Genomic DNA, 144179 nt, shown 5'->3' on the forward strand with positions numbered 1-144179 from the left:
GCTCAAGGCTCCACAAGCTTCAGAATGGGTTCTAGTAGATCACCAGAATAGGTCTCAGGCAACCATAACAAAGGAAAAACCGGTAACAAAAAATTATCAAAAAGTGATCCAAATGAGATGTGGTTTGAAAGCAAGAAAGATGATCAAGTCTTCAAATAGAATCCAACTCCATGGGATCCGGTGAGCCAAAACCAGGACACACAGAAAGGAAAACCGAAACTGCAAACAAAATAGAAAGGAAATGTTTTTGGTTGATGCAAGATTGTTGTGAACCAGGGATGCTCCTGCATCAAGTTCTTATTCAAAAGAAACCTTGTACGCACTCTTGTTTGTTTAGGCTTGTGAATAGGCTTGGATGACAAAGTTGTGGTTTGGAAGTTTGATTTCCCTCCATTTCCCTCCTTTTTGACGTGTTTTGTTTTATGAACTTATTTTTTTGTGACTTTATCATCATTAGGTTTACACTTCATCAAGTGGGTATTTCTAAAACTGCCACCATATTTTCACCCATCTTCTGAGCTTTCTAACCATATAATTTGTTTTAAATTTGAACAGCAATAACATATTATTGTTGAATTTCCTTTACCAATGTCTTCATAGTTCTCAGAGACATACATGTACCATTTTTTTAATAACTTTTGATCTACTTATCCAATTTTAAAAAACTTTATATATTATTGTAGTGCACTTGATTATTTACAATTTTTAAAAAAATTGCATTTTCGATTATTTTGGTGCAAGTTATGCTTCACGCACAAACAAGTACCTGATTTTCAGGATGTACTTGATTGGAAAAATCATTAAAAAAAAAAACTCAACAAAAAATTATAAAAAAGTACACAACTTCTAGTGCTCACTCTTAACTATCTTTCTACCCATATATTTGTCAAAATACTAAATCTAACTATGACTTTTTTGATGCACGTGTCAGACACTATGTTATGTTTTTCAAAAAAAATCAGGGTCTGTTTTTTCGTGTGCAAAGGATTTGACCCCCTTAATCTTATCCAATTTTATAAAAAAAATAGTATTTTGGAAACTATATTCGGAGTACTACAATCTTTGTTCTTTGAGTATCTTCATATCTTGAATGGATGACTCTCAAATTTCTCCTCCAAGTTCAGGTTTACCTGATTTCAGAAAAAATAAATAAATAAATAAAATAAAATAAAATAAAAAAATAAAAAAAAAAGTGTCCACTTTTACCCCCCTTTTTGCACACCATCTTGGTGCACTTACCCTAATATTTGTACATTTTATTAGTTTACATCATTTTTAAATTCAATTTATAAGTGTCACTTTTATGCGGTCGAAGTTAAACAATTTTAGTTTTGTTGGCCACTTCCTTTATAAAAGGGTGACATAGCATTGCACTTTTACCCATAAGATCTCCTAAAATCTAAAATCTAGATTATGACTCCTAGAGATCTAAAACCATTCTCAAACATCCTAACAATATATACATAAAATATAACTTAAAGTATAAGAAAGATAAAAGACAAATAGAAAATATAACTTATACTTTATGTATATATCCTAATGAAAAAACTAAGGGAATGCTAAAGCAAGTGTCATCTAAGTTCATGTTCCTTATCTAACTTAGTGTAAGCATAACATGTATGTGTTTTTCCTTCTAAACATAAGCCATACACGTTTTTATTGAGAACAAAACCCCGTACGTGTTATTATACAGAATAATAACCTATACATATTATTTAAAAATTAAAACCCCATATGTGTTTTTCCTTGTACTTAGGCTTGGATAGAAAGGCTAAGGCTTGGGAGCCTTATTTCCCTCTTTTTTACATGTTCTTCTTCCAATTTGGTTTCTCAACTTCATCGTCATCAGGTTTACACATTATCAAGTGGGTATTTGTAAAATTGCCACCATAATTTCACCCATTTTCTGATCTTTCTAGCCATATATTTTTTTTTTTAATTTTTAGAACATTAACATATTAATCTTGAATTTCTTTTACCAATGTCTCCAAAGTTCTCAAAGACAAACATGTACCTTTTTTTTAATAACTTTTAAACTACTTGTCCAAAATTGAAATAAATTATATATTATTGTTCTACATTTCATTCTTTACACTTTAAAAAAATGAATTTTTGATTATTTTAGTGCAAGTTATGTGACGCGTGTTACCCTCCTCATTTTCATGAAGCATTTTGTTCTCACATCATCAAAATAAGGAGTGTTTTATTTAGTCTAGGCTTGTGTAAGTCTCGCTTTTTGTCTTGTTGAAGTTTTTTCTTGAACTCAAACCTATCAGTTGAACCTCTTCAAAGTTCAAAGTTCAAGTTCAAGCGGAGTATGTAGTATTGCGGCTTAACTTTCAAAGAGTCAAGGTATTTGTAATAACTGTCATTGAACTTGAACTAATGAACCTTTTCAAAGTTCAAAGTTCAAGGTTCAAAGTTTTGAAAGTTGATTCTTGTTTGCATCTTGTTCTTGTAATATGTGAGTTGTGGCATTTTGGTGTCTTTGTCTTGGTTTGTCCTTTTCTGTTCTTTTGAGCTTAAACTTTTGCACCACTTTTTGGGGAGCTCAAAGTTCAAGGTTCAAGGTTCGATTGATCGATGGCTTTGGAGATGAAGAAGCACCGCATTAGCAACAATCATATAAAAAATATTCCAGATTTAAAAGGTGAACCTCAAGGGAATGAGCCACGATGACGAGCCATACTTGATAATAATCATTTAAAAGAAAGGCATGGAGGGAAAAGACTTGTAATTAATGAATTGTCAAAATTAAGTCATTTCGGAGTAATTTGTCACGGATAAGTATGCAGTTACAAATCATAGCAAATTGTGTGACCAATTTTTAAGCATGTCCTCAAGATTTGTTTTGTTTTTAAAAAATAATTGCTTGTCTTCTTCATTTTCTCAATTTGGTAAGTAAAGGATTTGCGCAAGCGATATTTTTTGTCCATGACCCTTTGAATTTAGAGCTTTGCATGAAAGGTGAGTTAATAATCTTCCTTCCTTTCCTGTGATTTCATATTTGAAAGATTTATTTGGAAGTTCTATTGCTTCATTTTGTCTACCCTGTTGTGTTTTTCCTGTTTGTAAATCCAAAATGAGACCAAAATTGCCTAAGACAGACCAAAAGTCATGGTTAGTTTGTTCCCTGCCTGAGTTAGGTGATACTTTCCTATCGTCAGTAGATTTAGATGAATTTAATGAAAGGGCACAGAATTCTTCTAGTTCTCTCTTAATGCAGAAGATTCTAGATAATGGGTTAGTAGAAGCGGCGGCTTTCCCTCTAGCAGTGTCATGTCCTGAGTTGGTTTTTGATTGCATGAATAGATATGACCTTGTTCAGAGATGTATAAAAGGTGCGGATGGTGAGGTTCTACTCAATATTAGTCGGGAGGTCATTGCTACCATGATGAAAATACCTGAGAAAGAGAAGTATGAGGATTGGACAATTTGTAAGTCTCAAGGGCTCTTCTCTGAGAAGAAATCATTCTATGGAAGTGTCATTGCAAGAAACTAGTTGATAAAATTTCAAATGGGAGGTTCTCGCCTGCCGAGTCCATTAACCCGGGAACACTTAATTAGGGAGGTAAAGGATATAGTAATCATGTTACACAGAGTAAGGGGGAACCAAATTGCTTTCTATTGGGAAGATTGGATGTACTTCTTCATTCAGGTCATCCTTGATGATAACAAATATATTGATTGGGCAGAATTGATTGCAGACAGGCTACATGAGGGTTTGAGTTGCTTCGGTAATAAGAACTTCTATATGTCGTCATACCTCTTGTATTGCTTGGCATGTGTTAGGTCATGGTCTAGTTTACATCATGAAACATGAATTGATGATATGAAAATATATGAATATCACCCACATCTGCAGCAACATAGGTCTTGTGAAAATTATCGTAAGTTGCATGATATATTTCTAGGCAGGATGGTGTTTGAACTGAGGGGGAATATTCATAAAAGGTTGTCATATGAAGCCATGCAGTTGATAAGCACTTATGGCAACTAATTCATAGAATTTCCCAGGTTCACTTACCTAAGGGTAGGAGGTTTTGAAGGAGAACCTTATAAGTTGCCTGGGTATTCCTTCGACAGGCAAATTCTAATAGAAATATGCAGGCAGCTAGCTTACATTGATATGAAGTATAGAGATAAACATTAGTCAGGTATCTCCTTTCCAATTGAATTGACATATTTCATCTATAATAGTGTCTCTGATGCTTTAAATTTAGAATTAGAGTTTAAGAAGTTGAATTTTCAGTTATATGGACCTCGAGCTAATTTTGATGCCAAGGGATTTTTTGCTGCACATCTAACATTGAGAAAAGATTTCACTCATGTGCCAAATATTGAGGACTTATGGGCTGACTGTTGTGATGAATTTGAAATCACAAAGGTTCACTTTATAACAGATCAGGGTTTATGATCGAAAAATGAATGTTGCTAATGTTGAAGATAATGATAGTGAATTAATTGATTCCCAGTTTATAGATAGTAGATAAAAAGGAGTGATTCCAGAGGTGGACTGGGATAAAGATGAAGAGGATCAGATCCAAGCAAGGACATTCCCAGTCATTAGAAGCACTGAAAAATGGTTAAGAGGATGAAGAATGGGGAGAATTTCAAGAAAAAGCTCAACTTCACCCTCTGAGGTTCTAGTAGCTAACTCTCTTGTCACACCTTGTGTTGCAGGTTCCTCCAAAATACAGGTTAAGACTTAACAGGAAGCAAGGCTAGTGAGGTTCAAGAAGGAATCAACTCCTACCAGGATCACTCGGTCTAAAACCAAAAATAGGGTAAAGCAATCGTCTATGGATTCAGTAGTAGTTGATTAGGATGCCCCTCTTGACATAGACAACACTCCAGCCCATCCAGACTGAGAGGCACAGAACATTGATAATGTAAGTGATAATTAGCAGGTGGGTGATGTGATAAACATTGCTACCACATTGGTGGTAAAGAAAGGAAAGGAAGCATAATCTAGTTCTGATAAAGCTCCTATCCACACTAGACCTCTATGGTTAGAAAACACTCTAAGTAATAAGAAATTGAACATATTCCCTACTTCAATTCCATTGGAAGATATGGTAAGTAAATGTCTAGGAAAGACTCCCAAGGCCAAGAAGCTAAAAACGATCTCCAAAATTGATTTTGATAACAGCACAGGTAATTGGACTGCAGAAATTTCTCGCCCAAATACGGGTGAAGTTGTTGCCAGCCCTACTGCAAAGGATTTCATAGTTGAAAAACTAAATCTTGGTGTTGGAACTCGAGCAGTTGATGCCTATCATCTTGAAACATCGACCAAGAAAATACTCAATAGAACATGGAAGGATGAAAGAGATAAGCATGAGATGAAGGAAATTCTAAGGAGAATGGCAAAGTATATCAAAGCCATTAATAATCCAAATCCTCAACCTCTGTCGCAGCTTCCAACGTCCTTTGACCCTAAATCACCTACTAATCAAAAGACTTTGGAACAAATACAGAAATGCAGGCTCGTTACAGAAATTGTGATGGAGTGGTTAGAAGAAATTTGGAAATCAGGTGTAGAGTATTTTATCAACTTGAGCAAAGTTTATGATGGGGCATTAATGGTAATGAAGGAATTGGAAGCTAAAATCATGAATTGGAAAAAAGAAGTTAAATGGGCACCAAAAGAAGCATAGATGCGAGAAGTGCAAATCTATGGGGTAATGAAGTTTCTCACTGAAAAACCTATAGTTGGCTTAGATGACGGTATTTTGTATGTTTTCCAGAGGAACATTGAATGGAGGAATTCCCTAAAAAAGAAAGTTTATCAAGAATCAACAAAACTAGTGGATCAGATCACATAATTAGTTGCATCAATGCGAAATGAACTTGTGTGCATCGGAATCAAGTGTCTAAAAGATGATGGTAAGACCCTCGAAGCTGCGGAGGTTATAACAGAATCACTTGAAAGAAAAATTAATTATGTCAAAGAGGCAAAGGACTTAGTTCCGGACGATTTGTCCACCATTGCAAAGATTGAATCTCTTCTATTTTTATGCATCGGACACCTAGACAGTCATTCTGACAAAGTCGCACAGGTTCATCGGGAAAATGAGGTCTGGAAGAAGAGGATGATATACGTGGGACTCCCCCATGGTGCCTCAATTCGGGATTTCTCTATTGCTTACACTGGATGGAAGAATGCAGCAACTATCACAACTCCTAAGCCCAATCAAAATGATTCATAACTATTTTCTTATCATTAGTTTTAGAGATTCAGTTTTTATTTTTAAGTAAACTTTTCAAAAAATTCGGGGTAGAAATCTTGAGTTTCTATGTTTCCCTCTTTAAACCATTAGCTAGGTTGTAGCTATAAAAACTATTTTCTAATACTCTAAAAAGGTCCGAGAATTTTTGTTAGTGTGTGGAAATAAACTATTAATACTTTATCTATTTTTGAAGATATGAGGAAAGATATTCATCTGTGAATGGAATATATGAAATCGATTTTGACAGTTTGAATCTGTGTGTTTGAATCTGAGGAATTTATTTCTGTGTGAATGAATTCTTGTTTAAATTGATCTCATTCCTCATATTGAAAATAGTTACAAAGTTAGGAGTTAAAAATTCTTCTTTTTTGTGCATTAAGTTGGATCAGTTAAGATAGTTAGTGAGCTACTTTCTTAAATTAATATATGAGTATTCCGCATCTTCATAAAATGTTGATGTATGGAGATGAATGTCTTTAATGCTTTCAGGTTAAAAGTGTACATGAACTCATAGATTAAATTAATTCATTGAAGATCTTTCAAGGGAGTTGTACCTTAATTTAGAGGAGAACGAATTATTTTTCGTTTATCCAACTATGTGGTTACAAATTTGTCTTTAAAGGGTAACAAAGGTTAAGTGAAGAATTGAGATCTTGACAAAGGACAAATCTGTTAACCAACAACGCACATGAACAGGTACCTAATTTTTAAGATGCGTCCACTTTGAAAAATCATAAAAAAAAATACTCAACAAAAAAAATTTACAAAACAATATACGACTTCTAGTTCTCACTCTTAAATATCTTTCTACCAAAGGGTTTTTCAAAATACTAAAGTTTAACTATAACTTTTTTGATGCACACGTCAGACACTATGTTATGTTTTGCTGAAAAAAATAGGAACACTTTTGCATGCTCAAAATCTTTGACCCCCTTAATCTTATCCAATTTTGAAAAAATTTAATAGTTGGGAAACTATATTCAAAGTACTACAATCTTTGTTCTTTGGTTATCTTCATATTTTTAGTGGACAAGTCTTAGATTGCTCCTCCAAGTTCAGGCTTAGTTGATTTCAGAAAAAAGGTCTCCATTTATACCCCCCTTTTTGTTCACCATCTTGGTGCACTTACCCTAGGCTTGAGCATTCTTCCAAGCTCCTAAGGGAGAATGTTGATTTTTTTAACTTGGTGGACAAAAGCCATCTAATGGCTTGTTGACTTGGAATAATAGGAGGTGAGGTATTGATGCTATCTCTGAGAGGCTAGATAGGTTCCTTTTGTCCATTTTTTGCATTGGAGATAAATAGTCCACCAAATTAGAGATTCTTGATTAGAAAGGCTTAGATCACTAGCTATCAAATTTTTATCTACTCTCTTCAGTTCTTCTAAAGTTCCTTCTTTCAAATTCTAACTTATTTGGCTAACACTATTCTTTATAGGATTTTATTTTAGAATGGTGTTGCAAGGGGTAACTTGCATTTGGTATATCAATGTACTCATTTGTCAAGAGGCTTTAATCTGTTAAGTTCATGTTGAAAACATGGAATAGGTAGCACTTTGTTAATCTTTTTATGGCTTATTATGGCTTAAATAACTACTCAAACTCGTCTTGATGACATTACTCATCATATTTGGGATCAAGGTTGAACCAGGGGATCCTTTAGATTAGAGGCAATTACTGTGAAAGAATTGGAGGAATGGGAGTTATGGGAAGAAATGTTTTGGAAGCAAAAGTCTCATATTGACTAAGTATAGGAAGGAGATAGAAACATCACTTTTTTTCATAACTCTATTAGGGATAGGACGCAAGGAAATCTAATTTTCTCTCTTAGATCCTCTAATAGGGATTGTATATGGTGAAAATGGATAACAATAATAACAATATTGAAAGGCTAAATGAATTCAACCACAAAACCCTAGCCTAACAATCAACAAAGATCCACCATAACATATGAAGATTACCTAAGACAATGCAAATCACATGAAATCACAAAGATTATACCATCACATGTCCAATAGGGTTTTGATCTCCATTCTTCCTATCTCCATTGATCTTGCTTGATATATTTGCTCTCAGATTTTATGTGCACAAGAGCTCAACAAAGAACGGAATGTGGTTGCAAGTAGGATCGCAATGTAGTCAATTGCATAAATTGATTCATTAGCTCATTAGGGTTATTAGGGTTTGATAATGAAGGAAGCATCTCCTTATATAGAAGACACTATATGAAATGGAGGGATAAGATTGAGAGGTGTAAAAGGAGGTCGGCTATGATTAGAGGGTAGGTAAAAGAAATAATAGAATAATGAAAGGGGTAGGTAGTGTATGAATTAAGAGATGAATGACATGTGTCATGGGTAGAAAAGGTTAATGAATTAATTAAATAAATAAAGATTTATTTAATTAATAGAAGAAGTGGGATCAATTAAATAAATAAGATATTTATTTAATTTAGGAAAAGGATAATTTAAATAAATAAATGTATTTATTTAAATGAGAAATAAGGCTAGAAGAGGATAAATGAATTAATTAAATAAATAAGGATTTATTTAATTAATAGAAGAATTAGGCTTAAATAATTAAATAAATAAAATATTTATTTAATTAAACATGACAATTTTAGGTGTCTACATTTTGCCCCTCTTTGAGACAATGCGGCTTGTCGCGTTGTTTCAAAGAAGATAAGATGAACTGATACAGAGTTGCCCCAGAATGGGAATGATATGCCCCCTTGAGAGATTGGATGAAAAATGTCTGAAAAGATTTCAGACAATCTCTCGATAAGAAAGAAAGGCTAGAATGGATTGACCGGATAAAGTGACAAAGTCACGAGATAATGGAGACTGACTCGGGAAATGAATGCGAGGGCTAGGGTAGGCTATAAGATAGACCACGGTTGAAAATACATCCTCATTGTCATCTACGCATCCACAAGAGCATATTGCAGAGCGAAAATAGAGCAGGAGCAGTCAGCAGCGATGGCTTTCACTCACATATTCGATCGCATTCGCCGATTCCAGAGGCCAGCAGAGGCAGGAGAGCCGGTAAGTATCACCAAACCTCCTCGTACTTTGACGCATTTAATTTTGTCATTAATGCATGTCGAATAGGATAATAAATGCGCTTAGACTAGGGTCCAAAAAATGTCAAAAAACATTTAGGCGCATCTGCGTTGGTGCCAGGCGCGTCTGTGTCTACTAGGCACATCTGTGTTTGTGCCAGGCGTGTCTATGTCTGGACCCGCGTCTGTGTCAATTGCGGCCGCATCTGTGATGTTCAGGCGCGTTTGTGCCAAGAAGGCACGTCTGTGTCAACTAGGCACGCCTATGCAAAGCATAGGCACGTTTGTGTCAGGTAGGTGCGTATGTGTTGTTCAGGCACGTCTATGTAGTCTTTGAGCGCGTGTATGTCATGTAAGTGCGTTTGCATTTGAAAAGTATAAAGTTGCATCTTCTAGGTCAAATCGGCAGTTCTATGATGAACATACGCTGTCGATTGGATAAGCTACTGAGAGGATACACTCAAGCAGGTCCTCTAGGAAGACTAGGATAGATCAAGGCACTTTGTGATGAACAGTGAGTACCAAGATAGAGTACTTTGTGATGAACAGGGAGTACTGAAAATATGAGCAGCACTTTGTGATGAACAGGGAGTGCAAATGTGAGCAACACTTTGTGATGAATAGTGAGTGTCACACACGTAGTACTTTATGATGAATAGGGAGTACCACTAAGATAAATAGCAACACTTTGTGATGAATAGTGAGTGTCACTAGGGTAGATAGTCATATGCATTTAGATAGCGAGTAGCAAAACAGTGAATGCCACTATAACTGACATGATTGAGTTGTTTGACTGCAGGAGTATTTGCCGATGCTAGAGTCATGGGAGAGATTCCCGTCTACTTAGAGGTTGCGACCTGAGTTGTTGCTCGAGGACAGAGTTGCCATCGAGGAGATGGGTTTGAGACATGTGCTATATGTGCCTGAGTTTCGGGCAAACATGGGTTTGCTGACTGCGCTAGCTGAGAGATGGCACTCTGAGACGTGCACATTCCATTTGTCGATGGGTGAGATGACAGTCACCCTGGAGGATGTATACAGGATTCTGTGGGTGCCGATCGATGGGGAGCTGATCCCATACGATCGAGATGGCGACAGGGAGGCATTGAGACGGGTATTTCAGGACCCTGGATTGGAGATGAGGGCAAGACACATGGCATGGGACACCATGACAGCCACAGGGTTAGCATTGTCGGCAATGATCGGAGGAGCTATCAGTGGGTTCCTATGTCCGGATAGGGCGACACGGGGGTTGGCTGTGGGCTGGGGGGAGCACTGGAGACACTGGTGACACAGCACACCAGATATGCCTGGGGACCATGTGTGTTGGCCCACCTGTATTATGAGCTTCATCAGTTTGTTTATCATGGATCAGTGGGATTGGGCTATGGAGTGACACTGTTGCAGGTATGGGCCTATGAGCATCTGTCGGTTACCCGATTGATACACTTCAGGGGCAGAGGTTATGGACGCAGCTTTGTGCATTTATATGACATGATAACATCGCAGCCACAGATTGGCAGGCTAGAGTATTGGCGGCGAGTGATTGATGACATTGATGAGGTCATATGAAGACCATATCTGGGCTGCGAGCAGTGGGAGGATGACACAGTGGAGCTACCGTACACCTTCCGGAGCAGGTACCTGATTGGGCGGATGCCCTATGTGCTAGAGAGGCAGCTGGTAGACAGGATTGGCTGACAGTTTGGTCGGATTCAGAGGATACCCCGGGGATCAGGCATGTATGCCCGCACAGTCAGAGATCAGGCACAGTTTGGGCCGTTACTATCATATGATCAAGCAGTGACTCAGCTGGTGGAGATGATACCTCTACCTTGGGACATGTGGCCTGAGATCGAGGACGCCGGGATGGATGCAGAGTATACAGCATATTGGGCAGAGCATCCATTCCCCCGATTGACAGATCCAGGAGAGGCACTAGAGGGAGATGGTGGTGGTGACGAGGATGATGGTGGAGGCGAGGGGGGCCGAGGCCGACGGAGAAGGAGAGGAGTAGTTGGAGAGAGACGAGTTGCACCTCGAAGGGAGGGTGGAGAGGAGAGGCAGGCTCGAGTGGTGAGGGGTCGCGGTGGATTGCCGCTACAGGTGCCAGCAGCACAGGGTCCCAGGCAGTTGCAGATACAGGGACAGGGATAGAGATAGGTACCAGTACAGGCACAGGGGCAGGTACAGGGGCAGGCACCCACAGAGGAGGAGCCACAGGCAGGGGTAGAGGCAGAGGGGGTTGACCCAGTGGAGGCTGAGTTGCTGGATTTGAGGGAGATCTGCCAGGGCCAGGCAGATGAGATCCAGGATCTGGAGAGGGACAGGGATCGGCTCAGGACTAGGCTCAGGGATACTGAGCGAGAGCGGGATCAGGCTATCCAGCGCTACACAGAGGCTGAGACAGCACTGAGGGCTGGGAGGCAGGCACCAGAGGACACAGGGGCCGGATATGCTTATGTCCTACGGGCAGAAGAGGAGATAGCCTACTGGAGGGACCTCTACTATGGTGCAGTGCCAGCAGATCAGCGGGCGAGGAGCTTCCATAGATCATCGCGTACAGCGATAGCTACGGGAGGGAGCCGGAGGAGACAGGCATCGAGTGGTGGGGTTATGGGTCCTCTACCACCACCAGATAGAGGAGACAGGAGGGATGATCCTGGGGCGGGTCCTTCAGGGGCTCAAATTCCACCAAGGCTAGGCTGCTCCGAGGGAGGGAGTTCATCATAGCCTTAGAGGGCTCCCTATGTATCAGTTTTGTACCATTTTTGTATTGTAGACACCTGCGGGTGCTTGTAGCCATATGATTTTGACATCATTGTATCATGACACTTTTCATTTTATATATGAGATGATTCATCTTTGCGGCAGCTATATGCATGTGTACCTATGTGATGAGATGTTTTATGATGCTTATGATATGGATGCAAATATGTATGGAATGCAATGCAATATATTTTTGTTCTTTTATGTTTTATATATGTATGCATGATGCAAATGTGAATGTATATAATGTAAATGAATATGATGATAATGCAAATAATTATTTACATGATGGAATATGTAAAATGTGCTAATATGTGTTGTGTGCAGGATGTGATGCAGTTGTGATATCTATATGTATGTATGAAATGCTTATATGTGGTAATGTAGGTGCAATTGCATGAAATGCAAATGTTTTTGGTGTGTCATTATACTCAGTCATGTGATAGCAGGCTACGCGGACTCGAGAAGGATGATGGAAGTCAATCAAGAAATGGTGATGAAAGACAAAAGATAAGAAAGTGAAAGAGCTTCTTGTGTGTTATCATCATTGAGCTTTATTATGGCAAAATAGGTTATGACAATTGAGGCATATATTCGACCCAGAAAGTCATTGTACCTGTTTGCATGGAGATAAGACAATCACAAACAAGGAATGCCCCAGTTCATACTAGACTCTCAGTATCCTCATATCCTTGGACAAGTCATAGCATTACTAAGAGACAATCCACAGACAGCAAATATAAATAGGTGACGATACCCCATCCTCGCCTTTCTAGTCAAAGACATCCTGGAGATAAAATCTCTAGTCAGAGACATACCAGAAAAGCTAAAAGACATGTCACCAAAAAGATAAAATCAAAAGAAAACCAAGACTCGACACCGACATCCACTGTAGTCCTCAAGTTTAGTGTCTCTTGTCACTTGTATAAGTCTTATTTGATTGTGGTCACAATGTTTACTTTCACAGAAAGGATAGATAGCACTGAACCATAATGTTGTCTGAGTCTGTTGAAAGATTTGATTTGTTGAAGCCCATTGTTGCTGCTGTGTCTCATCTGAAACTGACTGAATCCATGAAACTGATACTTTATTGCGGATCTGTGATGCAAAATGTTGCTTTATTGTGAATTGTGCGCGGATAGACTGAAAGAAGCTAGAAGAAACTGTACTCCTCGAAACATGGGATGTTCTCAATTCCACCCCCATCACTAGACGTAGGATTTGCCTTAGCCACAGATAGGAGTTGATTTATTATGGATGGAAAGGGATGAAAAGGAATATTTATTATGAATGGCTAACCAATCTTGGGTAGATTAATAACAAGCCATAATGGGAATGGGTAAGTTTATTATGACCGGATAGGTTGTGAGTGTGTGCAAAGTGAAATGATGAAAGAGAATCCTGAAGAGGGAGGAGCAATGTCTCTACGCATGGCGCTGGTGACCCAGTTTTCACCATGGTACTTGCCTAGGGCGCCACCGAAGTGGTTTTCACCGTTGGACGAAATTATTTCTTTTTACTTTTTTTCAATTTTTCAATGTTTTTTGTGTCACAAGGCGCTTGTTTGCCAGGTTTTCACCAAGTAACGATTTTTTTTGTCTTATAATTTTTTTTTTGTATTTTTGAATTAGGATACTCTGAAGAGCTATGTGTAGAACCTGCGAAGGTGCATGTTGTTGATAGGATCCTCTAAAGGTTCACCTTCTGTAGTTGAGAGCTGATATGCACCAGATCCATATGTTGCTGTAATAATGTAAGGACCAAGCCAGTTTGGCTCGAACTTGCCCTTCTTCTCTCTGTCTTGTTGATTTTTAGGATTTTCTCTGAGAACTAAGTCACCTACCTCAAATGTGCGAGGCTTGACCTTGTGATTGTAGCTGTGACTCATTCGTTGTTGGTAAGCCTTGAGATGATTAAAAGCAGTTTGTCTTCGTTCATCCAATAGTTCCAGCTCTTGTAAGCGAGAGACCCTGTAGTCTTCATCACTGATGATGTTTTGCAAAGAGACCCGTAAAGAGGGTAGCTCGACCTCAATAGGCAAGATGGCTTCAGAACCATAGACTAGTGAATAGGGTGTAGCTCCTGTAGGTGTACGGACACTTGTGCGGTAGGCCCAAAGTGCAGGATTAAGTTGAATATGCCAATCACGACCAGCATCGTCGACTGTCTTCTTTAAGATTTTAAGGATTGTTTTGTTAGACGCATCAGCTTGGCCATTACCTTGGGGGTAGTATGGTGTGGAGAAACGATGGGAGATATGGAAGCGGTCACAGAGTTCGCGAATATCCTGATTTTTGAAGGGACGCCCGTTATCAGTGATAATGGAAACAGGAATACTGTATCGGCAAATGATATAGTTAAGGATGAATGTAGCAATATGTTTTCCAGTAACTTGCGTGAGAGGCACGGCTTCAATCCATTTTGTAAAATACTCTGTGTCAGTGATAATGAATTTATGACCATTGGAAGAAGGAGGGTGAATCTTGCCTATGAGATCGAGTCCCCACTGACAAAAGGGCCAAGGAGACGCAAGTGGTTGAAGTTCTTATGCTGGCGCATGTATGAGATCTCCATGAATTTGACATTGCTTACATTTCTTGACAAACTGATATGAGTCTTTCTCCATATTGGGCCAGTAATATCCAGTCCTGATGAGTTTCTTGGCCAAGGTAGGACCACTAGCATGTGGACCACATATCCCTTCATGCACTTCCCGTAACGCAATCTGGGCTTCGTCGCTTTCTAAACATCTAAGAAGAGTGCCATCTAGACCTCGCCGGTATAGGATATCAGCTAAAATGACATATCGAGAGGATTGGCAAATGAAAGTGCGACGTTGGTTATTTGATAGATCAGGAGGTAAAGTATTGTCTCGTAGGTATGTGAAAATGGAACCATATAACTGGGATTCGGGACCGACAACGCATATCATCTTAGTAGGCATGATTTCATATGAAGGGACCAAAAGGTTATCCACCAAGAACTCATAGCAGGTCTCGTTTGGAGGTAGATCGATCAGTGAAGCAATTGTAGCCATGGCATCTGTGGCGCGATTCTGCTCTCTTGGTATCTGCTCAAAGTCTATCTTTGTGAAATGTTGTTTCAGACCATCCACCATTTGTTTATAAGGCATTAACTTTTCATCTTTTGTGTTATAATCACCAGTTGCTTGACGGATAACAAGTTGGGAGTCCCCAAAAACACGAAGTTCCTGGATCTTCCATTGAACTGTAATTCGTAATCCTGTTGTTAATGCCTCATATTCCGCTATATTGTTAGTGCAAGGAAATGATAAGCGGTATGATTTTGGTATAGAATCCCCTTGAAGAGTTATAAAGAGGATGCCAGCTCCTGCCCCATGCTGTGTATATGAGACGTCAAACTATAGTTGCCATAGTTTTGCATGTGACATTGTCAAAATGGATTCTTCTAGAAATTCTGAACTTAGAGGAACATCATCTATCATGGGAGCATCTGTTAATTGATCTGCAATGGCTTGTCCTTTTATTGCTTTTCTGTCCACATACTCGATGTCGAATTCACTCAATATCATTACCCATTTGGTCAGTCGTCCGATAAGTGTTGCCTTATTGAGAAGGTATTTCAATGGATCTATCCTTGCAACTAGCTTAGTCTTATGGGTGAGCATGTAATGTCATAATTTCTATGAAGCAAAGACCACAGCGAGGCATGCGTGCTCAATTGGTGTGTAGTTTAGCTCATATCCCACCAATGTGCGACTGATATAATATATTGCTTTTTCCTTGCCTTCAGCAATTTGTTGTGCTAAGAGTGCCCCTAGTGCTGTTGAAGTAGCTGATATGTATAGTAACAGAGGTTGATCTGGAACTGGTGGCATCAAAACTAGCGGATTTAGAAGATAATCTTTGAGCCTCTGGAAGGCCTATTGACAGTTATCATCCCATTTGAATTTGATGTTTTTATGTAGCAGGTGCTGAAATGGATTACACTTATCTGCCAGTTGTGCTATAAATCTTCGAATGGACTGGAGTCTGTCTTGTAAGGATCGAAGTTGACTGATATTTCTTGTTGGTTGCATTTCCAGGATAGCTTTGACTTTTGCTGGATCCGCTTCAATTCCCCTTTTGGATACAATGAATCCTAGGAGCTTCCTGGAGGTTACTCCAAAGACACATTTCTTGGGGTTTAATCTTACTTTGTATTTTTCCAACCGATCAAAGACGACTGAAAGTATGTCCAAATGTGTATTTCTATCTATTGATTTGCCCAAGAGGTCGTCAACATAATCTTCCACAGTTACATGCATGAGGTCATGAAAGATAGTAGTCATGGCTCTTTGATATGTAGCACCTGCATTCTTTAGCCCGAAAGGCATGACATTCCAGCAAAAAGTTCCCCACGGACAAGTAAATGATGTTTTGTGTTGATCCTCGGGCGCGATCCTTATTTGATTATAACCAGAGAATCCATCCATCAATGATAGCATTTCATGACCTGCTGTGAGATCAACAATCAAGTCAATGTTTGGTAAGGGGAAGTCATCCTTTGGACAAGCTTTGTTGATGTCTCTGAAATCTGAGCAAATTCTGATGCTGCGATCTGGTTTACTGACAGGTACCAAGTTGGAGATCCATTCAGGATAATCAATTGGGCGTATGAATCCGACATCGAGTAATTTCTCAAGTTCCGCTTTGACTAATAATGCCACTTGTGGATGCATTTTTCTTAATTTCTGTTTTACTGGTTTTGCCCCCGGTTTGACTGTCAGATGATGCATTACCAAATCCGGATCCAATCCAGGCATATCAGCGTATGACCAGGCAAAATTAATTTGTCATTCTTTGAAGAAACTTATGAATTTTGACCTTTAAGACTCTGTCAATGATTGAGCTAGGAATATGTTGTGTGGAACCTCTTCTGTACCAATGTTTGTTTTGATAGTCTCCTCAACCAACATGGATGACTTTTCTTCATATGATGCTGGGAGAATGTCGAACCTTCCATCTTCGGGTGCCTCAGAGAGGTTTTCGCCCTCAGATACGTCCTTTCTTTTTACTTTTTTGGGGTCAGATAGCGCCACAATGTGGTTTTCGCCATAAGACCCTTGATTTGTTCTTATTTTCACATTTTTGCGACTAGAAGGTCCGACACCCTCACCAAAATATGCCACGCTATTGAGTTCTATAGTGTATCCTGCTTTATGGTCTCCAGGGGGAAGATCATCTCGTATGCCTAGATAGTCAATAAAAGCTTCATCGTTTTGAAATGTATCCAACTGTGCAGGTCCTTCATGATCCCAGTCAATGAGTTGGTGGTGAACAAGGGGAAGGTTGTTAATGTCTTCGAAGTTAGCAGGGTTAAGAGTGAAGATGTGGTTATATTCGGGTATGTCAAGGTAATTATCGAGGTCATCGATGGCACTCTCCTCATCAGTCTCAATCACGAGCGAATCCAAATTATCATCACTAGTAGCGCATTCTGGGACAGGTGTTCTCATCCTATGTGATTTCAACCTAGAACCTTGAGACAGGGACTGTGTAGAATCCTCCTGGGTTGTGTCTTGACCAACTCTGAACTTGTTATAAAATTCCTCTTCTTATGTGGGTTCATCTGGCTCTCTGAATATCTTGGTGAGCTCGTAGTCACTAGAAGACTTGTCTGAACCCCATTCGTTAGAATCTGTGGAGTAGCGATCCTCTTGTTGCACTTTGGCAACTTTTATTTATAAGGCTTCTTCTGTCTTTTTGGTGTGGATCTTGGAAGTTAAGAAACCAAGTCCTTTCGAGCGTTCTTTTTTGAAGGTCAATTCAGGTTGTAAAGGTTCTATGATGCCTTCCTTGCGTAACCCCAGAGGGCTTTTTCCATCATACCCGAATTTTTGTAGCATTTTGAAGCCTTTGCCATATTTCTCACAAGGTAGGTTGATATGATCTTGTGTTTCCTCCTCATTGTCCCTGAAAAGCATTTTATATAAATCTTCCTCTTCTAGTTCACCCCATCTTTGAAAGGTGGTAGGGTCCCATCTGAGCATCATGATGGATATTTGCTTGTTAGGATGTGGTCTTCCATATTCTTTTGGGGAACTCATGACTTGTCGTAAGTACATGGTCTGATTGAAAGTATATTCCCCCATGCCTTTGTCCTGAAATTTGACTTTAAGCTCACCTTGTTTTGATGTCGAAGGTTTTAATGACTCAGGATCAATATATGTCGATGAAGGAACAGCCTCACGATTACTGGGAATGATGGTCTCTGTCTTTGATTTCAGGTTATTGCAGTATATGAATGGATTAGGATCACCGTTAACTGTAACTTCGACTCCATTATGAGGAAACTTAATGCATTGGTGATATGTGGATGGGACTGCTCTCATTTCATGAATCCAAGGACGTCCTAACAATATGTTATAAGTGAGATTTAAATCCAGGACTTGACAAACCACATCCTTTGTAACTGGCCCAACTCTGAGAGGTAAGGTGACCATGCCCTTGGATGAATAGTCTACTTATTCTTGTCTTCACACTTAGGGGGCAAGAACAATTTTCAGTCATTCCTTCTTTCTAAGGATCCACATTTTCTTTTGTTGAGTTGCATCTTCCATACATTGATGGCCTTTCTAGCAAAGAATTATCCTATATGCGAGTACATGTTGTTGGCATATGATGAACCAGTATGATGATATGATGATAATGTATGTTGTCATTGATGTCAATAAGTACAAGTGAACCGGTATGAAGATTGGAAGAAGTTGTTATTGATTTTCAAATAGGAGAACTGGTATGAAGAGATGAAGTGAACCGGTGTCAGGGTTTCACTAAGTGTGACTACCGATTGGTAGTCTCAGCTCTAGGGTTTTTGGTTTGGCAATCTAGCTTGTGTGATGCAACCGGTGACATTCTGTGATGAGTTAGCTAAGAGATGAGGATGAGATGGAGATGCCACGTCATTTTTGTGCATGTGAAGGATTTCCTTGAGGATCTTGCATGTGAAGATCGATTGCATTAAATGTCTACCTCGGGAATGAACACTCTTCTTAGCAAGCATGATGGGTTACTAATTCCCAAGTGCGGTGAAGAATCGACGATGCAGAATGACTTGTGATCTGTTTAAGATTGTTTTATTCTATGCAAAGTGTTTGGACGGTCAGGATTGGACCACCTATATTGTAAACCTAAAATGTTTAGGGTTTAGGGTTTATGCTACCGACCTAATTGTTGTCTATAAGGTCGATGATGTTAGTTATTGTAAGTGTTGGCAAATGTTGTGTTTGTATCCGAGTGATGAGATACTTGCCAAACCAGTAAGTGGAAAACTGCAAAGTATGATTGTAGAGTAGAGGAGTGGAAAACTGCAGAGTGTGATTACAGAGTAGAGGAACTGAAAAGGATCTGCCTTAGCATGTAATGTTGTTATCAGATCAGAGATTTACCTGTTGTATTCTAACCATTTCAACAGTTGGAAAATCCCTTTACCGGGTAGCTTTAACAGGCTTATTGTAAATCCTCTAACCAAGTGACTCGAGATCATTGAGTTCTTCAAATCCTCTAGCGAGGTAACCTTTAACAGGTTTTCAACCTTTAACAGGGTATATAGCCATCCCTTAACCGAGTGATCTTTAACAGGATCGGTTCCTAACAAAACCTTATTGTAAAGTCTTTAACCGAACTAGGCTCCTAACAGAGCGAGCTTCAAAAGAGTTCAAAAATAAGCTTGTGGGTATTCATCCCCACCATGGTTTTTCCCATTTGGATTCCACGTGAAAAATTTGTGTGTTATGAGTTGTGCATTTTTCATGTGATGATTAAGCAGTCTTTGTTTAGGTGATGCATGCAAAGCTAATGGTTATGGTATTACTGATGCAACACATACATGAGTATATTGGTGAAGTAGTTATCAAGTGTTGAATGTTGTTTGAAGTATTTAATTTTACTGGTTTAGATGTCTGAAGTCTTACCATGTTTAACCGGTATTGCCATGGTTAATTTCAGTGATGAAGACAACCGGTTATCATTGTTTTAACTTGATAAGTTGTTGAGACGTTTTTGTATGTACTGATTCACCCCCACCCCCCGCTCTCAGTACCAGTCAGGGTATTTGTTGTTCATCATTATTCATCACATGTATGTTCCTTGGTTAAGACCTATTCTTGGCTTGAAACGATATATCTTTTATGAACAATCTCTCCTTAGAAAGTGTGCAATCCTTCACTAAGAATCCACTTTTCCTAGCAATAGGGAAGGTGTGCATTTTAGGTCTCCTTCCCCTCTCTTATGTTTGAAGATGTTATCCTTATTAAAGATCTCCTCTACTTTTGGCAGGTAGGTATCTTTAAGTAAAGATCTATTCCTCCATGAATCCCTCAAAAGGATCATTTTACAGTTGCTACAAGATATCTTTTTACAACTATCTTTTCCTTGCTCATAAGAGTTATGCCTCTTTAGCTTGGAGTTATGTACATTGTTTCTTAAAGGGTATCTCCTTGGTGATGAAGGTGTGTATCCTTATACCTTAAGACATCAACACAATGCTATTTTGACATCTTAAGGGGGGCCATACATCATGGCCTCCTTGCAACATATGTTCAATTCAAATTTTAGATTTACTTCCATACAATGCTTTGCTTGGTTATCCTTTTCCAAATTCAAGATATGGATTTCCTTATGGGCAATGGGATTTGCCTGGATATCCTTTTTCAATTTACAAACATTTTTGGATGAGTTGACTAGCATAACACAACTTGCTAGACCTTTCAACCCTTTTCAATTACTTAGCGTGAGTTGACTAGGATAACACAACTTGCTAAACCCTTTAATTCCTCTTTTTCAATTTTTAGGATGAGTAGAACTAGCATTACATAGCTTGCTATTTTAACTCTTCCTTCCCACATGGATCACCTAGCATAATATAGCTTGCTAGCCCATGGAATCTATGTTCCCTCTCTCTCTCCCATAAACCCATAGCATAACACACTTTGCTAGTGTTGGATCAAGGTCTTTTACCCTCAATTGGTGTATGTTCTTGTTCTTTTTATAAGTCCACTTATGCCCTTGCAATAACATGTCGAGAATGATATTAGTAGTTGAGACATTTTGATTATAGAATTCTCTTCAACTAGTTGACTTGGAATCTTTTGTTTTAGAACTAATTTTGTTTGCTTTTGTGTATATTTGAAGGTTATTTACATTGATTGATAGGATATTATGCTTGGGGGCTTGATCACCCCTCAAATTTAGTGTTCTCCTATCCCTAGCTTGTCTTTTTAAGATTAAAAATGGGACAAGGTATGATTATAGCCAAGACCCACTTTCATCAAAACATTGGAATACAAAGCCACAAAAGATATGATTGTATTTGACTAACTCTTGTCAAAGAGAGTCAAATAATACCTTAGGGATTTTATTCCTTTGCTTCTTTGGAAACTATACAAATTTGAAGCGATATTGAACCAAGGCCTAAGTATGATGTAAATGAAAGCTTAAAAGAATGTAATAGACGGGTGCACAAACAGAAACTTCACAATAGGTATAGAAATGAGCAAAAAATATAGAGGTGCACCCGTGACCAAAATCTAAGTTTGAATTCACTGGACCGGATAGCCCAGAGCATCCTAGTCTTCTGACTTTCACACACAAACTTAGTTATAGCTTCCTAAGACATTATACCCTGCACCTATAAAATTTGATGTAGATTTTTGGGGGCTGAGAAGCCCAGGGTATCCTAATCTGGACAGGGAAACCTAGAGCACCCTAGTCTAGGGTTTTCCTGTCCAAATTTGGTGTGGTCCTTTGTCTTAGTCTATTGATTATCCTCCTAACTTCATATCTCCATTGAAACCTACAACTACACACAAGAGGAGAAAAATAGTGTTTGGGTGGTTAGGGGTTTGCCTAGGTCAAAACCTAGGTTTGGAATTAACCCTTGAATTGAATTAAAATTGACTTGGAAATGCATGAATTGAAATGATTGACTTAATTGATTATACCTTCAATTTATGATGCAATGTTCTTAAGATAATTCTTCCATTTGTTGATGCAATAACATGATAAATCACATAAAATTTATTATGAAAATCATAATTGAATATGCCTTAATGCAATTTGTTGCTTCTTGAATCAAATATGCTTTTGAAGTGTTTCTCTTAAAGTGGAATGATAGCATAATGATGAGATGCAATAATGAGATAATGATAGATGATGAAATGAATTGAGAGGGATGCCTTATATAGGGATTTCATAATAAAATCACCTTTAGGTTGACTTAGAATTATTATATTTCCGCACGGACCACCTTATTATCCTCTCAAAATTTGGGGAAAAAAACATCAAACTAGGATGCTCTAAGATGCTCTAAGCATCCCAGTCCCTATAGTTTCAACTTGAATTTTTAGGGATGCAAGATAATAGGGTTCTAATGTTGAAAATAAGTTTGTGGGACAATACATAATGTTGAGGTGAAGGAAACGTAATTTGAGATTTGAAACGAGGTAAGACCTATGATAGATCGTGATATTTAAAAGATAAAGGACACACTTAGAATTAAGAGCCCAAATAATAAAGTGTTGATGTATTAAAGTGGAATAAGACTCATAATATTGAACTAAATATTAATTAATTACAATAAACGTCCTATAATACATAGAGAAACTGGAAATATTAGAATGGATTGTAGGAGACTGTGAAATTGGACACCCTAATTAAAGGTGTACAATTTACAACATTGTAGAAGGATATCCTTGCTTAAGGCCTTGATCTGAAAGGTGAATTCTTGGTTACTTCAAATTATCAAGAGTTGGATAGGCAGAGTTATGGGAGAGTTGGGATACCTTGGTGGAAACAAGTGTAGAGTAAGTTTTCTTGGCCTAAATGCTATGTTTTCATGTGGTTGATTGTTCAAAATACGTACCTCGACTGGGAGTTTGAGAAAGAGAGAATCTTAGGGTCCTTCTATGTGTAATTGTGCAATGATAGTGAGGAATGATTTTCACATATTTTCTTTAAGTGTCCCTTTTCTAGAGAAATTTGGCAGTGTTGATGGGGATTTTAGAATAAGAATTGTGTTCATGGCTTCTTTGGCTAATTTTTGGGGTCTTATGGGGAAGTCCCTTGCTAAGGATTCTTTATTGAACATTGCTTGGAACATAGGCCCCTCTTTTTCTCTCTAGAAAATTTGGTTGGAAAGGAACAAATGGAGTTTAAGGATAGGAAAATGATGAGTCATCAATTATGGATAAGAATTATTAGTGTGCTTCAGAAGACCTTAGCTACAAAATGTGATCTTACCACTCATGTGGACCTAGGCGATTTGGTTGTCAATCAACAATTGGGCTTAGATGGCAGTGGTATTAAGTCCCCCTCTCCCAAGGCGAATTTGTAGGCCAAATGCAAGATTCGTCAAGATGAGGTCGCCCCCTCCTCATGGTGTGTTGAAGATAAATAATGATGGTTCCTCTAGAGGTAATCTGGGCATTTGGGATTGGCAGAGTTGAGAGAGATAATTTAGGGATTGTCCACTTATTTTCCTTGTATAAAGGTTAGCAGACTAATACTTTATGGAAGCTCTTGCTATTCTTTATGCTCTTGGGAGGAGTTGCACCCTTGGCTGGAGAAAAATCATTCGTGAATCTGATTCACAAATTGTGGTTGATATGCTACATAATTGGCAAGTGGAGGGAATTAACTGGCAATTGGCCTTAGTTGTTAATCAAATTGTAAAACTGTGTATATCTGTGATTCTATCACCTATCACATTCCTCGAAAGTGGAATACGGTTACAAGTTGTTTGGCAAAATGGGCTCCTCAATAGATGGAGTTGTGGAATTGTCAAGGATTGGGGTCACCTGTCCACTAAGTATTCTCGAATATTAGAACGACTAGTTATGGAGGACATGATAGATTTTTAGGAGGTTTGAGAAAGTGCTATTTGGCTAGGTGTGTTATTTCCTTTTGTTTGGCTTCTTGTTTTTCTTTTTGGTTCTTGCAACTTTGTATTGATTTATGTTGATCAATAAATTTTTACCCTTTTCAAAAAAAAATATATATACATACATACATACATACATATTCATACACACACACACACATAAATATACAAAAATATAGATATACATATACACATACAAATAGATACACATATACATATATACATACATTCATATATAGTTGCATATACATACATACATATATACAAATAACATTAGATAGACAAAGAAAAAGATAGTTATAATAACCATATATCTTTCTAGATGAATAAACATATAATAGTATATTTATTATTTCAATTCAATATATATCTTAATTCTTGCACTATTTTGTCTCACAATGCTTCTACACAACTTTATCTAGATCCTCCTCTAGAGAATTATCCATTGTGATTCAACATGGGCCTACATCGCACATATACCTATCACCCACATTATCTATATACACATTTTTTGATACATTCATCCAAATTGCATATTAATTATATGCTTATCTAATTGTTTCCATGTCTTAGGTCATTTTTGTAGATGTCAGATTGAAGCATACATACCCATTCCATTTTTCTTTTATTTTTTAGCCTATTTGAGAGAATGATTCTATACATTTACATATTAATAAATGTCACAATATTATGCATAGTTGGGCTCCTTTCCCCAATATTTGCATGGATTCACAAGCACCTATCCTTATAGATTCTATTGTGAACTTGATCTATCCATTTCTACACACCAAGTCATTTTAACACAAAATTGGAATTTGCATACCCATTGCATTCCCCATTTAGTTTTCTGCTCATTTTTAGAGAATGCTTTAATATATTTATATATTTATATATTAATAAATGGACAATCTTATGAAAAGTCAAGCTCCTTCCCCATGTCATTACTTAGCCATCCACATGCATTCACGTACAATTATCCTCCACCTTATTGACATATACACATTCTAATAAAGTCGTGCAAATTGCACATTAACTATCTCTATCCATGTATTCATTCTTATACATTTTTTTCATAAATTATATGTAACTTCAAAAGTCATTTTGTAAATACTATCATAGATACCTTAAATACATCTATCTAAAAGACTTCAAAAGATACCAATCTTGAGTCGCCTATCTATTCTCAAAAACAATTTACTTCATGATTGATATCTCTCAACGTCTTTTCAATAGATGTAGTTAAGATATCTATGCTAGTTGATAATCTTCTTTATAATATAGAATGTAATAATCTAAATAAGAAAAATGAGTCTCTTTAAAACATTCTTCAAGAAAATATACATAATAAAATAAAAAAGTAAGATTTATTTATCAGTTACATTGTAGATTTTACTTTTTTAATCTTAAAAATAGTTTTTAAAAAATATTATCTTGAAAAATTAAAATCTTATTCAGACATCATATTTTACATTTTTGTTTTTTATCTTAACATAATTTTAATTCAAAAGTATTATCTTGTAAGCATTCAAGTGCAAAAAATTTATTATATGCAAATCATTCTCTGACAAATGATATATAAATAGCAAAAAATAAATTAAGTCATTAATGAGTCACGTTCAGGCTGAATTCAAACTTCGAAGCTTTTGAGGCACTCATAATTTTTGACTTACCATTTCCACTAATTCTTTAACTTGAATCAAATTACTTGGATTGCCGTATATAACCCAAAGTTGAGCAGATGGAACTTCTTGGAACCTCTGTACTTTGTCAGCATATTTTGAGTTAGTTTAAGTCGAGAGTTAAATATGCTTTTGGACGATATCCACATGCAACAAACGGTTTCATGAACTATCTCCAAATTTTGAGTTAGTTTAAGTCGAGATTTGCATATACTTTTGGACGATATCCACATGCAACAAACAAATTCCTTCTCAAATGTAAGCCATTATTGCTGGTAGTAAATCTTCTGGTTAATATTCAGTTAATATTCTGGTAATTCTTTTATTTTATTTCCATTTTGAACTTTACAGTGAATAATACTTAAAGCAATAAATAATTATTTATTTATTGGCTTGGCCCCCGTCGCCCCCCTTCCCCTCCTCCTCCCCCCCCCCTTCCCCTCCTCCACTCTCTCCCCCGTCCTCTGGTTCTGCTTGTTTTTATCCCGCCTTGCTTCTTTTTTTCCTTTGGTTTTTTTTAATTTTATTTTGTTTTGTTTCTTTTCTTGGTTTTTGTTTTTAGTATTTTTTAGTTCTTTCATTTGGGATTTCTTTCCCTAGGTTTTCCTTTAATTTTTATTGTTGTTTTTAATTGTTATATATATATATATATAGACACAAGCATGCGCACACACATATATGCATGTTGGTCGTAAAATGGGCTTTGTACTACTTGTTAAGCTACGTTGGTTAAGTATGTTAGTGTCGCCGAGGGTAGTTGTCTGTTGCACGACGGTTCCTCATGGGTGGTAACTGCAACCCTCGACCGTGTCTTTATATATGCTCTTGTACTTGTTGTTGGAGACACTGATGAAGAGAATGATTATTGTACTAGACATTTTGGCATTAATGAAAGCATTGCTCTGAGTTCCTGGTTACTATTCTATCCTATGGTTATCATCTAACTGTTGATATGCAATATTAATAACACACCCCACGGGATAAACATCTGGCGCCATTGTCGTCTGAATCTGGGTAGCCACGAAGCATGAATCGGCTACGGAGGATAATGGGCCAGCCCATTGGCAATAGCATCGAGGGGGATGATAGCCAACTGAGAGAAGTTTACGAAGGGGAGAACGCATTGACAGGCGACTTCGTGATCCGGTTCCAAGCGGCTATAGAGACTTTCGTATGAGGGGAGGCTACACATGAAGAGGTACCCGAAGGTGTAGTCTGGGACGCTCTCAACGTCAGTCCAGCGGCAAATAGGTTGTTGCACCAACTCACGCGTCTCCTAGCCCAAGCAAACCCTTGCCCACCAGCACCGAAGGGAGGAAACCCAACGTGAGGAGTGACGCCAATAGGTCCTCCAGGAGTACGAAGAAAACAACCGTCACTGGGAAGAGGACCGTAATGGCAAGCGACGACGGGAAACTTGAAACTTGAGCCTCAGGGGCAGAATAAAGAACACTCCTACATTATGTACGGGAATTAATGCCCAACTTATTAAATAAGGATAGAAATAAGAAGGCACAAAGTGAGGAGTGGGAGGCCGCACAGAGAGACCTAATTCTGGAACAACAAGTAGAACGTAGACGGACGCTGAGGCAACTTGCCAAAGGACGATCTACCAAAGGGTTGCCCGAAGGGAACCAAGGAGGTGTCACGGAGGGTGCAGGAACAAAAGCCGAAGGAGATTTCTACGTGTCGCCAGAACACCGTAGGGTGAGAAGCTACGAAGAATTTTTGGAGGAAACGACGCTACGAAGAAATCTGGTCAAAGAGACCCAGGATCAATTCAGGAATTTATCCCTTACACCGCACACGGAGGACCACCGAAGGGAGCGAACAGACGACGAGGGTGAGAATAGAGGGGAGGGCAACCGTACGACTATAGGTGCGGAGGAGGCACAGGCACACGGCAAGAAGGACCCCCTCTTGGGACCCATCACACCAAGCACGCGAGTACAAACCACCGTACCCCCAGTCACGCAAACAGCAAACACCACCGGCACGGGTGGGAGTGGTGCAGGTGCACGACAGGCGACACGAACCCCATCAATGGCCAGTAAACAAAAGTTGTCGAAGTTCAACGACGACGGGAAGGAAGATCCCGTCTGCCATTGCCGCACTTGCGAAACCATATGGTCAACGAACGGTGTTACCGACCAAGACAAATGGGTAACACAATTTCCAGCAACCTTAAGGGGAGTGGCCATCGACTGGTACTCCGATACGGACAAGGCCAAAGTCGGCACATGGCCCAACCTAAAGAAGGAGTTCGAGATAGAGTTCCGCCTCCTCAGAGATGACAATGAAATAGTAGCCGAAATCTATGGCACAGAGTAGAACAAAAACGAGACAATCCGAGCCTATAGTCAGCGACTCAAGGAACTGTTGGGGAAAATGGAGAGTCAACCAGCGAATGGGTTGAAAAAGAGATGGTTCGTGGAGGACTGAAACACTCCCTCCGGAAGAAGATGAAAATTGTTCCACCAACCTCGTACGAAGATGCATATAATAGAGCGATGGATCTCGAGAGCGAGGCCAAGACATCCAAGAAGAAAAAGAAGGATAGCTCGTCCGAGGATGATGACTCTTCCGAGGGAAGCAGCAGCGATGGCGAGTTCGGCAAAAAGGTGCAAGCCCTGCAGAAGGACATGCTGAGGATGATGAAAGAGCTGAAGGTTATGAAGGGAGGTTCGAGCAAGACCGACGAAGGGGAGCTTTGGTGCACGGAATGTAACACGGACGGCCACACGAAAGGCTCCTGCCCAAAGAAGGCCTATTGTGATATATGTCAGTTGATGGGGCATCCCACCAGAGAATGCCCCTACAACATGAAAACACGAAACCAACAAGTATTGCTTACGCAGGAACAACCAACTACATCAGGCGGTACCGGCAGCTCCCAAGCAAAACAACAATGCAACATCGGGAGGCTACCGAGATAACCGATGGAGGGGACGAAGTAACAATAACAACAATAACAATACAAGGAGCCGGATCCAAAACAACTCCACAGGCCGACCGATGATACAATGCAGAGCGTGCAGCCAGTGGGGGCACTTTGCCCGAGACTGCCCGAAGGGAGAGGCCACACAATATTTGTGCAAATGGTGCGGACCGGGAGACCATGAAGACGCCACCTGCCCGAAGTCTGGCGTCAACTTGCTCAATATCGAGGAAACCAAAGAAGAGGAAGTGTTGGCCATAACCCGCGCCCAAGCCAGACAAGCAACGTGCCCAAACCCGGAGACGAAGAAGCGAAGGGTATGAGAAGCACGGGAAGAAATTGAGAAAGAGATATGCGAGAGGGCAAAGGCGAAGCGTACGGCGGGTACTTCCAGCCGACCGGAGGCGGAGGAGGCTATACTTAATAAAATTTTAAAACTGGAGGTGCCTGTGAAGGTGCACGATCTCCTCCAAACGATGCCTCAATTACGAACGGCGTTGCTAAATAATCTCTCCCAACCACGCACCAATACCAACCACCGCACGGATGTTCCTGGGGGTCTACAATAGACCCCAGACGACTAGCAGATAACACTGGAAGAAACCCGTCCATTGTGGAGATGGGTATCCTTGGCACCATTCTAACCGATACCATCGTCGATGGTGGATCGGGAGTGAATGTTCTTCCAAAAGAAACCTGGCAGAAGCTGGGGAAGTCGACGTTGTGGCCATCTACATTCAATCTGCTGGGAGCAGATCAGCATGGAATCAAACCCATCGGGACACTGATGGGCCAGCAAGTTACCATCGGGGCACAACCCTTCATACTGGACTTCGTGGTAATCCCACTAAAGAAAAAAGGGTATGATGCGATCTTAGGGAGAGGGTGGTTGGTGGCAGCCAAGGCCACCCACAACTAGAAGAAGAACACTCTGTCTATGGAGAATGGAGGAAGGAAGTTTATCATAGACCTTGGGACACAGTTGGTTAGTAAGGAACTGGCATCATCTTCGAAATCGGAGGGTGAAGGAGAAGACGACCAGAGGGACGAAGGACGGGGCGGCTTGGAGCCCAGCGACGAAGGGATTCTCAAATTAGGAGAGTGCTCTGAAGATGAGACGGGGTCATTGAACGGGCTCTTTCACTGGCAAATGGAGGATTACGAAATGTTCCAGAGCTACAGGCTCGAAGTAGAGGAACCAGAGCAAGTAATAGAGGAGGTGTACCTACCGAAATACACAAAATATTGGAAAAGAGACGCTCGTGTGAGTGACACCACCGCACACCAGTTCCCGAAGGAAGAACCCATCAAGTATCAAGAGGTAAAATTGAAGGAGACAAACCTCGATGACATAGATAATCCCAAGATCATTCATGTCGGCAATGATTGGAACCCTGTGTGGAAGGCCGCAGCCTTCAAAATCTTTATTCTTCTTCTTCTTATGTACGGGAAGGAGACCGTGGTCCCTATAGAATTTATGGTTCCAGGTCTTCGGATGGCCATTGAAAATAGACTTGCCATCAACGGGTCCAAATTGAAACCCTACCACGAGAAGCGCACAAGGGACCCGAGAGGCCGGAAGGACACCTGAGAGTCCGGAGAGGGACTCGAGAAGATGGAAGGGGACCCGAGAGGCCAGACAGGCGACTCGAGAGGCACGAGACCAAAACGGGAGACTCTCGAGCGAGGCAAACCGAGAAGGATGAAGGGTGATCCCAGAGGCACGGGACCCGAGCTGAAGACTCTCTGGACAATTATATTAGAAAATTAAATTACCAAAAAAAAAAAAAAAATTTAAAAGTGGTATATTTTTCTTGATTTATTTATTTGTCTTGTTCATTATAGATTTGTTTATGTATATGTATATATATTTGTTTGCATATATATATATATATGTGTGTGTGTGTGTGTGTGTGTGTTTTTATTTATTTGTTCTTGATTTATTTTTATTTTCTTTATTAATTTTCTTTATTTATCTTTCTTTTTCTTTCATTATTATTGTAGCTTTTTAGATATATTTTTGGGGCTGTGAGCTATTTATTATTTTCCTTGATCCTCATGCTCTCACCTCTCCTCTCTCTTTATATTTTTGTCTGGGTCTGCAACTCATTATTTTACAGCTCCTTGAGTTCTCTTGCATCCCGATGATGAATCACGGAGTGTGATTCGAAACGTTGATGGTCAAAAAAATATCATACAATCAAATCCAGAAACTACTAACTACTAACAATATTTGAATGGATTGTAGAGATCTTATTGCTTTGATTATTTATATAGCTTTAAAATTTTGAAGTTTTTGTAGTTAAACAATGTCAGGCTCTAAATAGTTTTTGTGAACCATTACAATTCCCCACCTTGCTGTCGGATATGCCTCTCGAGTAATTTCTATTTCTATCATTTAAAATAATACTTCGTAACTTCTATGCTAGCTATTCTAATACAAAATTAATCTTAGCATCACTTCATTATATTCTTGACATATAGTTTTCGATGGAAATAGTATCTAACATTTAAAGCTCATCCCAAACATAACAAACATTATTTAAAACGATAAGAACAATAACATGGCTCCTGCTAAATGGTTGTTACTAAGCCGCTCTATCTACAGAATTTTATAAGAAACTGTGCATATAAGTGTAGAAATTATAATAGGTTATACATAGTGTTATTTGGCAGAATAATGGGCACCAGTTGCTCTACACAGGATTGGTTCATTTTAAAGCTTAAGCATTGTAAAGGAACAAATTTTAGTAAAACTGTCGTACAGAGCAAACTGCTTTACACATATCTAATATTCCTTTATGGAAAGCGACAAACCACCTAAAATTGATTAGTAAAAAAGGTTTGTACATATGCCTACATTTGTACATATGATCACATTGATATTCAATGAGCTTTCTATCTGCACACATAAGCAATACTTATCTAATATTCCTTTATGTAAAGCGACAAACCACCTAAAATTGATTGGTAAAAAGGTTTGTACATATGCTACATTTGTACATATGATCATATTGATATTCAATGAGCTCTCTATCTGCACATATAAGCAATACTGCTGGGAAGAGGATTTACATACACGCATGTCAAGTAAATGTCAACTTAAAAGCATAGTTACCTTGTCCCTCAGACTGCTTTTCTTTTTAAAGATGGGAGCTTCTTCAGTTCTATGGTCAGCTTCAGTTACATGAGTAACAGAATTCAACTCTTCCAAGAGAAGTTTGGGTTTTTTATCTTCATTTTGAGAGTACATTAATGATGGACCCAATAGAAGATCAAGCATGTTTTGTGCAATATCATCTGGCTTTCCTGGAGGACTAGAAAAAGAATTTTTTTGGCTTTGCATCATTAATGTTAAACTTTCGTTTTCAATTAAATTACTATCAGAAATACCTCTAGTAATATTTTCAGTAGTTGAGGAGGCTGCTTCTGAACATCTTGTACTATAAGAAAGATCTTTCCACTCATCATTACTGAAGACGGATGCAGCCTTTCTAGGTGGCTTCTCTTGTTCTTGTAGCTCTGCCTTCATGTTTGTTCTTGTACCATGATTTTCAGCTTCTTCTTTTCCCTCTGCATCAATATGCTTCACAAAGCAATGACCCAAGTAGTATCAGGCTATCAGCAACAAAATCAATTATTATATTGTCTTTTTTTCAACTTTCCAAGTCTATAAATTTTCAACATAGTTAGCAGGGACATTTAGATCAGGCTTACATGTTTTCAATCTTGAAATAGGATCAGTTATCCACACGTACTCATGCAGTACATTTTACATGCAGAAAAACAATCATTTTACAGAAAATAATTTTTAGAGAGAAGTTTCTGAAGGAACTTGAAAATAATAGTGACACAAAGTCCTTTACAGTACGAATCTATGTACATAGCAATGGCATACACGATGGCAATGAGTACTTTGATCTTCATGATCTACAGTTTTCTTCTTGTATCTTTGAGCAAGTAATGGATAACACAGTATCAGGAAGATGAGGTCGTCACCGTAAAATCTCCTTGTAGATCTATGGGTAGTGTAGGAGCCATTAAAGATGAGTCTTGCATGTCCCATTTACATCAAAAATCAGTTGTAGTAATATCCAGGTTTTCATCTGTACTTCTCTACAGAGAAGAATTGGTGCATTGAAGAACAATTGTGATCTTAAAAGCTCAATATTATGTACTGGTGCTTGGATATGAAAACTCTGAATAATGTTTCTGTTCCATTGGTATGGCACTTCATTCTAGATAGTAAATCCTAGCATCAACTTCTACTTGTAATTTGTAAATATAATTTTATTTTTTCTGTAGAAATCAAACTTATTTGTGAGCCGAAACTTTATGTTACAATTCACATCTTGTTGCTTGCAGACCTTGAATCTGATCAAGGGTCACCATAAAGGAATTGACGATACATGAATGCCCTTGTTAATTTCAGATCCTTGAATAGAACTTTGCCTGTAAAAAAAGTTTTGAAGGAATTTTTTCATCACTGGAAATGTTTTTCTGAAGCGGACATATTGCAGTTTATGATGATGCTCAGTGTCCTATATTTGCACAAATGTGCAATTTGCTTCAGGTGTGACTTTTTGATACCTCAGACACGAAACAAACATGCATCATGATAATTTTTCTTATGGGTAAATACTTCTGCTCAATAAAATGGAATAGAATGATGTGCTTGGGTAAGTCTTTCTTGATCCTGATGCAATTGAAGCATTAAGGTCAAAGGATAAAAATTTGTCTCATCATCTGTAATGTCCCCAACACACAACCGCCTTTGTATTTCTGTTTTTTTCTGAAATTTATTGAAAATTTACAAAATTACAGAAAACTGGAACCAACTTCAATGCTGATCACAACTACAAACTGCTGGAAATGCATAATTTGGACAAATAATATCATTTGCAAACCCAGATCTGAATTGTACTGAATGCAACATGCAAATAGTCACACCATTTAAGCCAATTCACAACCCTGGAAATCCTAGTCTTAATTATTGCAGCAGTCTGGAAATTCATAAATCTAATCGACTGACTAAATACATCTCTAGGGTTTTGTTTTACTCTTTAAAATCACTCACTAGGAGATCGTACAGCTGTATAGTGGTTAGATTAGAAGAGCTGAAACTCTCTGTTTTTTGTGGCAGATATGGGCGTTACAGATCTGTGCAGGCACAAGTGAATGTATGGCCACCAAGAGTGCAGAAATGGGTGGTTTGGGAAGCTGCTGGAGGTGTACAGCAGCAGCAGATGACTTAAAGAAAAAAAATTGCTGGAAAGTGCTGCACAGCAGCAGAAACTGTCCTCCCAGGTGCTGGTACAGCTGGTGCTGGGGTCTATGAAGCTGATTACCCCTTCAAAATGCTAAAATGATGTATAAAATGCCCAGGAATAGTACAGCACGGTATGAAACAACAATTAATGACTGAAAACTGCCAATGATGAACCTTGTTGACATTGTAAAATATTTCCTTGCAAATCTCAATCATCAAACTGCTAGAAACTCACATAAACTTGTCCAATTTCGCTCCAATGCAACCTCCATGTCAGGATGCCCTAGGTGGATGTGATGGTTTTTGTCCTCAAATCCAGAAATGAAGATTCAAGAGGGTTTTCATCCTCCTAAACCTCTGAAAATAGCCAAGAGTGTTTGTCCTTGGATGCCAACTCAAATTTGCAATGCCAAAATGAATCTTGGTAATGAAATGAAGCTAGGCACCTCCTTGATATACATTTACAAATCAGGCCCTTGGATTTCCGGAACTCCACGTATTTAAAAATAAATCAGTAGAAAATCATGACGATCCCAAGTACAAAATGTCCCAAATCAGATTTTGAGACGATGCGGTTGCAGATTCAAGCTGGTTTCACAATTTTTCCATTCAAATTATTTCAAATAAAAATCTAGCAAACCCTAGCAAATCCATCTCTAACATGGCATTTTCATGATATTGCCAACAGTAAGAAAAAATTTTGATGCATTTCATTTGTTTGAAACCCTAAACAGTGCTCGATTTTCAATTTGTTTGTATTTTTGTGATTAACAAGGAAAGAAACAAAATAAATCTTGATCAATGAGAGATTGAATAGAGGATTGTTTACACTATCATGGGGTACGTTGATGAATGCATAGGTTATACCCAGCACTTGGTGAATTATGAAATGCTCCAAATCTTGTCTTCCGAAGAGACATTTTATGTTTATGGCCTAGTATGTAATACATCAATACATACAATACATTAATGCTTCGTGATCCATCATTAGGATGAGACAAAGTGTGATCCGAAACGTTGATGAAAAAACATTCACACAATCAAATCCAAAAGCAACACATATCACATACAACACATACATACATAAATTTATAATTAATATATATATATATATTATTTTTATTTTTAATTTGTATGATTGTACCCAAATATACCCAACTCCCAAAAAAGTATTTTCATGTTGGTGTACCGTACCCAAATACTCGTGCTTGTACTCAGTTCGACAACTTAGTTTTATTATTATTTTAAGTATTTAAAAATACATTTTGGTTTAATACTAATGTTTAACACGGCTTTAATTTTAATTTAACTATTATTAAGTTGCCCCCATAATTAGAAATAAATGGGCCCAACTAAAAATAATATTATTAATTATTTGTCTAAAAAAAGAACATGACAGTCCACCTTCTGAAAATTGCTTGCCCACAAGTAATTGCAAACCTAAATGTTCAAGTATCACCGTGCCATAGAGTTTGAATCATGTACTTGTCAAATTAACCAACTTCTGCCCAAAAAAAAACATACAATTCACTCTCACGATGATCCTCTTTGATTTGATGATGCATGAAAATATCCATAAACACACAAAACTAAAGGCTGCCATAAATACTCACCACCAAGCTTTTGTTGCCCCCATAAATAGAAATAAATGGGCCCGACTAAAAATAATATTATTAATTATTTGTCTAAAACAAAAACAAGACAGTCCACCTTCTGAAAATTGCTTGCCCACAAGTAATTACAAACCTAAATGTTCAAGTATCACCGTGCCATAGAGTTTGAATCATGTACTTGTCAAATGAACCAACTTCTGCCAAAAAAAAACATACAATTCACTCTCACGATGATCCTCTTTGATTTGATGATGCATGAAAATATCCATAAACACACAAAACTAAAGGCTGCCATAAATACTCACCACCAAGCTTTTGTTGCACCGCTTGGCTTCTCTTATGTGAAAACGAATTCAAAACAAGAAGCATAAATCCTTAAAATATCACAAAAAATCATGATTTTTAAAAAACTAGACAGCCACCGCGATTTCAACACCCAAAAATCATGATTTAATCACCTACGATTTCAAACAATTTCAACAGTTTAAATCATGTAAAAATCACAAAAAAAATAGCCCTGGAAATGCACTTCCTCTCCACCAATCCATTGTGAAACACTTAACATGTGAAAAAATCATTATTTAATCCGGTTTTTGCCTTGATTTTTAGCATAGAACTAGAAATCAAGAAGTGCAGGCCGCCAGGACATGGTTCACCATCAAAGATTCACCAAATTTCTTCAGGTTTCCTCAGCAAATCATAGGTAGGCAACATTAAATGGACATTTTGTCTCGTTAGGGCATTGAGTAGTCTCAAATCGATAATTTAAACTCTTTCCATGGTAAAATGTCATGCGCTTGCCAAGGATTCACAACCTTTTTGAATAAAGCCTAGGTGAGAAGTTAATATTTAGGCTGACCAAGAATTATAAATTAGCGATTTATTTAAAGAGAGGGGTGACCAAGAGAGTATAATTATCAGATTGCAGTCATATTGCACAATAAACTAGATGACGAAATAAAGGATAGCAAGAGGGCCGACTAAGAGAATATTGTGATCAGCAAATAGACAAAACATATTTCAAGCAGCACATATGAAAAGAGGTGTCCATTACAAAATGAAGAAGTGTGACTCCCTCTCATTTGTAGGTATAAGGAGTACAATACATTTGTGGAGGGATCATTGAGAAATCAATTTAGACATCTATTGACCACAAGTACAATTAATTCAGATTATAAAAACCAAAGCAGAAAATAATTTGTTGCGGTCATTTGAGAAGAAACTTGTTAATTCATCAAGAGGTCGTTAGCAATAATCTAGCAAATTCCTTGAGAAATCAGTTTGAATTTGTGGAAGTGTCTTGCAAATAAGAAGGACGAAATCCCTTCGAAGTCCACGAGAGATGAAAAGACGGCCCCCCTTTCATGCTCTTATCCAACTGAACAAGAGTTGGAAGGACGAACAACCTTCCATGCTCCTGGGCTTGATCAAGGAGGATGTCAAGCCTCCAAGGTGACTGAGAGATGGAAGGACAGCCCACCTTTCATACTCTCAGCAAGTCATGGATGACTTCTCAATAATTGCCATTTGCAAGCTTTCAAAGGAATTCACAATGTCATTGACTGCAAGGAATATGCTATGATTTATTGATCTGAATATTAACGATGGTGTGATGTATTGATTTGAGTATTATCATAATTCCTTGATCTTTAGTATTTGTAATATTGGTTTTTAGTGACTAATATTGTTTATGGGTATGAAATCGGGAATACCCCCAATAGGCAAATTACAAATTGGTATTAGAGCATTGATCTTGCCAGCCTGCGGATCAAGCCAAAGAGCTCAATGAACCTTGGAAAGAGAAAAGCGGAAACTGGAGGCAACTTGTTGGATTGTGACAAAAATAAAACAACAAAATAAAGAAAAAAAACAAGAAAACAAATCATATCTCAGTTTTTTAGAAAGAAAACAGTTTTATCTTTTAAAGGAATAAAACAAGTTTTTTCTATGTTAAGTGATGATTGTTCCATGGAGAAATTCTGTCATATAACACTTGCATTGACTCCTCCCTCAAGTCTTTTTGCTGAATAATGACCCATTCCGTGTTCAATGTTTTAATTTTATCCTCCAACCTTGCTGTTTGGTCATTTGTACTGTCATTTCCAAAACTTGAAGAGCATTCATCATACTTCCATGCAAATCCTACTGAAAGAAATTCTGGTCGAATGAAGTGAAACACCCAGCAACAGATATTGAAATGATGGCAATTGAAAACTTTTTGCGCTTACCATGTCACTTCTTAAACTATTAGCATAAGTTCCCATCACACATAAATCTTGTCTTCCATTTTCCTAACATAAACTGTTCTTGACTTTGCACCTTTCTTCTTCTTGTTTATGAACAGATAGCATACCTTCATTGACCAGTTCACTTTTGTTGTAATATGTAGAAATATGCTCAGAATTCAACATCATTTGTAGTTCCAAGTTCCAACCACTATGCCCTCTTCTGCAATGAGACCATTAAAATCTTTGTCTACAACTAGGAAAGACAAATCCTCTTGATCAAACTCACCATTATTTTCTGCATATAGCCAGCTTATCCTTCCAATCAGACATATGTTATTTCTCCATACTTCTCTTGAAATTGTTGTTCACTGAGACTTTCTCAAGGCAACTAAATAAATCCATTTGCTATGAAGTGTCTCTTTTGTGGTACACTTTGCATCCATGCTTGTCTATCTCCTCTTGTCTTTGTACAAAGTTGTGATGTCTCTATTCCAGTAAAAGTATAAAATTTCCTTTCATCTGATATAGTTTCTTTAGGTAAATATGGTGTTTGGATTACTTCATATTCATGGCATCTTGGAACTCAGTTTGATAAGCTAGTTGCCAAACTTCCAGTATCGGTGAAAAAAGTGCACTGTGCTTACACATTTCCTTAGACTGCATAGGTTGAGTCCTCTTTAAACGTTGCAAGAGACAAGGAGGCAAAATCAAACTTCTAAATATCCTAGAGGATCTCCCAGATCCCATATCAAAGTGTATAGGCACTTTTGGACAAAAGAGTTTTTGTACCCCTTCACAATTTCCAGATATGGAAGTTTTTCATGTCAAAAAAACTGAAATAGATCTGTGCTACTGTCCCCATACCTTGACCTGAAATTATAGGGGTAATTAGAGTTGTTAACCTCTTTAGAGTTAGACCCTTTTTAGAGACTTACTCCAACACAATCACCCTTATGACTTAGAATATCAGCATCAGAATCAACTAAGACATTCTCCTTACTTGCATGCTCTTCACCATGGTGACTGTGAAAAATAATTACTTGCTGCAATGGCTATCCTTCTGGTAGATTGATTGGTAGTTCATGGGTTGGAATGCATATTTCTCTCTTGACCTCTTCGTGTTCAACAACTAATGCTTTTTCCACCTTAACTTTATCAGTCTTTTGCTGTGTTTGACTGTTCTTCAGGATTCTAAGACTCAAGCTCATTAATCTCCTTCTTAGCAAATTCTTTTCGTTTTGACACTGGCTTTTCCTCTTTCTTCACCAACACTCATTTTTCTCCTCTTGGGTTCCTCTTCGCAATTATCAAAAGATGTATTACAAATTGTTTGACTTAAAGCATTATAATCTTCAAGATACCTTGCCATTTCATCTTTTGAGCGAAGTGGTAATTGTTGCTTGTCCTCAAATGGACCACCTTCTTCCCTGTGCAAAAATTTGACCCAGGATGTCTTTATAGGAGAGTTGATTGAGACCCCTATCATTGATTGAATTGCTCCCTTCTACCATATTCTGTTTGGTCCAGAGGCATTCCATTGATGATTTCATTTCTCTTAAGATCTGAACTATTTCCACCATGGACTTTCTCATGGAGGATTTGAACTCTCTAAACAAGTCCGTGTTTTACAGCTAATGACAAACTGAAGAATTGCCTGTTCACCTCAGTTACTCATGATTTCTTCACTCCCTTGCATGGGTTATATCTGCATTGCAAAATCGATCCACAGGCTGGCAAGTTGTCTACCTCTGATACCAATGTAAGGTCCCTCTTCCTGAGCTAGTTATTACTGCATAACAAGAAAACATGGAAAAATTATGGGAATACAACTTGCCAATTATATTGATACTTCAACTATTCAGTTGAGACTCATTGGCGTCCAGTTTAGATCAGATGTCCCAAAACTGCAGGATTTTACTCAGCAGAATCAGATTTCTCAGAAGCAGACATAACAAAGCGGTATTTCATTCAATGAATGTCAAGGCTTACAGTAGTTACTCTCAGAATATTACACAACCAACTTACTGTAACAACAAGAAGACCTAGTTAAAAAGATGGAGCGTATTTTGGCAGACCGAAATTGGGCGAACAGACAGAACCTCAAAAAGGAGACTCGGTCTGATTGCAAAGAGTTCAGTGGAAAAGAAGTAGCAAATTCGAATCTTCAAGAAAGCATCTCTCCATTAGCAACTGGAGCTAAACACATTTCCTTAGAATAGAATAAGACATGGCTAATCAGATTCAGCAAGATAATCTTGCAGAGTTCCCGCAACCTCAAGACACAAACCATTCCAAATCAAAGTTGGTTGAGGAACAAGTTCAGGAAGGTGGCCCCGATAGCACAACAACAGTTGTGGAGACTAGAGATCAAGAAGGTGAAAGCCAATTGCATAACACTTTGGAGGTCCCAAATGGGAATGGGGGGATCAAGGAAATTTCAGCCGAAATTATGCCAAAAGTGGTAGACGAACGGAATAACCATGACACAACTAAGGTGGTATCTCCATTTGTCGATTCCAAACAAGCTACACCCAAGAGACCTGTTGTGACGTATTCACACATCGCCCAATTGCAAATGGGGACCCCTGCTTTTTGCTTTCTAGGGTTTGTTTTCTAAGTCTTTTAGGGTTTTGCCTTTGCATTTTGGGTGTCGCCAGGGGATCAATAGGATGGTCGGCTTTGCTTGAGCCAAGGTGAGTCCACAGGGCCCCGGAATTAGGGTTTCTTTGAGAGTCTTCTTTAGGGCCTGGTTTTGCTCTTGTTGCTAATTGGTCTTGCTTTGTGAGTGAGTATCATTCTTGAAGGTCCAAGCTAGGTCAAGTTGGTGAGTGATGAAGTCTGGAATGTCATCCTGATCTTCAAATGCCCTGAAATTTGGCTAAGTCTGGAATGTCCTGATCCTGAAATTTGACTAAGTCTGGAAAACTGAAGAATCCTCCAAAAACTAGATTTTGCAATATAACTCCTGGAGGTCCGAAACCACTCTCAAACATCCTGGAAGTATATATGGAATATAACTTAAAGTATAAGTGTCACTTATACTTAAATGTTATATTCCATCAAATGATCCTGACGGAGAGTTCAAAAAGTCAAATTTCGCTCCTGACCCTTCCAAAGGGTCCAGAGCAAAATTCTCCATAAGACATTCTACTTTGACCAAAACCTAGAACTAATGCATTCCTAGGCTTGAATGAAGGCAAAAGCACTTGTTTGAATGAAGAAATGCAAAAAAATGAAGTCAGGATCATGGCCTAAGGTGAATTTCGCTCCTGACCCTTCCAAAGGGTCCAGAGTGAAATTCTTATTTCCTCTATTTTTCTCCTTAGCTTGACCAAGTTTGTAGACTTTTGAGGCATAATTGAGAAGGTTTGATGCAACTTTGCCTTGGAGAGGAGATTTTAGACCTTGGGATGATGGATTCTAGCCTGGGAGAGGAATTTCGCTCCTGACCCTTCCAAAGGTTCCAGAGCGAAAATCCTTATAACTCTCATTTTCCTTCCTTGTTTTGGATGGGCGTTGGTTCATTAGGCATCGTGTGTGAGACTTGATGTGTTCTTGCCTTGAGAAGTGTTTTGAAAAGTGAGGATCTTGTCCAAAAGTAGGAATTTCGCTCCTGACCCTTCCAAAGGGTCCAGAGCGAAATTCTTCATAAGCCTTATTTGCTCCCTTGTTTTGGATACCAGCCTTGTTGCATGGGCGAATTTGGAAAGGAAATAACATGTCTCTGCCTTTTGAGGTGATGGAATGAAGAAATGTGAAGGATTTTGGCCAAGATTAGGAATTTCGCTCCTGACCCTTGCTCATTTTTCCAACTTCAATCTTCTCCTGGAGGCAAATATAGATTGTTTTCCACTTGAGGAACCAGGTTTTAAGCCCATTCAAGGTAGCAAATGAGGATTATAGTGAATTTCGCTCTGGACCCTTTGGAAAGAGTCCAGAGCGAAATTCACTATAATCCTCATTTGCTACCTTGAATGGGCTTAAAACCTGGTTCCTCAAGTGGAAAACAATCTATATTTGCCTCCAGGAGAAGATTGAAGTTGGAAAAATGAGCAATTAAAGCCTAAATCAAGATTTTCGCTCCTGACCCTTCCAAAGGGTCCAGAGCGAAAATCAACCTAAGACACGTTTCTTCCCATATTTGGCCAAAATTTGATGTCCAAGGCCTGATGAGATGAAGTATGAACATGTTGAAGTTCTTGGAGATGATTAGAAGATTGTGGAAATGAAGAATTTTAGCCAAGAAAGGAAATTTCGCTCCTGACCCTTCCAAAGGGTCCAAAGCGAAATTCCTTATAAACCTACCTTTTGACCTTTCTTGGACATGAAATCTTATTCCTAGGGTGATGAAAGACGAAATCCTACCTTGCAAAGAAGTTTCAAGTTTAGAAAATGATGATTTTGGGTCAAAAATGAAAATTTCGCTCCTGACCCTTCCAAAGGGTCCAGAGCGAATTTTCTCAAAACCTCTTTTGCTATCAAGTTTTTTGCTAGGTCAAGTGTGGGATGAGGCAAAATCAAGAAGAGCATGCCCTTAAGAATGACTTTAAGTTGTTGAAGACCATGAATGATGAAGGAATTGAGCCTAGACAAGATTTTTGCTCCTGACCCTTCCAAAGGGTCCAGAGCGAAAATCCTTGAAAACATTGTTTTTTCAAAATTTTGGGCAAGGCCAAGCTAGGACAAGGGTGTGAGAAGGCATTTGGATTGCCTTAGAATGAATTTTGGTTGCCAAGAGTGCAAAATTGAAAGCCTAATGAAAATTTCGCTCCTGACCCTTCCAAAGGGTCCAGAGCGAAATTTCTAAAATCCTCCTTTTTCCTTGCAATTCAAGATAAGATTTTGGATTTTATACCATGGGAAGGAGAAAGACAAGATGTTCTATGCCTTGGAAGTGATTTGAAGTTGGAAGGATGGCAAGATAGCCCTAAAACAAGATTTTCGCTCTTGACCCTTCCAAAGGGTCCAGAGCGAAAATCCTAAAAACCTCTATTTTGCCTTGCAAAAGCAAACCAAGCTTGGGTGGAGTGAAAGAAGAAGACCATTGCCTAGCTTTGAGTGAAGGATTCAAGACAAGATGATGAAGGAGTAAGCCCAAGCAAGGAAAATCGCTCCTGACCCTTCCAAAGGGTCCAAGGCGAAATTCCTTCCAAACCTATATTTTCAACCTTGCTAGGGCTCAAAACCTTGTTCCTAAGGCGAAAAGAGATGAAATTTCACCTTGCAAAGAAGATTGGGATTGAAAAAATGATGATTTTGGGCTAGAAAAGGAAAATCGCTCCTGACCCTTCCAAAGGGTCCAAGGCAAAATTGTGCAAAACCTATCTTTCCCTTAGTTTCATGCCAAATCTAGTGTGGATCATGATTAAAGAAGTCCTTAGGCATGTCCTTGAGTGGTCAATAATTATCAAGTTTGAAGGATTTGAGCCAAAAGGTGAATTTCGCTCCTGACCCTTCCAAAGGGTCCAGAGCGAAAATCTTAAAGCCACCTATTTTCCTTGCAAGTCTAGTCAAGCGTTAGATTTTCATGGCTCGGATGGGTGCGAGGAGACATGTTCTTGCCTTTTTGAAGTTAGTTGGTTTTGAAAAATGATGGAAATTGGCCCAAACCAAGGATTTCGCTCCTGACCCTTCCAAAGGGTCAAGAGCGAAAATCCTTCAATCACCTATTTTGCCTTGCAAAATCAAGATAAACTTGGGTTGGATGAGAGAAGAAAAGCGTTTCCTTGCCTTGTGAGGTGGATTGAAGTTCAAATGATGAAAAATGAGCTACAAGCAAAGAAATTCGCTCCTGACCCTTCCAAAGGGTCCAGAGCGAAATTCTTCATTCACCTATTTCCTCCTTGTGTCAAGTCAAGACTTGGAGTCCTAAGGCGTAGTTGAGGTTGAAATGATGTTACTTTGCCCTGCAAGATGAATTAAAGTGAAGGAAATGAAGAGTTGTGACCTAAAAGGTGAATTTCGCTCCTGACCCTTCCAAAGGGTCCAGAGCGAAATTCCCAAAATCACCTAGTTTGCCCATGGGGAAGGTCAACTTGTGGATTCCTAGCCTTTGGTGAAGAAAAGGATAGTGTATGCTTGCCTTAGAAGGCATTTTGGAGTAGAGACATGATGGAATTTGTCCAAAAATGCAAAATTCGCTCTTGACCCTTCCAAAGGGTCCAGGGCGAAATCCTTTGAAACTGTTATTTTTCACCTTGTTGGGGCTGGGCGAGGAGCTAATTATGAGGTAACGTTGAAAAGAGGTCTAAATGAGCCAGGAATACAAAATTCGCTCCTGACCCTTCCAGAGGGTCTAGGGCGAAATTTTTATAGGGCCTATCCCTGGAAAGAGTCTTGAACTAACTTCATTTTAATATCTTTTTTGTTGATGATTTAAGTTGAAAATGCTATGTTGAAATGAATTTATCATGTGTCCTTAATCATCTTTTGGTTTGTTTTGGCAGATGAAAGAAGACCAGGCCAGGACAAGGACGACCTTCTCCAACCTAGCATCAACAAGGACAACCTTCTCCAGCCCAGCATCAACAAGGACAACCTTCTCCAGCCCAGCCTCATCAAGGACAACCTCTTCCAGTCCAACACTTGAAAGAAAGACAAGGTGGCATCCCAATCATCACTCCTCCAGTTAGATTGGTCCACCTCAGCGTGTCCAAATTCAATGTACCTAACTCCTCAAAGATGGCACAAACTTCGATGTACCTACCTCGGCCATCCATTGGTCGAATATTCCAGAGAAGACGTGTCCAAATAATGCAATTATTTCATTTGTCAGAATTGACTTTGTTATAACAAACCCTAATTAGGGTTTTTATTGTAAAATCTCGGCCATTGATCTCAAATTGATCTTAGCCATTGAATTGTTTTGTGGGCACTATATAAGCCCTGGCTCCTCATTTGTAAAGGCTGATAGTTAGTGAGTAGTTAGAAAGTGAATAGTTAGTTCATAGAGGTTAGAATAGCTAGTAGTGAATAGTCAGAGAATAAGAAATAGTTAGAGTAGAATAGAAAGAGAGGGCAAAGATTGTTGCCAAGATGTTGTTGTAAAAGACTTGTAAAACTTTATTGAAGAAATGGTGAAATCTATGGGTCGATTCAACAATTTGCACGGTCTCTATACTTCTCAGATTTGATTTCATGTTATTAGATGAGTGGAAGAAAAGTGTTTGATTGATGGTGAAATTCGTATATCCATACTACTAGCAGTTTGTTGATTGCATACTTGCCTTGTGTAGTCAACTGGAATCATTCAGCTTAAGCTTAACTTCAATCGTCGCTTCTTCACTGATATGCATCAGCCTGATGGTGTCTATGCCTGTAGCGATGATCTGAACATCATAAAGCTTTCCTCCGAAGATCGCACTAACCTTGTGGAGATGGTCCTGGGATGTCAAAACAAGACAGTTAGAATTTCATCAAAGATCATTCATTGCTCCTACATTCTTAGTGTCAGAATTAGATCCTTTCCTCGCCCTCATCCTTTTTTCCTTTTTTTCAAAAAATCTAGGCTAGTGAAATCTTGTGTTCCAGCAATGTTCAAAGCAAGTCAGACGTTTAGTCATCAAGTGTAAGTCCCCTTGTGATTCCAACAAAATCACATCATACCACAGAGAGCTTATCCACACGTAGAGACCCTACATAACAGAACCTTCGAGTTACTCTGACTGATCCTTCAGCGAGATCTTCAGCAGTCGGGAACTTTGTTCAAGAGAGGATAAGATACTTCGGTATTTTATTCTGTGTTCGCATGTGCATAAAAAACACATCAACAAGACCATGTGAAGATTTGTACCAAGATGACACAGAAGATGATCAAGTGAACCCTATGGATGAAATTGACATCTTAGACCCCAGATGCATAAGCCAACGGTAGGAAAAGTTCTGAAAAAGGCTCTTTCAAAGAAAGAGCATGCACCTAAGGGTGAGCAAACCTCCATCAAATCTTATGTGTAAAGGTGAAAAATTAGGGTTTCACCCATTAATGTAGTAAAACCAATAAGTTTTGCTTAGGGACCAATACATTAGAGAAAGATGGAGTTTGATAGATGTAGGCTTGGTAAATCTAGATTCTGATCAGATTCCAAGGGTTTTAGATATTACTCTTCTTTCCCTTTAAATTGAATTGATTTAATTAATAATGCTGAAATTACGGTAAATGTGTGTAAATTGAAGTAATTATGCATAATCAGTGAACCACAGTCGTCAGACGGAGCCACGAACCTGGATCCGAGCACTATATGAATGTTTGGATCTGTTCCCAGAAGGTCGACTTGAATTGTCAAGACCGTGGTTGCAGTCGCCCTGGTCCTCCAAACTTTTCGCAATCTAAAAGGGAACCTGTTCATCTCTGTGAATAATGTCGATCCTAAAAATTGCTGCTTTGTACCTGTTCCTACACACAGTAGAGAAGGGAAAATGAATTAATCTGGAAATCTGTGGGAGTAGCAACATCCTTCGTCACATCCCCAATAGGAACAGCCACCTATGCAATCCGCATTCATGTCTCATCTCTAGCTATATGTGACAAAATCTCATCTTTCTTAGGTTCTTTCTCCTTGTTGCTCCTAGCTAAGTAGTCATCAATGTCGTCAATCGATTGCACCTCTACCATCTTACTTTTCTCCATACTCCTCATCAGCCAATCAGGAATAGCGGCCATCTCCATACCATCATCGAGACATATCTCTCGATCAAGTTCCCTCAACGCCGAGATAACATCATCATCATCATTAGTATCATCCCTAGTCAAATCATATACATTCTTTCCCAAACTAACCTCCAAAAGGACAGTAGGGGATCCCGGTTGATCATCATCTTCATTAGGTGGAGCGGATTTAGTTGTGGCATGTAAATCCTTAACATTCTCTGGTAATATCACTGTGTTGGAACATTGCTCAAACTCTTTGTTTTGTTCTAGCACTTCAACTTCCTTGATTGATGAGACACTGAGGGAAGGTGAAGGAATGATAGGCGGAGGAATGATAGTCTATTGCTTCTTCTTAACTTCCTCAATCTTCTTCCCTCTAGCCTTGATTTCTCCTGGTGTGTTCTTCCTTCGTTTAGGAGATTGACTCTCCTCATCCGCATGAATCCTTATGTCACTGATAGTTCTTTGATCATCTTCAGAAGCGGATTCCTCATGTTTCATCTTTTCATAAGTGAAGATAACACCCATGTCAACTAACTTGTTCATCTGACTATCTACCCATCCTTGAGAGAAACTCGAGACCTCTCTCATCAATACATTCAAATCTGTCACTTCTAGTTATGACCAATTAGGCAATGGAATCGCCTTCTTCATTTCATTCTCATATTGTGGATGTGTATGATCCTTGTCATCTAATATCTGATCAGGAATGAGGAAAAGTCCACACTTCCTCATGAAATCCACGGACATTCTTGTTGTTGTGTCTTTTGTACACGACCAAACACAGAATAAAATACCTAAAGGTACCTTATCCTCTCTTGAACAAATTTTCCCGACAGCTGAAGATCTCGCCGAAGGATCAGTCGAAGTAACTCCAAGGTTCTGATATGTAGGTTCTCTACGTGTGGAAAAGCTCTTTGCGGTACGATGTGGTTATGCTGAAATCACAAGGGGACTTACATTCGATGACCTGAACGTCTGATTTGCTAGAATCACAAGTCCTATTTACTAACTGGAAGATAAAGAAATGGCAAAAGATACAGGGTTCAGGAAGTCTACTCTAAGACCTAGAATGCGAGGAGATGGATGAATGACTAGGTGGAGTCCTACTGGGCTGGGTTTCACCATCAGGTTGAACAATTCAACACCAACTCAGTGCGATCTTCTAAGGGATGTTTCAAATATGTTCAAATCGTACACCATCAGATACTAATCACCATTCAAGATAATGCATGAACAACAGAGGTGTTACGACTCAGGATTAAGCTCGTTCTATGCCAGTTGACCACGCAAGGCGCACTTACAGTCAACAAAAGGCTAGTGGTTTGGACTAGGTGGATTCCACGGGAGTGCATCCAATAACTTCTTTCATTCAATTTAATTATCTATCATCTAAAATGAAGATTCAACAAGAGACCATGCATATTGCAAAGAAACGACTATCTATTCTATATTAATCAATCTCTGACTATTTTCTATTAACCCACTATTAACCCTTACAAATGAGGAGCCAGGGCTTTATATAGGGAGCCCTTTACAAATTGATGGCTCTGATTGACTTAGAACCAATGGCTAGGATTACAAGTTAGAAACCCTAATTAGGGTTTGTTACAACAAACTTCCTTAGCCAATTAAAAAATTACATTCCAAAGGTGAGGGCCAATAGGAAGCAAGGGTAGGTACATCAAAGTTTGTGCCGCCTCCAATAAATTAGGTACATTGAATCTAGTCATGCTGAGGTGGACCAATCCGACTGGAGGAATGATGACTGGGATGCCACCTTGTCTAGTACTTGCTCGTTCCTCTTTTAATATTCAATTTGATGATGCTGAAAAGTTAACTTTGATTAACTCTTCTGAAACTATCTGCTTCTTCAACGTATTGTTGCATTGACCTTGGTTGATCCTCCTCTGCCTTTAATGTGCTTGATGAACGGTGTGCCTTTCTTTGACTCCCATGTGTCTAATGAGGTTTCCTGACTGTCAAGTCATCCTTCTCCGGAAGTACACCTCACCTTGAAGTGTTGGCAAAGCCTTTCTTTGCTATCTTGTGGTAGAATGAGGTCTTAAGGCTAACTTGAATTCCTTGAACACTCCTAGTCATCCAATGCCTCAAAGCATCTTGAGTCTTCCCCTTTTGCCTGTGGAACGTCCTTGATGATGACGGACTAGAAGTGGTCGTCCATGCCCTGGCCTGGTCTTCTTCCATCTGCAAAATAAACCAAGGATGATTAAGGACACATAATAAATTCATTCAACATAGCATTTTCTACCTTAAAACATCAACAAGAGTCATCAAAATGAAGTTCACTTGAGATCCTTCCTAGGGACAAGCCCCATAAAATTTCGCTCTGGACCCTAGCCAAGGACAGGACCTATAAGGGATTTCGCCCTAGACCCTTTGGAAGGGTCGGGAACGAAATTTACATTCCAAGACAATTCTATCACTCCTTTACTCCAAAATTCCTCCCAAGGCAAGCATATGCTTAGTTTTCTCTTCTCCAAAGCCTAGGGATCCATGTCCTGACCTTGGTTATGGGTAAGTTAGGTGAAATTGAGAATTTCGCTCTAGACCCTTTGAAAGGGTCAAGAGCGAAATTCAAGCTTTAGACTTATTTCTTGACTTCCTTCACTTCAATTCACCTAACAAGGCAAGAATACCTCACTCCACCTTCAACCATGCCATAGGAATCAATGCTTTGGCTTCACTCAAGAAGAAAATGATTGATTTGGAGAATTTCGCTCTAGACCCTTTGGAAGGGTCAGGAGCGAATTTCTCTCTTTGCTTGTTTTCCCTCACTCAACTCCATTTCTTTCACTTTGTTATTACTCGATTCTCCATTTGAATCCTTTTCTCAACTTGACAACACTTACTTGGCCTCAAAAATGGCTAATAAGGAGAATTTCGCTCAAAATCATGGCCAGGGACAGGACCTATTTAGGATTTCGCCCTGGACCCTTTAGAAGGGTCAGGAGCGAAATCCTTGTCCAAGCTTAAAATCTTCATTTCTAGAGGTGACAATCCATTCAAGGGCAATCCTAGGGGCATCTCCCAACTTCTCCCACCTTGGTCTAGGCTTAGCTTGGCATAAAAATGAAAGGAAAAGGTAGTTTTAAGGAATTTCGCTCTAGACCCTTTGGAAGGGTCAAGAGTGAAATTCATATTTTGAGCTTATTCTTTCATTCCTCTCACTTCCATCCACCTTCAAAGGCAAGGTCACGCCACTTCACACCCATCCAAGCCAAAAAAACCAAGGATTTGACTTGCTTTGAAGGGAAAATAGGTGATTTTAGAAATTTCACTTTGGACCCTTTGGAAGGGTCAAGAGCGAAATTCTTGTCTTGGCTCAATTCCTTCAAATTCGATAATCACTAGCAAGTCAAAGTCACACATAAGGACACTTCCAATCCTAATTGGCATAAAATTGAGGGAAAAGAGTGGTTTTGTGAAATTTCGCTCTGGACCCTTTGGAAGGGTCAGGAGCGAATTTCTCATTCTAGACTTGACTCTTCATCTTTTCAATCCCAATCTTATTTGCAAGGTAAAATTCCATCACTCTTCACCCAAGGAACAAGGTTTGAAGCCCAAGCATGGAAGCAAATGAGGTTAATAAAGAATTTCGCTCTGGACCTTTTGGAAGGGTCAGGAGCGAAATTCATGTTTTAGGCAAAATCTTCATCTTTCAAAGCGTCCAACTACCTCTCAAGGCAAGAACATACCAATCCACCCTCCAACATGCCAACGCCTAGCCAAAACAAGGAAGAAAATAAGAGCTATAAGTATTTTCGCTTTGGACCCTTTGGAAGGGTCAGGAGCGAAATCCTCTTTCCAGGTTGATTTTGCACTTCATTCATCCAATTCTTCCTCAAACGCAATCAATTCAACTTCCTTTCATCCTAATCAAGGCAATTCGCTATCAAACTAGCTCCAGACAAGGTCACTCTAGGGCCTAAGGCAAAAAGAAGATCAAATGGAGGATTTCGCTCTGGACCCTTTGGAAGGGTCAGGAGTGAAATTCTCCTTCCAGGATGATTTCCATCATTTCATCGCCTCAAACCTCCTCTCCAAGGTAAATATGCATCCAAGTCTTCCAAACCATGCCTTAGAAGTTCCAAACTTGGTCAAGTTAAAGAGCAAAATAGAGGAAATATGAATTTCGCTCTGGACCCTTTGGAAGGGTCAGGAGCGAAATTCTCCTTCTAGGCTCATTTTCACTTTTTTCCTCCCTTCTTTGGCTTGGATATAACTCATTAGGATTCTCCTGATCATCCTCCAGTCCAAGTTAGCATTCACTTCAAGGCTTTGTGAAGAAAAAAGGGGCTCATATGAATTTCGCTCTGGACCCTTTGGAAGGGTCAGGAGCGAAATTCTTGTCTTGGTCAAAAATCCTTCACTCCTTCACATTCTATCACTTGGAAAGGCAAAGACACATCATTTCCCTTCCAAATACGCCCAAGGAACAAGGTTGGTAGTCTAAGCAAGGAAGCAAATGAGGCTTATGAAGAATTTCGCTCTGGACCCTTTGGAAGGGTCAGGAGCGAAATTCCTATTTTAGGCTAAAATCCTTCACTCCTTCACTTTAGTCACTCCCTAAGGCAAGAACATATCCATCTACCCCCACCATGACCAAGGAACAAGGCTTTCAGTGCAAACAAGGAAAAAAAAAGGTGTCTTCTAAGAATTTCGCTCTGGACCCTTTGGAAGGGTCAGGAGCGAAATTTCTTTTAGGCTCAAATCTTGACTTCATCTCTCACATTTCTTCACTCCAAATAAGTGTTTTGCCCTCAATAATGCCTGGGAATGAGCTAGTTCTAATCAAAGTAGAATGTCCTATAGAGGAATTCGCTCTGGACCCTCTGGAAGGGTCAGGAGCGAAATTGAAATTCGCTTTGGACCCTTTCGAGGGTCAAGAGCGAAATTTGACATTTTGGTCTCTCCGTCAGGATTCATATATATAATATAACATTTAAGTATAAGAAAGAAGAAAGAACTTATACTTTAAGTTATATTCCATATATACTGTCAGGATGTTTGAGAGTGGTTTCAGACCTCCAGGAGTTATAATGCAAAATCTAGTTTTTGGAGGATTCTTCAATTTTCCAGACTTAGTCAAATTTCAGGATCAGGATGACATTCCAGACTTAGCCAAATTTCAGGACATTTGAAGATCGGGATGACATTCCAGACTTCATCACTCACCAATTTGACTTAACTCAGACCTTCAAAGATGATATTCACTCACCAAGCTCCATTGACCTCCTGAAACTCAAACAAGACACTATTAGCAACAAGAGCAAAACTAGGTTTAAGGGAGACTTTCAAAGAAACCCTAACCTGGAGCACCTGCTGATTCCCCCTGGCTCAAGCAGACCCTGCCATCCTAGTGATCCCCCTGGCGACACTCAAAATGCAAAGGCTAACAGACAAAACCCTAAAAGACCTAGAAAACAAACCCCAAAAAGCAAAAAGTAGGGGTCCCCATTTACAATGGGGCGATGTGTGAATACGTCACAACAATTCTGGACCACATTCTTCTTTTCACTGCTTGCTCATCCATCAGGTTGGCCCAATAATCTTCTATGTCCACCTTGTGAATGAACCTATCTCCCCTAATCCTTCCAACTTTCTTATTCGGATCAAATCTTTCTCTTCTCTTATATGTTGCAAATTGATAGAATGCAAGTTCTTCAACTGTTGTGCTAGCCACTGCAGCGGATTGACAAACCTCCAATGTCTTCCCTACTGAAATAGGAAATGTCATCCCCGTTCTATGTTTGTCCTTTTGGATGGAATCAAACTCCAGAAGTTGTCTCACCATCTCAAGTAATATCATTCTATCTGTAGGATACCTAGGAAGCTTGAAAGGTTCGAATTGAAATCCATGAATCCTTAGGTATGTGAAAGTGGGAAACTGAATGCATCCTTGGACAACCTCTTGTGGATTCTACCCTGCAACATCCACGTTATATACATAATGAATGCATCATTCACTCTCTTATAATCTTCAATTTGATACATGTTCAACTTTGGATAACATTCATAACTTCTGAACTACCCTTGTCCATTCCCGACTTCAACTCTGCATATCAATCCTTAGTAGGTAACAAATCGTGCAAGTAGATACACCAGGTAGGAAGTCATGGCGAATGACTTGCATCTCTCCACATTCCTCAACTGAAAATCCAGATTGTCACTTGTGATTTTTGACCAATTGATCAGCGTTCCCTTCAAACAATCCTGGATGAAATAGAACATCCATCCATCATATATTGCACCCTGTGGCATCCTATTGTGACGTATTCACACATCGCCCCATTGCAAATGGGGACCCCTACTTTTTTGCTTTCTGGGGTTTGTTTCTAGGTCTTTTAGGGTTTTGTCTATTAGCCTTTGCATGCTGAGTGTTGCCAGAGGGATCACTAAGATAGAAGGCTCTGTTTTAGCTAAAGGTGAGTCAGTGGATGCTTCGGGTTAGGGTCATCTTTGAAAGTCTTCCTTAGGACAAAGTTTTGCTCTTGTTGCTAATTGTGTGTTGTTTGAGTTTGAGGAGGTCAATGAAGCTTGGTGAGTGAATATCATCTTTGAAGGTCTGAGTTAAGTCAAATTGGTGAGTGGTGAAGTCTGGAATGTCACCCTGATCTTCAAATGTCTTGAAATTTGGCTGTCTCGAATGTCATCCTGATCTTGAAATTTGACTGTCTGGAAAATTGAAGAATCCTCCAAAAACTAGATTTTGTATTATAACTCCTGGAGGTCCGAAACCACTCTCAAACATCCTGACAGTATATATGGAATATAACTTAAAGTATAAGAAAGAAGAAAGATATAAGGAAATGTCACTTATAAATGTTATATTCCATATATGAATAAGATGGAGAGGCTAAAATGTCAAATTTCGCTCATGACCCTTCCAAAGGGTCCAGAGTGAAATTTCACAAAGGACCTAAATTCTTCACCTAAATCAGTGAATGGTTGAGCAAATTTGCAAGGATAGGAAAGGAAATGGATCTAGGATCAAGTCTAAGGCAAAGTCAAGTCAAATCCAAGGTGAATTGAGCCTAGAATAGGAATTTCGCTCCTGACCCTTCCAAAGGGTCCAGAGCGAATTCCTCTATAAGACACTCTACATTGCCCAAAGCCATGAACTAGCTCATTCCTAGGCATTTGTGAAGGCAAAACACTTATTCGGAGTGAAGAAATGTGAAAATGAAGTCAGGATTTGAGCCCAAGGAGGAATTTCACTCCTGACCCTTCTAAAGGGTCCAGAGCGAAATTCATATAAAACCCTATTTTTCACAAAATCTTGAGCTATGTGTCAACTTAAAGAGCAAATTTGCATGGTCATGATGGAAGGAAGCCTAACAAAGTGTGTCCAAGGCATGAAAAGAAGAAAGGAAGTAAGAAATTAGCTCTAAATGAGAATTTCGCTCCTGACCCTTCCAAAGGGTCCAAAGCGAAATCCTCATTTGACCCTCAATTTTGACCTAAGGCATTGAAAATGAAGATTTTGGAGCCAAGAGGATGGCAAATGGACTTGGATGTGGCGAGAGGAGAGCAAATTTGATCAAGTTTAAAGATGGATTGGATGAAAGAGGTAGGAAATCAAGCAAATCTTGAATTTCGCTCTTGACCCTTCCAAAGGGTCCAGAGCGAAATTCATATTTCCTCTATTTTGCTCTTTAGTATGATCAAATTTGTAACTTCTAAGGCATGGTTTGGAGGATCTTGAGCGAATTTCATTCTAAAGCCTTTTTGTTGATGATTTAAGGTAGAAAATGCTATGTGAGATAAATATATCATGTGTACTTAATCATCTTTTGGTTTGTTTTGCAGGTGGAAGAAAATCAGGCCAGGACAAGGACAACCTATTCTAAGCCCATCACCATCAAGGACGTCCAAGATGCATAAAGGAGGACTCAAGGTGTTTTGAAGAGTTGGAAGACTTCAAGTGTTCGAGGAGTTGCCAGCCATCTCAAAAACCTTCACTTCACCACACTAAGGAACCACAATATGACAAAGAAAGGAGTTGCCAGCACTTCAAGGCAAGGTATGCTACCAGAGAAGGAAGACTTGACAATAAGAAAGCCTCATCAAGCATATGGGAGTCAAGGAGGTACGTTGTTCATCAAAGTACATCAAGGACGAAGGAAGATCAACCAAGGCACAGACATCAGACAACGTGGCATCCAAGTCACTGCTCCTCCGGTCAAATTGGTCCACCTCAGCATGTCCAGATTCAATGTACCTGACTCATCGAGGATGGCGCAAACTTCAGTGTACCTACCCCTGCTTCATATTGGTCCTCACTCCTGGAATGTAATTTTCTAATTGGCTAAGGAAGTTTGCTGTAACAAACCCTAATTAGGGTTTCTTTCCTATAATCCTAGCCATCGATTCTAAGTCAATCAGAGCCATCTGTTTGTAAAGGGTTCTCCATATAAAGCCCTGGCTCCTCATTTGTAAGGGTTAATGGTTAATAGTCAAAGAATAGTTAGGAGTTAGCAAAAGAGAGATAGTCAATAATTAGCAGCTCAATAGTAGATAGCATTTTAGAGTAGAGTAGAAAGAGAAGGCAAAGATTGTTGCCAAGACATTGATGCAAAAGACATATAAACTTCATTGAAGGAATGGTGAATTCTATGTGTCGATTCTACAATTTGCATGGTCTCTATACTTCTCAAGTTTAATTTCATGTTATTAGATGAATGGAAGAAATTTGTATGATCAATGGTGAAATTTGTATATCCATACTACTAGCAGTTTGTTGATTGCAAACTTGCCTTGCGTAGTCAACTGGAATCATTCAACTTAAGCTTAACTTCAATTATCGCTTCTTCATTGATATGCATCAACCTGACAGTGTCTATGCTTGTAGCGGTGATTTGAACATCAGAAAGCTATCCTTAGAAGATCGCACTAACCTTGTGGAGATGATCATAGCATGTCAAAGCAAGACTTAGTTAGAGTTTCATCAAAGGTCATCCATTGCTCCTACATTCTTAGTGTTAGAATTAGATTCCTCTCCAACTCTTATCCTTTTTTCCCTTTTTTAAAAATCAAGGACCAGTAAAGTCTCACGTTCCAGTGATATCCAAAGCAAATCAGACACTCAGGTTCGAATACAAGTCCCCTTGTGATTCCAGCAAATCACATCATACCGCAAGAGCTTATCCACAAGTAGAGAACCTATATACAAGAACCTTGGAGTTGCCTCGATTGATCCTTCGACGAAATCTTCAGCATTCGGGGAAACTTTGTTCAAGAGAGGATAAGATACCTTGGTATTTTATTCTGTGTTCGCATGTACATGAAAAACACATCAACACATCCCCATCACTCAGTTAAGCAGGAATACTAAATCACTATATTCATCTTTGAAATTTGTGCACGAGTGTCTTGGGAGCCTTAGAATGATAAGACCTAGGTTCGATCATCCATTCCTTGTTCACTACAGTCTTGCACGCATCCATCTTCTTCTTATATCTTTCTTCATATTCATCCTTGGTTCTATCTTTCATGTCTATTCCATGTGGAATTCCAAACACCTCAACAAGGTAGGCAATGATGGCACCCTTAGGAGTCTTGATCATTCGGGAGCGAGGATCATAACATCGCGCAAACTCCAGGATTAGTTCGCTGCATTGTATGGACTGTGGAAATTCAGTGGCCTGATAAATACCGCTCTTCATAATGTTTGCATAAGCTAGGGAAGGCATCTGGCTACCAATTCCGAACATCCACTACCGCATCTGGTCCATGTTCAGGAAATGCATGTTCGTGTCTGTAATCTCCGTCCATCTGGATGAAATCTTGCATTCTGGATAGATTCCCATCTCAACTATCCTCTATTGTTCCTTCTAGATGCTAATTCCGGACTTCGACATTGCACCTGTATGAAGCTGGAAGTTAGACACTCGGAAAATTTATCCTGATAACTATTTTCAGAATTGAATAAGTTCTAATTTCTAAATGATTTAGACAAGTTTATGGAGGGAAATCAGAAATTTTATCCATATTTTAAACGAGTTCTGAAAATAGAACGAAAATATGACAAGATTAGGGTATGAAACCCTCATGAAATTCACTAAAATCATTAATTTTCAGACTTAACAAAGTGTGAAGACACCTCCTTATACTTAAAGATTTTATCAAAATTAGAGTGCAAAATAGTATACCGGATCGGGAATTGAACTAGGAAAGGTGTGAAAAGTAATGTTTTCACACAAAAGTTGTCTGAGGACACCTTCCTGAGGTCAACAATGGCTGCTAGCAAGTCTGAAGACACCCTACAACTCTATAAACCAGTCATTAAAATCATGTTGCAATCGCGTGTTATGCAAAATCTATGATGAAAATAAATTTCTCAAGGCAAAAAATGAATAAATCTGAGCATGTATGTAGGGCTAGAAGTGAATTTTCAGTCTGAAGACAAGTCTGAAAATGAAGTTTTCAGACTTACCAGCACCTCTAGGAATGATAGTAAACTCAGAAAATTGCCAAGAAATGGTGCAAAAATGCACTCCAAGTGAAATCGCCTAAATAGGTAAGTGGCTGGAAATGATTTTTTTGTATGAGACCTGCAACAGCATTAAGAAGTTCTGAAAAATGCTCTAGAACTCTCAAAAAATACCTCCAAACAAAATTGCCTAGGTTAGAACAAGCTGGTTGGTGAAAAATATTTCTGAAAATTAGTTACCAGCCAACAATGGAGGTCACACAAGCTGCAATAATGATGTCAAACTCAGATCTGGAAGTTGTCACAGCAAGGAATGACAATGGCAACCACCAAGAATGAAGGAAATTCATCCAAAATGGTGTCAAATAATTTCCAAAATAAAATCGCCCCCTCTCAAGTATGGCACTAAAACAATGCGAGACACGCAATGGATTTCAAAGAATTGATGTTGTTCATTAGAATGAGCAAGACGCTCATAAATAATACAAAGCTATTTACAAGAATAGCAAGTTTCTAATAAGAAACTGCTGAGAAGATCGAAGACGATTTGTCAAAAATAGAATATACACTGAATGAGCATTAATACTAAAATTACCATATTTTAATATTCTATTACCCTCCCTTAATGCTCAATCTATTAACTACACCTATAGACCCCCTGAATTTTACAAATTTATCAGGACCAAGGGGCTTGGTGAAGATGTCTGCTGGCTGCTCTGAGGTAGGAACATACAGCAACTGGATGGATCCGTCTTCAACCAGCTGTCGAATATAGTGACAATGCGTTTCCACATGCTTGGTTCTTTCATGGAAGACTGGATTCTTGGCGAGTTTGAGCACTTCCTGATTATCACAGAACAAGGGAGTAGGACCTGCCTGGGAGACATGCATATCCGCAAGCATTCGTCGAAGCCAAACGGCCTCACAAGATGCCTTAACTGCTCCCCGATACTCTGCTTCTGTCGAGGAGAGAGCCACTGCCTACTGCTTCTTACTAGTCCATGTGACAGCACCAGATCCCAAACTAAACACATACCCTGTTGTAGACTTACGGTCATCAACCGAACCTGCCCAGTCAGAATCTGTGTAACCACTGAGTATAGGATCAGAACTCCGAGTGTACAGAAGTCCAAAATCAGGAGTGCCACTCACATAACGCAGCACACGCTTCGCTGCTATCCAATGATCAGCCTTGGGAGCTGTCATGAAGCGTGAAATGTAGCTCACTGAAAAACTGATGTCAGGTCTAGTGGCAGTAAGATAGATGAGGCTGCCCACTAGTTGCCTGAACAGAGATTCATCCACAACTGGTGAAGATGACTAAGCTGAAAGTTTGAGCCCGAGTTCCATAGGAGTAGAGGCAGGTTTGCAATCCTGCATTCTGAACCTGTCCACAAGACTTCTGGCATACTTGGACTGAGAGAGAGATACTGTTCTCAGTCTGCCAGACTTCAACTCCTAAGCAGTAATGTAGAAGTCCCAAATCTGTCATATCAAAGGTGCGGCACAAATCCTGTTTGATCCCAGTGATCAAATGTGCTGAACTGCCAGTAATGATTAAGTCATCCACATAGACAACCACAAACAGAATATCATTACTAGAATGCTTGATATACAAGTTTGCATCAGATGGACTCCGCTGAAAACCATGATTTGTCAAGTACTTATCAATTTTCATGTACCAAGCCCGAGGAGCTTGTTTCAGACCATAGAGTGCTTTGACTAGTCTACAGACCTTCTGTTCTTGACCAGCAACCTTGAATCCTGGGGGTTGCGTCATGTAGACTTCTTCCTGTAAGTCACCATTCAAAAAAGCACTCTTGACGTCCATCTGATGGACTTTCCAACTGAACTGGGCTGCCAAGGCAAGAACGAGCCGTATGGTACTCATTTTGGCTGTAGGAGCAAAAGTCTCCTCGTAGTCAATGACTTCTTTCTGTGAGAACCCACGAGCAACAAGACGAGCCTTATACTTGTCTAGGGTTCCATCAGCTTTGTATTTTACTTTGTACACCCATTTGCAGCTAATGGGCTTCTTCCCTGAAGGAAGATCAGAAAGGGCCCAAGTGTGATTCTTCTGAAGACTCTGGAACTCAGCTTCCATAGCCTGTTCCCACTCAGGTATACCTTTAGCCTCTGAGTATGTCTGAGGCTCAAAAACACTGTGTATGTTAGCCATGAGAGCAAAATTGACTGTATGCTGCTGTTTGCTCTTATTACGGGAGGTTCTACCCTCAATGAGCTCATTATCCCTGAGATCACCAATGGTCTTGGCCCACCATTTAGGCCGGAGAGTAGAAGTGCGAACATCTGGAGGAGCTGGAAGAAGCTCAGGATCAGGAGCAGGAGGAGGATTGTTCTCCGGAGGGAACTTAGGTAGTGCATCATCGAAAATAGATTCTGCATCATCCCTCCCATCAGGCGAACCTAATGGAATAAGAACACTGTGAGGCTGATCCTCAGAACTCTTCTTAGAAGAAGGGGACTGAAAGAATCCTCTGTCTTCATCAAATACAACATCACGACTGAAGATAAGACGTTCAGTGTCTATATCTATCAGTTTGTAGGCCTTATGGTGATCACTGTATCTTGTCATCATGAGTTTCTGACTTTTGGAATCCAACTTGGAGCGCTTAGCATCTGGAATCCAAACATAGGCAACAGAGCCAAAAACCTTCAGGTGGCTGATCTGAGGCTTCCGACCAGACCAAACCTCTTCTGGAGTCTTCCCCTTAACAGCCTGAGTAGGAGAGCGGTTAAGAAGGTAGACAGCAGTAAAGACTGCTTCAGCCCAATACTTATTCGAAACACTCCTGTGTTGTAACATAGAGCGAGCCATCTCAACAACCGTACGATTGCGACGCTCGACAACACTGTTTTGCTGAGGAGTGTAGGGTGTAGTCAACTGGCGTTTGATGCCATGGGTATCACAGAAGTTGGAGAATGCAGAAGAACAAAATTCCCCCCCGTTATCTGTCCTAAGAGTAATGATACTATGTCCAGACTCTTTTTCAACAAAGGACTTAAACTTCTGAAAGATACTAAATACATCTGATTTATGTTTAAGAAAGTACACCCACATCTTTCTACTAAAATCATCTACAATAAGCAAAAAATATTTGCAAACAGTAACAGAAGATGTATTCATAGGACCACAAATATCAGCATGAAGTAATTGAAGTACCTTAGATGCGCGCCAAGACTTGCCATGTGGGAATGAAGTCCGATGCTGTTTGCCAGCTTGACAGGCGCCACATACTCCAAGATGTTGAGTCTGAATATCAGGTAACCCTGAAACAAGTCCCTCCCGAGATAGCTGAGAGAGATACTGAATGTTGAGATGTCCATATCTCTGATGCCACAAAGTGCTGAGAGGAGAAACACGAGCTGCCAGAGCCACTTCAGGAGAATCACCAGTGTCAAGAAGCCTATATAGGCCATGATCCTCTAGACCAACAGCAACAGTAAGACGAGTCTCCCGATCAATGATGGAACACTTGTGAGCACTGAACACCACATCTAGCTGAGGAGAATTCCTCATAATCTGACTGACAGAGAGCAGATTAAGTTCCATTCCAGGAACATAGTACACATTCAGAAAAAGGAGAGTCCTGCCACCAGACTGTATCTGAACAGTGCCTCTGCCAACAACTGTATACTCCTCACCTCCGCCAAATACAACGGAATCACTGAAAGGTGAGAAGTCTGTAAACCAGTCACGCCGATGAGAAAAGTGACGTGATGCACCAGAGTCGATGTACTAAGCAGAAGACCTGGCATGATCTGAAGACCTCTTAGCCATAAAGGCATAAAAGGCAGACTCATTCTGCTCGGAATGTTCAGCAACATGCGCCTTCTAGTGTGACCCAGGACTGAGCTCTTTGCCCAAAACAAGCTGGTCAAGACGCCTATATTCAAAAATGGTCAACATACGTTGTTTCCAGATGTTGTAGTTGTGACCATTAAAGCGTTGACTGCCTTCTAACATCAGATTGGTGAGAGAAGCCATTTGCACGTTTCCCAAGAAAAAATTCCTAGCTGACCCAAAAAAAGCCAAAGACGGCCCAGAAATGCGTGCAAAAAACCCAAAAGGATTCTCCTGTCAGAATCTAGATCCGCAGGCTCGAAAATTGAGGCACGAAAATCGAGGCACCCAGAAAAAACGGACGACTACCTAGATTAGGTTTCGAAAAACCCACCAAGAATCTGCAAGAAAAAAATTATTTTCGATAAAAAAAGGAGGTAAACACCTCAATCGAAGATTACAAAGGTCGTGGGCGCCATTGTTTGCACAGAAAATGACATTGGCGTTGCAGAGAATGGTGAGTGACCAAGTTGCAGGTGCCGAGAACCGGTCGCAGGTGCCAAAGCCACGCCAGGAACAAGTCGCGACGCCGGAGGTCGCGAACAGGCGAAGTGGAGGTTGCAGGTGCCGAACAGCGCCGAGAACAAGTCGCAGGTGAACGACGCCGGAAATAGGTCTGTTGCAGGTCACGGGGGCGGTGGAGGTGACACCGGAGTGAGTCCGCGACGTCGCACACAGGTCGCGACAACGCGACAACCCTTGCAGGTCCAGAACACAGGTCACGGGGTAAAACGCGACGCCGAAAGACGACGACCCTGCGCCAACACAGGTCGCGGTAAAACGCGACAACCCTGCAGACAGAGGTGGCCGAAAAACGACGATCCTGCAGGTCGAAAAAACGACGATTCTACCCCAGAAGCCAAAAAAATCTTTGATAAATTTTTCCAGAAAAATAATTTCGAAAATTTCCACTAATTGGAAATTAGGATTAAAAAAATTTCGAAAAAAATTCCTCCTATGGCTCTGATACCATAAAACAATGCGAGACACGCAATGGATTTCAAAGAATTGATGTTGTTCATCAGAATGAGCAAGACGCTCATAAATAATACAAAGCTATTTACAAGAATAGCAAGTTTCTAATAAGAAATTGCTGAGAAGATCGAAGACGATCTGTCAAAAATAGAATATACACTGAATGAGCATTAATACTAAAATTACCATATTTTAATATTCTATTAGGCACCACCTCCCAAAACACACAATCCGAAAAAATCTGCAAATAACTTCCTTCCAATGGCAGCCAAACAAATCGCCTAAGGCTGGAAATGAAGAAAAATAAGCAATGAAAACAATCTTCAGACTCAAATGTGTCAACTTGACACTCGACCAAATCGCCCAAATCAGCAACACACTTGGCAAATATAATAATATTATAATGTTGGCCTCCCTCTTTTAAACTTGTTTTTGCCTTGAGTTTTCACCACACAAGCAATGTGGGATAAACCCTTGATACTTATACTTGTCTGTGGAAAATTGATTTGCTTCTAGAAGGTAAAAATCATTTAATGTTAATTGCAAATCATTTATTAATTGTTTTTATTTTTTAAATAATCATCATCATTCGTAAAAACAATTAAATGTGGAGTCAATTTATTAAAATATTTCAAAAATTAGATCAAAATTGACCGTTAGGAGAAAATCGATTTTAATTGGGATAAAAATCTCAATAAAAAACCATTGAAAAATTATTAAATGCCCATTTGGGGAAAATCACCCCATGTTGGGATGAAAATCCCATCAAAATTTCATCAGCTTTGCACACATTTGGTCTCCAGGGGAAAATCGATCTATGTTCGGAGTGAAAATCCCAATTCAGACTTGCCACTTAGCACAAAAAATCACCTTGGGGGAAAATCGACCCCTGTTTGGATTGTTATCCGGACCCAAAAATCATCATGGCGAAAATTCGCCCTATGTCTGGAATCACAATCCACACAAAAATCCTTAAAATTTCACCATAAATGTACTGGTGGAAAATCGATAGGCATCAGGAATCATCATTTTATTCCTCAATAAAGTCATTCGCAGTCCTAGTGGAAAATCGTGGGTCATCAAGAAGAATTCCCCCACACAGCCAATTTTTTACCATCCTGGTGGAAAATCGCCCCATGTCTGGATAATGAGGGGAAAAAATTAGGTCCATCAGGAATCCAGTGGAAATTCACCACCAGTCAGGATTTTGAGTGGGCGAAAATCATGGGTCATCGGAAATGTGGGGGGAAAAGCACCTCCCATTAGGAATTTTGACTTTTTGACCCTTAGAACATGGATTTTCATCCGGAAGTTAACAATTTAACCACTCAAAATCATTTGGACACTTAGAATTTTCAATAAAAGGCATCAGGACTTAGGCAAATTCACCGAAATTTGAGCGAAACAAAAAGAAGCCTATCGGGATAAAGTGCAAAATCAACTTGAATAGCTTCCTAGGAGCGAGAAACTAACTCCTAAAGGTCCTAAAATACCTTAGCACCTAAAAATCACCGACGAGGATGTTCAAAACACGTTAACGCTCAAAAGGTCTACACTTAAGCAAAATTAGAATCATTTAAAATCTCAACTTTTACGCACTTGATCCTATAACTTCAAAACTCTAAACGACAAATAGGCACGATCAAAAATCCAAGACTTGAGCACGGGAACTCAAAATTGCCCACTATGCTGTCAAAACCCTAAACTAACCAAAGCGGAAAGCAAGAAAGAGGGGCGATGTGTGAAAAGGTCACAACACTTCCTCCAAACTTTGGTTTCTTTTGCATTGTTCTTAACATCCTTCTTTGAAATATCTGCCTTGTCATTCTTACAAAATTTTGCACTATGCCCAGTGTTATTACATTTATAGCAAACATAATTATAATCTCTCAGAGGAGCAAAAGATTTCTTGTTTGCAAAACTGAAATTATTTCTAGAAGACATCCTACAATTTGCTGCCTTGTGTCCAAAATAGTTACAAGCAAAAAAGTAACATGAAAGAATGAATAATTAAACCTAGTTAAGTGTGCTTGTCTAGCACTGAAAGGTTGCCTGAAAGCATTATTTCTGGTTTTTGAAGATGAAAACCTTGAGCTTTCACCATTAGATGTTTGTTGTCCTACCTTTGAACTTTCACCTTCTTCGAAGCCAACTCCACCCTTGTCTAAGGACTGTTTTTTAAATGCTTACAGATTGTCCAATGAAAGTAAACCTTTCTGATTTATCTCTTCTTGGTTCAAAAGTGTAGATGATTTCTCTATCTTCCTAAAAGAGGCTATCTCAGCTTCAAGTTTTTCACAACTTTCAGCCTTTAACTTTGATCTGATTTTTCAATTCCTCTTCAAGTTTCTTAGCCTCAACAATCAAAATTTTTAGATCATTAATTTGTTTTTCTACATCTTCAAGAGCTTGTAGTTTTCTAACTTTTTCTTCGATTTCTTCTTTGAGCAGCACCTTTAGATTTAGGTTTTTCTTCTGAAGACTTTTGATTTCACTAAGAGCACTTATCAACTCTTGTTCAAGGTCCACTTCTCCATCTTCTTCATCAAGGACATCTTCATCTTCTTGATTTTCAACTTGAGATTCTTCTAGAGCCATGAACATGATCTCATCACTTAGGGATTCTTCATCACTTCTTTCAAATGAATCACTTTCCTTCTTTGAATATAGACTCTTCTTAGACTTCCAAGTCTTCTTGTCTTTTCCTCTATACTTCTTTTTATTAAACTTTGGCTTCTTTTCATTGCTGCTGTCCTCATTGTCCTTGTATGGACATTTGGCTGCAAAATGTCAAGATTTGCCAAAGTTAAAACATCTGAGGGAGTTCTTGTTTTTGTTAGAGTCCTTCATTCATCTTCTAGTGAACATAGCTTCTTCTGAATCAGCATCATCCTCTGAACTATCACTAGTGGCTTGCTCCACTTGTTTGCCTTTCTTCGAAGCTTTGAAGGTGGTCTCTCTTTTTGAAGGTTCAAGATTTGTTCTCATCTCATATGCGGTCAGTATACCATTGAGCTTGGCAATGGTCATTTGATCAAGATCACCCATCTCTTCAACTGCAGAAATCTTCGCATCAAACCTTAAAGGTAGAAACCTTAAAATTTTCTGTATAACAATTTTATCATCAACTAATTCTCTTAAACCTTTGAGAGAATCAACCACTTCATCAAACCCTACAAAGTATGCTCCAACATTCTCATCTTCCTTCATTTTCAGACTTTCGAACTGCATTCTACGAGTCTAAAGCTTGGCCTTTTTCACTTTTCCATCTCCTTCGTAGGTATTTTTAAGCTTATCCCACATAGCTTGAGCACTATCACAGTGCATTACTTTCTCAAACTCAGATTCAAACAATCCACACAAGATAGCATTCATAGCCTTTACATTGCTTTCAAAGGCTCTCTTTTCATCAGCAGTAGATAGAGGATTATGAGGTGTGTAGCCTAACACATCATTGTTCCACACATCAAATCCAAGAGACATCAAATATGCTCTCATCTGGACACAACAGAAAGCATAATTTGATCCATCAAATAGGGGGGCTCTGTGCGTGGCAAGACCTTCTAGAGCATTCATCTTCAAGCACCAATAGGATCAACCCTCAAGCTTTTAAGCCTTAAAAGAGGGTAACAACTCTGATACCAATTGAGAAGAACACAAGAAACATTGAGAGGGGGGGTGAATCAGTGTTTCAAACTTTTCTAGACTTTAGCAAACTTAAAAAACCAAATTAACATATAGAGAAAAAATATGCAAACAAAGCATAATACAAGACCTCAGATTTTTCTCGTGGAAAACCCTTTCGGGTAAAAAACCACGGCACAAAAGTCCTTTATGAGCATCAAATGGGCACCAACCCAGATTACAAGGCAAAAATCAAGAGAGAGCACCAACTCTCCTCTCAGCACCAACTGCGAATAGCAAAATATGCAAACAAAGCATAATACAAGAACACATATTTTTCTCATGGAAAACCCTTTCGGGTAAAAAACCAGGGCACAAAAGTCCTTTAGGAGCATCAAATGGGCACCAACCCAGATTACAAGGCAAAAATCAAGAGAGAGCACCAACTCTCCTCTCAACACCAACTGAGAACAGCAAAGGCTCCAACCCCCACACAATTACAAGCACCAACTTAAATATCCACCTCAAGAAGAATTTACAGCTCCTTCAGAAATGATGTAAATATACAGCAGCAGCAAGAACGGTAGTTGATCTCCATTCACCAATAAAACTGATCTCCATAAATATTCCTGACATACTCCTGTCTCACAGCTTATCATCTCAAAAAAACTACCTTCGAATATCTCCCTTTTTGTTTACGCAGAACTACACCAAAGTGCAAAGACATACTTTTTATAAATATTCACAGTCTAAAATGATTTTCCATCAAATAGAAATCTCCAAATAAATTTTCATCAACTCCTTTCCCCAAGCTAAATGATTCAAACGAACAATTTTTTTTAAAATTCTCTATGAAGGGCACCCACAAAGTAACGAAAAACCAAGCAAGTCAATCCTCTTCGATCACGACACTCGACCCTGCCTTGAAACGGCTATAGAAAGAAGCAACAAAGGCACTGTACTTTCTACCAAAGGAATAACGCCAAATTAATCTCCAGTACAACTTTTCAACAGACCACTATGGCAGCCAACATATCCCATATTTGTCGATTTGACCACCTCTCCCAAAGATGATAGCCACGATCATAGAGATAAGGCGAACATTATAAAGAAATGACACTTCATTGAATTTCATCTGTTGCACAATTTGTGCTCATGTATTTTAAATATATCCGCTACTCCCATATTCGACTAGCACACCCAGAAAACAAAACACATAAGCTCAATAATATTTTGAAATTGGAGTTCGTAATTTTCGGCCCATTCATACTTCACCATATTCCACGAACTCATACAAACCATGCATATCCACTGGCCAGCACTCAAAAAAAAAAGGAGGCTCTTAAAATAGCAGCTCAGCACTAATGAAATAAGACGCCCAGCCAAAATAGAATCGCACACTTCGAAAAAAAAATCCCGACACCACACTGCGACAACCTCCATATTCCGTTACAAATTCCCGGCCTAAATAATTGAGAAAGATTTAACACGAAATAAAGGCAAGTCTAAAGAAACGGCCACCACTACTCCCAAAGGTAATAAATATAAAAAATACGCCCAAAAATATAGCCGCCAACCATAAAATATAATACCATCAAATAGAGAGATGGGGCCCTTAGAAAATTCAAACCACAACATGGCAAACTGATAATGTGGCAAGATTGCTTACTTGGCTAAACTTCTGATGCAGCAGCTAACTTATGCCAAGTAGACACACAAGCTGGACAAACAAACACACAGGCAGGTCAAGCTGGCAGACAACTAGCTCAACCAGGCAGGCAACCACCTTAAGCAGCCAGACAGGCACCTCAAGCAGCTCAAGCTGCTCAAACAAGTAGACAAGAAGGCTGCTCAACTGAAATTCATAAACAGACATAATTCACCCTTAGACATCAAAGACAAATAATCCAACAAAATAATCAAATAAATATCAAATATCTATTTAATTAAGTGGACAGAAATAGGTGTCTACTGCATCAATCTAAAAATTTATAAATTTGATAAATTGACTGCCAATACCTCTAGGATTTTATATTACAATTTAAAATCACTCATGAGGATGCCATACAGCCATACGGTGGGCAGATCTAATAGGAAAAGCTGAAAATCCTATTTTTTTTGTTGGCATATCTCAGTGGTACACATCTGAGTAGACTGTTATGGCAGGTACAGGGGGCTGTACAGCAACCAAAGTGCAGAATTGGATGGACTAGGGAGCTGCTGGAGGTGTACAGCAGCAACAGATGACTTTAGCAGGGAAGAAAATGGCAGAAAGTGTTGTGCAGCAGCAGAAACTGTCTTCCCAGGTGCTGGTATGGCTGGCCCAGGATTATATGAAGCTGATCAACCCTTCACAATACTAAAAATGATGCACAGAATTCCCAGGAATAGTACAGTAGGGTCTGAAACAACTAATGACTGAAACAGTGAAAACTGCCAATTATGAACCTTCTCGACAATGTAAAATATTTACTCGCAAGTCTCGATTGCCAAACTGCAGGAAACTCCGATAACTTGTCTAATTTCACTCCAATGCAACCTCTATTGAGGATGCCCTAGGCAGATGTGAGGGTTTTCGTCCTCAAATCTGGAAATGAAGATTCATGAGGGTTTTCCTCCTCATAAACCTCTAAAGACAGCCAAGGGTTTTTGTCCTTGAATGCCAACACAAACTTGGAACTCCAAATCAGAATTATGCCAAAATGAATCTTGGAAATGAAATGAAGCGAGACACCTCCTCGATATACCTTTCTAAATCAGTCTCTAAGATTTAAAATTTTCCTCCGAGTATTTAAATATACTTTTTATTTAAACATTAGTGTTTAAAAACACCTTTTATTTTAAATTTTTTTATTATAATATTATTAAGTTGGGCCCAAAATTAGAAATGACCAGGCCAAACTTAAAATAACATTATTAATTATTGTAGTCCAAAAGAAAAGGGACATAACATCAGCATGAATATTAGTCACAAAAAAATGAAGCATATAATATAGATAAAGGAAATCCTGACCATGGCTATAATCGTACTGATGCAATAGAAGCATCAGATAAAGGGGCCTCAGAACTCACTAAATGTAAAAAAAAAGAATTTTTCCTAGGTGCAAATGAAGCATCTCTGAGAGGAATGAAATATAAGCTTCAGCATCATATTTGACCCACATACAAGCAACACATAATCCACATTGTCACCATGAATAATGAAGAGTTTCATCCAATCAATAAAACATTCACTTGTATAATAAGTTTTATGAACATGATGCAATTGACACGTAGAACAGATTTTAAATATGATTTTCTTTTTTTGAAACTGAAGCCATGTTGAACTGGCTAAAGGAAAGGAAATTTTGCTTAATGGCATGCTACTTCCAAAAGTATATGAGAAAGGTACTGTAACATTTGCAAAACAAAACATCAAAAGGTAGTAATAAATACTTTATCTGTGCACACAGTGACTTGTCACTAAAAAAGCGTTAGAAAGTTCTGTGTCAAAGAAATGAAGAACAAAGAGGTAACACAGAGACTTGTCTCCAATGAAGCATTAGAAAATTTTGTGTCAAAGAATTAAGAACAAAGAGGTAACACAAAATTTGCTTATGAGTGTTTGGACCCTTACACCTTAAAGTTTGAGATGAAGAAAATGGAAAAAGGTCCTAATGACAAGAAACTTCAGACTATACACAATAGATTGCCTGATGTAGGGTATATGACCAAGCTATTATAGCTCTATCAAAATCAAGAATAGGAAAAAGGGACAAAAATATTTTCTTATGAATATAGCACTTTGTTCCCCACTGAAGCATTAGGAAAATTCGTTGAACTTGATTCGAACATGATAAATCAAATTAAGGTGACACGAGGATTTTAAAAAGCATTCAACCGTGAAATCCTTGATTTTATGGCTACAAGGAAAAGTGTAATGTCCCAACTGTGAAATAGAATTTAATAATAAATAATAATAATAAATTAAAATATTAAAAATTAAAATTAAAATATAGAAGAATATAATTAAATATAATTAAAATTTAATTAAGTTAATGAATGGTCAAAAGACATAAAATGAAAAGTTGTGACTCCCTCAAACTTGAGATATAAAAGGGAGAAGAGAACCTCATTTATGGGGGGGGGGATAATCTGGGAATCAGAAGTGCAGATCTGATTTAAATAAGAAATGCAGATCTGATTGTGAAAGTTGGTGTCCCTTTCAAAGGGCAGAAATAATGAAGAGTTGCACTCTTTCAAAGGGTGCTAATGGTGAAAGGGTATGTCTCTTGCCAAAGGGCATACATGATGAAGAGGTGTAACCTCTCCCTCACATTGAGAGATATAAATGAAAGGAATTAAAAGCCTCCAATGACAGCACCATCAATCAGTTTAGATCAGAACTGTTAGTAAGTTACAGTCAGTAACATCTTTGTTCTTGGTGGTATGCATGGGGATTATGGAAAAGAAAGGAAGAAGCATGCACAGCAGAGGTTATCGAATCACAGGATAAATATAAATAACAACCTTAAGATAAAGGAGAAGCATCTTCAATAATCAGCAAACTGAAGGGATCAAGAATAGCAGAAAACCAAGACATAAATATACAACAGACTGCTACATTAGGCAAACTGTGAGAAATTAGAAATATAAATGACCAGCCAGCATTACAACCATATTATCAGTTAAATGCAGATCTGGTATGATCTTCCCTATTCATGACTTTATAGCATAAAAGACTATAATTACAGATTGAATGTCTATTAAAATTATACAATACCTTGTGGCCAATTATATTGGGCATATCATTCTTGGCAATAAACAATGCAATAAGAATTTATTTATAATTACATAATTATGAATGATATACGTAATTCACTAATTCCTTTTATATCTGGCATAAGGAACAATCAATGATGGACAATTATATATATTGAGCAAACTACCATGATAGTAATATAAGGAAGTACAAGGAGGGAGAACGGTGATGAGGTCCTCTTCTAGGTAGACCACCTCATGGTAGTTGACTGATGCTCCCATGAGGCCAAGGGGGTGTAGACAGAGTCCACCGCTCTTGGACTTAGAGGGGAAGGACATTCAAGACACCCTATTGAATCTTTCCAACACTATCATGGTTGATTATTGAATTAAGGGAACTCTAACCAAAAGAGAAGGTTAAGGATGGAAGTGATAAAGGGGAATGGTCATAGGATACCTCACTAGGTAGACCACCTCATGGTAGCTGACCGATGGTCCCATGAGGCCAAGGGAGCTCTAGCTTTCACTCCTCTCTTGGGCCTAGTGTAGAGGGTATCTTGGACACCTTATTGTTCCTCCTTGCTCCCACTTTCTTATGGTTGAGTTTCGATAAGGAATTGGACAAAAACTATGCTTAAGTAAATGTTCCTAACCCTAAGTATAGAGAATTTATGCTTAATTGTCTTTCTTAGAAGATTCTTATTATTAATTATATATATTTCAATGATTTCCTAACCTATTGCAGGATCTCGATCAGGTATGTATCCTGTTACATTTATTGTTTTACATCGAAATGTGATTTAGGGCAAAAATTAGAGTTTTTACTAAAAAAGGGCATTACAAAAAGGATAAACTACCTAAGTGAATGTTAATTCTGCCCAAACGGAATAAATCACAATATGCAGAATACTTTGGCTCTTACATGTTGAAGCCATCCAAAACGAGGAAGCAAATTTCGCTTATGTCAGAAAACACTTTGTCTGCAACTTAAGTAGTAGAAAACTCTCTTTAGGATTTAAAATTCTAATCAAAAAAACAATTTTGATAATTTACTTACATAGTAAAGCACTTTGTCTGCAAATGGAGCAGTAGAAAACTTTCTGTATAGTTTAAAATCCTAAAGAAAATGGAATAATGACAATTTGATAACAAATATGATGGGTTGGCCCATATCTAACTGTGTGAAGTGAAAGTGATGGGATTCAATAAAATAAACCAACAGACAATAAAAGAAAAGAATGCCTGAAATAACATTAAACAATTGATATCACCTCACATATAAACCTTGTATACCTCTATCACTTCTTCAATCGCAACTTGAAGAATTAGGTGTGTATGTTGTGTTGCTCTCAGAAAGCACAAAGCACAAGTATGAAGTTGCATAGATTATCAGATTGCTCGGATCACGATTATTCGCTAAGTTGATAGAAGAGAGGCGAATTTATAGATTTTCGACAGAAAGATAGAGATGAAGAGTTCAATTAAATGAAAATGGCAATTTTCAGTTGAAGAGATAATTGAAGGATTTTCAAATTTGAGTGAAAATGGATGTGCACACTCAGTTTCCATTTCAAGACTAAATTAAGTGGAGAAAAGAGGATGAATTGCCAAAATGATAATCGATTAACTGAAAAAGATGCTAAATCGAGGAACCAATTAACTGAAGAAGAGGGATTGAGTTTCTAAATGAATGCATCGGCAGGAGATCTTGGCATTGAAGCATTTCATTTTCAGCTTGCATTAAATGAATGAATAGTTTCCTGGACGTAAACCTGGGAGGCTACTAGTCAGGTAGGACACAACTCCTGCTTGACTCATCTTTGTCAATTTCAATCAGCTTTCACTATGTACTAGTCATTGCAGCAGCTACAAGCTAAAGGCAATATCTCCAATACACTGCAGGCCAGTATATTCTTGCTGTGCATCCCAGATGGCAGCAAGCATATGGGTATTGAGATCCATTCAGGTGCAAGGAGTGAGCTTCCACCTGCGCATATCAGAAGAGGTGTCTAGGTTTCACCCAATTACATAAGGAGGTATATATACTAGACTAGATAATCGCAAGGGGAATCACTCCGACAGAGTTAGCAGGAGCTCGCTTCATGTGTAGGGGACGGACAGGCTTCTTGTACAGTGCGGCTTCATACTTTTCATAATACGCTTTTGCCTCTAATGCTTTGTTCACTATTGACTCCCTACCATCAATCAGTGATATTGAATAAGCAGAGGTTCAGGTGCAAATGAGTATACCGTCACTATATTATGTTGACTGATTTACAGGCCTGATCATTTCTATGCATCTCATTGTTGTGAAACAAGAGGGCCTGTTCATTGGTGTACATATGGAATGATTAATGCAATAAAGAAGGCTGATGCTTTCTTGGTTATTATTCTGAGTCTGCAAGTTTATTTAATTTGGAAATTGTTGTGACGTATTCACACATCGCCCCATTGCAAATGGGGACCCCACTATTTGCTTTTGGGGGTTAGCCCTTTTGGTTTTGTTGTTGGTCGTTTTAGTGTCTTAGCCTTTGCATTGAAGGGATTGAGTCAGGTGGATCTCCTCAAGAGGTCAGGTCAATTGAGTGATTAGGGGTTATTTATATCATTCCTAGGGTGTTTTTTGTGTACTATCCGGTCGCACTTCAAGTTGCTAAATCAAACCTTGGTTGAATGCCTTACATCAAGGACAGAGCGAATTCGCCTTAAGGAGTCTGGAATGTCATCCTGATCCTCAAATGTCCTGAAATTTGGCTAAGTCTGGAATGTTATCCTGATCCTGAAATTTGACCAAGTCTGGAAAAAATTGAAGAATCCTCCAAAAACTAGATTTTGCATTATAACTCTTGGAGGTCCGAAACCACTCTCAAACATCCTGACAATATATATGGAATATAACTTAAAGTATTATACTTTAATGTTATATTCCATATATGAATCCTGACGGAGGGACTAACATGTCAAATTTCGCTCCTGACCCTTCCAAAGGGTCCAGAGCGAATTCCTCTTGAGATCATGTACCTTCCAAAGGTACCTAAGCGAATTTGCCAAGGATTGTGCTTTGATCCCAAATTTGAGCAAGGAAAACCCTTAGGATGCCTTCCTAGCATAGACCAAGGTCAAAACAAAAGTAAAATGAAGGATAAATTGAGTCAAAATATGAATTTCGCTCTTGACCCTTCCAAAGGGTCCAAAGTGAAATCCTTCAAGGGACCTTCTATCTCACTCAAACAATTGAATGAATCCCATTTCAAGTAGATTTGAGGGCGAATTGACTTAGTTGTGATAGAAGAAAGGTGGAAAAGACAAGTCCAAGGCAAGTTGAATCTAGAGAAGCAAATTTCGCTCCTAACCCTTCCAAAGGGTCCAGAGCGAATTTTCTCAAAGGGTAAAGTAAAGGGTCATGTACCTTCCAAAGGTACCAAAGCGAAATCCTTGAGGAGACCTAATTCTTCAGAAAAGGATCAAAGTTCAAGTCTAAGACAAAGCTAAGTGAAAAGAGATGTGAATTAAGCCTAAAATGCAAAATTCACTCCTGACTCTTCCAAAGGGTCCACAACGAATTTCACCTAAGCTCCTGACCCTTCCAAAGGGTCCAGAGCAAATTTCTTCAAGGAGCCTTGTACCTTGCTCAAACCTTTGAACTAACCTATTCCTAAGCATTTTTTAGGGCAAAAGGCTTGTTTTTGATGAGAAAAGGATGAGAAATGAAGTTTTATGAAGGAAAATTGAGAAAAATAGCTATTTCGCTCCTGACCTTTCCAAAGGGTCCAGAGCGAATTTCATCTAAGCTCCTGACCCTTCCAAAGGGTCCAGAGCGAAATTTCCTAAACCTCTATTTGCTCCTTGTTTGGGGTCAAAATCTTGGTTCCTAAGGCATGGTTGAGAGAAGATTGATGTATACTTGCCTTGAGAAGTGATTTGAAGCGAAGGAAATGATGAATTTGAGACTAAAAGACAAAAATCACTCCTAACCCTTCCAAAGGGTCTAGAGCGAATTTTCTTGAAACCTCCTTTTGCTCCCAATTTTGTATCAAGCCTAGTGTTGATTGAGGTGGATTGAACTTAGAAGCATGCATTTGAGTGAGTTGTGGTCACAAAATGTGAAGAATTTGTCCAAAAATGCCAAATTCGCTCCTGACCCTCTCAGAGGGTCCAGAGCGAAATTCCTAGGAGGTCTTTTGTTTTGCCTAGGCCCTTGAATGAACCCGTTATCAAGCCTAGTGTTGATTGAGGTGGATTGAACTTAGAAGCATGCATTTGAGTGAGTTGTGGTCACAAAATGTGAAGAATTTGTCCAAAAATGCCAAATTCGCTCCTGACCCTCTCAGAGGGTCCAGAGCGAAATTCCTAGGAGGTCTTTTGTTTTGCCTAGGCCCTTGAATGAACCCGTTCCTAAGCAATTTTTGGGAGCAAGCGACTTGTCTATACCTAGAAGGAGCACAATTATGAAGTCTAATGCCTTGAAGAATAAGTTATGATTAGGGAATTAAGTGAAATTGCTAAATTTGCTCTTGTACCTTTCAGAGGGTCCAGAGCGAATTTCATTATAGGGCCTGTCCTTGGAGAGGGTCCAGAGCAAATTTCATTATAGGGCCTGTCCTTAGAGAGGGTCCAAAGCAAATTTCATTATAGGGCCTGTCCTTCCAGAGGGTCCAAAGCGAAATTGATCCTAATGCCTTCTTGTTAAAGGTTTGAAGTGAGAAACACCATGTTAGGATGAATATATCATAAGTGCTTGACACCATTTTTTTGTTCGTTTTGCAAATCAACAAAATCAAGATGGAGGAAGATCAGGCCAAGACAAGGGCGACCTCTTCAAGTTTCATCATCATCAAGGACACTTCAAATTGGTGAGAGAGGACTCAAAGTACTTCCAAGTTGAAGGACTTCAAGTGTTCAAGGAATTGCAAGCAATAGAGAAGGCTATCGTCAAGATCTTCATTCTATCACATAGAGAAATCACAAAATGTCAGAGGAAGGATCTTACAAACATTTCAAGGCGAGGTGAGCTACCAGAGGAGGAGTGACTTGACCATGAAGAGGCCTCATCAAGAGCAAAAGAGTCAAGGAAAGGTACATCATTCATCAAGCGCATCAAGGACGAAAGAGGATCAACCAAGGTCAGTGCAAGGGTACTTTGAAGAAGCAGATAGTTTCAGAAGAGTTAATCAAAGTTAGCTTCTCATCATCATCACATTGAATATCAAGAGATACGACGTTCCTTGACTAAGCAAGTGTAGGACAAGGTGGCATCCCAGTCACTGTTCCTCCAGTCATATAGGTCCACATCAGCATGTCCAGATTCAATGTACCTGACTCACCAGTGATGGCAAAAACTTTGAGGCACCTACCCCTGTTTCCCATTGGTCCACGCTCATGAAATGTAATTTTCTCATTGGCTAAGAGAGTTTGTTGTAACAAACCCTAATTAAGGTTTTCATCCTGAAATCCTAGCCATTCATTCTAAATCAATCTGAGCCATTGAAATGTAAAGAGCTTTCTATATAAAGCTCTGGCTCTTCGTTTGTAAAGGTTAATAGTTGATGAATAGTTAGCAACAAACAAATAGTAAATAGAATAGCAATTAGAGTAGATTAGGAGGAGAAGGCAAGAAATTGTTGCCTTGATTGTAAATGAACTCCATTTTCATTGAAGTTATGGTGAAATGTGTCGTTTCTTTGCAATATGCATGTTCTCTTGTTGAATCTTCATTTTAAATGATAGATAATTAGATTGAATGAAGGAAGTTGAATGCACTCGCGTGGAATCCGCCTAGTCCAAACCACTAGCCTCTTGCTGATTGTAAGGGCGCCCTGCGTGGTCAACTGGCATTGAATGAGCTTAATCTCGAGTCGTTACGCGGCTATTGTTCATGCATTAACTTGAATGGTGATTAGTATCAGATGGTGTAATGATTTGAACATATTCAAAACATCCCTTAGAAGATCGCACTGAGCTAGTGTTGAATTGTTCAGTTTGATGGTGAGACCTAGCCCAATAGGACTCCACCTAGTTGTTCATCTATCTTCTCGCATTCTAGGTCTTAGAGTAGACTTTTTGAGCCCTCAACCTTTTGATATTTCTTTATTTCCTGATTAGTAATTAGGACTCAAGTTCCAGCAGATTAAAACGCTCAGACATTCAAACATAAGTCCCCTTGTGATTCCACCATAATCACATCATACCACAAGAGCTTATCCACACGTAGAAACCCTACATATAAGAACCTTGGAGTTGCCTCGATTGATCCTTAGGCGAAATCTTCAGCATTCGGGGAAACTTTGTTCAAGAGAGGATAAGATACCTTGGTATTTTATTTTGTGTTCGCATGTGCATGAAAAACGCATCAACAGAAACTAAATTGAATATGTAAGGTTACCTACATATTTTTGATAAGTATTGTTATAAATCTGTTCGCTGGTAAGAATTGCAAAAGTTTCACAAGCTGGTATATTTCAGTGGTAACAAGAGCTTGGCATCCTTCCAGCCTGAGGGTGATTAAAGCATGAGAAGGAGGCTGCCATGGGTGAGAAGGAAGATGATAATGCTCAACAATTTGTCAAGGAAACCAAAGAGTTTGAGACCAGCATGAGCGATTCTATGAGAGAAATGGTCCAAGTTCTTAGGGGGTTGAACCAACAGTTGAGTGCTGATAGACCTATAAAAAAATGGAACTAAAGGGGTTAAATTTCTGGAAAATGAAGGAGCAGCGAACAGAGAGGAAGAGCAACCTGATCAAGAAGATGAAATGGCAAGACTTCATGATGAATACTATGCCTTAAACATTCCCATACACAGAGACATGACCTTCACAGAATTCTATGGGATGAATACAAGAAGTGGGCATAGGAGGAGAAGGTATGAAGAGAGGAAAGATACTCAGCACCATTTGGGAAAGATCACCATCCTAACTTTTGATGGATCTGGTAGCTCATCAGCAAGGGCTTGGTTGCAGATATTAGACGCACATTTCTCTTTGAATCCAATGATTGAAGAAGAGGCTATCAAATTTGCCATCCTGCATCTTGAAGGAATAGCTCACGAATGGTGGAATCATGGCATGATAACTCAAGTGCATGACTCAATAACCACTTTGGAGATTTGATAGAAGGGATCGAAAAATTCATTTCAAGGAGTTAGCACAGTTGAATCAAGAGGGCAAGGTGGAAAACTTTGTAGTAGAATTTCAGAGGCTTGCAGTGATTATTCCAAATGTTATGGAAAGGAGACTCATAGTTCTGTTTGTAACAGGCCTGGTTGAACCCCTCAAAGGTTTAGTAAGGGCATTTGTGTCATGCCCCTGCCAAACTTAAGAATAAAACCTTAAATGAGATTGCATCCCCTAATAATATTTAATCACTATCTTTGATACACTAATGCTAGACATGGGAATATAAAATTCTAATATCCCCTGCTCATATAGGTGTAGAAATGGTTGTTTTTGATGCAAGGAATATTGTCAAATACTTTACTTACAAGTCACAGTCTGCTGGTTTGAGTTTCAGTCTCATACAATGCATGTTATTGACACCACAGCACCAATAAAGATTGCAAAATGACCTCAATAGTGTTTGAACTAGAAGCACAATACATGAACAACTTCTATTTGACCCTTCCAATGCATATACATGACTGAATGGAGCGCCTTGAAGTGTAGGTGAAGAAACAAGCAATATCCTATTTGTTGAGCCAACTCCATCAGCTAAATGAGATGATTCCTAAATCGCCCCTGCCGTACATGGAGGTCTGAATCATAAATGAAGTGTCAGCTGCTAGTCCTAAAGCTCCTCTCCCAAAATGTTCGCCGTTCCTTCACAAGTGTAGCGCTGTCCTTATAAATGAGATTTGATGCCAAATGGATGACTTATGAGTAAAATCAAAGGGTAGGGACTGACTGCCACGATTTTGACTCAGTCTGATATAGCATTGATTACTCCACAATATCACCTTCAAATTGACTCAAAATGAATCGCCCAACCCTTCCATAATTATCGCTGGCCTTGGTAGGAAGTTCTGATGACTTATGGATGAAATCTGATCCAGATCGTGGGTATAAAGGGATCTGATGCAACTTACTTCAGAACTGGTTTAGTCACCAAATCTTACTTATTTCTCCTTCCAAATGCAATTAGATGAGTCACCTAAGGCCCACAGTGCTATCGCTGTCTTCCAAAGGAAGTTATGAGGCCTCAATGATGCAATGTGTACAAAATCGAGGTTTGAAGGGAAGAGAACCGATTTGCCTCAAACCTGCAAAAATACAACAGCTAACTCCTAATTCCCACCACCATTTGTTCTTCAATAAATTCGCCACTCTTCTTCAATGCAAATCGATACAATCAAGGCATCCAATCTGTAATTCTGATATTACCATGAAAGCATACTTGTCATGCATTCGCCATGAATGCTGCTGTAGAAACTCCATAAACTCAAATGAGATGACTGAAGTATCACCTCCTCAATGCAATCTATGGGAGTTTTCGTTCCCAAAGATGAAGATCTGCAAAAACCCCTTGGTTCTACAAAATCCAACCAATACTCAATTCAACAAACCAAGCTACCTTGAAGCTTCAATCTGATCTCCTTTATACTTTTTCATCCCAACATCCAGAAGCTCCTAGAAGTGACTATGGAAATAGTATTTAATTCACAAAATCAAGACAGCACTTCCATAAAAAGTGATTGGTAGGAAATGTGGTTGAATATATTGCCTAATATATAATCTTTTATATATCTTTGATCTAGTTATTAATGAAAATTGCAGTCCAAGGGGTTGAGCTTACTTGGTTAAAGCATTGAGTTCTCAATGTGGAGACCCAAGTTCAACTCCCATGAGGGACACCTTTGTGTAGAATTCTAAGTTGTGACTCTTGGTCTTCCATTGGTTGTATTTGTCTCATTGTTTAAAGTGGATTTCTAAGTTGTGACCCTTGGTCTTCCAATTGTTGTTTCTAGTTTGGTGCTCGAAAGGAGCTAGCATTTGTAATAAGTTTGTAACGTGGATGCTCGAATGAGCAAAAATGAGCTTTGTGATTCTATGATACTTAATACAAAAAAATGAAAATTGCTAGTCTATTTAGATTCCTATAATTAGCAAAATAATCTATTTATTTTCCCTACAAGCAACCATATATAGATTAGAAGGAAACATGTTAGGGAGAGGCAGCAGACTGGTTCCCACAATGTAAGTACACCACCCCATGTTGGATGGGCGGGAGTTCCTGCCACTTGTGGGCCAAGGGGTTGAATTGTCTTAGTTGGATGTTCCGTACCCCTGGGCTTAGTTGTGGCAAAAAGTTTCCATGCAACCTATCATGCTTTCCCCTTCAATCCCTACTATGATCGGTTTTGGAAGTGGAAACTACAGAATGGATCCAAATAGGAGATATTGTCTATCATTTAATGATTGTTAATTGCTTATATACTTTAAAAGTTCAATATTTATTAGATGATTTAATTATAGAATACTATTTGTAAGCAAATTATGTAGTTGGAAATGTTACTTTGGGCAAAAATCAGGTATACCTCAATAGGGGATATTACAATTTGATCCAAGTTCATTGCAAGAAGCCATCAAGAGAGCTCTTAGTTTGGAGGATTAGATGTAGGGACAGATTCTACTCCAAGAAAGAGGCTCCCATGTTGCCAAAGAGACCATTCCAGAAAAACACAACACCTCCTAAGGTATCATCTCTTAAGCCAAATCAAACGGAGATATCCACGAATGAACTACGAAAGAAAAAGCTATGTTTCACATGCAGAGATCCTTGGCAACCATGACATAGGTGTTTGGGGGAAGATCAAATATATTACATAGAGTTTATTTATGATGAGGATACAGAAAATGATGAGTCTGAATCCAAGGAGGTAGAAGAGATTGAGTATGAGCATCAAGGAGGAGACCATCTAGGAGGCACACTTGCAACACTTTCAGGGGCACCAAGATATAATATTTTCCGTGTTAGAGGAGTTTTGTGTGGACCAAAGGTAACAGTTCTTATTGAAAGTGGGGCTACTCACAATTACATTGATTTACATTGATGAATGGCTAGTAAACAAATTGGGTTTGAAGGCAGAGGATTTTGAAGGGTTTATTAATGTTACAATTGCTAGTGGGACAATTCTTCCTTGTAATAAGAAGAAGCTACAAATCGAGTTGACTATGGGAGAGTATAAGATGAAAGATCATTTCTATATTATCAATATGGGACATACAAAGGTGGTTCTAGGAGTGCAATGGTTGTACTCATTTGACAAATATGAACAAAATTATTGGACAATGGAATTATCATTCCAACATAATGGGAAGAGAGTAGTTCTATAAGCCAAGGTTTTTCGTTGCACCGAAAGATCAACCTATTAACGCCCGATACAAACACCAGAGATAAACAAACCACGGGAGGCAATTATATTACAATAATTAATTCTTTTAGTCAGTTACCTTTTTAGTGGTTCTATTAATGGTCATTTAGTTAGTCATTTAGCTTTCTAGTTTGTCATCTTAGTTGTCGACTTATTTAGCTTTTTAGTTCGTTTAGTCTTTTAAGCGCAACTATTGCTTCTTTTATAAGAATGCATAGTTTTCTTTTTAGTGTTTAGCTTTTTAGCTTTATTTAGCATTTTAAGTGTTTTAACTTCATGTTGAAGCTTTAGATTAATGGTTCGTTCTTTTTCGAACACCGTCTTGTAATTACTTTATATACAATTGTATATTCGTAATTAATTCATCCGATTATTCAATATCATTCAATTATTTTTCATGGTATCAAAGCGGGTCGATGGGATTTTTTAGAGTTTGGCAAATTTTTTAATAAAGATTTGAGACTCCTACCTGGTTTTTTTTCCAAAAAATTTTTAATAGTTTTTTTTAATGAAAAAAATTGCAGAAATTTTCAAAGGGTTTTTCGAAAGTTTTTTCTCAGAAAAATTGATTAGGTTTTTTTTTTTAATTTCATGGGCAAGGTAGAAGCCATTTGGGGCATTGAAGCTTTTTTTTCTAGGCATCCTGTTTTCTGTTCGTGGCCTACAAAATTGATTTTTTCTGGAAAATCGAAGCCTTGTTTTAGCGCACAGGTTTTGCTGGACAAAGTTTGTGGGTGAATTCATTTTCCTGCTAAAATTTTGTGGTTTTTGGCAATAATTTTTCCAAAGGAAAATCACAATTTTTTGGCCTTAACAACACTTTTTTCGCGTCTAGTTTCTGGGAGGATTTGCAGGTTTTCATTCACGTTTCGGTTTTCCGCGAATCTGCAATTTTAAAGCTCGGTCACCGCAATTTTATTTTCGCGATTTCTCACAACTGTTTCCATCACGATTTTTTAGCACATGGCTAGGGTTTCTTGCCAACGCGGCAATCTGCGCATTTTCTACAAATTTTATTATTGGTCTGCAGATTTATTTATGTTTGTTTTAGAAAATTTGGGCGTTGCAAATTTTTTTCTAGAACAATCAAGTTTTTTTTATTGATTTTTTTTTTAAATCAATATTATTTTCTGCAAAAAAAAAATTCTGATTATTTTTTTCAAAAAAATTTCAAGGTTGAAGGGTTTACACGATTTTTTCCTAAAAAATTGGCTATGGGATTTCACAATTTTTTTATTAAAAATTGTCCAATGGTTTTTTTTCGATTTTGTCCTCAAAAATCATCTGTAATTCGTGAAGTTCACGTGAGATTTTGGTTATCTAGATTTATGATGGGTATTCCTATCTTTGGGTTTTTACCATTTTTTCCAAAAAACCGATGATTAGTGAAATCCAGTTTTCAAGTTTTGAAGGTTTTTTCCTCAAAAATTGTGCTTTGTTGCAGTTTTGTTTTGGGTTGCACCTAGAGTTGTTGGGGTGAACATTTGCAACCATAGTATTTTGCAGTCTGTTTTGGAATTGCTGAAGCAAACAGTGCTTAGTACTCTTTTGCAAAAGTTTTTGCGGTTTTTATCAAAATCGTGTTTGTTGCTATTTGGAGGGTTTGCGCATTTTTACTCGAAATCATGGTTTCGGGCTCAATAATTCATGTGTGACAGTTCTATAATTCACGTGAGGGTTCCATCAGTCATCCAGAATCAGCTATTCTTGGTCATTACCACTTTGCATATCCTAGTAGGGTCTCCGCAACAACAAAGTGTTCTTGCGTTTGTGATCAAACGACTTGCAATGTCTTTCGTTGGGTACTTAGTTAATACAATGACCATTAAGGAAGGGTATTAGAATAATTAATTCTTTTAGTCAATTACCTCTTTAGTGGTTCTATTAATGGTCATTTAGTTAGTTATTTAGCTTTTTAGTTTGTTTAGTCTTTTAAGTGCAACTATTGCTTCTTTTATAAGAACACATAGTTTTCTTTTTAGTGTTTAAATTTTTAGCTTTATTTAGTGTTTTAAGCGTTTTAGCTTCATGTTGAAGCTTTAGATTAACGGTTCGTTATTTTTAGAACACCGTCTTGTAATTGTTTTATTTACAGTTGTATATTCGTAATTAATTCATTCAATTATTCAAGATCATTCAATTATTTTTCAGGTTAAGCCATGTCACAAATCCTTGAGGGCGGCACTAAACAACCAAGGGGACGAAGGGTGCACATCTTCCAAAAATTAGGCGGCACTAAACAGCCAAGGAGACGAAGGGCACACACCTTCCAAAAATCCCCCCCATGACCTAAGCTCTAATACAATTTGATAGCCAAGGTTTGTCGTTGTGCCAAAAGAGCGACCTATTAACACTCGATACAAACACCAAAGATAAACAAACAAACCACGAGAGGCAGTTAACCCATGTTGTGAATCCCCAAGGGTGGTGCTGAACAACCAAGGGGATGAAGGGCACACCTCTTCCAACAAGTTCTACATGGTCTCTAATGGTGGACCCATGACAGTTTCAACCAAGAGGATGGAGTGAGCTTTTTGCAAAGACCAAGTGGCATGGAAAGTTGAATGTTTAATTACAAACAAACATCCTTCAAAGAATGGCAAGTCACGATGTGGAGATTCAGTCTATTTTAGACAAGCATAGCAAGGTTTTTGAAGATGTTCCTCCTAGACTACCACTAGATAAAGGTTTGCAGCATATAATTGAGCTTGAGGAAGGAGCAAAACCAGTCATGGCTACTTCATATTGTCATCCTAGGACATAAAAGGAACAGATTAAGAAGGCAATCAAGGATCTGTTGGATATGGTGCATATAAGGCCTAGCTCCAGCCCATTTGCATCATCCATACTTTTGGTCAAAAAGAAGCATGGGACCATGAGGATGTATATTGATTATAGAGCACTCAACAAAAGGACAATCAAAAACTGCTATCCCATACCCAAGATCGATGAATTGATCGATGAGCTTCATGGAGCAATGCATTTCATCAAGATTGATTTGCATTTAGTGTATCACCAAATTAAGGTAAGAGATGAGGATGTGCAGAAAACAACTTTTAGGTGTCATTATGGGCATTATGAGTTCTTGGTCATCTCATTTGGCTTAACTAATGCACTCGCCACCTTCCGATCATGTATGAATTGCTTTCCAATAAGACTTATTTTGGAAAAAAAAAATCGTTTTCTTTGATGACATTTTGATTTACAATAAGACTTGAGAGGCTTATTTGACGCATTTAAATAAAGTGCTTGGCCTACTTGAGCAGCAATCTCTTTATGCCAAGGTCTCCAAATGTGAGTTTGGGTTGACTGAATCTTATATTTGGGGTTCAAAATTAGTGCCCAAGGTGTTCATGTGGATGAGGCGAAGATCAAAGATTTCCAAGATTGGCCTAGACCAAGGAATTTGACACATTTGAGGAGATTTGTGAGACTTTGCAGCTATTATAGAAGATTTGTGAAAGGATTCTTACAACTTGCAACACCCTTGACAAATTTGACAAAGAAAGGAGCATTTTCTTGGACTCCAACAACCCAACAAGATTTTGATAAAATTAAGGAGGTAATGAGTGTTGATGCTTTTGTAGCCAGGTCGGATTCCTTCTAGGGTCGACCTAGCATATGGCTGACTAATTGGCCTATCGGCCTGTTGTGACGTTTTCACACATCGCCCCATTGCAAATGGGGACCCATGTTTTTTGCTTTTTAGGGTTTGTTTTTGAGTTTTTTTTAGGGTTTTGTTAGCTAGTCTTTGCATTTTGAACGTTGCCCAGGGGATCACATAGGATAGCAAGTCCGGCTTGAGTGAGGTCCTGATCCTGAAATTTGGCTAAGTCTGGAATGTCCTGATCCTGAAATTTGGCTAAGTCTGGAAACTGAAAAACCTCAAAAAACTAGATTTTGCAATATAACTCCTGGAGGTCTGAAACCACTCTCAAACATCCTGAAAGTATATATGGAATATAACTTAAAGTATTTCACTTATACTTAAATGTTATATTCCATAAAAATTATCCTGATAGAGAGTTCGAAAAGTCAAATTTTGCTCGTGTCCTTCTCCAAGGGTCCAGAGCGAAAAGCGCTCCTGTCCCTCTCCAAGGGACCAAGGCGAATCGCTCATGTCCCTCACCAAGGGTCCAGAGCGAAAATGCTTAATTGAGCCATTCCTGACCTTGTTTGGACGAATCGAGACATCAAAGGCATGGTGAAGGACGAAATGAGCATGATAGAGCATCCAGACTTGATCAAAAACAATGAAATGATGAAGTTTTTGCCTAGAGGGTCAAATTCGCTCCTGTCCCTCCCTGAAGGACCAGAGCGATATTCTTCATAGGACAAAATTCAGGCAAAGATCAAGGCAAGTTTGTGTTTGATGGCAAGGAAGACGATGAAATGAACTCATTGAAGACAAATTGAAGATTTTGAAACGTCAGCAAGGACCCTAAATGCTTAAGTTCGCTCCTGTCCCTCAGGAAGGGACCAGAGCGATTTTTGTTATAATTGATTTTCTTGCCAAGTTGCAGACGATATCAAGGCATGGATGAATGGGGTAGAGCATGACGAGTCCGTTGAATATAAATTTGGGACCTGACAAAGTGGAATGAAGGCCACAAGGGATGGATCGCTCCTGTCCCTCTCCAAGGGACCAGAGCGATGTTGGATATATTGGCCACTTCATGCAAGATTTACGTAAGGTCAAAGTTTTGCGAGATTGTAGAAGGTCCATGGCATGATTAGAGGGTGATACAAAAGGATTTTGAACGTAAAATGATCATCAAATTAAACATAGAGACCATATCGCTCCTGTCCCTCTCCAAGGGACCAGGGCGATTTGCTTTGGATTTTTCGTTTTGCTCCAAGTTCATGCCAAGTCAAAGCTTCGCAAGGTTATGCAAGGTTCAAGGTGTTTTTTGAAGATCACATGTAAGAGTTTTGAACGTCCAAACGTTGCTAATCAAGTTAAAGAGCTCATATCGCTCCTGTCCTTTGGACAAGGACCAGGGCGATCCCATCAAAAACACTCATATTCCTTCAAAGTCAAGGCAAGGCGAGGATGGACAAGGTGAGGGACGGCGTTTGGAAGACATCACAACGAAGATTGAAGTTAAAAGTTGCCAAGATTAGAGAGAAAGACATGGATCGCTCCTGTCCCTCTCCAAGGGACAAGGGCGATGATCCCTCTAAACGTCCAAACACCTCATACAAACAAGTTGAACAAGCGTAGAAGGAACAAGCAATGAAGTTATTCGCCCTACAATGAAAGTTCGAGGATCAAAGATGCATATTGAACGTGAAAACATGGAGATCGCTCCTGTCCTTTGGACAAGGACCAGGGCGATGAACATCCAAAGGCACTTAAGCACACATGCAAGACGATCTAACTCAAAGGACCCATCAAAATGATCGATATTGATAAAGGGATTGTTCATTTAAAGGAGATCACGTTGAAGCCATCTAATTTTGATTTTGCCTAGGCGATTTCCTTGTTTTTGCATTTTTGAGTTAAGCTCTCAAGTAAGGTATGGCTAGATCTCTTGTTTTAATTTCGAATTTTGATCATCATTGCCTTAATTTTGAAGTTTTGAATTTTGGTTCTCTTAGCTCAATCGTTGTTTTTTAGGAAATGATAACTCTAGAGACTTATCATGACGTTTCCTAAAAACTTCTCTCTCTAATCTATGTTATTTATTGCAAAATCATGGTACTAATTTTGAAATGTTGTGTAGGCATCAAATGGAGATCTCTTCAAGGAAAATCAAGCCGGATCCAGGACGGTCTTCGCCAAGACGGTCTTCGCCAGGACGATCAAGTAAGGACAGGGGCGACCTCTTTCAATCCAACGTTCCAAGGCGAGGTACATCATCATCTTACACATCAAGGACAAAAGGAGTTAGAACAAGAGTTAATTAAAGATAGCCTCTCAACGACATCAAATTGAATATCTAGCAAGCTACAAGTGTCAAATGAGGTGGCATCCTAGTCATCACGTCTCCAATCAGTGAGGTCCATCTCAGCATGTCCAGATTCAATGTACTTAACTCATGGAAGGTGGCACAAACTCCGATGTACCTACCCCGGCTATCCATTGGTCGATTTTTCTAGAGGGGACATGTGTCCAAGCAATACAATTTTATCATTGGTCAAGCATTAAATGTTATGTAATGGTTGTAACAAACCCTAATTAGGGTTTTCATTGTAAAATCTTGGCCGTTGATTTCGAATTGATCTAGGCCATCAAATTGTATTGTGGGCACTATATAAGCCCTGGCATTTCATTTGTAAAGGCGAATTAGCAATTGTTAGAGATAGTTTTGTAAATAGTTAGAATAGTTAGAGAATAGTTGGAAGCAATTAGAGTAGAATAGGAGGACAAGGCAAGAAATTGTTGCCATTGATTGTAAACAAATTCCATTTTCATTGAAGTAATGGTGAAATATGTCGTTTTCTTGCAATTTGCATGGTTTCTTGTGGAGTCTTCAATCTTAGATGGTAGATGATTAGATGAATGGAGGAAATGTGATTGATTGATGGTGGAATTCGTACATCCATACTACTAGCAGTTTGTTGATTGCAGACTTGCCTTGCGTAGTCAACTGGATCATTCAGCCTAAGCTCAATTTCAATTTGTTGCCTCTTCATTGATATGCATCAACTTGGATGGTATCTATGCCTGCGGTGATGATTTGAACATCATAAAGATTCCCTTAGAAGATCGCACTAGTCTTGTGTAGATGTTCCATTGATGTCAAAACAAGACCTAGTTAGAGTTTTGTCAAAGATCAATCATTGCTCCTACATTCTTAGTATTAGGATTAGATCCTCTCTTCGCCCTCCCCCCTTTTTCCATTTTTTTTTAAATCTAAGTTAGTAAGAGCCTGTGTCCAGCAAAGCAGATCGGAAGTTCAATCATCACATGTAAGTCCCCTTGTGATCCCAGCAAATCACATCATACCATTGGAGCTTGTCCACACGTAGAGACCCTACATCAAAGAACCTTGGAGTCTACCTAACTAATCCTTTACGCGAATCTTCAGCAGTTAGAGACTATTTTCTCAAGAGAGGATAAGATGCCTTTAGGTATTTTATTCTATGTATGATGGTGTACAAAATACACGTCAACACGGCCTTACTCACATTAATGTGCAAAAATATCAATATGTAACTTGTATTTTGGTCTGGCCCTAAATGGGCGATGTAACTTGTGAATTGAGCCGGCCCTATAATGGGCGATGAAACTTGTAATGTGCAAATGTAACTTGTAAGTGTGAATAGGGCTGACCCTATGTTAAACATGTAACTTGTAAATGCTTATGGGGCTGACCCTATAATGGGCGCCAAGCATATTGTTGTTATTATTTGCAAGGCCGACCTGAAGTGTACAATGAGGTCAAGGCACATATATATGCAAGGTTCATTCATGCATCAAGACACACATCAAGTCAGCGAACTACATTCTCCTTCAGCAGCGAATTTATCCAAGACAGCGAATTGCATTATCAAGATCAGTGAACTTATCCAAGGGCAGTGAACTCATCTCCCAAGTCAGTGAATCTGTGCTTGAACAATGAACCTCATTCATGGTCTGCTACAAGTCTCCTTAATCAGCGAATTGTCCTCTCTGATTAGGGCATCATTATCAGTCAAGGATAATTGCAGATAAGTTTGTTATAACTCAGATTTTCATGGTGCTGTTCATACTATTGTGTGCCCTAGAGTAAAGTTATATTCTGTTGTTCATATTGCTTCGAAGCAAAATTGTAAAGACACGGTCTGATTATTGCCTAATGCAAGTTGAGATTTTGTTGTTGGGTTTTTCACCTCCAAGAGGGAGGTTTTCCCAGGGTACTCTTGTGTTCTGTGTGTCCATTGTGTTATTTCTGGTGTTCTGTGTGTCCATTGTGTTATTTCTGGTTATTGCTATCAGTCTGATCTAAACTTAACAATGAGCTCATGTCTTGTTTTGGCAATTCCAAATTTCTCACTTCCTCTTGTTCTCTAGTGATGCTTTAAGAGAAAAGCATTGTGGCTGTCTTCCTGCAAAATATGTTGGAATTTTTGTCATTGATGTCACGATTTATTTGAGGTTTAACTGAGCTGGTTGCCTCTTTGGTTGAGGTGTCTACTTGCTTGCTTGAGCTGCTTGAGCTCCTTACTTGCCTGCTTGCTGGGCTGCTTGAGGTGCTTGGCTATCAACTTGAGCTATGTGTGTCTGCTTCACCAGATTGAGTGTTTGCTTACTTGTCATTATATCAGGAGCCTACTTGCTTGTTGTCATGCCATGTCACCAACCATGTCATATTTTCCATGTCATCGTTGAACATCAAGCATTGAATGTTAAAAGAATTATTTTTATTTGGAATCGAATTATGCCTCTTTAATACATGACCGCTGGGTACGGTGGTGAAAAGCATATCCTTTTGATTGGGTACATGACTATCGATTTGCGCTTTGTTCTGTTTTTGAAACGTGGCTTGGTTGTCAGTTGAAATAGCATCCTTGAATCGACTTTATGGATTTCCTTATCATGGACTTTGTGGACTCCTTTATTGCTGTATAGTGGTATCTTCATCGTGGAATTTTTCTTAGAAAATTTGCGTCTATTATCTGGAGGTGTTTTTTTTTAATGGAGCGACTCTTTCTTTACTTCGTCAAGCCGTTTCTCCTTGATTTGTGGCTTTGCCTACACGGAGACTTGCATTTTTGAATTGCTGTGAATTCTCTTAAAGTCTTGAGCCATTTTTGGGTTGAGGGGTGAAGTCGTGTGTCATCATTGACAAGTTGTCAAAGTCTTGCTAGCGATTTTTTTTTTAAAATGTAAGAAGCATATAGGCCTGGGAAGTATTGACGATGTTAGTAACTGTCATTTTTTTTAAGTGGAAATCATGGGCATATGTGGATTCATTATTACGAAAAGAGCAGAGATAAAAAAGGGATACCCTCACATAAAAAGTATTTGAACAGATATGGTGAAGGGTTGAAATGTATGATGTTCGAATATATGACTTACGGTATTTTTGATAAAAACTTCTGTTCTGATCGTATTTTTATAAGCAGCTGGGAGCATCAAAATTGATTCAGACTGGAGAAGACAATTTTGGTAGAATGCTGTTACAGAAAGATGTTTCCACAGAGTTGAATAAAATATTTTTCCTATTGACAGTTGCTAACTGTATATGATATAGTGATAAATGTGTTAAGTCTGGAGTTGAAAACAGTGCAGGTTAAGAGCATTAAGAGGAACCTTCTTGTTGAGTCATCCGATCAATGAAATGCACAGCAAAGGGAGTTCATAATAAAAATACAGAGATTGTGTGTTTCTTCTTCAAACTAACAGAGACGTAAAGGGATTAAATGTTTTTTCGGTTCAAGTTTTGTGAATTCAGATATTTAAAGGAAGATTGAGGTTGGTGCCTCGGTAAGGTGAAGTGGGTGCTTCATTTTTTAAAAAGAGTTCTTTAGAGAGTTGGTGGTCTCTTTCAGTTGTCAGTTCTTCTGCAATCTGGGTTGGTGCCCATTTGTTTAAGATTAATAATGTCTTTTAATGCCGTGGTTTTTTACCTGAAAGAGTTTTCCACGTAAAATTTTGTCTTCTTGTCTTGCCAGTTATTCTCTGTGTTTAATTTGGTTTTATTCTACATTTATCTATTCCCCTATTAGTATTTCCAGTGTGCTTCTCAAAATAAACATCCCATAGCATATATGAGGTGAACGAAATTTCTCTATTCATGACAAAGAGATGTTGCCTATCATGCATGCTTTAACCAGATTTTGACAATACTCAGTTTATGGAAAGTTTGTGATAAAAAAGGATCATAATAATCAGAAATTCTTCCTCAACCAAAGGGATTTGAATGAGAGGCAGCAAAAATGGGTAAGCAAACTTCAAGCCTATGATTTTGACATTAAGAATGTAAAAGAGAATAATAATGTGGTGCCTGATGCACTCTCTAGGAAGCCTTATCTTTATTCTAAACTATTATATCTGCTGATTGGAAGGCTTTTATAGTGCCTGAGTATGTGAAGAATCCAATTACCAATAAAATTTTGGAAGGAAATGATAGGTTTGAAGTGGTTGATGAGCTCATTTTTTACAAAGACCGGGTGTATCTCATACATGAGTCTAAGATGGAGAGGATTTTGAGAGCATGTCATGACACCTCACTTGCTGATCATCTAGGTTTCTACAAGACATACAAACAAGTGAGAGAACGTTTCTCATGGAAAGGGCTTAAAAATGATGTGTTGCAGCATGTGAGAGAATGTGTGCGATCCCAGCAAAACAAAGCAGAGCATGTTCTCCAAGCTGGTTTATTGCAGCCCCTAACTATTTGGAATCAGAAATGGAAGAGCATTGTCATGCTCCCGATTTGACAGTGACCCCATCGCATGAAATGGTCTTACAGTAGGATACCATTGATCAGAAAATCGTCTCATTCACGAGACTTCATGATTTTCTCATGAAAGGAGATGCAGGCCAGTGATCCTTTCAAAATCTACATCAGCAACAATGCAGCGATCCTAGCATAATATCAAATAGATTAAGGAAATGGTAAGAGTTGAGTGTACTTTAATTAATCTTGTTATTAATCCTTGAAGTGGTGGAGTCACCTTAATGATTAGTTAGAGGCAAAGGGCATGTAATCAAGGGGTGCCACTTTTGCAAAAGGAATACCCATGGGAAGAGACATGCCCTTCCAATCCAATAAGGAGATATATATGCAGCATATCAACCTCCAAATGGGAAAACATATCCAGATCAGAAAACCATATCAACTAATAAATGTAAACAACAATCATGCATATATTGATCAGATCATGCTCTACTATATAGAGTGGATCTTAATCTTTGCAGGCAACACTGACTTGCAGGTAGATTACTCTGAGACATCAGATCAATATGCTGTGTCTCACTAATGAAACACTTGTATATTTACAACTATATTGTATATAAGTACTATAATAGTGATGCTATTTCTTATTTCTATATATATAACAAAACTAATCATATGATTGATACTTAATTTGTTATACATTCGCATTACTTGAAAGACCAGTTTATTAAACGCTCTAGTCCTTGATCTTTCGCTAATGCCTTCGTGTGGATAGGGAGTTTGTGTAGGGAGAGGCGGAGTAAATCTATCACAAGACAGGTAAGTCCCAAGATGGGGTAAGGACACGTATTTCCAAAGCCTTGAGGGATTGTCCCGAGATGGGTATGAACAGGTGTTCCTGAAGCCTTGAGGGAGCCTGCTTGTAGACAGTTTCCAAGCGCCCTAGCACAGTAATTCCACCATCCTCCATCAGGGTTAGGGAAAAATTGAGGGCAAACCCTTAAAATAATTAGTAAAAATTGTATTATGAGGAATTAGATGTTTTCTAATCTCAATAACTTAATCTAAAACATAATAATGTTTAATAATTATTGGGAAACAGGTAGCCTTCTGGTAGGGGACATTACAATTGGTATCAAAGCTTTGATACCGCCATCCTATAGGGTAAAGATGAATCAAGGAATACATTCTACTTAATAGGAAGGATCTAGTAATAATTGGCATGTGTATGCTCCGTGTTTCCCTATAACCATGTGTATGCTTTGTGTTTTTATGTGTATGCTCCGTGTTTGGTTCATAACTAATGTGCTTGTCTACTCTATGAGCATTTATGATTACCATAGACGTATTTATATCATCATAAGATTTAAATTTTTGGGTTCACTAGACTATGAGAACATTGCATTTAAGGTCATATATATAAGAGGCTCATACCATGCTTTGTCTCGAAGAGATATCCATAGGAACAAGAAAACAGTTCTTACAAAATACAATTGACGATAGAAAACTTATCTTAAGTTTACAAATCTTCAAGGGGAATCCTCGCATTAAGAAGATTTAGTTAAAATAATAATTGCTCGAGGACAAGCAATTTCGGGAAGGGAGGACTGACATGCCCCTGATCTGATAGTGACCCCATCACATGTAATGGTCTTACAGTAGGATACCATTAATCAGAAAATTGTCTCATTTATACGACTTCACAATTTTCTCATGAAAGGAGATGCAGGCCAGCGATCCTTTCAAAATCTATATCAGCAACGATGCAGTGATCCTAGCATAATATTGAATAGATTAAGGAAATAGTAAGAGTTGAGTGTACTTTAATTAATGTTGTTATTCATCCTTGAAGTGGTGCAGGCACCTTAATGATTAGTTAGAGGCAAAGCACATGTAATCACGGGGTGCCACTTTTGCAAAAGGAATACCCGTGGGAAGAAACATGCCCTTCCATCCAGTAAGGAGATATATATGCAGCATATCAACCTCCAAATGGGAAAACATATCCAGATCAGCAAAATATATCAGGTAATAAATACAAACAACAATCATGAATATATTGATCAGATCAAGCTCTACTATATAGAGCAGATCGAAATCTTTGCAGGCAACACTGGTTTGCAGGTAGATTACTCTGAGACATCAGATCGGTATGTTGTGTCTCACTAATGAACCACTTGTATATTTACAACTATATTGTATATAAGTATTATAACAGTTACATTATTTATTATTTCTATATATATAACAAAACTAATCAGATGATTTATACTTAATTTCTTATACATTTGTAATACTTGAAAGACCAATATATTAAATGGTCTAGTACTTGATCTTTCACTAATGCCTTCGTGAGGATAGGAGGTTTGTGTAGAGAGAGGCGGAGTAATTCTATCACAAGACAGCTAGTCCCGAGATGGGGTAAGGACATATATTTTTGAATCCTTGAGGGAGAGTCCCGAGATGGGCATCAACAACTATTCCTGAAGCCTTGAGAGAGCCTACTTGTAGACAGTTTCCAAGGGCCCTAGCATAGTAATTCCACCATCATCTGTCAAGGTTAGGGAAGAATTGACGGCAAACCCTTAAAATAATTAGTATTAATTGTATTATACGAAATTAGATGTTTTCTAATCTCAATAACTTAATTTAAGACATAAAAATGTTTAATAATTATTGACAAAAAGGTAGCCATCCGGTAGGCGACATTACAATTGGCATCAAAGCTTTGATCCTGCCATCCTGAAAGGTGAAGATGAATCAAGGAATACGTTCTACTTGATAAGAAGGATCTAGTAATAATTGGCATGTGAATGCTCCGTGTTTGCATATAACCATGTTTATGCTTCGTGTTTTTATGTGTATGCTCTGTGTTTGGTTCATACCTGATGTGCTTGTCTACTCTATGAGCATTTATGATTACTATAGACATATTCATGTCATCATAAGATTTATATTTTTGGGTTGATCTGGAATATGAGAACATTGCATTTAAGGTCATAAATGTGTGTTATATTCCTGATCCTAATCTTAAAATATAAGAGGCTCATCTCTTGCTTTGTCTCGAAGAGATATCCATAGGAACAACAAAACAATTCTTACAAAATACAATTGATGATAGGAAACTTATCTTAAGATTACAAAACTTTAAAGGGAATCCTCACATTAAGAAGATTTATTTAAAATGATAATTGCTTGAGGACAAGCAATTTCAAGAAGGGTGGATTATCATACCCCCGATCTGACAGTGACTACATCACATGAAATGGTCTTACAGTAGGATACCATTAATCAAAAAATCGTCTCATTTATAACACTTCACAATTTCCTCATGAAAGGAAATGCAGGCCAGCGATCCTTTCAAAATGTACATCAGCAACAATGCAGTGATCCTAGCATAATATCGAATAGATTAAGGAATGGTAAGAGTTGAGTGTACTTTAATTAATGTTGTTATTAATCCTTGAAGTGGTGAGGTCGCCTTAATAATTAGTTAGAGGCAAAGGGCATATAATCAAGGAGTCCCACTTTTGCAAAAAGAATACCTGTGGGAAGAGACATGCCCTTCCATCCAAAAAGGAGATATATATGCAGCATATCGACCTCCAATTGGGAAAATATTTTCAGATTAGAAAAACATATCAAGTAATAAATACAAACAACAATCATGCATATATTGATTAGATCAAGCTCTACTATATAGAGTGGATCGGAATCTTTGCAGGCAACACTGGTTTGCAAGCAAATTAGTCTAAGACATTAGATCAGTATGTTGTGTCTCACTAATGCACCACTTGTATATTTACAACTATATTGTATATAAGTATTATAACAGTGACATTATTTATTATTTCTATATATATATCAGCACTAATCAAATTTATACTTAATTTCTTATACATTCATAGTACATGAAAGACCAATATATTAAACGGTCTAGTCCTTGATCTTTAGCTAATGCCTTCGTGAGGATAGGGGATTTGTGTAGAGAGAGGCGGAGTAATTCTTTCACAAGACGGGTAAGTCCCAAGATGGGGTAAGGACATAAATTTCTAAAGCCTTGAGGGAGAGTCCCGAGATGGGCATGAAAAAGTTTTCCTGAAGCCTTGAGGGAAGCTACTTGTAGACAGTTTCCAAGCACCCTAGCACAATGTTGTGACATTTTCACACATCGCCCCATTGCAAATGGGGACCCCCACTTTTTTTTGCTTTTTAGGCTAGTTGTAGTGTCTTTAGCTATTAACCTTGTGCTTGAGGAAGTGCAGTGTCTTAGATTGCTAGGAAGTGATCAAGTCATATCTCCTTCTTTAGGTGGAAATGAGTCAATGTAGCTCTTCAATTCCTTAGCAATGGTTGATACATGATGATCATTTCATTTGATCATCATCTTCAAAGATGGAAACAATGAATGCAAGTATGGAGATCAATCATGAGAATTAAGATGATAGATGCAGGTCAATCAAGATAGAGGCTCAAACAAAATGGAGGAGCTTTGGTTGATGATGTAAGACCCTTAGAGTGGGTAAGATGAGTGCTACTACTCACAATATCAAGCAAATGAGGTCACTGTCAGTAACCCCCTAAAACCCCAACCTACCTCTCCTAGCACTGTCAGTTGGTGGTAAGATCTTTAAGATCTTCGACCTGCCTTGAGATCATCTCCAATCGCCTACCTGTTGTGACGTATTCACACATCGCCCTATTGTAAATGGGGACCCCTGCTTTTTGCTTTCTAGGGTTAGTTTTCTTTCGCTTAGTTGTCTGGTCTTGGCTTTTAGCCTTTGCATTTGAGAATTGCTAGAGGGCTCGTTAGGATAGGATGGTGCTTAGGCTCAAATTGGTCAGTAGGTGGTCCAGGTCAGGGTCTCTTCAAAGGCCTTCTCTAGGTCAGGCCTTTGCTCTTGTTTCTAGGTTAAGTCTTGATTGAGTTCGGCTAAGTCCTTATATCCTGCTAGGAGTCTTGCCTTTTTGACCTGTCTTTGAATTAAGGAAGTGAATGAAGGTTTGTGAGTGAGTATCATCAAGGATTTTCCCTTTGAGGGTTTGAGATTGGTTCAGTTGATGAATAATGAAGTTCTAGGCATTGATTGATGTGATACTGACCTATTTTGCCCTTAGAAATGCCTAACAACCAAGTCTACACTTGAAAATTTGGAGAAAGGTCAAGAATTTGAGCATTTTAGAAAATTTCGCTCCTGACCCTTCCAAAGGGTCCAGAGCGAAATCCTTAGAGAGGCCTAATTTGTCATCAAAAGCTTTGAGTTGACATCACCTTGAAGGCAAATGGACTTGATTACGATGAAGGAAAGACCCAAAAGCCAAGTCTAAGAAGTAAAGTTGAGGGGAAAGTGAAGAATTTGTACAAAAAGAGAAATTTCGCTCCTGACCCTTCCAAAGGGTCTAGAGCGAATTTCCTTATATCTGCCTTCCTGGTCCTAATTTGCATCACAAACCTTGCTCCCATGGCGTCTTTGAAGAAGATGAATACACTTGGAACATGAAGAAATGGAGAATTTGGGCAAAAACACCAAATTCACTCCTGACCCTTCCAAAGTGACATGAGCGAATTTTCTTAAAACACCTATTTGCTCCTTGTTCCTTTGGTATGATTAAGGCAAGATTAATGACTTAAAGTGATTTGGGACCTAGAAGAACGCCCTTGGACCTTGAATGAGTTAGGAAATTGACCAAGAATGCATATTTCACTCTTGACCATTCCAAAGGGTCCAGAGCGAAATTTATCTAAGCTCTTGACCCTTCCAAAGGGTCCAAAGCGAAAATTCCCAAATGACCTAGTTCTTCACCAAAGTCATTGAATGGTGGTCATGCATGGCAAAGAAAAGCCTCAAGGATCAAGTCTAGGACAAAGTTAAGTGAAAAAGGGATGTGAATTAAGCCTAAAATGCAAAATTCACTCCTGACCCTTCCAAAGGGTCTAGAGCGAATTTCTCAAAAACATGTATTTTCCTCACAATTTTAAAGCAAATTGCCTTCAAGGTATTTTCCTAGGATGGTTTGGAGCTAAGCAAGCAAGCTAAGAGAAAACTTTATCAAGGACAAGCCCTATTTTCCAAATTTCGCTCCTGACCCTTCCAAAGGGTCCAGAGCGAATTTCTTTAGGAAGCTTTGTTCCTTGCCTAAGCCTTTGAACTAACCTATTCCTAAGCATTTTAGAGGGCAAAAGACTTGTTTTTGATGAGAAAAGGATGAGAAATGAAGTTTTATGAAGGAAAATCAAGCAAAAGACAAAATTTGCTCCTAACCCTTCCAAAGGGTCCAGAGCGAATTTTCATAGAACCCTCCCTTTGCTTCAAATTTGGACCAATTTTGTGCCTTGGAGCCTTAGCTAGGATGTCATCATGCCTTGAAATCAATTGAGGGGTGAAAAGGTGGAGGATTTGAAGCTAAAATGCAAATTTCGCTCTTGACCCTTCCAAAGGGTCCAGAGCGAAATTTTTCCAAGCTCCTGACCCTTCCAAAGGGTCCAGAGCGAAATCCTTAGGACTCCTCCTTATTTCATCTAATGCACCCAAAAAGATCTTGTTTTAGGCTAAATAGAGGGCGAATTGACTTGATGATGATAGAGGAAGATTTGAAAAGAAGAAGAATGGTGTCAAAATGCAAATTTCGCTCTTGACCCTTCCAAAGGGTCCAAGAGCGAAATTTCCTAAAAACTAAATTTTGCTCCTTGTTGAGATCAAGATCTTGATTCCCAAGGCATCGTTGGGAGAGAATTGTTAAGTCTTGCCTTGAGAAGTGATTTGGAAAAAAGAAATGATAGAATTGAGGCTAAATCACAAATTTCACTCCTGACCCTTCCAAAGGGTCCAGAGCGAAATTCCTAAAAACTCGTTTTGCTCCCAATTTTGTATCAAGCCTAATGTTGATTGAAGTGGATTGAACTTAGAGGCATCCTTAGGCATGCATTTGAGTAAGTGGTGGTCACAAAATGTGAAGAATTTGTCCTAAAATGTAAATCTCGCTCCTGACCCTTCTAAAGGGTCCAGAGCGAAATTTCTTAAAACACTATTTTCTTCCTTGTTGAGACCAAGATCTTGATTTCTAAGGCATGGTTTGGAAAGAATTGATATGTACTTGCCCTTGAAAGGTGATTTAAGGCAATGAAGTGATAAGATTGAAGCTAAATCACCTATTTCGCTTGTGACCCTTCCAAAGGGTCCAGAGCGAAATTCCTTATAGGTCCTGTCCTTGCCCAAGGTCCAAAGCAAATTTTCTTAAGACACTATTTTGCTCCTTGTTTGAAGCCTAGACTTTGTCCCTATGGCGTAAGATTGATGTATTCTTGCCTTAAGAAGAGATTTGAGGCGAAGAAATTGTGAAATTTGAGCTAAAATGCAAATTTCTCTCCTAACCCTTCCGAAGGGTCCAGAGCGAATTTTATTATAGGCCCTGTCCCTGGAGAGGATCTTGAGCGAATTTCATTCTAATGCCTTCTTGTTGATGATTTAAGGTGAGAAATATCATGTTAGAACAAATATATCATGTATACTTAATCATCCTTTATTTGTTTTGCAGATTAATAAAATCAAGATGGAGGAGGATCAGGCCAGGACAAGAAAGACCTATTCAAGTTCCATTATCATCAAGGACACTTCAAATGCATGGAGGAGGACTCAAGGTGTTTCTAAAGCGTTGGAAGACTTCAAGTGTTTGAGGAGTTGCATGTTATCCTCAAGATCTTCATTCTACCACATGGAGAAACCACAAGATATCAGAAGAAAGATCTTGTATGCATTTCAAGGCGAGGTGGGCTACTAAGGAGTGATCTAACCATAAGGAGGCTTCATCAAACACATGAGAGTCAAGGGATTTCATCATTCACTAAGTACATCAAGGATGAAGGAAGATCAATCAAGGTCAATGCAAGGTCAATGCAAGGGCAAACGCAAGACAAGGTGGCATCCCAGTCACTATTCCTCTGGTCAGATAGCTCCACCTCAGCATGTCCAAATTCAATGTACCTGACTCACCAGTGATGGCACAAACTTCGAGGCACCTACCCCTAACATCTATTGGTCCATCCTCATGAAATGTAATTTTATCATTGGGTAAAGGAGTTTGTTATAACAAACCCTAATTAGGGTTTCTATCTTGTACTCCTGGCCATTCATTCTAAATCAATCAGAGCCATCAAATTGTAAAGAGCTCCCTACATAAGGCTCTGGCTCTTCATTTGTAAAGGTTAATAGTGGGTTAATAGTTAAGAGTTAGCTAATAAGAGTTAGTTAATAGTCAATAAAATAGAATAGCAAATAGAATAGCAATAGAGTAGATTAGGAAGAGAAGGCAAGAAATTGTTGCCTTGATTGTAAATGAACTCCATTTTCATTGAAGTTATGGTGAAGGGTGTTGTTTCTTTGCAATACACATGGTCTCTTGTTGAATCTTCATTTTAGATGGTAAATAATTAGATTGAATGAAGGAAGTTATTGAATGCACTCGCACGGAATCCACCTAGTCCAAACCACTAGCTTCTTGCTGATTGTAAGTGTGCCCTGCGTGGTCAACTAGCATCGAATGAGCCTAATCTCAAGTCATTACGCGTCTATTGTTCATGCATTAACTTGAATGGTGATCAGTATCTGATGGAGTACAATTTGAATATATTCGAAGCATCCCTTAGAAGAGCGCACTGAGTTGGTGTCGGATTGTTCAACCTGATGATGAGACCCAGCCCAGTAAGACTCCACCTAGTCGTTCATCCATCTTCTTGCATTCTAGGTCTTAGATTAGATTCTCCAAACCCTGTATCTTTTGCCATTTCTTTATCTTCCAGTTAGTAGATAGGATTCAAGTTCGAGCAGATTAAAACACTCAGGCAGTCAAATGTAAGTCCCCTTGTGATTCCAGCATAATCACATCAAACCACAAAGCTTATCCACACGTAGAGACCATACATATAAGAACCTTGGAGTCTTCTCGAATGATCCTTAGGCGAAATCTTCAGCATTCGATGTAATTTTGTTCAAGAGAGGATAAGCTACCTTGGTATTTTATTCTGTGTTCGCATGTGCATAAAAAACACATCAACACTACCCAAAAGCCCGACCTTTCCTTGAGTCATTGTCAGTGAAGGGTGAAAACCCCGACCACTTCCAGTCAGTGCACCATCAAAACCGTGACCTCGTTGAGTGATTGCCAATGCATGTTCAAATCCTCGATCAAGGTTAGAAGAGATAATGTCTAAGGCGATGACTATGTTAATGATGAAAGAAAGATGAATTCAATGTGTCAAGTAAGATAAAGGAGAGATCAAAATGAATCATCAATGAAGTGAAGGAATGTATGTGATAAAGATTGGAAGATTTTACTTCTACCAAGAGCTAGATTACAAGCAAGCCACTGTTAATGCTCCTCCAAAAACCCGACCTTATTGAGCCACTGTCAATGCTCCGACCATTTCCTGTCAATGCGGTCCCAAAAGTCCAATCTCTTTTTGGCATTGTCACTGCTTATCAAAAACCCTGATCACTTCCAGTCAATGCCCTATGGTAAGCCCGACCACTTCCAGTCAATGCTCACCAAAAGGTCTGATCTCCTCGCGCCACGGTCAATGCCAATCCAAAAGTATGAGCTTCCTATGCCTTTCCAAAAGTCTGACCACTTCTTGTGACCACCTAAATCCACGAACTTCCAGTTGGTCCCTAAATCTCCGACCAGCGCATGGTGACTGCCAATTGATACTAAAATCCACGCCTAGAAACAAATAGATAAGAATCAGGTGTCCAACACAGGAAAATCAGACATGTAACTCAGATATTAGACCTTTAAGCAACCAAATCAGACCTTAATCAGACCTGAAACCAATGGAAATCAGACCTTAATCAGACCTGATTGCAAGCAAATTTTATCAGCGGACCACCATTTCCAGATTTGAATTAATGATTAGTGATGTTTTAGAGGTATGTATTAGAATATTTAATTATATTTTAGTCACCTATATTTAGTTCCTTGTTTAATGGTCATTTAGCTTTTTAGTTAATTAGCTTTTAAGCTATATTTAGCATTTAGCTTTTTCTTTTTAGTTAATTAGCTTTTAAGCTTTATTTAGCATTTAGCTTTTTCTTTTTAGTTAATTAGCTTTATTTAGCGTTTAGCTTTTTAGTAGTTTACTTTAAAATGACTTGTTCTTAATTTAGAACGTCGTCCTTGTAATCTCTTTATATACGCTTGTATATTGTTGAATAGATTATCCGATTATTGAATCATTCATTCAATTTATTTTTCATGGTATCAGGGCGGGTCAATGGGATTCTTTAAAGTTTGGCGAATTTTTTAATAAAAATTCATGCCCTTCTTTTTGGAATATTTTCCAGATTTTTTTTTATTGTTTTTTTATTAAAAAAAACGATTTTGCTTTTTAGAAGGCTTTTTGAGAGTTTCTGGTTTGTGGGCGAATTTCTGTGTTGGGCAGCAGTTCATGTTTTTTTTAGGGTTTTTGGAGATTTTAGGCCCTGCAACCTGGAGGTTTTTTTTGCAGATTGAAAACTTTCCTAGGGTTTCTGCAATTTCGACTAGGGTTTTGACCCTTCAATTCAAGTTGAAATTTTATTCTGGTTGCAGATTCTTGGTAGGTTTTTCGAGACCTCAACTAGGTCGTCATCAAATTTTTCTAGGTGCATCATTTTCTATGCCTCGATTTTTGAGCTGTCGGATCTGCATTTTGATTTCAGATTCTTGATGGGTTTTTCGAGAGCTTTTTTGGGCTGGTCTCAAATTTTTTTGGGTGTCTCGTTTTCCGTGCCTTGAATTTCGTGCCAGCAAATTTGCCTTGAAATTTAAAAACAGTCAGTGATTTTTGCTAATTCTATGGGTTTTCTGATTTTTTTTCTACAAAAAATCATGGGAGGGTTTTCACATTTTTTTTCCTCAAAAATTGTTCGCAGGGTTTAGAATTTTTTCCTTAAAAATTATTATCTGTCATCTGCAAAAAGCTTGCATGGGTTTTCTGATTTTTCACCATAAAAAATCATGGGAGGGTTTTGCTTGATTTTTTCCTCAAAAATCAAGGTTTTACCATGTGATGTCTGGTATTTTACCACGTGATGTTGTCTGGTGTTTTCCCGCGTGATGTCTGATGTTTTACCGCGTGGTGTTTGGTGTTTAATCACGTGATGTTTTGGGTCTTGCCATGCGAAGTTTCAGGGTTTTGTTCGATTTTTTCCTTAAAAATCGATTTAGGGTTTTTTACCATTTTTTCCACAAAAATGATGATTTGTATCTTCAGTTTTGGAGGGTTTGCCGATTTTCCTCAAAATCATGGTTTTAGGTTTCAGCTTGGTTACCCAACGTCAGGTTGGATGGATTCTGGTATTGTTGGTCATTAACACTTTTCAGATCCAAGGAGGGTCTCCACCGTGGCAGAGTGTTATTTTCATTTGCGATCAAAAGATCTGCAGTGTCTTATGTAGGGTAGTTAGTAGATAGAATGACCATTAAGGGAGGGTATTAGAATATTTAATTATATTTTAGTCACCTATATTTAGTTCCTTGTTTAATGGTCATTTAGCTTTTTAGTTAATTAGCTTTTAAGCTTTATTTAGCATTTAGCTTTTTCTTTTTAATTAATTAGCTTTTAAGCTTTATTTAGCGTTTAGCTTTTTAGTAGTTTACTTTAAACGACTTGTTCTTAATTTAGAACGTCGTCCTTGTAATCTCTTTATATACGCTTGTATATTGTTGAATAGATTATCCGATTATTGAATCATTCATTCAATTTATTTTTCAGTATGGAAGGTTGCATTACTATCATAATTTTGATCCATTGTGTCTCCTTTCACGTTTCGATGTAAGAGAAAGGCAGCACTCATACAAGGGACCGTAAGAGAAAGGCAGCACTCATACAAGGGGTGATGGGATCAAGGATCCCGGTGCATTGAGAGGAGGAGTTCAATAAGGTGATGCATTTCATTTCATCAAGATCCACGAGTTTGAGGATCAATATCAAAAACACCAACACCAAGAGATGCAAGATAAATCAACAAGGACTCGAGCATCATTATAAGAAAGATCAAATCGTGGCAGCAAGGAAGTGTTCCAAGTTCAAGAAAGCACAAGATCCACAAGAGCAAGCATGAGAGTGCACATGCAAGAGGAATGAATTCTAAAACTATCTTGAAATTCCTCCAGAATTCCAAGAATCAATGCCAGTGCATCAAGAGATTTCCCAATGCATGTAGAGGAAGAGGATGCAAAGGTGTTCAAGACAAGAGACAATTCCAGAAGAGTTAATCAAAGTCAGAAAGATTGATCCCCAAGGATTATGCAATTTGGGAATATCTCCTACCTTCATCTCATTCATGATTGAGCGTAGAAATGTTGAGCATCAAGAGATATGCTCGAATCACCTATAACTTGTGATGAGTTACAAGGTGTATAGCTAGTTGAGGTGGCACCCAGTCATCTTCATCATCCAATCACTTCATTCCAAATCAGAGCATCCATGTTCATTGCACCTGACTCATCCAACGAGGTGGATAACTACTACATGTGGACACAAAGTTCGATGTACCTACCCTCGTTATCTATTGGTCAATCATTCGAGGAAGGACATGTGTCCCATTTATTGTAATTTTATCATTGGTCAAGCATTAAATGCTTTGGAATGGGTGTAACAAACCCTAATTAGGGTTTTTAACTTGTAATCTTGGCCATTGAATGTGAATCAATCTGAGTCATTCATTGTAAAGAGCCATCTATATAAGGCTTAGTTTTCTCATTTGTGAAGTTAATAGCTCAATAATAGAAAATAGTCAATAGTTAGATAGCAGCTAACAATTAGAAGTAGAGTAGGAGGAGAAGGCAAAAATTGTTGCAAAACTTGTAAATAAGTATCCTTTTCATTGAAGATATGGTGGAATGTGTTGTTTCTTCTACATAATTGCATGGTTTCTTGTTGGATCCTCATGTTAGATGGTGATAATTAGATGGATGGAAAATCTTTGTGCATGATTAATGGTGAACCTCCTATGTTCATACTACTAGTATTTCATTAATTGTGAAGTATCTTGCGTAGTCAACTAAACTCATTTATCCAAGCTTAACTTCAATTGCTACTTCTTTACTGATATGCATCGTCTTGATGGTGTCTATGTTTGTGGTAGTGATTTGAACATCATATGCTTACCTTAGGAGATTGCACTAAACTTTGTGGAGTTGTTGCTTTGCATGGCAAAACAAAGTCCAGTTGAGTTTCACCAAAAAGTGTGCATTGCTCTTGCATTCCTAGGATTAGATCAGCTTTCTAAACCCTTTATCCTTTTTTCCATTTTTTCAAATCAAGTTAATTCCCACGTTCTAGCGACATTCAAGCATTCAAGATTTAACGTGAGTCCCCTTGCGATTCCAGCAAATCAAATCATACACACTGGGTCTATCCAAGAGCGCATCAAGACCTGACATTCAAAACCTTGGAATCATCCCATTTGATCACATAATTTAGCACTTCATAAGATTTTGTTAAAGGGAGGATAGAATTCTTAGGATTTTATTTTGTGTTGCATAGTGCATAAAAACACATCAACACAGTAATTGGCCATCCTCTGTCAAGGTTAGGGAAGAATTGAGGGCAAACCCTTAAAATAATTAGTTTTAATTGTATTATGAGGAACTAGATGTTTTCTAATCTCAATAACTTAATTTAAGACATAATAATGTTTAATACTTATTGGGAAATAGGTAGCGTTCCGGTAGGGGACATTACAAGCATATCCATGGATTCCATCACAGGGTTGCCAAAAGTTAAAGGTAAAGATTTTATGTATGTGGTTGTTGATAGGTTCACTAAATATACCCACTTGCATGTCATGTCTTCAGAATTTAAAACTCCATAGGTGGCAGATCTGTTTTTTGGAGAGATTTTCAACTTCATGATTTGCCAAAGAACATTGTAAGTGACAGGGGCAGCAAGTTTCTCAGTTTGTTTTGGCAAGAACTCTTTCGTTTGACAGGTACCAAGTTAAAACCAAGCACTAGCTATCATCCACAAATTGATGGGCAAACAAAGATCGTGAACAAATGGATAGAGGGCTACTTACAGAACTATGTCACGAGGCAGAATATAGCTTCGATCAGACGATTGCTCCTAGGAGAATATTGCGACAATACAACTCATCACACGACAATTGGTATGACTCCTTTTAAGGCACTTTATGGTTATGATGCTACTTCATTTATTGATTTGATTATTACAGAAAGTAGAGATCCAAGAGCAAAAGATGTGGTACAGCAGAGTATAGATATCTTGAAATCTCTCAAGGAAAACTTGCAGCAAGCCCAAAATCTGCAAAAGGTGTATGCTGATAGGCACCAAATTGAGAGGGTTTTTGAGGTTGGTGACATGGTGTTTTTGAGATTGCAGACCTATAGGCAATCTTCTATCAAAGGGAGTGGAGCTGAGAAGCTGAAGCCACATTTTTATGGGCCCTACAAGGTGGTGAGGAATATTGGTGAGGTAAATTATGAGTTGGAACTTTCAGTTAACAACAGAATTCATAACACATTCCATGTTTTGTGTCTTATAAAAGCCCTTGAACAGCAGGTCACTCCTTCACAAGAGCTACCACCACCTGACTATGAAGGCAAATTGATTCTAGAACCTGAGACGGTGATGGATGTGAGGGAGAAGAGGTTAAGAAACAAAACCATTCCTGAGTATTTGGTGAAATGTAAAGGTCTTCCCCTAGAAGATGCAACATGGGAGGAGGTTGAGATTTTTTGACATCCCAATCTGAAATTGCTTGAGGACAAGCAATTGTGGTATGGGAGGATTATAATTATCCAAAATTAAGGCTGGGCGGTCAGCCTTGCTTGTGGCAGCATTAGATGATACACCCGCCAATTTTGCTAAGTATTTTGTTTTAAATAAGCAATAAATATCTAACTAAAAAATTTATTAAATTTATGAATAAATGTTAATTATTGAATAAATTTTAACAAAGTCCTTGGCCCAACCTGTCCCAACCAATTGTAAGTCAGTTTTCTTCTTTGAGGCCGACCTGTGTAAGACAAGTATTAATAGGGGATCGGGAGCAGATCTTGGCATTGAAGCATTTCATTTTCAGCTTGCATTAAATGAATGCATAGTTTCTTGGATGCAAACCTAGGAGGCTACTAGTCAAGTAGAACACAACCCCTACTTGACTCATCTTTGTCAATTTCAATCAGCTTTCATTGTGCGTACTAATCATGGCAGCAGCTATAGACTAAAGGCGATATCTCCGCACGCTGCGAGCAATTATATGGTAGCAAGCATATAGGCATTGGGATCCATTCAAGCACAAGCACTGAGCTTTTACCAACGCATATCAAAAGAGGCATCTGGGCATCACCAAATTATATAAGGAGGCGGCGTATATACCGGACTGGAAAATGGCAAGGGGAATTGTTGTGATGTTTTCACACATCGCCCCATTGCAAATGGGGACCCCTCTTTCCACTTGCTTGGTTAGCTATTTTGTGCGCTTAGTGTTAGCTTGGCAACAATGTAAGTCTTTAACCTTTGAAGGAGGAGTTCAGTTCATTTTGCCATGGCCAAGAGGTGAGTTGAAAGGTAAAGTTGTGATTATTGCAAGGAGGAATGGCAAGGTTCCCTTGCAATCCGGCCATATTCTACTACATTACTCTTCATCTTCGGTCCAAATACATGATTACGTGTAAAGGTTGCTTCAGGTTGCAAAAGTGTAGTTTGTTTGCATAGGGCATGATTTTGCTTGATTGAAGGTTGGAACGTTGTGTTGAGCGTGCATGAAACCCCTTGCAACTCCAAGATTGATTGCACAAAAGACTTAGTTTTTGAAAATGAGTGCAAGAGGTTGTCCAACTTGCAATTTTGAATGTATGCGTGAGCACTGTACAAACCTGCCATCTATGCATGAGCACTACACAATCCCAATTTTATACATGAAGTGCTCAAAATCCCTATTTTATACATGAAGTGCTCAAAATCCCTAAATCTTACATGGAGGTCAGTAATACCCAAAATCTTACATGAGCACTACATAATCCTGATTTTGTGCATGAGGACCCCTAAAACCCGAATTCATGCATGTGAGCTTGAAAGCCCCAAAATCCTACATGAGTATGTAGAAATCCCAAAATCATACATGAGGGCTGATGAAACCCGAAATTGTGCATAAAGGCATGAAATTTCCGAAAAATGAAGGGGTGAATGCTTGTTTGTTCAAGTTGGCTACCTAATGGTGTAAGGCATGTGAGGAGTGGTTGAGGCTGGAAACGTGGTGATGGCCGACTTTGAGGAAGGCTATAATCTTTTTAGAAAAAATTAAATTAATTAAAATTCACAAAACCTTGCTAACCTTGCTAAGGCTGACCTAATCACTTCCTCAATGCATATAAATGCAAGCCTCAAGGTGATGCTTATTCATTCTCGCCATTCAATTCCGATCCATTCAAACAGAGATAAGGAGCAGACCTGCAAAAGAGGAGAAGAGCAAACTTTACCAGCAATGGTGAAGGTGATTGTGAAGGTAGCTTACAGCCACAAGACATAAATCCAATCAAGTATTTGTAAGTGCAAGGTGTTGATGATCAAAGCCAACAAGGAAGTAGTTGGAGAGGGGTTAAAATCAGTTTCTATGGCAGAATATTAAACATTTCCAGATCTGAAATAAGAATTTCAAGGGGTAAAAGTGCTATTTCCAGAACTGAAGGGAAGTATTTGTGGAGCAATCTTGTGCGACTTAGTAATACTGTTTTGATATCATGAATCGGTACAATCTAAGGTATTTTGTCTTTCTTTTTGTCAGGAAAAATTACAAGGAAAGATGGATGAAAGGAGACAAGTCATACAATGAAGCACATCTCAACATGCAAGAAGTTGATCCTACAGCATGAGGAAGGACTTCACCATGTGAAGAAAGACATCTCAACAATGCAAAGGAGGCTCACATCAAGGTCAACATCATGATAGAAGATACCTCAACGATGCAAAAGAAGACATCAACACATTCAAAAGGGGAACAATGAAAGACAAAGATGGAAGTGTGAATCAATGCATTCAAGGAGATGCACTTCGTTACATCAAGACAAGATCAACACATTCAATGCAATGCATGGATTCATCAACATACTCATGAAGAAAGACTTTGCCACTTGAAAATAAGATCAATCCATCATAACGGAAGAGGAACATTACAAATGCAGATGGAGGATACAGTTGCAACGACCACACATGAAAATCGAGCATTGGCATCATGAAGGCAACGAAAGAAGATGGAATGCACAATGGAATGCATCTCTCAAATAGATAGTTTCAAAAGAGTTAATCAAATATAGAAGATGATGCAATTTTGGAATATGACCCATCACAATCAGTCAAAGGCCACATGATGATGTTGAGTACCAAGAGATATTGCTTGCAACGAGGTATCAAGTCTCCAAGGCGTGCAAGTAGTTGAGATGGCAACAACTCAACTTCATCCACCAATTAAACAATTCCTAGTCAAAGCGTCCAAATTCATTGAACTTAGTCAGAGAAAGATGGAAATTTCAACTTATTTCCTATTGGTCCTAGAAGGACGTGTAATCAAGCAAATGTAATTTTCTCATTGGTCAAAGAGGAGTTAGTGTTAACTAACCCTAATTGGTGTTCAAATCTTGGCCATTCAATCCAAAATCAATCCTAACCCTTAAAATGTAATTGAAAGTCTATCTAAGGCTCAGCCTTCTCATTTGCAAGGGTTAATAGATGATAGGAGAATAGTTCAGTAGAAGAAGAAAATTCAAGTTAAGAGTAGAGTAGAAGGGAAGATAGAGACTGTTGCCAAGACTTGATGGAATAAACATACTATTTTCATTGAAGATATGGTGGATTTTGTGTGTTATTTCAACATGTTGAATGGTTTCTACTTCTCTAAGTTTAGTTAAAGTCCATTAATCTTAATGGAGAAATGCAATGATATGTGATGAATTTCTTGGTTCATACTTTTTGTGGTTTGCTGATTGTGGCTAAGTTCAATTGTGGATATTTGTTCAAGTTGTGCCAGTATTGGGTATTTGTATGAATATTTGCAATAATGAAAATCATTCGCTACCTTAGGAGATCGCATCAGTTTTGTGTAATTGTTGTTATCATGATGAAGCAAAGCTTGGTTTGAAGGAGTTTATCTATCAAAGCACTATTCATTATCATCATTGTCCTTAGGATTAGCATAAATTCTCTAAACCCTTTACCTTTTGATCCTTATTTGAGTTTGAGTCATTCAATTTGCAAGTTCCAGCTGTTATTCATTAGTGTAAGTCCCTTTGTGATACTAGCATATCACATCATACAACTGAGACCATCCACTTGCAAAGTCAAGACCTGACTATAGAAACCTCGGGGTTATGTTATTTGATCATATTATTTAGCATATAAGGTTTCCTTGTTCAAGAGAGGGTAGAATACTTAGTATTTTATTATGTGTTCGAAGTGCATAAAAAACACATCAACAAGAACCATTCCGACAGAGTTAGCAGGAGCTCACATCATGTGAAGGGGGCAGATAGGCTTCCAGTACAGCGCGGCTTCATACTTTCCATAATACACTTGCACCTCTAAACGCAAGCTCTGTTCACTATCAACTCCCTACCATCAATCAGTTATATCCAATAACCAGAGACTTCAGGTGCAGATGAGTATACTGTCACGATTTTATGTTGACTGATTTATAGGCCTGATCATTTCTATGTATCTCATTGTTGTTAAACAGGAGGGCCTGTTCATTGGTGTATGTATGAATGATTAGTGCAATTAAGAAGACTGATGCTTTCTGGGCTATTATTCTGAGTCTGCAAGTTTATTTAATCTGGGAACTGAATTGAGTCTGTAAGGTTATCTTGATTTTTTTTTTAAGTATTATTATAAATATGTTTGCTGATAAGAATTGCAAAAGTTTCACAAGCTGGTATATTTCATAATTAAAAAGTTGGCATAATCCATGCCAAAAAACGTTATGAATGCGGTTCAAGCTCGCCTTATACAATGTCAATAAAGAAAAAGGAAAGGCCCCTGAGTACACCTAACTGTGACAAGACTAATGCAAACCTTATAACATATAAGACCAAGCAATCCACCTGATCATGTTTACACTATGCGATACACATACTCTACTCTTTCTATATCCTCTCCAGATTCAAGAACTCTAGTCCATTTCGTCCCTCCACTCCAACACAAGATCTTCAGAGTCGGAGTCAGATTTACTCAGGCTTACCCTTTACCTCATCAAATATTTATCAAGAATTTTAAAAAATGTATCCAAGATAAAGGCTAAAACCCTAAAGAAAAGGAAAAAAAAGCTACCTGCTTGGCCATGCTGAGTAGATCTTCCACACTCAAGTCCAGCCCATTTTCAATAGAAATACCCTCAGATGGGTCCTCAATATCGTCCTCAACATCAGATATGTGATCTTCCTGAAGATCACTCTCAAATTGCGGATCCTTCATCTTCCTCCTGCCTCTAGGTGCGCCCTTTCTAGACCCAATTTGTTTTCTTTCCTTGGACACTCTCTTAGTACCATCTTCGGCAGCTGAATTACCCCCACTTTCGATTTCTACCCCTCTTTTGGCGGTCCTCTTTGTGCTAGAAGAGCCAGCACGTTTTGGGGGTCTATCTGCAGCTCTTTTGGGTCTTCTTTCTTCCTGAATTCCTCCATCAGACGAACCATTTTCATCAGCAGATAGTTGGGATTTTTTAGCCCGATTTCCTCTGATTGTTTCCGCTTTCGATGCAGCTTCTACGCCTGTGACTCCCAACATCCATTGTGGCAATTGTCTCTTCTTGATATTATTGTGGCCATTTTGCGGAGATGAAAAATTGGGGCATTGAGTGATCTGAGTTAGGCAAGCCTCTGAATTGCAATCTTCCATATCTCTGGAGGATTCGTAAAACTTGAAATCCTCCTACGGCAAGGAGGATGGGCACTGATTTAGTTTTAAAAGGGCTACAATTCCATTTACGTAGGGGTTAGATATGGTTACCGTTTAGATCGCTAATCCTTAATATTAATATATTTAGCTGGACAAGTAGATGGTTACAGTTTTTAAAATTTTCGGTTCCTTCTTTGACAAGATTTTGAAGCACATTAGTACCGTTGCGGAACGTTGTTCGATGGGCATTTCTATAGGTTTTTTAAAAAAATTAAATATTAAAGTTTCCAAGCCTATTTTACGTAAATATCTTGTTTTGTTTCAATAACAAAAAATCAAATTCTTTAGAGAAAGTTTTTGAAAATAAAAATGAAAAAATGTTGATGAGGTAAAAAAAGAGTCTAACATCAATCATGTTTTGTCTTTTATGTCTTCCCTTGTTCAAAGTGATAATGAGTTCTACATAGTTGAATCCTAATAGTAATATCGAGTTATCAATTCTAATTTTTTCAATTGTCTCCCCAATATAAAAAAATAGTATAAAGGAGCATCAAGCAAAATACTACCATACTTGGGCTTGATGTCCTTAGCAAAAAAACCCAAACTATCTTCTTCCCAATTTTCATTTTACCTTTTCCACCTTCCAAATTTGCATTGAAGCTTATGCAAGTTAATTCTTAACTAAACAATTACTTCATATTCTCTTCAAGAGATATAACTAAGTGTAAACTAATTTTTCCCTTAGTATTTGAATTTGAAAGAATAATTGTTAAATTTAGTATTAGAAAACTACATAGATATTGAGATTAGCATCATTCTATATAAGTAGTAAAGAGGATGCATAGGAGAAAGGTGAAGGTAAAATGTAGTATGTTTATTTTTAACATTTTGATATTGATAATTAGAGAAGGGTAGGGAGAAGGTGGTATAGGGGAAGAACACCAATAGATAACATAGTTCCAATAACCATCACCTTATTGTCATGTTGACCCCCCAATAGCCGTCATAGTGAAAACACCATTAATAAATGTGTTTTGTACCAATAGTCGATCATTTTTTGTAATTAATTGGCCCATTTGTGCACAACTATTGGAACATTTGTCCCATTTGTGTACCACTATTGCAACATTTGTGTACCACTATTGCAACATTTGTGCACCACTATTGGGACATTTGTCAATAAGTACTAGCAATTTTGAGTTGACAGTTACTGGAACATCTTTAGTTAGGTATTAGGCGACACTTTGAAATGTGTACTTTTTGACCTTTGTGCGCATAATTGATTCCACAGTGTGCATCGTTACTAACCAGAAGCCAGATCAATAGCTATTGTTTATGGTGAAAATGGAAAGAACAACATTGAAAGACTAAATAGATTCAACCACAAAACGCTAGCCTAACAACAACAAAGATCCACCATAACATATGAAGATTACCTAAGACAATGCAAATCAACAAAATCACAAAGATTATACCATTACATGTCCAATAGGGTTTAAATCTCCATTCTTCCTATCTCCATTGATCTTGCTTGATATATTTGCTCTCAAATTTTATGTGTGCACAAGAGCTCAACAAAGAACGAAAGTGCGGTTGCAAGTAGGTTTGATCGCATATGTAAGTTCGAAATGCTAGAATGCTTGGGAGGATTGATAATGAAGGAAGCATCTCCTTATATAGAAGACACTGTAAGAAATGGAGGGATAAGATTAAGAGGTGTAAAAGATAAATGGTCGGCTAGGATTAGAGGGTAAGTAAAGAAAATAAGAAAATAATGAGAGGGTAGGTAGTGTAGGAATTAAGAGATGAATGACATGTGTCATGGGTAGAAAAGGCTAATGAATTAATTAATTAAATAAATAAATTATTTAATTAATAGAGGAAGTGGGATCAATTAAATAAATAAAAGATTTATTTAATTTAGGAAAAGGATAATTTAAATAAATAAAAGTATTTATTTAAATGAGAAATAAGGCTAGAAGAGGATAAATGAATTAATTAAATAAATAAAGATTTATTCAATTAATAGATGAATTAGGCTAAAATAATTAAATAAATAAAAATATTTATTTAATTAGACGGGACAACTTTAGGTGTCTACATTTTGCCCCTCTTTGAGACAATGCAACTTCTCGTGTTGTTTCAAAGAAGATAAGATGAACTGATACAAAGTTGCCTCAAGATGGGAATGATATGCCCCCTTGAGAGATTGGATGAAAATGTCTAAAAAGATCGCAAACAATCTCTCGATAAGAAAGAAAGGCAAGAAAGGACTGGCCAGATAGGATAGAGTGACAAAGTCATGGGATAAAGAAGACTGACTAGGGCTAGGGTAGTCTATAAGATAGACTATGAGGGAAAACATCCTCATTGTCATCCACACACCTAAGAGATCAGAGTGCAGAGAGAGAAGAGAGCAGTCAATAGTCAGCAGCGATGGCATTGGTGCATAGATTTGATCGCGTTCATCGATATTAGAGGCCAGTAGATGCAGGAGAGCCGGTAAGTACCACAAAACCTCCTTGTACCTTGTTACATTAATTGTTGTCATAAATTCATGTTAGGTAGGGTAATAAATGTGCATTAGGTATGTTGTAAAAAAATGTCAAGCAGGGGGAAAAACGTTAAGGCACATCTGGGTAGGTTAGGCGCGTCTATGTAGAATGCAATTGTGTCTATGATTTTAAAAGCGTTTATGTCCAATGCAAGTGCGTCTGTGAAATGCAGGCGCGTTTATGCAGGGCAGGCGTATTTGTGCAGAACAAAGGCACGTCTATGTGTGTCAGGCGCATCTGTGTACGGCAGGCGAGTTTGTGAAGTATTTAAGCACATTTGTGTCTTCAAGGTCGAATCAACAGTTCTATGATAAACATACGTTGTCGATTGGATAAGTTGCTGAGAGGATACACTCAAATAGGTCCTCTAGGGAAGACTAGGATAGCAAATAGGGCTAGGATTGACAATTCTGTGATAGAACATACATTGCCAATCAGGAAACTACTTAAGAGGATACACTCAAGCAAAGACCCTAGGATAGGATAGAGCGAGGCACTTTGTGATGAACAGGGAGTACCAAAGAAATTGGCAATTCTGTGATAGAATATACGTTGCTAATTGGATTAGGTTGAAATTGACAATTTTGTGATGGAACATACATTGTCAATTTGATTAGGCTGAAATTAACAATTGTGTGATAGAACATACGTTATCAATTGGATAAGCTACTCAAGAGGATGCACTCAAGTAGGTGCCCTAAAAGATACAAGCAGCACTTTGTGATGAACATGGAGTACTACTAGGCTAGAGTGTCATATGATAGATATAAGCACTAGGATAAAAAGCAGCACTTTGTAATGAACAGGGAGTACCGCTAGGATAGAGTGCCATATGATAGATATAAGCACTAGGATAAAAAACAACACTTTGTGATGAACAGGGAGTACCACTAGGATTGACACTGATGATTTGCTTGACTGCAGGAGGACCTACCTATGTTCGAGTCACGGGAGATATTCCCTTCGACTCAAAGTTTACGACCAGAGCTGACATTCGAGGATAAAGCAGCAATGGAGGCTATGGGCTTGCGATATATTATGTATGTGTCTAAGTTTCAGGCGAACATGGGATTGTTGACTGCATTAGCTGAGAGATGGCACTCAGAGACATGTATGTTTCATTTGTCGATGGGTAAGATGACAGTCACCTTAGAGGATGTATATAGGATACTGAGGATACCGATCGTTGGGGAGTTGGTTCCTTACGATCGAGAGGGAGACAAGGATGCACTGAGATGAGTGTTTCAGGATCCAAGACTGGAGATGAGGGTAGGACATGTGGCTTGGGACACCATGACAGTGACAGGATTGGCACTACCGTCGATGTTGGCAGGAGTTATCAGTGGGTTCCTATGTCCGGACAAGGCAACACGAGGGTTGGTTGTGGGATGGGGGAGGACTCTGGAGACATTGGTTACTGAGCACACCAGGTTTGCATGGGGACCGTGTCTGCTGGCACACTTGTACTATGAGCTACATCAATTTGTATATCATGGATCAGCAGGATTAGGATGCAGAGTGACATTGTTGCAGGTATGGGCATATGAGAATCTATCAGTTACACGTTCGATACAATTTAGAGGCAGGGGACATGGGCACAGTTATGTACATTTGTATGATATGATTACTTCTCAACCATAGATTGGGAGGCTAGAGTATTGGCGTCAGGTTATTAATGAGGTATACAATGTGATATGGAGGCCTTACTTAAACTATGAGGAGTGGGAGGATGATGTAGTGGAGCTGCCATATGTATTTAGGACTAGGTATCTGATCAGTCGGACACCATGTATTATTGAGAGGCAGTTGATTGACAGGGTATGCAGGCAGTTCGACACGATACAACGGATGCCACGGGGCTCTAGGATGTATGCGTGAACGATGAGGGATCAGGTGCATTTAGGTTCATTATTGTCTTATGATCAGGCTGTGACACAGCTTCTGGAGATGGTTCCCATGCCTTGGGATATTTGAGCAGATGTGGAGGATGTAGGGATGGATGCAGAGTACAGTGCATATTGGGCAGAGCATCCATTTCCATGGCTGACGGATCTAAGGGAGCCGATAGAGGGAGATGGTGGAAATGGTGGAGATGTTAGTGGAGATGGTGGGGGCAGAGGTCGACGACGGAGGTGAGGGGCAGTGGTAGAGAGGAGGGTAGCTCGGAAGAGAGAGGGTGGATAGGAGAGACAGGTGCATTTAGTGAGGGGTAGAGGTGGATTTCCATTACAGGTGCTAGCAGCATAGGTTCCCAGACAAGTACAGGGACAAGGACAGGGATAGGAGCAGCCACAAGGACAGGGGGAGGGGGGAGGAGAGGAGGAGGATGAGCTACTATCCTTGAGGGAGATCTACCAGGGACAGGCAGATGAGATCCAGGATTTGGAGAGGGATACGGCTAGGCTCGGGAGACAGTTGAGGGACACTGAGCGGGTGAGGGATCAGGCTATTTAGTGCTATACGGAGGCTGAGACAGCACTAAGGGCAGGGAGGCAGCCAACAGAGGACATAGGGGCCAGATACGCCTATGTTCTACGGGTAGGGGAGGAAATAGCCTACTAGAGAGACCTGTACTATGGAGTGGTGCCACCAAATCAGTGGGCTAGGAGCTTCCGGAGACCGTCAGGGACTACGATGACCATTGGAGGGAGAGACAGGAGACAAGCGTCTAGTGGTGGGGTCATGGGTCCTCCACCACCACCAGATAGAGGGGGCAAGAGAGATGATCCTAGGGCAGGTCCTTCCAGGGCTTAGACTCCATCGAGGTTAGTCGACTCCGAGGGAGGAAGTTCATCATAGCCTTAGAGGGCTCCCTATGTATTAGTTTTTTGTACCATTTTTGTAGACACCTTCGGGTGATTTTGTAGCCACATGTATTTTGACATCATTGTATCATGACACTTAAGATTTATATATATATATATATATATATATATGAGATGATTCATCCTTGCGGTAGCTATATGCATGTGTACCTATTTGATGCTTCTATATGTTTTATGATAATGATTTTATATGATGCTTATGATATGGATGCAAATATGTACATGATGGAATGCAATTTTTTTTTTTGTTCTTTTTTGTTTTTAATATGACATGCCTGATGCAAATGTCAATGTATGAAATGCAGATGAATATGATAAGGCAAATAACTATTTACATAATGAGAATGTACAATGTGCTAACATGTGTTGTGTGCAGGATGTGATGCAATTGTGATATCTATATGTATGTATGTATGAAATGCTAATATGTGAGAATGCAAGTGCAAACTACATGAAATGCAAATATTTTTGGTGTGTCATTATACTCAGTCATGTGATAGCAGTCTACACGGACTCAGGAAGGATGATGGAGGTCAATCAAGAAAGGGGGATGAAATATAGAAGATATGGAAGTGAAAGAGCTTCTTGTGCTATTATCATCATTGAGCTTTATTATGGCAAATAGGTTATGACAATCCAGATATATGTTCGACCCGAAAATTCATTCTACCTGTTTGCATGGAGATCAAATAGTCACAAACAAAGAATGCCCTAGTTCACACTAGACTTATAGTGTCCTCATATCCTTGGACAAGTTATAGCATTAATAAGAGACAATCCACAGACAACAAAGAAAAATAGGTGACGATATCCCATCCTCACCTTTCTAGTCAAAGATATCTTGGAGATAAAATCTCTAGTCAGAGACATCCTGGAAAAGCTAAAAGACATGTCACCAAAAGATAAAATCAAAAGAAAACCAAGACTCGACACCAACATTCACTGTAGTCCTCAAGTTTAGTGTCTCTTGTCACTTGTATATGTCTATTTGATTGTGGTCACAATGTTTACTTTCACAAAAGGATAGATAGCATTGAACCATAATGTTGTCTAAGTCTGTTGAAAGAGTTGATTTGTTGAAGCCCATTGCTGATGTGTCTCATTTGAACTGACTGAATCCATGAAACTGATACTTTATTGCGGAGAAGACAGAACTTTATTGCAGATCTGTGATGTAAGTGTTTCTTTATTGTGGATTGTGCGCAGATAGACTGAAGAAAACTGGAAGAAATTGTACTCCTCAGAATGTGTGATGCTCTCAGTTCCACACCCATCACTAGACTTAGGATTTGCTTTAGCCATAGATAGGAGCTAATTTATTATGTATGGATAGGCTATGAGTGTGTGCAAAGTGAAAGGATGAAATGGAATCCTGAAGGAGGGAGAAGCAATGTCTCTACACATGGCGTTGGTGACCCGGTTTTCACCATGGTACTTGCCCAGGGCACCACCTAAGTGGTTTTCACCGTTGGACGAATTTATTTCTCTTTAATTTTTTATTTTATTTTTATTTTTTTTGTGTCACAAGGCGCTTGTCTACCAAGTTTTCACCAAGTAACAATTTTTTTTTTTAATGATTTTTTATTTTATTTTTGATTTATTTTTTATTTTTTTGTATTTTTGAATTTTATGATTTTTTTTGTATTTTTGATATTAGGATATGCTGAAGAGCTATGTGTAAAACCTGTGAAGGTGCATGTTGTTGATAGTATCTTCCAAAGGTTCGCCATCTGGGGTTGAAAGTTGATATGCACCGGATCCATAGACTCTTGTGATGATGTAAGGACCAAGCCAATTTGGTTCGAACTTTCCCTTCTTCTCTCCGTCTTGCTGATTTTTAGGATTTTCTTTGAGAACTAAGTCACCTACCTCAAATGTGCGAGGCTTTACCTTGTGATTGTAACTGTGACTCATTCATTGTTGATAAGACTTAAGGTGATTAAAAGCAGTTTGTCTTCATTCATCCAATAGTTCTAGTTCTTGTAAGCGAGAGACCCTGTAGTCTTCATCACTGATAATATTGTGCAAAGAGATTCGTAAATATGGTAACTCGACCTCAATAGGCAGGATAGCTTTGACGCCATAGACAAATGAATAAGGTGTGGCTCCTGTAGGTGTGCGAACACTTGTGCGATAAGCCCAAAGTGCGAGATTAAGTTGGATATGCCAATTTCGGCCAGCATCATCGACTGTCTTTTTAAGGATTTTAAGAATAGTTTTATTAGACGCCTCAGCTTGACCATTACCTTGGAGGTAATAGGGAGTGGAGAAACGATGGGTAATATGGAAGCAATCACAAAGTTCACAAACATCTTGGTTTTTGAAGGGATGTCCATTATCGGTGATGATGAAAAGAGGAATATCGTATTGGCAAATGATATAGTTAAGAATGAATGTAGCAATCTGTTTTCTAGTGACTTGTGTAAGAGGCACGACTTCAATTCATTTTGTGAAATACTATATGGCAGTGATAATGAATTTGTGGCCATTGGAAGAAGGAGGGTGAATCTTGCCTATGAAATCGAGTCCCCACTGACAAAAGGGCCAAGGAGTCGCAATCGATTGAAGTTCTTGCGCTGGCACATGAATAAGGTCTCCATGAATTTGACATTGCTTACATTTCTTAATAAACTGATATGAATCCTTTTCCATATTGGGCTAGTAATATCCAGTCCTGGTGAGTTTTTTGGCTAAGGTAGGACAACTAGAATGTGGACCACATATACCTTCATGAACGTCATGTAACGCAATCTGAGCTTCGTCCCTTTCGAAACATCTAAGAAGAGTGCCATCTAGACCTCGATGGTATAGGATATCGGCTAAAATGACGTATTGGGAAGATTGGCGAATGAAAGTACGACGTTGGTTGTTGGATAAGTCAGGAGGAAGAGCGTTGTTACAAAGGTATGTGAAAATGGAACCGTATAACTGGGAATCAGGACCAACGACACATATCATCTCAACAGGAGTAATCTCATACAAGGGAACCAAAAGGTTATCCACCAAGAACTCATAGCGGGTTTCATTTTGTGGTAGATCAATCAGTGAGGCAATAGTAGCCATGGCATCTGCGACTTGATTCTGCTCTCTTGGTATCTGCTCAAAAGTTATCATTATGAAATATTACTTGAAGTCATCTACCATTTTCTTGTAAGGCATTAATTTTTCATCCTTTGTTTGGTAGTCATTGATTTCTTGACGAATTACAAGTTAAGAGTCCCCAAAAACATGAAGTTCCTGGATCTTCCACTGAACTGCAATCTGTAATCCAGTTGTTAATGCCTCGTATTTTGCTATGTTATTAGTGCAAGGAAATGACAATCGGTATGATTTGGGAATGGAATCCCCTTGAGGTGTGATAAAGAGGATGCCAGCTCCTGCACCATGCTGTGTGTATGAGCTGTCAAAGTACAGTTGCCAAGGCTTCGTGTGTGATACCGCCAAGATGGATTCATCTGGAAATTTTGAAATTAGAGGAGTATCATCTATCATGGGTGCATCTGCTAACTGATCTGCGATAGCTTGTCCCTTTATTGCTTTTCTATCTACATATTCAATGTCTAATTCACTCAAGATCATCACCCATTTGGCTAGTTTGCCAGTAAGCGTCGCCTTATTGAGAAGATATTTCAATGGATCAATCCTTGTGACAGCTTAGTTTTATGAGTTAGCATGTAATGTCATAATTTCTGCGAAGCAAAAACCACAGCGAGACACGCAGGCTCAATTGGTGTGTAGTTTAGCTCATAACCGACCAAAGTACGACTGATGTAATATACTACCTTTTCTTTGCCTTTAGCATCTTGTTGCGCCAAGAGTGCCCCCAGTGCTATTGGTGTAGTTGATATGTAGAGTAGCAAGGGTTGTTCTGCGACCGATGGCATCAAGACTGGTGGATTCAGAAGATAATCTTTGAGTATCTGAAAAGCCTGTTAGCAGTCATCATCCCATTTGAATTTGATGTTTTTGTGTAGCAAGTGTTGAAAAGGATGACATTTATCTGTAAGTTGTGCTATGAATCTTCGTATGGAGTGGAGTCTTCCTTGTAAAGATTGAAGTTGACTGATATTTCTTAGTGGTGGCATTTCTAAGATCGCTTTGACTTTTACTGGATCGGCTTCAATTCCTCTTTTTGAAACAATATATCCAAGGAGATTCCCAAAGGTTACTCCAAAGACACATTTTTTGGGATTTAGTCTCACCTTGTATTTTTTCAACCAATCAAAAAACGACTGAAAGGATGTCCAAATGTGTGTCTCTGTCTAATGATTTTCCCAAGAGGTCATCAACATAATCTTCTACAGTTGTGTGCATAAGATAGTAGTCATGTTTTGTTGGTATGTAGCGCATGCATTCTTTAGCCCGAAGGGCATGACATTCCAACAGAAAGTTCCCCAGGGACAAGTAAACGTTGTTTTGTGTTGATCCTCAAATGCGATTTTTATTTGATTGTAGCCAGAGAATCTGTCCATCAAAGATAACATTGCATGACCTGCTATGAGATCTACGATCAGGTCGATGTTTGGCAATGGAAAGTCATCCTCTTAGACAAGCTTTGTTGATGTCTCTGAAATCTATATATATTCTGATGTTGCGATCTGGCTTACTGACTGGTACTAGGTTGGAGATGCATTCAGGATAATCAATTGGTCGTATGAATCCAACATCCAACAATTTTTCAAGCTCTGCCTTGACTAATAATGCCACTTGTTGATACATCTTTCTTAATTTTTGTTTCATTGGCTTGGTCCTCGGTTTAACTGTCAAATGATGCATTACCAAGTCTGGATCCAGTCCAGGCATATCGACATATGACCATGCAAAATTGATTTGTCGCTCTATGAAGAAACTTATGAACTTTGGTCTTTCTCTCTCTGTCAGAGATTGTGCCAGAAATATGTTATGTGGAATCTCTTCTGTACCGATGTTTGTTTTGATGGTCTCCTCTACTAACATGGATGATTTTTCTTCATATGATGCTGGGAGAATGTTGAGCCTTCCATCTTCGGGCACCTCAGAGAGGTTTTCACCCTCAGATACGTCCTTTCTTTTTACTTTTTTGGGGTCGGATAGTGCCACAATGTGGTTTTCACCGTAAAACGCATGATTTGTTTTTATTTTTTACATTTTTACAACTAGAAGGCCCAACACCCTCACCAAAATATGCCACACTGTTGAGTTCTATAGTGTATCCCGCCTTATGGTCCCCAAGCGAAAGATCATCTCGTATGCCTAAATAGTCTATGAAGGCCTCATCATTTTAGAATGTGTTGAATTGTAAAGGTCCTTCATGGTCCCAGTCAATAAGTTGGTGGTGAACAAGGGGAAGGCCTTCAATGTTTTCAAAGTCAACCGGTGTTAGGGTGCAAATATAGTTATATTCAGGTATGTCAAGGTAGTTGTCGAGGTCATCGTTGGCACTCTCCTCATCTGTCTCGACCGTGAACGATTCCAAATTGTCATTAATAAAAGCGCATTCCAGAATGGGTGTCCTCATCCTTTGTGATTTCGACCTAGAACCTAAAAACAAAGACTGTGTGGGATCCTCAGGGGTTGTTTCTTGACCAACTTTGAATTTTCTATGAAATTCCTCTTCTTCTGTGGGTTCACCTGGTTCTCTGAATGTCTCAGTGAGCTCATAATCACTGGAGGATTTGTCTGAACCCCATTCCCATCCATTAGAGTCAGTGGAATAGCGACCTTCTTATTGATCATTGGAAATCATGATTTGCAATGCTTCTTCTGATTTTCGAGTATTCACCCTGAATGATATGAAACCAAGCCCTTTTGAGCGCTGATTTTTAAATGTCAATTCTGGTTGCAAAGGTTGAGTGATACCTTATTTTCTTAGGCCAAGAGGACTTTTACCATTGTACCCAAACTTTTGTAGGATCTTGAATCCTTTGCCATATTTTTCACATGGTATCTTGGTGTGATCTTGTGTACCATCTTCAGGGTCTTTGTAAAGCATTTTGTACAAGTCTTCTTCTTCCATTTCACCCCACTTTTGGAATATAGTAGGATCCCATTTTAGCGTAATGATAGATACCCATTTAGAAGGATGTGGTCGTCCATATTCTTTTGGTGAACTCATAACTTGCCGTAAGCACATGGTTTGATTTAGAGTGTATTCACCCATGCCTTTGTCTTGATATTTCCCTTTAAGCTCACCTTGCTTTGATGTTAAAGGTTTTAATGATTCAGGGTCAATATATGCAGCAAATGGGATAGCTTCTCTATTAATTGGAATTATTGTCTTAGCTTTTGGCCTCAAATTATTGCAGTATATAAATGGATAAGGATCACCATTAACTGTTACTTCAACTCCATTATGAGGAAACTTAATGCATTGATGGTATGTAGATGGGACTACTCTCATCTCATGAATCCATGGATGTTCTAGTAATATGTTGTATGTGAGATCGAGGTCTAGGACTTGCCAAACCACATCCTTTGTAACTGGCCCTACTCTGAGAGGTAAAGTGACTGTGCCCTTGGATGAATGCTCTTCATCATCATATGCCTTGATGGTAATTTTATTTGTAGCATTCACAACTTTATTTAAATATCCCAATTGTATTATTGTGTTCAAAGTACATATATTGAGACCATCTCCTCCATCTATCTGAACTCGTTTTATTCGATGTTTGTGCAAGAAGGCTTCAATGTGTAAAGGTGCATTATGTGGTTGGCTTACGGAGGCGTCATCAACTTCTGTGAATGTAAGAGAATGTGGAACGGAAAGATATCCCACCATGGCTTGAAACTGGTCCACGTTCAGATGAGTGGGGACAAAGGTTTCTCTCAAAGTGTTGTCAGGGATGGCTTTATGTTTAGGGGATATGCATAAAAGCTCAAGGATGGAGATAAGTGTTGGCATCCTCCCTAACTGTTCAACCAGATTGTACTCAGGTTTGGTTGATGAGGAAGCGGTGGTTTTAGCTGGAGTACCTTGCAAAGTGACTTTTCCTTGATGAGTTGTGACATTACATTTAGAGGTAGATTCAGAAGAAGGTCCAATTCCCTTTAGGACAACTTTGGGTCTTTGGTTAGGATTTTCAGGCGTTTTGTCCTTGATGATAATGGTAGAGACATAATTGTCCATCGAAATGTGATTAACAATTGAATCATAGTTATAGGAACCTTTTGTATAGTTGGCCTGCTCATCTGTGGCTTTGGCTTTTCCCTTGTCATGTTTAGGGAATGGTTCCTTAAACATCTCATGTTCTTGATTGGATGAATGTCCTTCGATCTCAATGTCACCTCTATCAATAAGATCTTGTATGATGTTCTTCAAGCGATGGCAATTTCCTGTTTTATGCCCCTTGCTCTTGTGATATTCACAATACTCATCGTCATTCCACCAATTTGGTTTGACCTTTGGTTCATATGGAGGATTGTCTAGAATTGTTATTATCTTGTTTTCCACTAGCTTCTTGAAAGTTGATTTAAGTGGTTCTTCCAGTGGGGTGTATTTCATTCGTGGTTTTGAAGTTGTTTGAGTATTCACTTGGTTGTTTGTAGAACTTGATCCAGAAAGAATGATTTTGGGTCTCACCGTGTTAGCATCGACAACACCATCATTTACTGTGTTCTTGTTCTTGTTCCAAATTTGTGGCTTGTCTTTTCCTTTAAAGTCCTCTTTGTTTTCTTTGAATATCTTAATGACTCCTTGTTTAATTAAGACCTTCTCTATTGCTAAGCCTTTCTCAATGACATCCTTGAAGGTGGACAAACAAGATTTTCTCAAGTCATAACCAATTTCTCTATGGATATTCTGTGTGAACATCTCTACCATTTGTTTTTGTGGAATTTCACAAGAGCATCTGCTGGCTAGATTCCTCCATCTTTGTAGGAATGATGAAAATGACTCCCTATCTTTTTGTTTGGTGTTGCACAAAGTGGTGACTGATATGTCTGTCTTTATGTTGTATGAGAAATGTTGGATAAAAGCTTCTGCTAGATCACCCCATGACTTAATTCCAGGTGGAAGTTGGGAGAACCATTCCATAGCTTGATCACCTAAGCTTTGTGGGAACAATCTCATCAAGTATGTTTCTTTTGCTGCTACCTCAATGCAAGCTGTGAAAAATTGTCTTATATGTGCCTCAAGGTCTCCTTTTCCTCTATATTTATCAAACTTTGGTGTTACAAAATGCGTAGTAAAAGGAGGCATTGGAATGCTTTTTTCAAATGGATAGGGACATATGTCTCTCATTGTGTAAGCTAGCTTTGGTGTATTTATGTCCTCCATCTTCTTTTGTAAGTCCTTTATTTGTTGTTCCAAATTGTTCTTAGGTGGAGACCGACTTCTTGGACCATATCCCATTCCTGAGTGTTAGGGTTTCAAGCAGATCCGAAGCAAATATGAACTAACAATTATATGTAGATTTAAATACAAAAGATAAAGGAATAAAATAGGACACAGATAACATAGATATTTAACGTGGTTAACCCAGAATGGGTTACGTCCACCATACACAACCGTCCAATCTTTCTTATTATCCAACAAAAACAATACATCAACCTTACAATGCTTTAAGCATCCCAACCGCTTATAACATGCATTTTTAGGGCAACAAACATAGTCGGCCTTTTTAGGGTTTTATTACAATGTCGGTTTTCATCAACAAAAAATGGCAAAAATTAAATAATTTAAATCCATATCAATACTTACGTGCTGAGTGTATAGTACTTTGTTGGTCAGTCGCCACATATCAACAATCTCCCACTTGGAGACTGATCAAGCTCCACACCAAACAATCTCCCACTTGGAGATTGATACAAGATGACACCACTGTACTTGCAACATCCGCTGGATAAAACACTAGGACTCGACTGGTATAAATTCCACAATTATCAATCAAGAAGACCAACAGAAACTGATGAAGAAATCAACTTCTCCCGTGGAACTGCCTTTGTGAACATATCGACATGATTCTCACTTGTGTCAATCTTCTCAAGTTGTAACTGACCCTCCTCCAAAACAGTCCGGATGAAGTGGTACCTGAGTTGAATGTGCTTTGTCCTTGAATGAAAAGCAGAGTTCTTCACAAGATGAATGGCACTCTGGTTATCATTATATAATGGGCTATCCTCTTGTGTCTGACCCAATTCCTCCAGAAAACATTGCAACCAAATCATCTCCTTGATGTCTTCTGTAGCAGCAACATACTCAGCTTCAGTGGTTGAAAGTGCAACAACCTTTTGCAGCCTAGAAATCCAACTGACTACAGTTCCCCCTATAGTAAAAACATACCCTGTAGTACTCCTTCATGAATCAATAACACCTGCCAGATCAGAGTTAACAAATTCACTCAGAGCAGCATTAGATCCTTTGAAACATAATGCCTTTGTAGTAGTTCCTTTCAAATACCAAAGAATCCATTTCATAGCATTCCAATGTTCCATACCTTGATTACTCATAAACCTGCTCAACTCCCACTGCATGTGCAATAGCTAGCCTTGTGCATACCATTGCATACATTAGACTGCCAACAACTGATGAATACGAGATGTTAGACATTTTATTTACCTCCTCCTGTGCCTTTGGACACATCTCCTTAGTTAATTTGAAATGACTAGCCAAAGGTGTACTAACTGGTTTTGCATCCTGCATGTTAAATATTTTCAACACCTTCTTTATATACTCACTTTGGGACAAATTCAAGGTTCTATTTTTCCTGTCCCATGTAATCCTCATACCAAGAATTTGCTTAACTACACCCAAATCCTTCATAGGAAATGACCTGGCTAATTTCTGTTTAAGATCATTTATATGTTGCATGTTAGACCCAGCAACAAGAATGTCATCAACATAAAGCAATAGGATAATATAACTGCCATTATCAAATCTCTTAAAATATACACAATGATCAGAATGACATCTATGATAGCCATGTTCAGCCATGAAACTATCAAATTTTAAATACCATTGTCGAGGTGCTTGCTTTAGGCCATACAAAATTTTCTTCAACCTGCACACCAAGTTCTCCTTACCTTTGACCTCATATCCCTGTGGTTGCAACATGTAAATTTCCTCCTCCAAATCTCCATGGAGAAAAGCTATTTTGACATCTAATTGTTCAAGATGTAAATCATCTACAACCACAAGACTAAGTACAGTTCTAATTGAAGTCATTTTTACAACTGGAGAAAATATTTCATCATAATCTATACCCTTTTTCTGTGCAAAACCTTTTACCACAAGTCTGGCCTTATATCTTTTCTGACCTCCTTCCTCCTCCTTCAGCCGATAAACCCATTTGTTAAGCAAGACTCTTTTTTCTGCAGGTAAAGGGACTAAGTCCCAAGTCTTATTTTTCATCAAGGAGTCCATCTCCTCTTTCATGCCTAGGTCCCACTGTTGTTTGGCATCCACCTATATTGCTTCTTCATATTCTTTAGGTTCACCAAAATCGGTTAATAAAATAGAATACAAAGAAGGAGAAAATCTTTCAGGGGGTCTACTTGACCTCATAGAACGTCTAACACTTGCAGGGGTTTGTGAGACAATCTGTTGTTGCTGAGCATCAGGTACCTGTGGCATTTCATTTTCAGGAATCTCATCCAACACCACATATTCTTGTTTGTCCTATTCATGCTTCTTTTCCTGCATCTGTTCTTTATACATAACCTTCTCATTGAATATAAAATCTCTACTTCTAATTATTTTCTTATTTTCAAAATCCCATAACCGATAGCTGTATTCATCTATCCCATATCCAATGAAGGTACATTTCTGAGATTTAGCATCAAGCTTGGTTTTGTTTTGTTTATCAACATGGACAAAAGTTTCACAACCAAAGGTTTTCAGAAAAGAATAATTTACCTTTTTACCAGTCCATGCCTCCTTTGGAATACCACCATCCGAAGGGGTTGAAGGTCCTCTATTTATCAAATAGACAATAATATGTACAACATCTTCCCAAAAATGTAAGGGCAATCCAGCATGCAATCTCATGCTCCTCGCGCGTTCCATGATAGTCCTATTCATTCTCTCTGACACACCATTTTCCTGTGGAGTTCTTGGAACTGTCTTATGCTTTCGAATCCCATTTAAGGAGCAGTAATCTTCAAATGCTTTGCTACAATACTCACCTCCATTATCCGATCTGAGACACTTCAACTTTTTTCCTGTCTCATTCTCAACCAAAGCTTTCCATTTCTTAAAAGTTTCAAAAACATCTGATTTTTGTTTTAGGAAATATATCCATACTTTTCTGGTTGAGTCATCAATAAAAATAACATAATAACAAGAGCCACCAAGAGATGATACCTAAGCCAGTCCCCATACATCTGAATGCACAAGCTCTAACTTCTCACTCTTCTTCTCTGTCCCAACCTTGAGAAATTTGACTCTTTTCTGTTTACCATAAACACAGTTTTTACAAAACTCTAAATCAATCTTCTGTAGTCCTGGCAATAGATTTTTGGAGTGAAGGATTTTCATCCCTTTCTCACTCATGTGCCCAAGCCTATTGTGCCATGTTATCGAATTTGTTCTTGCAACATCTATTGTTGTTGTCCATGCAGTAACTTTATCTGTAGCAGCTAGGGTAGAGTAAGTGTTACCAGTACATAGATATAATGTGCCTATTGTCTGAGAAAGTAACTATGCAACCTTCACTACCTAGTTGCCCTGCAGAATTAAATTTCTTCTTAAATTAGGAACATGTCTTACCTCCTACAGAAACCAGTCATTTCCATTCTACAACTTGATCTTTATCTTTCATTTTCCAACAATTTGACATGGCTCATCATCACCCAAATATACCTGTCCAAAATCACCTTGAACATAATCTAGAAAATATTTTCTATGGGGTGTAGCATGAAATGAAGCCCCATAATCTATTACCCAAGAATCATTAACATTATCCAGACATAAGATTAAAGCATCTTGTAAAGTATTACTTGCAATATTAGCTTCCTTACTATCATTTTCATTTTTGTCTCCTTATTTGTTTTTTCGAGACCAACAGTCTTTCTTTAGATGGTCAGGCTTTCCGCAGTACCAACAATCTTTCTTTCCTCTAGATTGAGAGTGTCCTTTCTTTGACTTCCCTCATGACTTCTCATTCCCAGGGCCTTTTCCTCTTTCCTTTGATCTTCCTCCGTTCTCCACATTCAAAACACTACTTGATGATGTTGGAGTCTCACTTGTGTTTTTCCTTCGCATTTCCTCGCTTAGGATAACACCAACAATATCATCAAATATCAAAGTATTTTTACAAAAGATAGAGTTACTTACAGCCATAACCAAGCTATTCTAGCTTTTTGGCAAAGAACATAAAATCAAGAGAGCCCTAACCTCTTCTGCAAAATTAATTTTTACCAAAGGCAATTGACTAGTAATTGTATTAAATTCATTTAAGTGCTCCGCTACAGATCCTCCCTCACTCATTTTTAAATTAAACAAACGCTTCATAAGAAATACCTTATTCGAAGCCAAGGGTTTCTCATACAACTTAGCCAATGTCGCCATCAAATCTACTGTCATTTTTGCTTCTTTTATATTGAAAGCTACAGACGGTGCAAGGCACAATCGAATGGATCCCAATGCCTTTCTATCTAAAATGTCCCACTCTTCATCTAACATTGTGGTCGCTTTCTTTGCCTTTCCTTCCAATGGCCGCCATAAATCCTTTTGATACAGGTAATCCTCCATCTGCATTTTCCATAACTGATAATTCTGGTTGTTAAACTTTTCAGCCTTGAATTTGGAATCCTCCATTGCTCCCACTCAAATCTGAAAGTCCTGCCAATTTACAGAAAACCTCGCTCTGATACCAATTGTTAGGGTTTCAAGCAGATCCGAAGCAAATATGAACTAACAATTAAATGCAAATTTAAATACAAAAGATAAAGAAATAAAACAGGATACAGATAACACAGAGATTTAACGTGGTTCACCCAGAATGGGTTACGTCCACCATACACAACCGTCCAATCTTTCTTATTATCCAGCAAAAATAGTACATCAACCTTACAATGCCTTAAGCATCCCAACCACTTATAACATGTGTTTTTAGGGCAACAAACAAAGTCGGTCTTTTTAGGGTTTTATTACAATGTCGGTTTTCATCAACAAAAAATGGCAAAAAAAATTTCTCAGGGGCTGCTGCCCCCGAACCCCCACAGCAGGCTTCGCCTGCTTTCCCGAGGCTTGGCCCGACCCCGGACCCCAACGAGAATACGTGCTAAGTGTACAGTACTTTGCTGATTAGTCGCCATATATCAACACTGAGCCACTGGGTGGAGGAAGAGGATATTGCATATATGTATGGTATTGATCATAAACATGTTCATATGGAGGGGGTTTATAATGATATTGCATATGAGAACCACTTGGTATAGAGTCATAATGAGGAATGGAATATCTTCTTTGTCCATGTATATCATACAGGCATGTCATGAGTTTGTTCTTGTGTGTTGCCCCCAAATTTGACACGGGGTTTTCTTGTATCCAAATTTTGAGCATGCCTCTGGATATCCAATTGCTTTTGAGGTTGGTCCTTAGCATTGGTATGCAATTGAGTGTATTTATCCGCATAAGATTTCCATAAGGGTCTGCGTAGACGGAGTTGTTCATGAGATACTCTTTCGTGAGTATCATAAGCTTGACCATGTGTATTTGGGAACTTGGGTTTTTTAAACAAGGATGATGGTGACTCAGGCATGAAATGTGGTCCTCTAGTATCTCCAATATCAGGCCTCCTTTGATCCATGTTGAGTTGAGTTTCTTGCATAGGTCGATTTTCCACTATTTGAGACATATCAAAATCATGAGATATCTTAGCTCCACTTTGTGCCATCACTTGTAAGAAATATTGTCTATCTCTTCTCATGATTTCCTCAACCAATCTATTAAAATGGGGATCCATAATAGAGTCTTCCACTTTTGCTGAATGCACTAAAAAATTATCCACATTGTCATTGTGTGTATCATTGTTGTTTTTATTATCCATGTTCTCAACATTCTGAATGTTTCTATAGATGACCATGTCAGGTAATGTGGTATGATCAGAATTGAAAAAGATATCATTGTTGTACTCATAGCCACTCATGTTTGCAGACTCTTGAGCCTCTTTAGCTTCTCTCCTAGATTTTTGGGAATGGGCTTTAACCATGAACTAGGTCTTGACCAAGGTGTGTGAGACTAGATGAAAATGGAAAAGAGTATGGAAGACCAAGAGTTGGATGGAATGTAAATGAATCTGAGGTGTACTTGCAATGTCCAAAGTGTAAGACCAAGTATGTATGTAGTAGAGTAGGTGTGGCTTCCAAAGAGATGATAGATTCTCTTGATGAGGTAAGTTGACCTTGACTCCAAGTAAGACCAAATGAGACCCAAAGGTGATAGACCTTGATGAGGGACCACTTAGAAAAATGTTGTTGTATGTAGTGTGTTGACAAAGTAAGATGAGGACAAACAAGTGACCTTTTGACTCAAGTTTAGACAAATGTGAATGTAATGCAAGATGTAAAGCAATGATGGACTGTGTGAGACCCAGAGATACATTGAATGCTTGATGAAAACCCTAAGAGATAACCTAGGAATCTCAATAATTCTGAAACTAACTGCTCTTGTTTGCTAGACTGTAAGTGGTTTTCAATACCGAACACAGATGTGCTTGTATACTTCACAGACGCGGTTTATTAACACAGACGTGATTAGACACTGCACATATGCGTTTGTGAGAATTTTGTGATTGCAATTTTGCTTATGATAACACAGACACGTTTCTATCCTTCACAAACACGATTGCAGGACACAAATGTGTTTCTGTTAGACACAGACGTGTTTCCAAAATATGAGTGCAATTTTTCCAATTTGTAAAGTTGTTGCTGTGACCCAATCTGAATTTTTGACTGTTTTTCCGTGACAAGAGGACACAATGTTGATGAGGACTCAATGTTTGCAAGTGTTTGGACTTAAAATGACTCAAAGAAAAGTGTGTTGTTTGATGTAAAAATGTTTTGCATACACTTGAAGACACAAAAAACACAGTGTTTTAATGTTTGATCTTGAATGTTTGAATGTTTAAAAGAAGACAAGCACAATTCTTATGGTTGGCCAGGATGATAGTTGTTGATCCCACATGGGGTTTCCCCCAAGGCTATGCTATTCAAAGCAGATACTTAGATGCTTGACCCCACTGGCTCCACGCTCGACACTCACTTCTCCAGGGCAACCAAGTACTAGTCCCCACGAAAACTCCCTGTTGCGAACTTTGTATCTCTACTAAGAACCGTATGTGTGTGGGCCGCTCCAGAGGTCCAACGTCCTACCCCAACAACTAGAAGAATTTTGGCTTTCTAAAACAAAAAGGTGCTAGTAAGAGCATCTGCTCGTGTGGCCATACATGCGCCACTTTCAGCTCTGTAAATACAAAAGGCTCCCAGGCGGTAGGGGTTACACTCTACTATTGATAAAATAAATTTGATCAAATGGGTTTATGGGGAGACATAGTGTCGGTATGAACTAATCAACACACGTTACCCATGGCTTTCACCATGGATACAATTATTTATAGTGGTTCGGAAAAGGTGGGTTTTCCTTGCTACCACTTGGGTCGTTCCCTCCTCACTACTAGTCCTAATGACCACATGGGGAGGCAGGCCCTCTAGAGATTAAACAAAAAGAGCCTATTGCTCAAGACACAAAAGATACTGGTTCAATTTTAGTGCACCAATTGAAGTGTTTAGTAATCTATGAAAACAAGGCACACAATAAAGATCAAAACCCTTGCCAAAATTTTGCAACAAAGATTTGTTAGTAGTTTTCCAATAATACCCCTCCTACAAGCATACAAGTTAGGTAAATTTTAGATCCAAAAGACTTTGTGAAAAAGGGGCCTTCGACAAGACATGTTGCTTCAAGGACAAACTTTACCAATTTGTTAGCTAGATCACAAGATGTCAGCCTGAATAAACTAGATCTGAAATCAAAATGACGAAATAAAGCCCTAAAAACTGGAACGAAAATCCAAAATTGTAAAATCAAGAACACAGACACGATTGTATCTTACGCAGACGTGGTTATGAGACACAGACGCGCCTTCAACCCTCACAGACATGTTTCAAAAACATAGACACGAATCTGCAACACAGACGTGGTTAAAAGGTTCACAAACGCGATTCAGGAACACAAACACAGCTCTGCAATCTGAAAAATGTAAAATAATGTCGAGGACGCAGATGCGATTTTAGGGGTCACAAACGTGATAGAAAATAAAAAATGCGGTTCCAGAATGCGCAGATGCGAAAATGTCAAAATATTATCGGAAATGTCAGATCTGCAACTTCAAAAGCCTAAAATCTGCAACCAAGATTTTAGGTGCAAAAGGACAAGAGTCCCACCGGGCGTGCCAAAATGTTTATGGTGAAAATGGAAAGAACAACCTTGAAAGACTAAATAGATTCAACCACAAAACCCTAGCCTAACAACAACAAAGATCCACCATAACATATGAAGATTACCTAAGACAATGCAAATCAACAAAATCACAAAGATTATACCATCACATGTCCAATAGGTTTTGAATCTCCATTCTTCCTATCTCCATTGATCTTGCTTGATATATTTGCTCTCATATTTTATGTGTGCACAAGAGCTCAACAAATAACGGAAGTATGGTTGCAAGCAGGCTTGATCGCATATGTAAGTTCGAAATGCTAGAATCCTTGGGAGGATTGATAATGAAGGAAGCATCTCCTTATATAGAAGACACTGTAAGAAATGGAGGGATAAGATTAAGAGGTGTAAAAGATAAATGGTCGGCTAGGATTAGAGGGTAGGTAAAGAAAATAAGAAAATAATGAGAGGGTAGGTAGTGTAGGAATTAAGAGATGAATGACATGTGTCATGGGTAGAAAAGGTTAATGAATTAATTAATTAAATAAAAATGTATTTAATTAATAGAGGAAGAGGGATCAATTAAATAAATAAAAGATTTATTTAATTTAGGAAAAGGATAATTTAAATAAATAAAAGTATTTATTTAAATGAGAAATAAGGCTAGAAGAGGATAAATGAATTAATTAAATAAATAAAGATTTATTCAATTAATAGAAGAATTGGGCTAAAATAATTAAATAAATAAAAATATTTATTTAATTAGACAGGACAACATTAGGTGTCTACAACTATAAGCAGTTAAGTCGCATACGAAGACAACTAAAAAAAAATAATCAAAATCCAATGTACCGTTTAGGATCTGTGGGTGTGCGAAGTTAGCTATGACGGCTACTGGTGCTCTTCCCCTAGTTGGAATAGAATTTAATTTCTTACATTTTTGTATTATGTCATTAGAGATAAAATTGTAGGTAGTAGTGTTAGTCTTGTGCATTCTTATACATATAAGGTGTAGTTCTATCTATAAGATCCCTTGAAATGTAATTACAAACTACTTCATAATTTAAACAATGAATTTGATTCTATCTCATATTATGAATGCACAAATATTACAAGATAATGTATTTTGATGTCCAATGGCCATATAATCTCACAAGTAAATTAATACATAAATCAACCAAACTAGTACAACCATCTAAAAAGTACAATATTCAATAGTGTAAGAAGTCACAACCACAACCCTTAAATAATATGTGCATGCCAATATACTCAACTACTACGTATGCAACGGAGCTGCGATACAATGTTACAATTTGTAACTGGAGGATCCACAAGCAACTCCCTCCAAGCTCTTGTTGCTTATAGAGTTGTATTGGACCTACTTGATGAAGGAATCCAATTCTCCCCAAATATTAGTTTGAATTAAAATGTAAAATAGATAATCAAATATTATAAAGCACAAGACAAGTTTAATTACTCTCTTGTTAAGTTCTTTTCTCTTTTCTACACATATTCATACAACTATAACTCATACTATTTTACCAAAGCATTCCACTTTCAAAACACATATCAATAATAAAAGACTTTGAAATACAATATAGTAACACAGTATACACTTTAGAACATGCTACAACACAAGTACAAACATCAAGAAGCATATAAAATATAAAGAGCATGATACAAGACACATTCATAAGAAGACATGAACCTCTACAAGTTACAAGATTATATTATAACATTCCTAATTATCCCTTAACCATATTAATATCTAATTCCCAATTCTGTGGCTAACCAAATACCTCGCATGAGAATAAAGACAAACTATATTATTGTAGACACCTAAATATTAATCATGCCATCATCACCTATTCATTCATCCTTCTAACACCATTTATCCTTCTAGTCATTATGAATTTAAATTAATTAAATAATTTATTTCATTAATTTAAAAATAAGATTAATGAAATAAATTATTTAATTAATTTAAATCCATTTCCTCCTCACTTTTTAATAAATTATATTTATTCAATCAACTGATCTGTTCCTCCCATGTAGTCAAATTAAATAAATAAATCTTATTTATTTAATTAATTTATCCTCCTTGGGAAAAAAAGTTTACCAAAAGAGTACATATCGAAATGTCTATCAAGTCTGAAATCAGCCCCTTACTGGGCAGTGATCATAAAGCCATTACAACAACAAAAAATTAAACCCCTGCATTAGTCTGTGAAAGGTAAACTTCCCAATACAAAAAAACTACTAAATCGAGAGAGTTTTACTGAGAAACATAAACATAACACTTAAACATCCCACTACCCAACAATATTATTGCTACCCTCTACCTTGTCATTTTCAAATCTCCCCAGTCTCTGGAGCAGCAACTGTGTCCCATTTTGGAGCATCAGACAGCTTCGGGCTCTGATTTACTTTCTCTATGTCTTCCTTAGATATCTCTTTCTCCTGCAGAAACTGGTTTAGAGCTTGCAATTCATCTTGATCTAGCATGTCTTTATAAGCATGAAAGAAATGAGATGATTTGATATCAGCTTTGTCTATCAACGAAGCTCCTTCTTGAACAAGTATCATGAATCTATTTTTTGGAATCTCGAGCACCGCTGAAACCTGCATCATAATATGTAAGAAGGTGAGTTTGCAATTAAACTCAATAAGGCTCCTTATTTTACTCTGAAACACCTCCTCATTCCTCTTGATCCACAGAAACCACAAGATTTCACTAAAAAGAACAGACCAAAAGGAATTCAATTTAAGATCAAAACCATCAACATAACCCGCAAGCACCTCAATCCATGAAAGACCAGGTTTAGAGTTCCAACAGACTGGTTGACCAATGAACAAAGACCAAACACGCTTGGCATAACAATACTCAAAAAACAGATGACTGACGGACTCATAGGTATTACACAAGGGATAGACAATTGGAGAGAGACCAACAGAAGAAAGGACATCACCAACAGCAATCTTTTTAAGCACTACAAGCCATCTAAAACATTGTTTTTTTGGTTCATAGGGTTGGTGCCAAAATTGGTTCAGGGCAAAAGCCCATTTGGACTCAGGCCAATCAATGTCCCAGGACTTATTAATCCATTTAAGGACCTTTGTGTCATCTTTCAGCATCAAGTATAACTACTTCACTTTAGCACTGCTCAATAAGTTACCATCCTTCCATTTAATCTGGTCAAGAAACTGAGTGGTAGATAAAACTTTTCCGGGGAAACAAGGCCCTGTGGCCTTACTAATCAATGTGTATGTTTTCTTGTGCGACTGAGGTATGTCAAACAGGCCACATAATTCCTCCCATAATCCCAACCAGTTTCTCACCATGAGATCGATGATAGTGACAATACCCAAAGAGTTTCAAGCCTTAGCAGAGCAGCACTGTGTAAGGGCCAATGGTGTATCATTCAGTTTCACACCCCACCATAAAGATCTATCAATCACAGAGTATGTAGGTGCCTGCCCAACAGCATCTCTGGAACACAGCAGCCCTCTGACCATAGTCCAAGCCTTCCATAAGGAGCCAAAAATGACAGATCCAAATGGTTAATATCGAAATCTCCCATCATCATGTCACATAATCCTATCTCATTCCACCCTCTGCCTTTCTTGAGTTTAGATAGACAAATGTTGTTTCTATTTAAGATTTTCCATGGCTCATTCCCATGGATAGCCTTAAGTATCCATTTCGCTACTCCTTGGGACTAATAATTGAAAAAATACATGGTGTGCAAAAAGAAGAGCAAAGTAGATAACGAAAACCATCATAGAGAAAAAAGGTCAAAATGGAGGTAGAGTAGTAAGTGGAGACTAGAAAAGCAAGGAAAATGTGGAGCCCAACTAAGAATTTTGAATTGATGTCTCTGTTCTAGTCGCCAATGACAAAACAAAATTAGGAAAAATGGTATTAATTGGTAGATTCCTTGGAAAAAGATTCACCAGGAGCTTAATAGGCAAATGGGTCACACTACATTGGAAAATGCATTTTTCTCGCATGGTGCTTCTTTGTTGTAGTGTTTGAAATTGAAGAACAATGAGATAAAAATCTTAAGAATAGAATACTAGTGCAATGGAGATTCCCACCTATATCTACAAAAATGGGTCCCAAAGTTTTAAATCCATTGAATACCACATTAACAAAAGGGCCAACTTGGATAAGGTTATACAACTTGCCCTAAGAATATTGATGAAGTGAATGTTTGAATAAGATTGGTAACCAAATCAATAAAGTTATCAATATGTATATGCACAATAACAAAACCTTAATTTATGTACAAACACAATTTATAGTGAGTAAGGAAATCCTAAAAATAATCAAGTTAATCACAAAAATTGAATGCTAGATATAAGAGATCGAAATAGAGAAACCAATTTTTTTTGTTCAAAATGCAAAAGTGGAGATCATTTTGAAGCAACATGTAGTTTGTTCCATACCAAAGCACAAAAATAATGGAGGTCAAAATATATCAATAACAAAGAAAAATGAAAGCCTTTTCCCTTCCTAAAGTTGAAGACTCGGGGAAAATTCCCAAACCTACACCATCACAACCAATGATTAAAAAAATGTTGGAGGATTGTAGATCTCATAATGAAGAGAAAGAAACTCATTCTTCTATGCATTCAAAATAATGTTAGCATAATAAACATGGTTAGCTACAAACTCGTTCTTCTATGCATTCAAACAAATGTTAGCACAATAAACATGGATTCCTCTTTTCCAAATTACAACAAACTATCAATATTTCTCATCTCCTCTCTTAATAGGCGATCTTCTTCTTTGCCAATTTCTTTATCAAATATAGGATTTTGTTAAGCAACCCCACTTTTACTCGTTCATATATTTCCTCACTCTTAGATGCATTTTTTTTCTAAAGGATTATTAGCCATTGTTGCAATATCCTTCTCCATTCCTCTCTTATCATTCTCATGTAAATCAACTTCATCAAAAAATTCACAAAAATCGTATTTTACCTCATCATTCTCTACTCAAACTTTTTCTCCACTCATTGTCAATGTAATGCATTCTCTTTCAATTGCTACAACGTACATTAATATATCATCTTCTTCACTCTCATCTACACTTTCCAATATCTTCTTGTCCTCCAAAGGACTCTCAACCATTGCTATAATTCCCTCTTTCATGTCCCCAGCCTCTGCAAATTCACTTTTTTTTCTTCCTTCATGAGATCCTTAAGGCATATTACTCCAATATTTCATTTTCCCTCTTCATCTACATACACAACTTCACTTGCAAATATTTTTTTTATCAAAATATGAATAAGATTAAATCATATCCATTTGCTTTCCCTCTTCTCTCCTCTTCACCATTTTTATTCTAAACTCTTTTACATTTTACTTTATCTTTTGCATATTATTAATCTCATACATAAATATCCACTCTCTCCTCATAAGCATAAAAATTCCTAAAACCATTCCAATGACAAACTTCATACTTTTCCTCTTCGACATTTCTTCAAATACTTGTGACACACTCTCAATTTGCAATAACAAATTTACAATAAAATTCACATTCACAACTATCCTTAACAAAGCTCTAGAAGATGTTTGAACCTCTACCCACTCTTTCTCAATGGAGGAACTCTACACCTGAACTATCTAACCTTATTTTTATTAAAGTTGAGCCAAAATGATCTCTTAGTTATATGACTCATGTGATAAACTCACAACATGCAACTCACCTCTTCTAGCAAACAACCTACAATGATACCAATTGGTGCAGACAAGATTAGGGGGTGTTGTCAAGCTACCCAATCATGAAGCCTTAACATTTCATCCAATCCATTATATGAAAAAAATTCTAAAACATCTTTATTGAAACTTTCATTTATATATTCATGCAACAAAATACATCAAGAACAATTACATACATGGAATATTTCAACAAGAAAATAAATTAAAATTTTTAATAATGTTTCTAGTCACTTCATACCTTCAAATGTTCAAACTTTCATGACTTCACATACTCATAGTTTTATTCCTCTTTCAAACATGATTTTAAATTCATTCTACAACTCTCATGGTTGCCTTAACACCACCAACACAGGTCTAAAAATTCATTATTCCCTTTCCTCTATTCCTCTCATCTGGCATGCATATTTCCTACACTTTTCTTGGGCAATCTTCTACACCTACCTATAAATCCTTTCTTCAAACTTGTTGTTGTTTATTGCTTCCTCTTAACATCATTAAATTTTGTATTTTATAGACATTAAGACCACTTTAGGGTACTAAAAAAATGCACCCAAATCTATTCTTTCATTTACCTTCAATTGTCTTTTGAAATCCCTCTATATGTGCTTCCAATTCATCATTAAATGCTTCCAAATATGGCACCCAAGCTTGTTCCATCATATCCAAGACCTTGTTGATGTAGACATTTTTAAAAAATAAATAAAAATATAAACCAAGTTGTGTTCATTTGGAAATTGAAGTGCCTTTAATGATTTTATGAACACTAGCTTTTCCGTTAATTTTAAACACCCTAATTGAAAGAATATACAAGAATGGAATGTCAAAGGTCACTTGTCTTATACAAACTTATCTTGGCATAAAATTTGAGAAAATAATTAATTTTCAATTCTATAATATGCCAATCGATCCCTTCAACCCTTGAAACTTTGAATTCATACAATATAATAGTCTAAACGCTATATTGATCACCCTATATGTCTTTGATTTTTAAAATGGAAGTCAAGTATTAATAAAATAAATATTTGACATGCCAAATTTTTTGGTCTTTTTCTCCGATATATTTTATTATGTATAGCTAATAGTATTTCCTCATCTATTTTTTTCAAGTCCAATAGTCTTTTCTATTATGACTCTTCTTCATTCAATCTTAAAGTGGTGTGTCTTAAATTTGGTATGATATTTGAAATATTAAGTTCATTTTAAGTTCATAGTGTTGACGTGGCTAAAGTCAAATTTCAACTCTCTCTAGTCAACACATAATAGGATGCTAAGTATCCTATCCTTTCTTGAATAAGGAAATCCCTAACGTTGTTTCAAATGATCAAAGGGGGCAACCTCAAGGTACCAAATGTCAGGTCTTGACTACGAGATAACTCAACGATGATGTGTTTTGCTGGTAACACAAGGGGGCTTATGTTTATAATATATTGGCCTACATTCGACGATGCTATGATTCTCAAACTAGGAAATAAATAGCAAAAGAGGAGGATTTAGGGATCCTAAGTACAGTGATGGTAACAACTGGTGTTACGGGCACGAGGGCTTCACTTAGTGAACCTAGTTTCTATCACGTGTGTTCATGGCATACTAAAGAATCCCCTATTTAAAAAAAATATTGCCCTAAACTCCTTTTTTGTCACCCCCTCCCAATACACAACTTGGATTAAAAGCCCCCTATTTTTGCCAAATATTGTATTTTTTCATAGGGGCGAGTACACCAAGATGGGGGACCAAAAAGGTGCCAATTTTTTTTTGGCCCCCATCAAGCCCTTTAGCGCACACCAAATAAGGTGTATTCCCTATTTGGCGTGTCGAACCTAAGGTTTGGGCGTTCCAAATAAGGCGAGCACCAAATGCATTTGCATTTTGACAAGTGCATTTTCAATTTATTCTTCTCTTTCAGCTTCTTTCTCTCTGAGTATACACATAAAATATAACATTTATGTATTTAAGTTATATTGTATGTATATATTGTCAAGATGTTTGAGAGTGGATCCAGATCTCTAGGAGTTATAATGAAGATTCTAGTTTTTAGAATATTCATATAAATTTAAAACTTAGTCAAATTTTAGTAATCAACATGCTCGTATCAACATTCTCTCTCTCTTTCTCTCCTTCTCTTTTCCTACATTCTTCCCCTCCCTCCCTCTCTCGCACTTGGGATTTCTCTCCCTTCAGTCTCTCCCTCAACCCCTACCTTCCTCCCTCTCTCTCTCTTTCTCACTCTCTCCCTTCATCCTTCTCTTCATCTCTCTCTCTCTCTATCTCCCTCTCTATGGTTTATGTAAATAAAGGCAAATACTAGGGAGGGAGAGAGAAAGAGAGAGAGAGAGAGAGAGAGAGAGAGAGAGAGAGAGAGAGAGAGAGGAGAGGAGAGAGAGAGAGAGAGAGAGAGAGAGAGAGAGAGAGAGAGAGAGAGAAAGGTAGGGGTTGAAAAAAAGAGAGGGAGATACTTGAGAGAGAGAGATAGGAAGGGAGCCTAGATTGATGGAAAAGAGAGAAATATACTAGGAAGAGAGCCTAAGTGAGAGAGGGGGAAGAGAGAGAGAGAGAGAGAGAGAGAGAGAGAGAGAGGAGAGAGAGAGAGAGAGAGAGAGAGAGAGAGAGAGAGAGAGAGGAAGGTAGGGTTGAAAAAAAGAGAGGGAGATACTTGAGAGAGAGAGAGAGAGATATCCCTACCTTCCTCCCTCCTTCTCTCTCACTTGAGATCTCTCTCTCCCCCTCTCCCTCCCTCAACCCTTCAACTCTCTCTCTCAACCCCTCCCTTTATCTCACATGGGCTCTCTCTATCTCTAGTCTCTTCTTCTCTTTCCATCAACCTCTCCCTCTCTCAACCCTTCCCTTCCTCCCCCTCTCTCTCTCACTTGGGCTCTCTCTCTAGTCTCTTACTCATTTTCTATCCCTTCCTTCCTCTCACTTAGGCTCTATCTCTCTCTCTCTTAGGTTAGGCTTGGGAGGGAGAGAGAGAGAGATGGAAAGAGAGGGAGAGATACTTGAGAGAGAAAGAGAAAGGGAATATGAGAGAGAAAGAAAGAGTGTTAGAGGGAAAGAGAGAGAGAGAATTGAGAGAGAAAGAGAAATGGAGAGAGGGAGAGAGGGAAAGAATGTGAGAGAGAGACACTTGAGAGAGGGAGGGAGAGAGATAGAGAGGGTGGGAGAGGGACCTGGAAAAACAAAGAGAATAGGAAAGAGAGACACCTAAGATAGAGAGAGGGGGTAGGGAGAGAGGGAGATAATGGGAGAGAGAGATCTAGATAGAGGATGAGAGGAAGAGATAATGGATAGATAAAGATAAAGTGAGTGGGAGGGAGAGAGGGAAAGAGAGAGATAGTTGAGAAAATGAGAAAGGGAGGGGCAAGTAGAGAATGGAAGAGAGAGAGGGGGGAGAATGGAGAGAGAGAGAGAGAGAGAGAGAGAGAGAGAGAGAGAGAGAGAGAGAGAGAGAGAGAGAGGAGAGAGAGAGAGAGAGAGAGAGAGAGAGAGAGAGAGAGAGAGAGAAGGGGACTGGGAGGGAGAGAGGGAAAAATATTTAGAGGGAAAGAGATAGAGACTTGAGGGAAAAAGAGACTTAAAGGAAAAGAGAGAGACTTGAGAGAGAAAGAGAAAGGGAGGGGGAAGGAGAGAATACATAGAATGGGATAGAGAGAGAGAGATTTGAGAGAGAAAGAGAAATGGAGGGGGAAGGAGAGAATAGACAGAATGGGGGAGAGATAGAGATAGAGAGAGAGCGGGAAAGAATGGAGAGAAAGAAAAGAATGGGAGAGAGACACACATTAGAGATAGAGAGAATGGAAGAGAGACACCTAAGAGAGAGAGAGGGACTGGGAGGGAGAGAGGGAAAGAGAGAGAGAGGGAAAGAATGGAGAGAAAGAAAAGAATGGGAGAGAGACACACATTAGAGATAGAGAGAATGGAAGAGAGACACCTGAGAGAGAGAGAGAGGGACTGGGAGGGAGAGAGGGAAAGAGAGAGAGAGTTTAGAGAGAAAGAGAGTCAAAGGGAGAGAATGGGCAGAATGGGACAAAGACACTTGCGAGAGAGAGAGAGAGAGAGAGAGGGGGGGGGGGGTGAGGGGGGGAGGGGAGAGAATGGACAAAAATGGGACAGAGACACTTGAGAGAGAGAGAGATATGGGGAGGAAGATAGGGAAAGAATATGATAGAGACACCTGAGAGAGGGGAGAGAGAGCGAGTGGGGGAGATATAGAGAGACCTGAGAGGTGGATGGAGGGATTTTGTGTGTGTGTGTGTGTGTGTGTGTGTGTGTGTGTGTGAGAGAGAGAGAGAGAGAGAGAGAGAGAGAGAGAGAGAGAGAGAGAGAGAGAGAGGTGAAGGGAGGGATGACGAGAGAGAGAGAAAGAGAGAGTGAGAGATAGAGAGAGCTTGAGTGAAAGGGAGGAAGGGATGGAAGGATAGTAAGAGACTAGAGAGAGAGGTGAAGAGAGGGAGAGAGGGAGAAAGAGAGAGATGATGATGAAAGGGAGAGAGGGAGGGGGAGGAGAGAGGGAGATAATGGTAGAGAGATACACCTGAGAGAGGAGGAGATTAAGATAGAGAGATAAAGGCTAAGAGGGAGAGATACAAGAGGTAAAGAATGGGAGAGAAAGAGAGATGGAAAGAGAGTTAGAGAGAGAGAATGGGAGGGAGAGAGGGAAAGAGAGTTAGAAGGAAAGATAGAGACTTAGAGAAAAAGAGAAAGTTAGGGGGAGGGAGAGAAAGAGGGAGAGGGAGAGGGAGAGAATGGGAGAGAGGTACACTTGAGAGAGGAGGAGAGTGAGATAGAGAGATAGAGGATGAGAGGGAGGGAGACTTAAAAGAGGAAAGAGAGAGGGAAAGAGAGTTAGAGAGAGAAATAGAGAGAGGGAGAGAGGGAATGAGATGAATAGAGGAAATTTAAAGTTAGAGGGAAAGGAAGAGAGATACACTTGAGAGAGGAGAGAGATAGAGAGATAAAGGATGAGGGAGAGAGACTTGAGAGAGAGGGAGCGGGAGGGAGAGAGAGAAAGAGTGATAGAGGGAAAGAAAGAGATACTTGAGAGAGGAAGAGAAGGGGAGGGGGAGGGAGAGGGAGATAATGGGAGAGAGAGACCCAAGAGAGGGGGAGATAGTGAGAGATAGAGATACCTAAGAGAGGGATAGACCAAAGAGAGAGTGGGTGAGGGAGATGGGAAATAGAGGGAGAGATACCCGAGAGGGAAGGAAGTAGAGAGGAAGAGACTGAGAGAGAGAGAGAGAGGCAAGGGTTAGAAAGAGAGAGGGGGAATGCAGGGAAGAGACCAAAGAGATAATGCTGATATGAGCATGTTGATTACTGAAATTTGACTAATTCTAAAATTTATATGAATACTCTAAAAAAATAGAATCTATTGTTAATCTGAGAGGATTCAATCAATACCCAGGGGGGGGGTGAATCAGTATTAACAACAATTTCAAACTTAAACTGATAAGACTTCACCAAATCAATCACAAACCAGTAATAAACTATTTATCAATATCGGTAATAACTGATATCCAACTATTAAAATGATTTATCAGAACTTCTCATTAAGTGTTCATCAACATGCATAAATTGAAATTAAATAAAAATCAACACATCAAAAACATTCACCACATGAACACCAGAATTTTCACGTGGAAACCCAAATACGGAAAAACCATGGTGGGAATTGGTACCCACAAAAATTGTTCACTCTTTCGAAATGTGCCCAATTAGGAGCTTACAATGATGCCCTGTTAGGAGTCACCCGGTTAAGGGATTGCTATGATGAGCCTTGTTAGGAGCTTTGTCAGTTAGAAGCAAACTCGGAAGAGGATTTGAGACTTAGATGTTGAGCTACTCGATTAAGGGATTTACAATTTAAGGTTTGTTAGAACCTACCCGTTTAGGGATTTTGACTGTTGCAACTGTTAAGGAACAACAGATGAAAGAACTGGAAGTAGTACTAACTTCTTGCTTGTTCAGATCCAATTTAGCTCCAATTTGCTACACTCTTGCAGATACATCACACTGGTTCGGCTTCACACTCTTTCCTCAATTCACTGACACAACAAACATCAAATATATCGACCTAAATAACCTTTACATCTTAGTCGGTTACAAAACCCTAGATACATCAAAATTCAAATGAATTTACA

The 144179-nt window shown here is 38.6% G+C and overlaps 1 protein-coding gene across 2 annotated transcripts; it reads right to left on the reverse strand.

The window, feature by feature from the left end:
• Positions 1-31363: 31363 nt before the first annotated feature.
• On the reverse strand, positions 31364-110695 carry LOC131054400 (uncharacterized). 2 transcript variants are annotated; one of them, XM_059209252.1, is made up of 3 exons: positions 110015-110695; positions 31974-32166; positions 31695-31897 (listed from the first exon to the last, which is right to left on the reverse strand). In XM_059209252.1, the coding sequence occupies exons 1-3, from the start codon at positions 110579-110581 to the stop codon at positions 31833-31835; spliced, it is 825 nt and encodes a 274-aa protein (XP_059065235.1). In that variant the 5' UTR covers positions 110582-110695; the 3' UTR covers positions 31695-31832. The 2 variants fall into 2 exon arrangements, with proteins under 2 accessions (XP_057844898.2, XP_059065235.1); XM_057988915.2 differs by having other exon boundaries at positions 31364-32166.
• Between the last annotated feature and the right edge of the window lie 33484 nt (positions 110696-144179).

This window comes from Cryptomeria japonica, chromosome 7, assembly GCF_030272615.1.
Source record: "Cryptomeria japonica chromosome 7, Sugi_1.0, whole genome shotgun sequence".
Classification (NCBI taxonomy): Eukaryota; Viridiplantae; Streptophyta; class Pinopsida; order Cupressales; family Cupressaceae; genus Cryptomeria; species Cryptomeria japonica.

What these genes read in the sequence shown, in the direction of transcription:
- LOC131054400 (XM_057988915.2), bottom strand. Translation starts at nt 110,581, where the DNA reads ATGGAAGATTGCAATTCAGAGGCTTGCCTAACTCAGATCACTCAATGC. An exon ending in TACTCAGCATGGCCAAGCAG is followed by an intron (nt 32,167 to 110,014) that starts GTAGCTTTTTTT and finishes TGCTTTGTGAAG; the next exon opens with CATATTGATGCAGAGGGAAA.